Source organism: Pygocentrus nattereri, chromosome 13 (assembly GCF_015220715.1).
Source record: "Pygocentrus nattereri isolate fPygNat1 chromosome 13, fPygNat1.pri, whole genome shotgun sequence".
Taxonomy (NCBI): domain Eukaryota; kingdom Metazoa; phylum Chordata; class Actinopteri; order Characiformes; family Serrasalmidae; genus Pygocentrus; species Pygocentrus nattereri.
In genome coordinates, this window is record NC_051223.1 from 14190964 (window position 1) to 14335142 (window position 144179).

Consider the following 144179-nt stretch of genomic DNA (forward strand, 5'->3'; position numbering starts at 1 on the left):
CGATTCCCTGAGGGGTAGAATGCTGGCTTTCAGGGCAGTCATGGGCTGGAGGTTATGGAACCAGCCCTGTGACTGGAAAGTCACCAGTTTGATCCCCTCAGCTGACAGTCCATGACTGAAGTGCCCTTGAGCAAGGCACCTAACCCCCAATTGCTCCCTGGGTGCCATGAATAGGGCTGTGAATGTATGTGGGTATTTGACTGCATGGATGGGTTAAATGCAGAGGTCTAATTATACAGTGTGAAAACACAGTTGGCTGATGGTTCTGAATTCAATTTGTAGTAGCATATTAGCACATTTTTTGGTCATTGTAGATTAAACACAGGCAGCTGACGGTTGTACAAGACATGTTCCATGTTTTCTTTGAAGCTTGTAACAAATGTCAACAAAAAATGTACCTTGTATGTTGTAGTTTTGCAGTGAAGTCTTTTTAGTAAAGAGCCCAGCATAGAACTGCTGCTGCTGTTTTCCATTTCTAACATCTGACTGAAACACATTTGTCAGGCTACCACTCATACCTAGTGATGTATCTAGGACTTCCAGATGGACTAAAGTGACATTTTTTCTCCTTACATTGGTTACTTTAAATTCCACTGTCACTTTCTAATTATGCTGATAATTGATCTGATTTTAAGGCCTTCAGTCCAGCTTATGAAGGCCTATCCAATGGGAGAGTATATTTCACTTTCTACCCAAATATCAAAGAGAAAGTAATTCTGATTGGATCATGTGCCATTTGTTTCCAACCAGACCTTAACAATGAAATAAGGCTCTTAGTATATTATCTGCTGAGTTTAAATACAACAAACATGAAGATCCTACATCCAGATTGCCCCACATCCCCATATCTTCACTAACCAAGCATCTTTTAAAAGTTTTAGATAATTAGCTGTCAGTGCGGATGAGAGCCTACTGAAGTTCTCTGGTGCATAAACTCAAACATCGTTGACACAGTTTTCAATGTTCATAAAAGTGACACAATAGATTTTGATCATAGACGCAGAGGTCATATTTCAGTCATGGTTCCTTGTTCATAATCTGTTTTTGTGATTTACCATCAGAAAATCTGTTTGCTTATCGACAAGGAAAATACAAAGACTTTGGGGCAAGTCTGAACTGGCCCAGCTTCCCTGAATTACATTCGGTTTCACTGAACAAATAACTGTAACTGGATTTGCGTTTTCCCCCAGACCTCTCCTACTTGTGAACTTCACCCTTTATATGAGCGTCAAATGTGTTGCAGAAAGTGAGAAGAATTCAACTGGGCAAGCTTAGGCAATGATTACATTTCCAGTACTCACATTCATTAACAGTAGCTCAAACATCAAAGCAAAGAAATGCAGAAAATGTTTGTAAGCTTGCGAATTAGGCATTGCTTTTGACAATCAGTTATGTTGATGGTCTAGAAACAGGCAGAAAGAAAATGAATAGAAAGAATGTTTTATTTGTTTGTTATTTTGTGTTTGCCTTTCAATCTCTCCCCTACCTCCCACATCGGAAAAATCCTGAGACCCTGAATATGTGTGAAATTCCACTGCATTTGGGGAAGAAAAATAATACTTTTCACACTTAAAATCTCTTTTTAATGAAAAAGAAAAAAGCAAAGCTAAGGATTATTCAATCACATTGGCTCTGCCTCCTTCTGCTGGAGGTCACGTTGCAGGGACCCCTCTGAATCTCCGGGATAATTCGCATTCCTAGAACATCAGGGAGAATGTTAACATGGGATGCTGATTCCAAACTCTGTTGAGCTGAGCTAAACAATGCCATGGTCAACATGAGAAGCATTTGTTCCACATCCATATGGCATGTTCATCTCTTTTCGACGAGCCCTCTCTGTGGGCTTTGTGGGCAAAGCAGGGGTGTGAGCAAATCTATGTTGAAGTATGATGTGCAAGCCCTTGGCCTCTGTGGAGGTGACAGGGCCAAAATGAGTTAGAGCCCTGGTGATGGTGTGGGTGGGTAAGCAGGAGTAGTCTCCGGGGAGGCTTTTTTGTTGTTGTTTTTTTGTTGAAGGAGGGGTGGGATAACTCCTTGGCAGAGCAGATAACATTATCTCTGCAGCGGCAGCGACTCAGGGCTGTATTTACACAGGTCACAGTGGCCACTCAGGCACAGCATGCGGACCTGTCAGCAGGAACAAGGGCTGCTGTCACGGCAGGTCCACAAACACGTTGCTTTATGTCCCCTCGGGCACTGCTGGCAGTCACTGATTACAGGTGTTATGTGGGAATGCCAGCCAAATCTCACACAGAGAGACAGCTTTCTCTGCTGCAATACTTCGCAAAAACACTGCACTTGGCATCCACTTTACAATTAGTAAGGCGGAATTCAGCATAAAACCATCTTACCTCAGTCTTGGATCTATATCGTGGTTAAATCATACTGTAACCATATTGTATCATCCAATATTTTTGGGTCAAACACAACTTTAACCTCACCCACTAACAAGCAAATGCAATGGCACCAGGGGGCCAAGAGGGGCCACACCCACACTTATAGAATCATTGGCCCTGCCAGTGCCCACTGGCAAGTTGCATATACATAATATGCTTCTATCTGGTATATTACATTAAGTACTAGGACTGTCAACAAATATTTGAAATTTGATTATGTAACAAAACTGTAAAACAGACTTTTGATTGTAAAAATTAATATTTGGTTGTGAAATGCAGTATTACCTCGACTGTCTTCTTCGCAAGTTCCTGGGCCACTGCACTGACTACACTGCATGAAGAACAGGAGTCACACAATGTCACTTTTATGTTTTAAAATGAATTGTGGATCCAGTTAAAAAGATTGAATAATTCAATAACCTGTAACTATATGGTTATGGCAAAGAGAGTGATTTGCTCTCTGAGCATTCTAAAAAACCCCATTTGGAAATACTTTGGAGCAAGACTTAAAGGTCAGGAGACGGCAAAATTGTGGAACCTTGAGATAAAGTTGTATGCAAGCTATGTAAGCTACAGTTAGCCTACCATTCCAGCACTAGCAGCCTGAGGGCACATTTTAAAAATGTGCACCCAAATGCATCCAATTCAGTTCCACTTCAAATTCACATTCCCCCTGAAAAAATCATGGTTGCAGGTGTATGCATACATGCAGCACTGAAACAATGTGAAGCAAAATGCATGAAAGTCTTATACTTCTACTTTAAAATCAAATTGGCAGCAAATTTCTTCAACTTTTTTACTTTATGCAGTTTCGGTATTGTTTAATGCTGATTTCTTCTCAGTGAGTCTGGGCCCTCTTATGCACATAATGTGCAAAAATTGATATTTGATTAGGAACCAGGGGTGATACCAACTACAAAGCAAATATGGCCATTTTATTTACTGTCCAAAGCAACTGGTGATCTTCCATTTGATTAATGTTGATAAGGGTGAAATAGTTTCTCCTGTTCACCAGGGCAGTTCTTCCCAAGTGGAGGGTTTTTTAGCTGTGAAAGATAGATATTGAGAGAGTATGCCAAACCGTCTTGTAACATAGTCAAGCTTATGCATACTTGAGTCATGCTGCAGTCTTCCTCCTTCTCTTCTTACTTCTAGGACCAAGCAATTTGTTAACTTAGCAGTCCTCTTCAAACAGTGCTAGCTTTGTTAACTGAAAAGCTAATGGCGGTCTTAGTTATGTGGTACTTTTGAGTAGCCAAGCTTACCTGACTCGAAGACCACGTGGGGTAAACACATTGTATCTCTGGATGAAACGTTAGCTAAAGCGGCCACTTATGGAACAGAGTTAACAGACTACAGGATACTACTTCTCCATTAACTTATGCTAACTACACCTCAGACCAAGTTAATGTGCTGGTGATATTCCATTTCCATTCTTTCCAGGTGTGGCTGAAAAGCCTTGAACTGTACCCTCTGTGTCACAGGGTCCACTGTCTACTTATTTTTAGTTTATCATATGAGCTCCATCAGTGGCACCAGGCACACTCCTATACCTTTGAAACTCTCAATCAAACTGCTCTAAAGTGGGTTTCCTTAAAAGCAGCACTTTTGCTCACTGTTTTCCATGGCTAAATGTAGCTACAGCTGCTTCTTACCCAAAGTTCCCCATCCTGGGTTCAGTAATCAGTCCGTCAGCCTAGTGGCTTACATGGACCAGTCTGATCGCCGACTGGACCAACTGTGCTCAGTTCGGGCTCTGAGGACCTAAGGCACTGCTACAGCTGGGCCTAACAGAAGGAATCAGTTGTTTATATGCTAATCTGAGTCGAGACAGAATTTGCTTTCTAAGCAGTGGCTCTCCCACTGGCTATTGGACATGACCAAGCTGACGTATGAGGATGCTGGCTTTTCACTGCCAGCACTGGCTACTGGGCTTTCAGTTAGAGGCACAGCAGCCTCCTGGGCAGCCCTGAAAGGTGTTTCTCTGGTGAACATCAGTGCAGCAGCCACAGGGCACATTCTCCGGCTTTTACAACATCAGTATTGCTGCATTAACTGGCCTGGTTCTGTCCCTGTGTACAGATTGTAGTTGAAACATTCCTCTTGACCTTGTGAGTATAAGTCATTCACTTGGCACCAAGGTGATCATGAAATATGAAACGTATGTACTTAAGTAACTGTGGTTATGTGAGTAGTGAATGATTGGTAGGGTTCCTGTTTACTCAGAGTCTGTGAGAAGAAACCAGGTTCCAGAAGACTGTAGTATGATTATACTGGGCACAGCTAGAGCATCACCTATTTGGTTTGGACCGCCCTGGGGGTCATCCACTACACACAATCACAGTTATATGTGTAACTAGCATTTTCTCATGCCCTGAATGTACCTCTCTGCTATGATTATATTTTCAATATATTTTTAGCCAATAACCATATCTCAAAACTGTCATAAAACAATGTCTCAGCTATTGGACAAACATATTCATAACCATTTCATGTAATTGCTTTTTGTGAGGGAGCTTTTATAGGCATTAAATACTTCAGAGGACTGGTTCCTATCACCACTGTGAACAGCCCTAACTTGGCAAGATTCTCTGAAAGGAAGAAAGATCACTTTGTTTACATTTTAAAGATTGAATTATGGAGAAACTGAAATACTAACATAGCATTTTCATGAGCATTCATCCCTAATGTTTATAAGCATACATTTCTGATTATTTAAAGGACAAAATTTATGATGCAAAATAATATACCAATGGCTTTCAGGCTATATCACTTTGAAGACACCTAGTTGGAAATTCATTTCTTAATATTTTCAAGTATCAGTATAGATTATTTTAATTTAGAATATTTTAACTAACTAGACTACCTTAGCAATTGTTTACAAACAATTAAAGTAGTTTTCTGCATAATGTTAATTGCATTTACTATTTTACTATAATGTTATTTAATAACAGGAACACATTATTATTATTTTCTTTCTAGGTTTGACATATCACTAAGATGTCATTCTTGTGTATAACCAGTGTAGAAAATCTCACTAAAAGTGATATACAAAACAGAAAAACTGTCCCAAAGTTCTTTCTCGCAGTTTGTGGCTTTTCAGAAGTACACATTTCTGTGGAACATATCTGAATTTAGTGAAAAGTATGCAAGCACTTGTTAAGACATTTGTAAATATGTATCATGTTGTAAAGGGACAGTTGTTGACATTTAAGAATGTCACTAAAGGATTGCAAGTAAACAGGCTCAAAAGCACACGCTCTTTTTTTTCATTTAGATGGCTGAATAACTAAAAGTGCCCTATTGATATCCAAGGACACATTTTTCCTTCATCTAAACAAAGCAAAGCTAAATTTTTTTTTGTATATTTCATGCAATTCACTCTGTAGGCCTTAAAATGTTAAAGACAGAGAAACATTGATCCTGTGAAGTTGCTAGTCAGACTTCAGAGAGCCAGTGTTTAAAGGCTTTTGGTATTGAAGCTTCATCCTTATCTCATTTGGACCATGACTAAACCACCCAATCCCTTTCATTCCAGGCTAGATTGACCAAAGGACACCCACAAGTCTAGGTTAAAGAGCAAAGGTAATTTAGACGACTGTCTTTAAGAAATCTGTGCTGGGTTGATGGGATTTGCTGTATAAGATAAAATGTTTATCTTTTGCTCCATTCACTGCCCATAAATCAGAGCACCCTTTTGTGCATGGTCTCCTCAAAAGATTGTAAACTAAATTAGAAAAAGACAGTATAGAAATAAAGAAGGGTTAGTTTCAAACAACCTCATGGGCCACACATTAGCCAGCCATGCTTTATAGTATTATGGTTTCACAGGGAAATCTCTCATTTGATTCTCTGTATGTAATAACTATGAGAGAATTGGGAGATATAAATATTGTTCAGTAATTTACAATAACCAAACTTAAAAGAGACCAACAAAATCCAAAACACATTTGTCCTTATACTTCATATTGAATAAGCCAGTAATTTCATCCCAACTGGATTTCCTCAACTTTTTAAAGCAGCCAATGATGCTTATATGTTTATCAGAAATTATGACTACATATTAGAAACTAATGATGCCAATTAATTTTAATGAATTGTTGTGTTATTGGGAATATTATCATATTTAATTACTCAGCATTTAAGTCCCTTTAATTTACTTGAATGTTAAATCCAACATAGACACCTAAACTAAGATTAATTTTCAGTTTTTACACAGAACCTAATTCATGACTAATTTCACCCCCAGTAGAACCCTATTATTTTGGACCATACTGGTCTAATCAGCTCGCTTACACATTTCTCATTTGCCTTTCCCAAATCTACCTCTTTTTTGTTACTTACACCCCTATTAAAATTCAGAGCTTTTGCTTTATGTGGTGTTTTTTGATGTGCTAATTATATTGATTGTGCTGAAATTGTACAAGTAAGTATACAAACCCATTAATTGGGCGGCACGGTGTTGTTTACGCCTCTCTAGGACAAAGTCCTTTCAAAGGACTCTGAGAGAATGCACATGCAATTAGGGGGTGAAGAGCTCCATTGAAATGCTTCCTCACGAACAGACGCCAGATAGCAGCTTCACTCAGCTAGGCCTAAATGAGGACCTATAATGTGCTTGATTAGACTAGACAGCGCTTTTCTCTGAAAAAATGTGACGTAGTACATGGTCATAGACTACTCTTGCAAGTATCATAAACCTTTGATGTTTTTTATTTAATATTGAATGCAGATTTGGGTAACATGTTACAATACTGTTTCTTAGTTAATAAGTAACTAAGCAGGAACAAATGAGTAGTTCTGCACTAATGCTTGAGTAACTACTCTTAACTACCAAGAACTAATAGTTAACTACTCAGTAGGTAATAGTGAACTAATGATAGTTCATTATTAACTAAACAATAACTACTGAGTCTCACAGAGAATTTCTTGGTAACTATGGTATCTTAGAATGACTGCTCATACATTACTGATCAATTCTACATGAATTGCTCAATACCTGAGTCTGACAAGGTTCCTGCTAAACTATTAACTGATGTAGTGTATTCCAACACTTCTAAAAGTAGTGAAATACACTACACAGTGTGCAGTCTCTACAATAAAATGAATTATACTCTCCATTTCTACTCACAGAAACAGGTATGCTCAGAGAAGGCCCGGGCATCACACCACACTGTATAGACTGGTGCCCCCCATGTGTTTGTTTTTGATCAGAAATCTTAAAAGCTAATGTACATCTTCATATTTAGCAGTTTGAACCAATTTGCACATCAGCCTGCAAATGGGACAACTGTTAAATATTTCAGTATTCAGTAAACCAGTCTGCTTACCTTTCATGTTTTATCTCATGTTAGCTTTATTAAACCTAAAGCTACTGCTGATGTTCTGTTATGAGTGCATACTAGCTAGCTAGTTAATTTAGCTAATGTGAGCTAAGCTAATAGGCAGTAAAAATTTGTGCCTCAGACATGAAACAGAAAGTTGTGTAATTACGTACTAGCAGAACATTCTGTGATCAGTCTCAGCTCTGAGACTTTCTCTTTCAGTAGTAATGACAGATTTTGTATTTCATTTTGTTTGAGAGTATTATTTTGAGTGATATAGATAGCTAACCCAGAGATGTTTTCACATTTGGACTGTTCAGAAAAAAGGACAACTTATTTACTCTTACTTTTTTCAAATTCTCTCTATTTATACTTTTTGTACTGTAGTATATAATTTCTTTAGGGTTTTTTATTTCTAACATAGTTCAATTTATACTATTGTTTCTGATCATGATTAACTCCTGGTTCATTAATAGTGAATTAACGTGTTTCACTTTATAATAGTGTTCCTGATAATGATTAACTCCTAGTTAATAAATAGTGAGTTACCATGTGTTTCATTTTATAATACTGTTCCTGATCATCGATAACTCCTAGTTCATAAGTAATGAGTTACTATGTGTTGCACTTTATTCTTTATTTATGATTATATTTTATTATCACTTTATTATTAGCTCCTAATAAAGAACAGCAACACCTCAGTCATTATCTAACAATATGTAGAACAAAGTGAATATGAAGGTAGGACACATACACATTCAGATATTTCCGTGAGCCCTCTCTTCAACTGACCCTGGCCTCAAGAGGACATTAAATGAGAACTACTGTTCAGAAGAACCACTGGTACATGTGCTACTGTAGAAAATAATTATGTTTTCTTTTCTAAACATGAGAGGTAAGCAGACTGGTCTACTGAATATTGTAGTATTTTAGTAGTTGTCCCATTTGTGGGCTGATGTGCAAATTGGTTCACACTGAAGATTAGCCTTGTAAGATTTCTGATAAAAACAAACACATGAGGACCACCGGTCTATACAGTGTGGTGTGATGCCCGGGCCTTCTCTGAGCATACCTGTTTCTGTGAATAGAAATGGAGAGTATAATTAATTTTATTGTAGAGACTGCACACTTTGTAGTGTATTTCACTACTTTTAGAAGTGTTGGAATACACTACATCAGTTAATAGTTTAGCAGGAAACTTGTCAGACTCAGGTATTGAGCAATTCATGTAGAATTGATCAGTAATGTAAGAGCAGTCATTCTAAGATACCATAGTTACCAAGAAATTCTCTGTGAGACTCAGTAGTTATTGTTTAGTTAATAATGAACTACCATTAGTTCACTATTACCTATTGAGTAGTTAACTAGTAGTTTTTGGTAGTTAAGAGTAGTTACTTAAGGATTAGTGCAGAACTACTCATTCATTCCTGCTTAGTTACTTATTAACTAAGTAACAGTATTATGTTACCCAGATTGGCTATATAATATTTCATGCTGGGTAAACTATTTCCCTTTTTTCAGCCTGAATCAACTCACCCATGCTCTGCCTATAAATGGATTCTCTCATAGCAGCTGTTGTGAAGCTGCTCAAACTTTACAGATCATCGGCTAACATGACATTCAGTTAACCTTTAAATAGCCAGTGCTCCCTGACAGGTCTAGGCTTACATAATAAAAAGCCTTAGGATGTAAAAAGAATTTAAAGGGTTAATTGGAATTAAATAGAATTTTTAACTGCATTTTCGTTAAAACACCTAAATGTAGAGAGCAGTAATGTTTGTGTGAAATGTCATGCTGTTAGAAAAGATCAATAGTTCTATTGTGTAACTGAACTAGCAATAGCATAGAGTGAAGCACTGCGCTGAAGTCATGTGTCATACTGCAGTTGCTATCATGCCAATGCTAGAAGCTCTATAGCAAAAATTAAAGTCATTTTCAGAAGTTCATTGATATTGCACCCTATGCTTAACAAAATGGTTCCGAACATGATTTGTTTTTTCTTACTTCCGTATTCCACTGAGTGTCACTGGATACTCAGATAGAAACATGAATTTTGCCACACGCTAGCCAAAACTGCTGCACACTGAATTGACATCATAAGATAGGCAAATACACAAAAATACCCCAAACAAATGAGCAAGCTTTGTCAAGTGTAGTAGTGTAAATCACTACTTAAATCACATTAAGAGTAGTTGTAATATAACAGCTTTGAAGTGTAACAGCAGACTTACTATCATGTGTATTTTCAGTGTGCAGATGTAGTAGCTTGCTAGTAGAAACAATGTAGCAATTTTGACTCATTAATGACTCATTACTGACCTTGTAATTCAGAGGATCCAGTGGCATTAGTGAAAAAAATGTATAGGACAAAACATATTAGGTTTGAACATTTTTGTGATTGGTGATTTTGAAAATCTTGTTCATTTTTGCCATAGAGAAATTCAGCATAGGCCTGAAGTTGCTAAGTATGGGCAAGACTGCAACAACAAAATGACTCACGACTTCAGGGTCTATTAGCCATTATCATTTCCACTCTGCCTAGTTTCGATTAGCCACTCAGAAGCGTACTAAATGATACTTTGACAATATTTTTTACAAACTGTAAATCTTGTGTAACCTTGCAATAGTTGGAAAGGATAACAGTTGTCTGTGGGGCATGTACAAGTCAATTTTAGTGTGTGTGCAGACTAATGGCCACATATCAGGGCATTTCAGCAATGGAGAACATGGCACAGTCACACTCAGAGCAGCTGTGATGGGAATCGAGGATTAGTTCAGAGCTCGTCTAAATGTCACCCCTGCCTGGCTCTTTCATCTCTCTTTTTTTGTCTTTTTTTTTTTTTTTGCTATAAAGCAGAGGGCAGGCCTGGAGCTGGCTGGCAGGGTTGCTGGAGAGCAACATTCCTCCAGCCTCTCTCGAGTCTCTATGCCTGGGAGAGAGAGAGAGAGCAGCCAGAGGCCAGACCGTCGAGACGAGGGACAAGAGGCACAGTTCTGGAGCCTGGCCACACGCCGTCTACTATGCCAGGCAGAAGAGGGAAGAAAAAGAGAAGAAATGCTTCTTTCTGTCTCATTTACCACCCTAAGCACTTCCACAATCTCCTCTCTTTTGTATTAAAAGCTTTCATTTCACCTTTCAATAATCCAACACTAAACCAAGGCTCACAGTGCACTATTCAAGCTTTAATACATTGAAAAATATAATTCAAGCATTTAAAAATACCTGCGTACAGCAGTTCAGCTCCACTCATTAAAACTGAAGAGGAATATTTAAGCCCGGAATGCAATATGAATAAAGACAACCAGTCAGAACAGTTTTTTTTTACATATATCAGTCTCAAAGGCACAGTAACAAAATAACCTGTTTAAAGCAGAAACATGTAAAATGGCACAACCTGTACCTGTAGTGTCCACCCCTACCATAAGAAACATGGAAATGCACAGTCCCTCCTGTAAGCTGCTAAACATTTCAACACTTTTAGTAACTTTAAAAAATTTATTATTATTATAATTTATTAAATTAGCTATATTATCAGCTGTTGTTAAATAGCTGATGTTAACTCGTTTTGTTTCTAAAGCGGGAAGTGGTGGTGATAATAGTCGCTAGCGAAGAGCTTCAGCCATCATTGTGTTTACTCTTTTTACCCATCCTTAAATGGTACAAAGTGATATTATAAGACTTGACAGGCTGGGGCCAGCTGGCTAGAATGCTAACTTTGTTAGATATCTGTGCAACAGGATACATAGACTTTTTTGACCTAATGTCAAAACTATTATTTCCTTGCATTCTGTTGTTAATTTGAGTTAATTTTGATATATTTTAAGTTACAAATTTCACCTATAGGAGGTTGGAATATGATCACATAAAAAATAATTATGGCTGTTTTTTGGTAAGAAAACCCACATGAACATCATGAGTTGACCTCAGGAAAAAAATAAAATATATGAAAACAATGTAGATTACGGGCCTCTTTCTTTGTAATGTATTTTGTATAGATGAAAGCATCAATCTGATGTGTACGAAGCACATTAGCAAGCCTATGTCTGATACCAACCTGACATCATGTGAGGGGTAAAACAGCTACAAAATCAGCCATTTTTAATTTATTGTAATTTTAATGTCACAAAACCCAGCAAATGTACATAGTGTACTGTGTAAAAATGTTCTGAAAAAAGCCACCTGAGAAAAATCAGGTGTGCTGTTGAAGGAATTTACCCCTTAAAATCCCAGGCTTATTACATACTAATTCTTATTATTCAGAAATTACAGGGACTACAGTACAAACTGACTAGGCTATCCTTAGGTTATAGAAGTGTGTAATAAAACTTGGGACTGCCAGTGTATTTAAGGGGTTAAAAAATACATCCAAATGACAGGAGTGCCTGAAGACATCAGGAGCAAACTATTCTTCCAACCAACATATTACTTAAAAAAAATCTTCTTGTTCTATTTATGATAGGCAATTGAATAGTTCAGATAAAAAAGTTTTCATGCCTGTCTAAGACTTTGCACAATACTGTATATTTGCCTGCAGCAATTTAGTGCACCTGTTCATGTTGGAATTATAAGATGTGTTTGTGCCCTGGTTGCTTTTTAAACAAGCCACAATTACAGTGCAGCCAGTGAGGACAGAGGCCATTTGCAAGTTTTAAAGGCACAAAAACAGCCTGTTTAAATCTAAGGGGATTCTAAAGAGTAAATCAAGTTTAGAAGAAAATGATTATATGAAAATATTATGAAAGTATTTTAAACATCATAAATAATTAAAGTCATAAAGTAGTGGACCTAATGGAAAAAGTAAAATACATATAAATGTAGAATATGGGCCATTTTAAAGTGTTGTCAACTGTGCTGTCAGTCATCACATATTTATATATGAGAGCACTTCATCCTGTTGTGCATTTGTCTAGACAGCATAGCTCCTTTGGCCTAGCCAACGCCCCCCCCCAATTCTTTTTTTCCTTTCTTCCCTCTTATTTGATTAGCTGTGCTTTAGCTTTGTGTGGTCTCGCATTTAATGCTTTGTGAAGGGCAATTCAACACCTCTCTTGAAGCCAGGCTCCATCTTCCCTCATTGGCTCTCTGTTTAATCAGCCAGGGCAAGGTGCTCATCCCCCAGTCCAGCCTGCCTGTGCTCCAGTTGCCTTCGCCTACACCGTCTGGGTGAGAGAAACCTCATTAGCTTTGACGCTCACGCTAAATCAGCAGGAGAATTAGCAGCATTGCATAAGCATGACTCCACACAGGGGAAATGTGAGCCTAGCTCCTGCATTATTGATGACTGACCTGTGTACTTTGTGGATGGCTGCTACAGGAAGGATGAGGTGTTCCAATGTTTGGATAAGCATGAACGTGACACCTTACAAAAGTACTTTATTTTCTCAGAGTTTATCTTACGTGACGTGGATCGTTTTTGTCATGCTCATATTTAGGCTATCACACTGTTTCACTCAGTAGTCTGTGTGCTGTCTATGGTTACTAACGCCATCTGACTGCAATCCAGATGCTGCATATGTTACTGTAAATCTGGCACTCTTCATTAAATGTACAGATCTGAGGTATCTATTTCTGAGGGGCTTCTCCTTAGCTTGTTATCATAATCTCCTTGACTTAGCTAGCTAACTTAGCTAATTTAGCAACTGCTTGTTAGCAACCACCATAGCGATGTCAGCGGACACTTCAGTTTAAACCATGCCATAAAAATGCATACAAACAATAACATATTGTGGTGTCAGTGAAGAGGAAACATAGCACGTTAAGTGAATGCTCTTTTATTGAACAGTGGCAGCAGAAGACAATCACCACTCTACACTGCTGACAGCCAAGATAGCAGGCCGTACACTTAGCAGGCAGGTCACTTTTAGCCATACATGTTCACCTAAAGTTAGGCACCCACTACCCCATAACCACATAAGCACAGAATAGCAAAAACACAAGCGCACGTCATTCAGCTAAGAACAGCATCTTATTTACAATAAAAGAGCCTCCTCACATAGCCACTCTGAATGGCCATGCCTCCTATACTCCCATGGCAACATGAGCCAGTAGCGGTGTGCTAAAGTATTTTACTACACAGGAATGTATTCTCATTTGAAAAAAATAATATAATCACACTGGAACATTTATTTCAATTTTAATCTTGAGCTTTTTGTGCACTGTAAAACAGATATGTTGTACCCAGTCTACTTTAAAAACATTAAACCTCAAACAGTCAGTCAATTAATAAGTTAATAGAATGTAACACACAGATTACACAATCACTTTTCCTTACAGTACACTAAAAAATATTTAAATTTTTTAATTCCAAGAGGCCTTGGCCAATTCTTTGAAACTCAAGGCCGAATCTTGATGGTTGCCAATCTGTAGCTTTGAATGTCTCGTGTTTCTGCAGCAGGGCAACTTGTTTTGACAGTTGTCTTGCAGATGTACAGTACATGTTCTTTGAGCAGGTCTGTGAATTCCTCATTTCCATTCCTCTCCAGGGAGTGGGATTTGTTTTTTGCTTTGCTGAATGGAAAGATGTTGTTCCTTTCAGCAGCAGCAGCACATGAACTGCTCTCTGGAGGTCTCCCATTTTCGTGGGCATGGCAAAGCCCCAGGACTCTGAGAGAATTCTGTGGGGGCTCTGGGAAACTATGATTTGGGAGAAGAGTCATGCAATTTCAAGCTCACATTAGGAGGCCCGTTGACATTCACCAAAAGAATATATTCAGCTCATGAAATCTGAGGTATTAAACTAATAAGCCAGAAACTGTAGATTCTAAGTGCTACTGATAACTGAAGATATTAAGCACAATCATTTCAAATGTACAGCTTGCTTCTTAAGCCAAGCCAGATCTGCCCTGCAAAGTCAAAGAGCACTAACAACGCTAAAAGTAATTCAGCTGTTCTGTTTTTGTCCAACCAACTACGCTATAGGCATATAAGTAACATTGCGGACATATATCAGCTATTATCATTTATATACCCACAGCATATGTAGAGGGACAACAGCAGAACTTTGAAGGTGTCTTTATACCTGTCAGCCTTGTAACTCCTCTTTGCCTTTGTACGGCAGAATAGGAAGATGCTTACAGCATATTAGACTACAAAATTGGCAGTGGTTTGTGAAGGGCTGAATCATGGAGAGACTGTAGATTGGAGGTGGAGGTATACCTGCTGATACCTGAGAGAGGGGGGAGCAAACACCACCACCAGGGCTTCATTAAAACTGATTGGGCCCACAGGGACCACACCTGCTCTTGGCAGGTTGGGAATCAGTGGTGCGCACATGCGCAGTGGTTCCACTTTCCAGGGGAGCGAGGTTAATGTCTTACAAATACAGAATCAGGAGGACATAAGTGCTGTGGATTCTAAGAACAAGCAGGTCTCTCTGGAGTTTACACTAGTGTGGAACATGCTTTGATATCTCCCTAGCTGGGCATGCTTCCTGTCCGTAATCCACACATTTATGCACAGGGAGCAGGTTTTCCCCAATGCTTCCCTCAGCATCTGTGTATGTGTGTGGAACAAGTGAAGAACAAATCAAAGCGTGTCTCTGATTGTGCTGCAACTTTCCAAGGCAGATTTTTCTCTAAAGGGAAACGAGCAATGTGCTATATGTGATATTTCTATGGAGATTTCACAGGAGATTTTATATTTGAGAGATAATAGAAAATCAGGCTCCACTTATGCTGAAAAAAATTTCTGTCCTTCCTTCCACCGAGAGAAGACGATTCAGCACTAGGGTCTGAAACACTGTGAAGCTGTCAAGAAGCTTTTAGTGTGAAAAGGAAATAGTCAAAAAAGAAGAAAATTTGAAAATTAAACAAACAAGCTGCTGGTGTTCTCAAAACAATAAAATGACCACCGCAGTGTTCTGACCACTGAAGGTATTTGAGATTACTTGGATCATGCAAGGCAGTAAATGCAGCTAACTTTCAAGACTGAACTGGTGTGGAAAAATATCAAAACAGATTGGAAACTGTAATAAAGACAAATGGTAGAAGCACTGAACAGTATATATACAGTACTGAGCGAAGTTTTAGGCATCTAAGCACATTTTTAAACAGTTTACCTCAGCAGTGAGTTTATCACAATATACAGTAGAATAAAGTCACATTCATAATTCAAATAAACATACAAACAATAAAAAGTAACAAGAATTTCTTGGGTCCATATTTTTCTTTGACACCTCCACAGCCACCACAGAGACTTGTTAATATCATCAGTTACATCATGAGCACAACTTAATGAAGCACTGATTGGTCAAACCAGGTGTATCATTATTAATTAATATTCTATAATTTTTGTTTATTCAAATGTTAACACTTTTCTCAGCAAATAAACACATTCTACACAAATAAATAGATTTTGAAAATGTATATATATATATATATATATATATATAGAGAGAGAGAGAGAGAGAGAGAGAGAGAGAGAGAGAGAGAGAGAGACAGAGAGAGAGAACGAGAGAGAGAGAGAGAGAGAGAGAGAGAGAGTAAATGTATACTTTTTTTTCCAGATGAGTTTTCAGAAGAGTAATTTGTACTTGTTTGGCTGATTTGCACAGCATTGTACACACACACACACACACCATAACACACACAACACACACCACACACACACACACACACACACACACACACAAACACACACACATGTGTGTGTGTGTGTGTGTGGGTGTGTGTGTGTGTGTGTGTGTGTGTGTGCCCTGTGGGATTTGTAATGTTATTTTTACATTCAACTAAAATAATTTCATTTTAAAATAATCATAAATAATTTTGCCTGATTTAGGGTAAATACGGACATTTGAAGTGTGTAAACATTTTATATGATTTATTTGAAGATTGTAACAGACTTTAACATATATTTACCATGTATGTTGCAGGAAGTCCTTCAGCAAAATGCCCTGGAATAAAACTGCCACAGCTCTTTTCTCATTTTTTTTAAATGACAGCGACCCAGTGGTTGGACTTCCAATCCTATTTCCAGTCAGTGATGTATTTGGATCATCCAGAAGTCCTGGAGCAAAGGTGGGTAGAGTAGCTTAAACATGTAAAAGAACTGTAACTTCAGTGCAGTGAAAAGAAAATAATAAAAAGTACAAAATTACCAAGCCCAATAACTGCGTAAGTAATGACTAACTTACAGACCTGCAGTGGAACTTCTTGGTACGTCAGTGTAAGAATTTAAGGTGTCACTATTCTGCTATTTTTGGTCTTTTAGGATCTAACATAAAATGATAAAGATACAAAGTGAGTGGTGTGAGTAATCACTAAGTAGTAACATTATTTTATTCTTTTAATTATACAAAATGAAACGTGTGGCTTTAGTTAAAAGCACTTAAACAATTAGGCCTGTTTTGCTACTCTTAACAGTGTAGATTAGCACTGTTTTTCTTACATAGTTGGAACATTTACATCCTGAAAATGTACAAAAACAAACACGCATACATAGATGTGAGTGCACGGTACAGTCAGTACAGTTGTAAGGCAGGGCAGCAGTGCACACCTCTGACAATTTGAAGCCTGCTAATTGGGCACAGGAGGCCTGAGGTGGTAATAGCTCTCTACTGAGAACAACACAGCACACACAGAGTCGAAGGTGTTGTATGAAGAAAAGTCTTTGTGTGTAGCCATGTGTTAAACATTTTACTGTTTATAATTAAATAGATGGTGTTTGACAACATGCTGCACACCACATGTGTACTCGAGAATACATAATGAAAGAATGTGCTTTAATCTATGACTCCCTGTATTTACTCAAAGATTATGGGAAGTAAACACACCTAGCAAATCTACATTTACAGCCAGCAAACACGATGGACCATTCATTTGTTGTTATATTGTTTGCATAATAAAATGTAATAAATTATCTTTCCCATGCACCTCTAATCTCTAGTAGTAGAGGGTAATGTGATTACCCAAATTAATTAATGTCTTTTTTATTCATCTAAATCTCTTAATTAACACCATGGAAGGTTGTTGGACAACCGTATGAGCTGCTGTTTCTCCAGGGCTCAGAAAGAACAGAATTCAGTGGCCCACTTTTTGTTTGTCCATACATGCTTCAGTGTCCCTCCGGAGCTGGAGGTTCTTTGGACAGGTGCTTAATGACCGCAGGAGAGAGATGGGAGTGGAGGCAGGAGAGAAGCTGAGATACGGTGATGGGCTGTAATGATACTGGAGGTGTTGACAGGGAGGGAGGACAGGCCCTGCTACTTCCTCCTACAGCGCTCTTCCTTGCTGCACAACTGAGTGTAAACTTATTATGCTGCTTGTCTTGCTCATCTGAAGTTGACTACTCAGGCCAAAAAAAGAATAATTTAACTGCTACAGCATCTAGTCTTTTACAAAAGTATGAATGCTCTCATACAGAATTTCTTTTCCAATAACAATGACCGATAATTAACATCTTGTTGTGACCAAAAACAATAATCAGTAATTTTATATTTACATTTAAAAACTTCAAGTTTATACTCTTTAGATATTTTATATAGTTTATATATTTGTTTTTTGTTTGTTTACAATGCTTGAAAATGGTAGCTGCCCTTGTGAACAATAGAAATTGTCCTGAATTAGTTACAATAAAATATTGTTACATTAATAATAACATACAGTGTATTATATGCGATTAAAATTAGATTAAGTGATCCTTATTAGCCCCACAAGTGGGAAATTTCACCTCCGCATTTATCCCATCCACCGCATTAGCACCACATACACATTATTGAGCACACACACACTAGGGGACGGTAAGCACACTTGCCCAGAGTGGTGGGCAGCCCTATCTGCAGCACCTGGGAGTTTTGCTCAAGGGCAACTCAGTCATGTACTGTCGACTCTGGGGATCGAACCAACAACCCTCTGGTCACAGGGCTGGTTCCCTAACCTCCAGCCCACGGCAGTATACAAACTGTGAGTCAAAGCATGCAATATTTTTTTACATATTTAGCAGACTGTCATATGGTACCAGTTAAATGTAAACTTAACAGTCCAAGCACTCGCATAGTACAGTAGTAAACAGTGATTATGAGAATCAGCTAACACTGAATATTTTTTGCTGTTTTTGATTAGCCTGTTAAATGGCCAGTGCCCACCAGCAGGCCCAAAATTTTATTACACACTTCTATAACCTAAGAAAAGTTCAGCCGGTTTGCACTGAAAGTCCCTGTAGTTATTGAATAATAACCATTAGTATATAAGCCTGGGATTTGAAGTGGTTAAAGATGGACATTTGAACCTTGTAAAAAGGCATGTTCCATGTTTTATTAGGAGCCTGTAACAGATATATTAACAAATATTTTCAGTTTGCTTGTAGCAGCCTACTCCTCACAGTGAGCCCTAGCACGTTTTTCATTTCTAAAATCTGACTGAACCTACACTGTTCTGAACCTCTCTGAAAATGAAGATGGCCCCATCAAATGAACAGTGTCTTTCATAAAAAAATTGATTGCAAAGATAACATATTTGTAGACTGGTGGCTTTATAAAGGAGGACCTTTGTAAACAGCAGCACTGCTGTAATGTTTTCCTTGCCATGATGACTTCCACTGCGATGTGTGAACAGGTTCTAATGGACCCACTTATTGTGAGTATTTGATTCCACTGTCACTTATTATGTTTGTGGGTAATCTCACATGTTAGGCCTTTATTCCAGCTCCTGAAGACCAATGAGCAATGAAAGAGGTAGCTTGGCTGCATTTTCCTGAATACCGCAGTAAAATCCTGGCTGGATAATTTTCTGTGAAACATGCTATTAATGGTTTATAATTTTTATTATTATGTAAATATTAGGTTTTTTTTGCACTTTGATGTAATACAATATCAGAAGATGTTTTCGATGAGTGGAAAAGGAATGTTGATCAAAGATTACAGGAAAATGTGAATTTTGTTCTTTAATAGTATATAATGAATTGTACTTAATTTGAACAGGGACATGAACTAATTGAATAAAAAGAATGTAAAAAGATGAATTCTGATTTCAGGTTAACTTTAAATGGAGCGACAAGTTTGATATTGTTTATAGGTTTTTGTTTTGATTGTTTAACGTTACTAATTTTTAGATACTCTTTTTTAGACATACAGTGTCAAGAAACCACATAAGCAAGTCTATTTAAAATTATTTAACCAATCAACACTGTTTTAGGGATGTCATGACCTAGGCATTCATTCTGCAGGTGGTTATATCACATATTAGCGACAATAGCTTTCATTATATTATTTATATTATATATTATATATATTATATATATTTCATTTTATTAGCTTTCACTGAAAAAATACAGAAACTCCACATACCAAACATGCCTTGACTACTACATTAGGTGTAAAAAAATTATGTAAATCTGATTTTGGTTGAACCATTGTTAAAGTGTTTATACATAAACTATTCTCTGTATACTTAGCCAAAACTTAGGGAGGAACTATGTAGGGTCTACTATGCCTTCAGAGAATTTCTCAGTTCTAAAAAATACACTATACTGCCAAAAATATTTAATATTTAATAATCTTCTGCTTTCACATGCATATGAAATTGAGTGAGATACTGTTCTTAATCCATGGGGTTTAATATGATGTTGGGCTACCCTTTGCAGCTATAACAGCTTCAACTCTTCTGGGAAGGCTTTCCACAAGGTTTAGGTGTTTATGGAAAATTTTGACCATTCTTCCAGAAGCACATTTGTGAGGTCAGACACTGATGTTGGAAGAGAAGGCCTGGCTTGCAGTCTCTGCTCTAAGTCATCCCAAAGGTGTTCTATCAAGTTGAGGTCAGGACTCTTTGCAGGCCAGTCAGGTTCTTCCACATCAAACTCACTCATCCATGTCTTTATGGACCTTCCTTTGCGCACTGGTGCACAGTCCTGTTGGAACAGGAAGGGGCCATCCCCAAACTGTTCCCACATGAACAGGCTGAAGCATTAAGAGGTCCTTTCACTGGAACTAAGGGTCCGAGCTCAACTCCTGAAAAACAACCCCACACCATAATCCCCCCTCCACCAAACTTTACACTTGTCAAAATGCAGTCAGACAAGTATCGTTCTCCTGACATCCGCCAAACGCAGATTCATCCATCAGATTGCAGGTGGGGAAGCATCCAGTGGCGGTTCTTTACACCACATATTTAATGCTTTGCATTGCGCTTGGTGATGGAAGGCTTGGATGCAGGTGCTCGGCCATGGAAACCTATTCTCTGAAGCTCTCTACGCACTGTTCTTGAGCTAATCTGAAGGCCACATGAAGTTTAGAGGTCTGTAGTGATTGACTCTGCAGAAAGTTGGTGACCTCTGCACACTATGCACCTCAGCATCCGCTGACCCTGCTCTGTCATTTTACTTGGCCTACCACTTCATGGCTGAGTCGCTGTTGTTCCCAATCGCTTCCAGTTTGTTATAATACCACTGACAGTTGACAGTGGAATATTTAGTAGCGAGGAAATTTCACAACGGGACTTGTTGCACAGGTGGTATCATATCACGGTACCATGCTGGAATTCACTGAGCTTCTGATAGCGACCCATTCTTTCACAAATGTTTGTAGATGCAGTCTGCATGCCTAGGTACTGTACACATACATATGTTTTGTACACCTGAGGCTATGGAAGTGATTGGAACACCTGAATTCAATTATTTAGATGGGTGAGTGAATACTTTTGGAAATGTACTGTATTTGCCACTTTTTAAGTAGAATCAGCTTATCTCTTCAATTAAAATTGAAGTGCTATAGCAATATTCTTATTTCATTGTTACATTTGGGTTGGAAACAAAAGGGATAACATCTTAAAACAACTGACATTAAAATTTCCAAAAAGGATTTTTTAATGATATCTCTATGTGAACAATATATTGCGAACATATTGTGTACTCCTACACAAAAGGCACAAATCCATAAACCCTTTCCAAAATATGTCCAGTGAAAATTGAGTGCAGTAGAGAGCAGTACAATCCTTTTAAGAGTTTTTGATTAGAGGCTGTCCAAATAGCTGTCTTTAGAACAGCACCACAGCGGTTGTTCCCCACTTTGGTGCTGAAAAGGTACATTAAAATGTTTGTGACATTTGGAAGTATTTGAATGTCTGACTGGAAAAAAGCAAAAAACAGCCATTGGCTGAGGCACTCTTTTGTTGCTCTGTCATGAGGGTTTGTCCCTCTTGTTCCACTGAAGCAGCTGGTATAAAAAAAAAACCCTGGAAAAAAGCCCTCCCGTTTCACTCTCTGGTCATTCCAAGACTTTTGTAACTCCTATTTGAATTCACACACTTGCCAGTTTGGGCCTGACTGAGGAGAAAGTTCTGTTCTTCGTAATGAGCCATACTGACTCTGTGCCAGATTACAACTACTCTCTCTTCTTAGTGCCAATTATGCACAGCCTCAAAGGCACTAGGCCCTTGCAAAATAACAAATGATACAATGTATAGTTCATATGCCAAATGCATCACATACATAAGGCCTACTTTGGCTACAGGTTAACATGATCTGTGATGGTTGGCAAATACACAAACATTTTATCAAAGGAGCTTTGATAAAAAGAAAACCTCCTGAAGTGATCTGATGGTAAGCCTTTATGGAGTTCCGACCTGTATCTGAAGAATAATTACGCACTGCGTTTAGTGAAGTTGATGGATGAGTGGACTCCTGTGTGTCTGCAGTGAATACTCATGTCATTGTCTTTGTGCGTTTGGACTGAGGCAGACAGTGGAATAGATGTGGGGGGAATTTTAACTCTGTCTGTTGTTTGGGAAGGCCGCCCCATTGGGATTTGTGACAAGCCTGGCCAGGCTGCGCTTTTTATTCTAACCAAAAGGGAGCCCACAGCCGCAAACAAGCCAGGCAGTTCTTTGATATGTTGGTTAGGAAGTTTTTTTTTCTTGTTTTGGATATAACAGTTTTATCTTGCATTAGAATGGCTGTGACAAACCTTAAACAATTCAGCTAAAAATCAGATTTAAATGGTTTTCACCACTTCCAGTAAAGGTTTACCTAAAATTTGTTTCTTTAATTTTGCAAAATGTTATTTGCCTCTTGTCAGTTTTTATAAATAACTTTGTCATACAGTGTCAGAAACTGCATAAGCAAGTGTATTTGACAGTTCTCAGTGAAACAACATGGTCCAAGGTATGTATGGGATGATCTAGGCATGCAGTCTGCATGATGCTGCTAACCTGGTGGCTATGAGTATCCATTATTTGTACTTGCACTTACTTGGTACGTTAGCCTTAAAAGCAGAGAAACAAACTTTAGACACCAAACATTTCTTGATTGTTCAGCTTTATTAGATGTATAGGGAAAATAGTGTATCTCAAGAGCAATTCCTGGATACATGGATACACCATTGTACATTCTTTTGTACGTCCGTGTGTCCACCATGTTGATGTGACCAAAATCCACTTGTAAACAAATACACATGCTCTGAGATATGATGGGTTCTCATGTTTAAATTGGGTGTAACTTCTTTAATACTTGATCAATTTTCACCAATTTTGATTTGTTATAATCTTCAGACATAAATTAATCTAGGTTGCACATATTTCCCTTGATAACCTTTATTTCTATTTCATAGCTATGACTGTGCTGGTTAGCTGTCCAGAGTGGCAGGAAAAGTATTTGGTGTTCACCTGATGTTCAATACTGAGTTTAGCTCCAGTTGAAACACACAATTACACACATCAGCAAATCCATAAATGTGAGAATCACATCTTATCTTCATGCATATAAAAATGCAATTAAACCCCCCAGAAACACTGTAAGAAAGACACTAATGTGAATATTCCATATGGATTAAAGAATGCTGTACCTACAATTCTTACTCAGCATTAACAAATCTTTGTAAATACATTAATATATTTACATCAGGTTAAGTTCCCCTTGTACGTTGTAAAATTAATTAAGCTTATCATAAAACCAGAGGAATAACAATTATGCCAAGTTCTCTTTTCTTCTACACATCTACACATAAACATTATCCAAACATGAGTGTCTGCTGCTGTGTTCACTCCATTATATAATTCTATCCCCTTTCTAAGTGCAGTGTTCTTGAAATGCTATAATTTTGGAGAGTACCTTTCTTAAACAACTACTCTGTAATGGTACTGAATGAAGTCGGGCAGTATTGTTTGGTTTGGCGCTGTTGACATGCCTGGTTGAACCCAGCATGGCATCCATTGCTGCCTTCAGGTTCTATTGAAAATATCAGATTTACAAGATAATTGCACATGAACACCACTGCCATGTCAGGAGCCCCAAGTTTCTGAGTTATGATTGCGGCTGATCAAACTGACTGCATTTCATTTATTCATGAGCCACAACCTTAAAACTGCAGGCTAAAACCATCCACACATAGAAATACAGATATAAGCACGTTATGTGATCTAGCTGCATAAAACACTCTTCTCATTAAGCATCTGCTCTTTACTTTGTTACAGTAACGCAAATTACATAGACTTCATTGACAGAAAAATAAAAGTAAACCAAAAACATTATTTCCAGTGTATCTGTCTTATTTCTAAGCTAAACCACATGAGCACAAATCAAGTTGTATTCACAAGCTCCGAAGTCATAAGTAGGAACTTCCAAGGAGGGCTTGAAATCAACATATGTATGTACACCGATGCAGGGGATACAGTCGTTCAAAACCTAAAAATGAATTATTTTAGCATCTATAATTAACACAATTCCTTTCAATGCATACTGTTATATTAATAAAATTATAGTTATGTTTACAGTATTTTTACAATATTTATACATTGTGGAGACAACTCTCTGTTCTTCCCAGGAAGTGGTAGCTCATGGACTTCTAGGCCTTCAGAGAGCCTTCATTATTTCTTTGTGCTAAAAAATACATGTCTATCATTTTTAATGCCTTTTTATTTAACAGGGTCATCATGCTTGTTGTATGTAATAAATCTATTTTGAATAGGTTACTGTTTTCTGTAATACATTACTGAATACATAGTACAGTATATTCATTTTTCAGTCATCCATACCTTTACAGAGTATTCCATCCAGCCCTGTCTACTTTTGTTTTAGTAGACAGATCTTTTATAGCAAAAAACTGACATCACAAAGATTCCTCCTTCCATTCCTGTTACAGAAAACACAACAATGCAATGGCGCATGACTTTGTATCTATTTGTCTCTTGTCATGTAATGTTGGGCCGCCCAGCCTTTTTCCCTACCCCTAATTCCTTTTATGTGTATCCTGGCTCCTTGGACCTCCTTTAGCATCTCTTAACATGACAAAGACTGCCTGCTGAGTTACCTCCCAAGGCTGAGCGAGGTCCACCGGCAGCCTCTTTCACTGGCCCTGCTCCTGTTGCATTGTAAGGCTGTTGTTAAGAGTCTGGGCAGGCTGGAAAGGGCCTCGTCTTAAAGCATAGACAATGCATGCCTGATTTACCATACAGTGGTGCAGTGGATGGCATGCCTGTTAGTTTTACGTGACTGTTTATATGACTTGTTGTGGGCTTTCAAAGCAAGGCACAGGACACTTGTCTCTTATTGATGCATTACCTTTGAAATTCGGCACAAGAACCGTTGTCTAAGCATTAATGTGAAAAATATATATATATAGTCAGCAAAGCAAATCTTTCTAAACAATGATATAATGTCAGTTGTCATTGTAATGTCAGCAAGGTTAATGTCAGGTGGAATATTTGGAAAAATATGTGGATGGCTCAGTCAAGTAATAAGCTGCGTGAGGCTTTGTGTTACAAAGATTTTATCATGGTTATGGAGTGTTGGTAGACAACATACAAATTGAAAAATGATTAGATTCATAATTAATAATAATAATAATAATAGTGAGCAATGCATCTGCCATCCAATGTAGTTATTTGACAGTATGCTATTTTTAATACTAAATACACTGTACTGAATGAATTCAGAAACATATTTCATTAAATGAATAGAGCAGTTCAAGCTACATTTAGAATACATGTGGTATACATCCTGAACAGACCATGTGGAACAAATGTGCTGTATCCTCATTAATCAATATTAACTTATTCATACAGTTCCACAGTGTTATTGTGTATAAATTTAAAGCCTTCTGAACTGTGCTTTTTTGCTCGTTACTCTTTTAAAGGCCAGGGTCAAAATGAATGGACTAGAAATGTGTGAAAGTTTAATCAGGTTATTTAAACCAGCTCTCTTCTCACTATATGATTATAGTGTCCAGCTGATCTAGCCTAACTTAAAGCAGACCATAAAAGAGGAAACATCTCATCAAAAGAATGACAAATTTACACATACTTATTGAAAATTAAAGCTGTTCTTGACATTGTGTAAACATTTAATAATAAATGGGCCACAAGACAATGATCAAAAATATGTGATATGAAATCTCAATGTATTGATTTACATTAAAAGTCAAGAAAGCTCCTCTTTCTCCTGTAAAGTTACCATTTCAGAAATACAGGTTCATTATGACAGCAGCAGTGTGTTTCATAAACAACATTTCATTCTAAAAGAATTTTAAAGCAATTGTATTCTGAATGCTGCTTTTAAATAAATATTGTGGATTGAGTACAGATTATTTGTTGTCATATTCTGAATACACAATGCTGTTATTTGTACTCCATTACAACCCAACTGTAAAACTAGGTGGAATGGAGAAACCTCTGGAGGTCAAACACAGCCAGATTTCAAGCTCAGTTTCATGCTGATGGGGCAGTCTTTCCTGACAAATCCATGATTGCCCTGTTTAGAGAGGCACTCTTAATAGAAATCAGCAAAGCTGTAATTTCACTGGCAGGCCATTGAAAGTGCTCAGCCATGATTGGGTGAGAGCTGCTAAAGGAGAAACACTCTGTTGGCCCAGGCCCTGGGAGGGCGCAGCAGACATGTCTGAACTTGCTCTGATGAGATCACGCCAACGTCAAGCTTATGACCTGAAACTAGATTTCACTTGATGGTCAACAAAGACGATGGCGCTTGCCTTACAGCTTACAGTTCTCATAAAAATCCTATCACTGTCTACAAAGTGTTACACCAAGAAGACCACTTCTGCATGACTATCTCTATGTACAGATCCATCTGATTTAAAGTTATTAACACATTACTGTCAATATCATGTTGTTACAATATACATATTATTACATTATTAATATAATATGTCATAATGCTTCTGTGATGGCCAATTTATTGCTATGTTATGCTACTGTTACAGTTTAAACAGATTATTCTACTCAAATTCATACATACATTCATACATTATATATCTGTACATCTATCTCAGTACATACATGTGCATCTGTCTCATACTGTCTTGTCCTGCTTAATTATTGCATTGCATTTAGTGTTAGAATTATTGCATTGCATTTAGTTTTATAATTTTGTGTTATACCGCAGCATTTTCTTTAATTGCACATCTGTAGTTAGTGTCTTGGTCACTTGAACTGTGAGGTCCTGTAAAGACAGTGCTTGAATGTTGCACTGTGGCCCTGGAGGAACATCACTTTGTTCCACTTTATTCTTATACACGGGTAGGATGACAGTAAAGTTCTTCTTCTGACCTTGAGGCTGCAGTGACGTAGGTTGCACAATGAAAACCCAGTTTACTAATTCTTTACCTAACACAGAAAATTCAAAAAGGATCTACAGAAGAATTACATTTGCAATAGACGTGGCACAGGCTCAGCATATCTACAATCATGCTATGACCTTGCAATGAATGAAGAATAGTTCTGTTACTAAGCTGAGGTACAAAAAGATGCCATCATACCTTCACACCTTCTACTTCAGCAGTATACTTTTTCATTTGTAAAAGGTTTCTTTTATAACTGATTCTCTCAAGGTTGTGGGCAGATGACAATCCATTCAAAATATGTATTTAAAAGGGGAACTCCACCAATTTTTCTAAATTTCAGAATAATTAAGTAGTTAATGTAATACTTAATGTATGTACGAAGCCATGCAGAGTGGTTTGGTGTGAAATGTTCTGTCCTATTCTACTGAAACGTACGAGTCAGAATTGTACACGATGGTGTTGATAGGAACCAGACGTCCACCTTTAAAGGTTCCTTCACAGAAAATTATTGCATGAAATGGTTATGAATACTCATCTTGAAGTCAGAGGTATTGTTTTATGATAGTTTTGTGATAAAGTTTTGTATATTTTGATGAATGTAATGAATTTACTTGAATCTGTTTATGTTGAAGGGATATGTGGTGTAAGGCAAAACAGGTTGACCACTATTTTACCATCATCAACATTACATATAAAAACTCAAAAGACACATGCAGGTTTACTGGTGGTTTTGGGTACTAAATAAAATGGCTATGTTTGTGTTGTAGACATGGTGATCCGTGGTTTCTATCATCACTACTATAAAGTAGTCTGCAAGTTATTCTATAGTGATCCATTTCACATCACTCTCTGAATCACTGTTTATACCTCAAACATAGACTTATACAAAAAATGAAAAAAATTGTGAAATCCCACTTTAATGTGTAAACATCTAATAACTGCTGAGAAACCATTTTGTAGTGGGCTGTGGTGGATCTGTCTGAGGATAGATAACCACTATGATTGAGTCCATTATACTGTTGATGACACAGAAGTTGATTTGATGAAATCTATTGAAATATCTTACTGGATAACCAATCAAGACTGATACAATTCCAGAAGCAATGCCTTTATGGGACAATTTCAAATGAGAAATTTACTAGCACTCACATTACAAATAAACCACACTCAATAAAGATATTAAATGGTTGACTAAATTGCAATTGGCAGTGTTAAGAATGGTAATTCTCTGCAGCAGTGCCCTATTAATCCCCTTTTAGTATCATTGTTGATTATCTTTGATGAAACTTTTCAGCGTGTTATCTAATGAATATTCTTAATCTATATGCAAATCAGATTGATCATGATGATGTGGTTGTCACAAGTATGTTAGATGGTATATCTTTGATGGGCATTATGTCCCATGTAATAAAAGTACTTCATTTACTCATCTTTACCTAGAGCTCTGTCCAGATATTAGCCCATTAGACTGTCATGAACCACAGAATATGGGCGAGACAGCGTTTTTCACAAGCCTGTCAGTATAGAAAATCCATCTGCCCTGCATAAATAGTCTTGTAGCATTATATTATCCATTCTGCATGAAAATAGAAATGTTTAAAGTGACTTATAAGGCCTACTAGATCTACAATTATCCCAATGGCATAGAAATAAAATTTACCTCTGTACATTTTACAAAGTGCTGTAAAACAGTTGATTGTACTCAGTGGTATAATGTGTGTGGTGGTGTTGGCGGGGAAGGGAGCCTGATTCCTGCCACCACCATAAGTACTGCACAGTGCAACCCAATTTAGTGGTGTGCTTATGTAAGCAATACTCAAGAACATTGTCTTATAACTATTATCCAGCTTGACCCCCTGGAACATAACAATTGTGATAACTCTGTGTACCATTCTGATTTTTAATGACACTGAGACAGCACATGCTAACCTGAGACGAAGGCCACACCACAGGCCAGGGCAAGCCTACACTCGCCCTGTTTACTGATTAAGCATACTAGTCGTGTGAGCAAACAATGGTCCATTCCTCAACACAATACGCTGCACGTTGTGCATGAGGGACGTCTACAGTTTAATAGGTACCTGGCTTTTCCTGTTATTAAAATAGACATGTACCTGAAGTGGATCATTTTTCACAATGGTATGCTGTAGCAAAAGCTAAAGTGTGGTAGGTCTGACATTTGCCAGTGTAGATTCTAAAGTAATCAGCAGTTTAACTCACAATTACTCACAATTCTCCCCTTACCTCAAATGTAATTCATCTGCCAAGACATATTTGTGTCTGAAGTTTGCTTTTTTAGTTATGCACTGGAACATTTTCTGTCATTGTATGACACATGCTACTGCTATCTTTAAAATAAGACAGAACTTCAGGCAAAATCCAGGCTTCAAAATTACTGCTACTAGTGTTTATTTAGCTGCAGTATTATGCAGAATCAGAGACCATGCTTCATTTATTTAATTTTTTAGTCAAAGTATAAATGATCAATTTATTAAAGTTTTTTTTTTTTGGGGGGGGGGTGGTTAGTAAGGAGAACAGATAAAAGATCAATTATTTGTATAGTTGAAAGAACAACTGTGCAAAACATGAAAGGCAACCAAAACTGTCGCCATCAGATAAACAGTAAACTTTGCTTTTTGAGAATGAGGAGAAAATCGAGCTTCACACTTGCTTCAGATCTGTCCTCCTTCCACTGTGAGAAGACAACTCAACACTATGGGTCAGGATGTGTAGAGAATAGAAAAAGTCTGCCAATAAAACAAAGGAGCTGCTCGTGCTCTCAGAATAACGAACTGATCAGAAACCACATGAGCAAGTGGATTTGTTATTACTGAACCCTGATGTTTTTTGAGTGATGTGTGTGGTGATTTAGGATAGTTTGCTTAATGCTTAGTGCCTTTAAGCTTTCATTATTTGTTAGCTACATTAGCTGTGTAGCTCCAGCGTAAAACTAAAGCAAACTTTGGAGACAAAATGTCCTGGGCGCTCGACAATGTTTGAGATAAGGGGAAGATGATTAATTACTTATCCTTTACAATCTTCCCAATGAAATGCTAATGTGCTAACACAATGCTTAGTTGAAACTATTTGGATGAGGCTGTTAGGTGAATAAGTAGATACTGATAACTAAATACAGCACTGTAGTATATATGAGAGATGCTAACGTCCTCTGGTGTGTTGAGGTCACGCTGGTCTCTGAGACTGGGCATTGTGTGGGCTTTGAAGGAGCTCATTAGGCTCATGTCTCACAAGCAGACGTGTGTGGTGCTGTAATTAGCGGACGGACGGCCAGGGCTGAGGGGGCTCCGGGGGCTGAGGAACAGCACTGCTGGGGGAGACAGGGCTAAAGCAGCCTGAGGCCTGGAGCTGACAGCTGAGGAGTGCAGTGACAGAGCTGTGGGGCAGAAAGTGGCCGTTAAACCCTCCAAAAACCCGGAGCAGAGAAATGACAGGGCTTTTAAAAACAATAGGTTAAAATTGCAGGGTTGGAACTGGTTTGTGAAGTTTCCTATTTATCAAGACATTCAAGAGACCTTTTGATGTTGAAAGAGGAGAAAACATACCTGCACCAACCCAGGGCATTGGTTCCCATGTTAAATGGCTTTTTAGTGTTTTATAAAGACATTCTCAACAAGTAAAAAAGATTATTGCCAATTATTATTAGCAAGACTAATGCCAATAATAGCCTGCACAATGTATTAGTGTTAGTAATACTTCAGCTCTTTTCAACCTATTCTCTCTCTGATGCATCTGTAGTGTACAGTCAGTTACCATAAACTATAATTTCAATGTATTTTGAAAAGAACAGGAAACCCACTGACTCAAAAACATATTATGTGATACTTTTTTAAATCCCACAAACAGGGAAATTCCACCTCCGCATTTAACCCATCCGTGAAGTGAAACACAACATACACTAGGGGGCAGTGAGCACACTTGCCCAGAGCGGTGGGCAGCCCGATCCACAGCGCCCGGGGAGAAATTGGGGGTTAGGTGTCTTGCTCAAGAACACCTCAGTCATGGACTGCCAGCACTGCGGATCAAACCAGCAACCTTCTGGTCACAGGGCCAGTTCCCTAAGCCCATGACCGCCCCTAGACAGTCAGAAGGTCCAGGCATTTCATTGTTTTACAGATGCAGCAGATAAAGGATTGCTTTAAAACTACATGCAATTAACTTTTTATTGAAAACATGTGAGTCCCAAGTCACATCAAGTCAGGTTAATTCAAGTGGTTTTTATTGTCATTCCCCAACATAACTTGTAAGCATTGGAACAAAATGTTCAGGCCACAAGTAGTAGCAAGTACACATATCTGACAGTGTGGAACAAGCGCAGAATAGACAATAAATACACCATGCTCACTAGGCAGGACAACAAAACAGCAATATACATGAATAGGCATTGTATAAATGGATGGTCATCAAAGCAGCATGTAGTCATATGCTGCTTTGACACAACAATTTATATGGTGCCCATTCATGTACAGAGGAACTAGTGTAAACATTGTCAACTGTAAACTGTACAGATGATTAGTACAAAAGTAACATAAAATACAATTTATGTTACTTTTACACAACCACTGTGTCACAAACATTACACAGTTACACAGTCTATGTCAGAAATAGGCCTAGAAATAGTGTCCTAGTGGCCTAAGACTTAACCAGTGAGTTAGTGATAACACAAACAATGTGTCATTAATTGACACATGACTTTTTAAGTGTACCTGCACTGACTCATAACTTAAAATATTAAACAAGACCATTTGTCTGTTATTATATTTGTGCCAGCTGACCTGCATGAAGTAATATAGTCATTACCAACAACAGCCTTCAAAATATGTTCATATTAGAGTTAAATAAATACTACAGCACTTTTCAACCTAATCTTTGCATCTCATTTAATCTGATGTATGTACCACAAACAATAATTTCAGGAAAAAGAAAACTAGGTGCTTCAGGTTTTTCGTTCTTTTCTAAGTATCAGAAAATTATAGTCTCTGGTGATCTACTATATGCTACAGATACAGTAAACAGAGATTATCTTGGAAAAAAGGAAGTATTGCTTTAAAATTACATGTACAGAGTGTTTTTTTTGGGGGGGCGGGTGATATTGTATTGGACTGTCATGGGAGTGCAGGAAGTGTGGCTTTCCTTGTAAATAAAATGTTGTTGTTAGCTTAATGAGGTGCTGATGTGGTGCTTGTGCTTTACTGTTTTGGGCTGTAGGTTAGTAGTGTCAGTGTTGGGCCTACTATAAAGTAAAAATTTGTTTCTAGAAATAACCTGCCTGCTTCCCAGGTATGTCAGCTATCGCTAAGCGGTAGGTTTCCCTTGCTTTAAAGTGTAATATTTCCTGCATCTCATTCCATGCTGATAACACAATATCTATCCATTTGAAGGATGATACATTTTATGTTACTTTTACACAATTATGTTGTGTCATTAAAAAAAATGATGTTAAAATGACAAACAAGGCTATTTTTACACTTTATCATGCATGACACCTTCATCAAACAAAAAAGATTATTAGTCCTAGTTAACCTATGTGAAGTGATAGAGATTAATACCTCTAATAGCCTGCATAATGCACTTATACTGGGGTCAGTGCACCACATTCATTGCGCTTTGACTAATACCTATTGAAAAGTCGTCTATCTGATGCACTCTCCCCTTCAGTATGACAGGAAGGGAGTGCACAGGTGGCTGATAAGTCGCATGTTGGGACTGGGGCAGCTCTTTCTCCACTCAAGCATGACTGCTGTGGCTGGAGCAGGTGCGCTGTAACATACACACACACACACACACACACACACACACACACATACATACATATACCCCCGCTAATTTACCTGGAAGTCCCAGACATGGCGCAGCTCTGGGGGAGCCTGCTGCCCCCGTCTGAGGGACAATGAGGAGAGACGGCCTGCCACTGACCACCTGCTGCGCAGCTGCTAGGGTCCAGTTTCAGGGTCAGCTTTCAGTAGCCTCCCCCTTGGGCCCCTCAGCATCAGCCTCGATGCCATGGATGGGATGCTACCCAGCAGTTTATCTTCTTTATTAATTTTCTGGAGACCAGAAGTGGATGACTGGTGCCTAGACTGAGATGGTCATTTAACTGGTGGACATGATGTTTAACTGTATAGGCTCGATTGTATATATACAATCGAATGTAAAAATTTGGGTGCTCCTGGTCAAATTACATGTTTTATTGATTTTCTAAGCAAATATTAGTGCACATCTTCTATAGAGAACACACCTCTGCACATTTTAATGCATTATTACTGTTTATATATTGGATTTAACATAACAAAAATAAAGTTAGCATAAAATATGGTCTGTGCAAAAGTAATGGCACATTTTTTTAATTAGTTTTTTATACGATATGTTAAACTCAACAAATAATTAGAAGTTGTGCACTAAAATTTAAAGGAAAGTGACATATTTAAGTTTATACCCTGTAGATCTGTTATTTTTGCTTTGAAAACAAAGCATGTACTTTGATTGTGGATGTCCAAATTTTTATATATAATTGTATATACAAATACAATATTTATGCTGTAACTCTACACAAGACTCACAGCCCATTAAAAAAATGTTTTGTATGTTATTTTTTGTGTTTTATGTGTTGTCGTGTTCATATCAAAATCTCTTAACTCAGTTAGCCTTTTTTGCCTTTTTCCTATAACACATGATGACTTCTTGATAAATGGAATAGAATGAAGAAAAACTACCTGGAATAACATGTTATTGTATCAATTACATTAAATGTCAGAACTCTTTTTCTTCTATACTGTTACCATTCGGGAGATATGACAGCCCTGTGTGCATTCTAACGTTACAACACAACCTTACCATTTATTATGTAATGGTATGCAATACTCATTGCACATCTTTTATGTCATTTGTACATTATATTGTTTATTATTTATATGTTTTTCTGTATTTATACAGGAATTAATGAGAACACCTGCTTCTAGAGATAATAAAATGCTTCTCATTTTGATCCTTTGTTACTTTTTTTAAAAACTTTTTGAAAGGGCTCATATCTCAAAGCTCTGACGTAGCTTGTATTAGCTCTTGAGGGCACCTGAGAACAATTAAATAGATATATTAATGTAAAAGAATGCAGGCTAGTCTAATTTCTACTCTTCTAAGGCAAAGGTTTCAGTTCATTGCAGCAGGTCTGCAAAGTATGGATGTTTTAATTGAGTGCCTCTAACAGGAGAGCAGGTTAATCTTCATGCTTGGATGACAAAAATGTCCCCCCTGTGACCAAAGAGGTCAACTGTTAAACTCCTAGCCTGTTCATGATCATCCAATCCATTAGAACAGCCATTATATTTTAACTAAAACAATATAGTTTAAAAGGTTTGGTTGTAGCCTGTTGCCCTACACAGAATAACTCTATACCAAAAAAATCTTTGAGAGAAAACCATTACTGCAGCATGTAAGTGTTTGGTTGCTGTGGGAACTAAACTTTGCATGTCCCTTTTTTGATCATTTTTTAAAACTCTCCAAAAGTACTGTTCTATTGACTGTTCCATGAAAGTGAAGAATGTCTTTTCCCTCTCCTGGAAAGTTATTGTTTTGGAGACATGAAGTTTTGTTCCAGCACCAATGATATAACAGTATAACAATATGTTAAAGCCAGTTAAAAAATGAGTATGCCCAAAGTATGGGAGGGGAAAGAATAAGGTGAACTAGCAAACAAACAGACAAATAAAAATATAGTTCCAATTGCTTCAGTGCTTGGAATCCTTAAAAAGAATGCATTACTGCAACATCTGCAACATGTATATGTAAAATGACAGAATAACACCTCTGTATTTAAAGTGATTTAAAGCAGAAATGTCTGAAAAATTTAACTGGTGGGAGTGGAAAAAATGTGACACAGCAAAAAAAAAAAAAAGAGAAAAAAAAATAAAGAAAAGGAAAAATACAGGTAGGACACTGTGTCTTGAATGATGTAAACCTTGGCTAATCAGCAAATGGCTGTTGTAGCAGGCCTGAAGTGGTGGGATTAGAGGAGCTGATTTGATGCTGATCAATGATTTGCAATATGGCCCTCTTACCCTAAAATTACCATCTCTATAGGGCAGTGTGTGGAGAGGATGGGGGTTGGGGAAGAGACTAGGCTAATTTCCTCTGTAGTGCCAGGGTGGGTTTGATGTATAGAGGCACAATGAAAAAAAGATACTATGATTACACTGGCTGCCTCCCTCAGCTGTTCCATTGTTCTTAAGCAGGAGAGGGAGAAGGAGATGATGGTTCAGGAGAGGGACAGTGAAAGGGGGAAGAGGGGGAAGGAAAAACAGAGGATGGGATAAACAATAATGGAGAGATCTGAGACTACAGTAATACACACAGCATGTCACTTGTTCGTCACGATATTGGCCTCTGCAATATGCAGACTCTGACCAATACTGACCAATTACAGAATTTTTGTGTGCTGTTTGTGTGAATCACAGGATTCATATGAGCCAACAAAGAGTAATATTTTTGGTCAAAAAATGCCAGACCAAAAAAAAAGCCAATTTAAAACCACATCCTAACAAGAGCCAGTTCATCAATATGTTTGTAGTAGGGAAGCAAGAGTAGGATCAGACAGGATCAAAACTGGATTGCATTGATTTGTATATTAGCCAGAGGTGCAAACAATTCACTAAGTTGCAAGTAACAACTAAGTCTCAAGTTCTGATTATCGCGTCCTGAGTCAAGCGTCAAGTTGAGACAAGTTATGAGGCTCAATTCAAAGTCCAAGTCCTTGGTGTTCAAGTCAAATTCGAGTTGCAAATCTTTCTCGATTTTGTCGAGTTGAGTCTTATGTCATCAAATGGGTGAGTCAGATAACTCGAGTGACTCTTGTCCACACCTGATTTTAACTGATCTGTGCAATTTATTAAATAAAAATGTGAACCGGATAAGTACATGTACATTTATCACAAGACAAGAGGATCTTTAGATGTGTTGAAAAAAACAGAAAAATACGCAACAGAAAATAAGACAGAAGCCTCAACAGCTACATATAACTTACAAAAGTAAGTGTTTAAAAAAGTATACTTGTACTTAATAATAGTTTTGTCCAGAAATGAAACATATGAGGGTAGTCTTTGCACAGTACTGTATATAGCATCCCTCTTAAAAGTAAGGCTGACAAAAAGAATTCTTCGGGGCGATGAAACAGAAGAACATTTAGTTCCCCAAAGAACCATTCAGTGAAGTGTTGTTTAGGGAAACAAAAGTGATTCTTCTATAGCACCACTGTATTCATATAGCAAATAAAGGAAGCTACTGTCTTCATTGTCTGTTCTTTCAAAACAAAAAGTTGTAAATAAATTAGAGTAGCCAATTACTGATTGGTGCACTACTTTGTTTGTGGTATACTGCATGGCATGTTGCAGTATCGCATATGTAGCGATATAATATGGCATTCTGTCCCCAGCCTGCAGTATCACAGAAGCACTATTGTGACCAGTGTGTGATCAGCAGAAGAGCACTCGAGTGACTTCAGCAGCCTGGAGCCCAACATATACATTCATTTGCTTGCTCTTAATTACCATCTCAGCTAAACTAACACAGTCTCTGTTCTGTTGTGTTTGCTACATTAGGGACTAGGGGGTTATAATTAACATAGCCCACAATAGAGGAGAGCTTTTTTGTTTTAGTTTTTTTCCAGAGGAGGTAGGAGAAGCACATTGAGCCATGACGATGAAGCTCCATTAATGCACTCATGCATGGATACTCATCATCCTTCAGCCTGCAGCAGACAACATGGCACACCCAAAACACTAATCTCCCCCAATATGCACACACTGCATAAAGAGCAGTGCTCACACCAGAAAGCTGCAGCTGCACCTACTTCATACTTGTCACACTTCCACCTCAGGCAGCTGTGTGATCAGGCTAGCAGCTACCAGCACATTTTACATTACTGAATTAAATGTGGAGGTCAGACTGGATGAACAAGAAGGTTTGACGTTACTGTCTGCTGCAGTTTTGCACTAAGGCCTTTGCATTGTATGTGTAATTATGTGTTTATTTTTTAGGGGTGCAGAATGGCCAGTGTTTTTGCTACTGTAGCACCCAAATCACAAAAAAGGTGCCAAAAAGAGTTCTTTGGAACCACTTTGCCGAATAAATGAGACGAGGAGGACAACAAGCTAAAAGCAAGGTAGCTGGCTGTCTAGACACCTTAACATAGTTTGACTTCTTTTGTCAGGGTGACAGGGCAAATAACTTGTCTCTAGCATCTAAATAAATAAATAAATAAAGAGAGAATCATTGTTTTTTTTTGTTTTGTTTTTTTTATGATGGCTGAGATGACTTATACCAGTACTAACTTGGTTGTAAATTTCAGCATGCAGATCAGTAACTAGGTTAAGATTTGTTATCATAGGGATTCCCCTTTAAGGCTGTACCTGCATAGCTATTTTTCTGTCCATCCACCCATCCATCCATCCATATACCCACTGTTGGGTCAGGATTTTACCTGGTGCAAGAATGTCCTGAGATGAATGAAGACTACTGAGGCAGGGATTATCAATATCCTGAGCACCAGTTACATGAAAAAGAAGCAAGACACAGAAGGCATTAACTTCACTCTCATTGTATTCCGTATTACAAGTGAGCAGGCAGCTAAAACGCTACCAGAACATTCACCACTTCAGCAGCAGCGTACATATTAATTAGTACTGGTTAATAACAAAAGTGTTCAGAGTTAATGGAACACAAATATGGCAGCAGTTGGTATCGATCAACAAGGCACTGGAGGCACTTAAGTCACCTCTCCCCCCTGGGGAGGGCGTTTCTCTGAGCCTGCCCAATAAAGGTGATAAGAAACCTTGAGCTTCTTCAGCAAGTGCATAACAGCTATAGATTCTAGTGGAACCATACTAGTGGAACCATTGATCTAAGGTCAGTTAATTTGAGGAGAATGAGAGCCATTCCATTCCTCTCCTCTGGGGTTCTGCTCTTTCAGCCCAAAGCACACCGACCCAGCATTCTCCCGTAAATATCAGTTATCCTTCACTATGGATTGTTGGAGCCTATCTGTGTGTGACAGTTAGGATGTTCTAGAATGTGCTCTACCTTTCACACTGTTCTAAACTGTCATATCCCATTTACACTGTTCTGGAATTATCTCACCCTTTCAAACTCCTCTAGAATATACTGTGGACTACTATTCTTTAGACATTTTGCTTGAAGATATTTAATCATGAATAAATTAGTTAAACTGGAATATAAATATAATTTTAATAGTTTATTTTTTACATTTTGTTTATCAATGTCCTGATGATGGCTGTCATTGTTGCTGTCGTTGTCACCAAAGTAACTTATCACAGGTGTCCTTAATGAGAATCTGAGGCCGTATTCTGTGTCTGGTTTGTTGTTGGGTTTAGGTCAGATTTGGACATAATTTTGTCAGGTTATAGTCAGGTACTAAACTTGGTGCTACTGGTGGATCAGCCTTGGTTGGAATGTTCCCAGGCAATTTTCAAGACAGTATAAAGCTGTCAACAGTAGAATGCAAATTTTTGTTGAAGAATGGGTCAATGTGCTATGGCTTCTGTAAGGCCTCAGTAGAGGTGAGCATTTAGGTCATATTTCCCACAGAATTTGTCAGTCAGAGGGATACAGGTGAGTAACTCACACCACTCACACTTGAGGGGATACACATAGAAGAGCACCACAAAACCAGAGAAGATGCCCAGAAAGAGGGTGAGTGATAGCAGGATCTGACAGCGCTTGCGGTACATGTCCATGCGGCCGAAGCTAATGTAGGGCAAGAAGGCAAAGGAGAGGAAGAAGCCTGAGACAAAGCCACAGATGTGGGCGAAGTTGTCAATCCATGGCAGCAGGCCAAAAGCGAAGAGAAAGAGCACCACACACAGAAGCTTGAGGAAGGCCCGCCACGGACGAGCCAGAATCTGCCAACTCTGAAACAGCTCCACGAACAGACATGCCAGGATACCAAATTGAGATCCTGCCGGGCCCACCTGATAAAAACAAATGAAAAATGTATGGTTAACCTTAAACTGAAGACTACACAATGAACATGATTTTTTTCAATAATTTTTTTTTGTCCTTTGTTAAGTGGTGGAAACTTAGATGACTGGTTGGCTGTGGCCTGGCAACTAGAATTTTTTGACAAATTCTAGCTGTTTCTTCCAGCTTGAGGTGGTGGAGGTCTCCAGTCTGCTACTGCTTTTCCAAAATGAAGATTTTGTGTGGGCTCTTTTTGTCTGAATATTTCATATTTTTTTCATTGCTTTATGCTAATTAAAGAGTTTGCTGTACTATGTAAACGTTATTAAAGCTTCAAAACACATCATTCACTTAATTATTTGGTTCTGTTTGGCACTATTAAATGATTATATAATTTAATACATAATTAGAGATTTATTTAATTGCAAGCCCACAAGCATGCTCGTGCAGTTTAACATTCAAAAATCTTGAATCATCAGCTCAGATTCACACATATTTGAGAGTTTATGAGAATGGCACCTCAGCTCTGTAAGGTAAGAAGATGGCGCTGGCCAAGTTGCCAGTGATGCCACTAAGGATGTAGATGATAGATATTCGCAGCCAGCCAGCAAGCTTCTCCAAATCCCTCAGGATTGTCATCTGGAAGGACACAGACACCAAGCAATGCAGGATCCTGAGCAGAAAAAGGAGAAGGGAAAGCCTTGAATGCAGTCCTCCACAAAAAGTGGGCTTGTTTCTGCTCTTCAGCTAAAATTCAGACAATCTAAATATTATTTAGAAGGCTATCAGTGCTAGATTTGAATGAAACCTGCATACCCAGCATGCAGGAAGAGAGAAAGCCACAGCCGATAGAATTGGTCTGGCACTTCTGGGTTGAGAAAAGGCAGCAGGCCACACACATCATCCATGCAGTGCACCTGGTGGAAGACACAGTTCAGAAAGCCCCCTGTACCTATGAGTTTTAAGCTCCACCTAGTGGCAGACTTCCATCAATGATTCATTTCATCAGGAAATCAACATATCTGCAACTCCCTCTGTTGATTTTGTTTAGTAAGAGCTAGGTTATGTCTTTAAAAGATACACTGTGATACAAAGCTCTAATAATACCATTTAAAACTTTTTAGGTATGATTTGTGTCATTAGTCATAATGGAAGTATGCAGTTTACAGCTACAGATTCCCTGCAAAGCACATGCCAGTAATGATAAACAGTAGTAGTCCTAGTGATCATTTCATTTCTTTTTAAATTGTAGTTGATTTTTTGGTGTTATAAAGAAATATAAGAGGTTTAGTTAAAAGACTATAAACATAATACATGTATTGATAATTGTTTTGTATTTTGTGTGCCTAGATTTTAACATTATAACAGCAATGCTGAAAAACCTGGTAATTTTGGTAAATATCATCAATTTCAATATAAATCCATCATGAATAACAACAAAAGCAAGGGAACCACTTCCCTGCTCCTGAAGCAACAATGATGCAATTTTGTGTTGAAATAGAGGGAGAAATGTGAATTCACCTGGGAGCAAAGTGTAGCCTCTTCATGGAAATAGCCCTTCATAAAGTCACAGTACTCTCTGGATGTGATCTCACACCTGCACAATAAAAATAACCTTTGATAACCACTGAAACTTTATATCCTGAAAATTACATCAGCATGTAAATGAGTCATTACTCTGACGCCTGTGCAGCTCTAGAGGTTACGCTCACCTTCCTTTGGTTCCGATGCAGCATGGCCTGCCTGTAATGACACAGTCTATATGTGGCAGGTTTGTATGGTTTCCAGTGCTGTATCTGGTGCATATCTGAAAGAGGATGCACATCAGTGACCTTTACTGTGACTACTCAATTTATCACTGACTAACATGAATTCAGAGCAACAAGCATGGAGCATTCATGAGTGGTGCTGAACGATGTACTGAAAGTATAACATGCTGAACAATTATATAAAACCAAATAATAACTAAACAAACAAGTTTTATTCAATAAAATATGTATCCTGATACTCCTAAACACAATAAGGCATAATGCATTTTATATTTATTTTAAACACAGTGTTATGAGTATTAGACTATAATGTAATAATTTTAAACGCACTGTGATGACTGTTTTTTGTTTTCCTGAGTCAATGGCTGAAATACATTGATGAGTTTGAGGCTGTATTATATGTATTAAACAATGCGAATGTTAGGCTATATTGCATTTGTTTTAAGCGCAGTGAGAAGTATATCAGTAAGTATGTTAGGGCATATTGTATTTCTCTTACTGTTAGTTTTCCTTTCAGAACCTACTAAACGAGGCCTTGCTAATTTAATTCTTTTCTTTGATTTATTTAACATTTGAAGAAAATTTAATTAATATTTACTTGAATAAAAAAATTAGGAACTTTAAATGAGCGGTAACATATATTTCTGGGCTTTAGAGTGTTACTAATTTTTGCTTTAGTAACACTTCGGTCCTGAGCATTGTGAAACTACATTTAGTATCAAAGTCAAAATTCTATTAACATGATAATCCTACTCATGTGTGTGCTTCTATAAGACTAGTTAATAGTTTAAAGGAATTAATATTCAAATATAATATGCTAAATATGCCTCCAGGTCATAAGTACTACTCACTGGCCACTTGGTGATGTCATCAGGCCACTCATGAGGGGAGACAGAGGCTGGCTCCAAACATGTCCTGACATCACAATACACACAGGCATCAGTCATGTCTGCATCACCCTTCCATTCAGTTAAAGCTGGATTTAAAGGTTTAATGCCTTACCTGGGGTCTTGGTGACAAACTGAGCCATAAGTGCGCAATTTACCATCTAGATATGGAACACTCGGGTGTTGAAGCCACTTTACCCACAGAGCTAATGTACTCTGAGAGAGAAAGAAAGGGGGAGGGGGTAATAAATAGCACATGATGAGTATTTGAGAAAAGGATAGCTGCATTATTAGTTTGCACAGCTACAGTATTCTTCTTAGGCCAACCAAACAGTTTGAAACTATTTATCAGCAAAGTATGTTTAAAAACATTATATAAGGATAAATTGATGCATTTATTTATTTTTTTGTTTTGTTTTTTCTTGTTGTTGTTTTTTTGGAAATAAAATTTTTATTCGCATTTTCTAGGGTAAACATACATAGAATGACAATCAACAGACATATTGTACAATTCTTTTAACCACCCTACCTTCGCCCATTCCAGTCTTCACATTTTCATTCTTTCACCCTTATTGTAGCTGGACCTGCTCTTTTCATTCCAACCAAACATATTACTAAATATAAGGTATCTAAAAAGCATTGCAGCCAGTGTGTTATTGTAAGAGAGTGAGGTGAAAGCCAGTGCTGAACTTTTTTTTGCCAACTATCAGGCCTGCCAATGATAGTTTGCACACTCTTTTTACTATAAGAAAAGTGAAGTTGCAGAGGCTTATTGTCAGTTAACTCCTTACGCGGCCAAAATTTTATTACACATTTCTATAACCAAAGAATAGCTCAGCCAGTTTGCATTCAAGTTGCTGTTACTCAATAAAAAGCCTTGGTACATAAGGAGGCCTGAGATTTTAAGGGGTTAATAAGAATATATTTTCAATTAACTTATTGCAAAAATTAACACCTGTGGATTATCCCAGAATGTATGCATTTCTGCATAGTTATAGACACTTGCACTGTTAGAAGAATTAGCAACATTTTTCACTCATAACTTCCCAATTTAAATCTAGATGTCTGCAAAAAAGATCTGAATCCCAATCTTTCTTATTATGTATAGTAGTTTTTTAAATGAGTTAAATTAGTTAAATTCCATTAATTAATTAGCAATGTAATGATTAACCTGACTAGTGATGTTTCCAAAAGCTTAGAAATACTATTACAATAACATATTCTAATGTGTCAGTAACTCTTGCTGTCTTCTCAGTTTCTCAGGTATTGTTTTGTGGAGTGATGAAGTGATGGACGCTGACCGAACACTCTTCCTGAGAGGTCTGTACGCAGCCTGATTTGTCGTTGCGGACGCAGCAGGCTGAGTTACGCTCCTTCTCTTTCTTCTCCTGGATCAGATCATGCACCTGCTGGTCCTGACGCATACAGGGCGAGAACTTCGCCCCCAGATGTATCAGTGCTTCCTACAGTACAGGATGTGATATTGCATTAAATCATCTGAGCTCATAACATAATTGTTAACATACTAGTTCACAAACAAGCCATAGGTAGTTAATATAACTTACTGAGTTTGGTCCAACCCAGAAGTTCTCCTGCTGCACAAACTTAACATTCTCATAAACGCCTTTATTTCTTAAAACCTAGAGCATAAAAGAAGGTGTCATAAGCTACAACTGTAATTTATGCTTATTTGAACTATGATTTTGTCACAGACTTTAATGCAGGTGATGAGATTTTATTTCAAGTAATTCCGGAGCATTTCTCTTCATCCATCGCCATGAACAGTACAGACAATTTACAGATGGCTGGCATTTTCAAATGATGTAAAAAAAAAAAAATGTTACAAGGTTTTGATATGACAGTGATGACGTAATCTGCAGCTCGACTCACAGAATCTACAGTTTCATGTTGGGAAAAGCCAACAGGTGCAATGCCATAGATGGAAACGGAGAGGATGGTGATGAGCAAGTGGACGAATGTTATCCAGTACGTGAAGAAAGGCCTGTGTGAAACAAAATTAAACCACCTATCATTGTGGGTAAACTTTAATTCAAACATGTAAATGCATGTATGTAATGTGTAACATATTATTTTGTTTTAATTTGGATATCAAAGAGCATTGATGGGCGAGACCTGTGGTCATTCATATCCTCTATCTGTCTCTTCACGTAGCTGTCGATACGTTTGCGGTAGGTGCGATTGGTCAGTCTGCCCACCATACCCAGACCATAGGGACGTTTTTCTCTGGTGAAGAGCTTTTTCACAGGAACAGCGATGCGTTGACCACGCCGCTGGCCACTGACACTCACCACCTCCTGTCGTAAACGCACTTTTGGTTGAATCAGTGCATCATCTCTTGTTTTCCTCCAGCCCCTCTCCAGTGGCCTACAGAGGGGAGACAGACAGAGAGAGAGGTTCATAATTCAAAGAATTCAGCCCTAGCTCATGTTTTGCTGTTTTGGTGAATGTTGTGCTTGTTCTGTAAGTGTTTGGATTAACCATTTTGTTTGTATATGTTTAATAACTAACTTTGAAGTAGTAGCTATGAGTAAAATTCAGTGAACAAACATATACAAATAATGGGCTATGAGACATATGTACACACTCCCATTCAAAGGTTTGGAATCAACATTTTCAAAAATTTGGAAATAAATTTTGTTGCAGATACATATACAGTAGTATGCGAAAGTTAGAGACCACCTTTCATTTAATTTAATTTCTGGTCAAAATTAACATTAAGTTATTAATCAGGAAACATATTTAACACACATTCAACACCAGCAGCTTCCTTCTTTGATTTGCAAATTTTCTTCTTTTTTATCTATTTCCTTTTTTCAGTAACAGCTTCTTGACAGCTGCCCATCCTTTCAGACTCATGTTGTTAAGTTGTCTCCTCACAACTTTGAGTTGTGTCCTCACAGTAGAAGAATAGATCAACACCTGTGAATTTTTTTTCAGAGCTGAAGCAAGAGTGGAGCTTGATTTTCTCTCTCTCAATCATGAAAGCTTTAAGTATTGTCTATATGACTGTGACAATTTTAGAGGCCTACTAGGTCTTGCATGGTTGTTAGAAGTCCCAATATATCTGTATCATTAAATATATGTATATTTTGATCTCCAGTTTGGCAAATAGTTTATTCACATATTTCCCCATTCCTTATGGGAATTTGAATGGTACTGAATTTGTACTTGAACTTGAATGGTACTGAATGTGTGTGTTTGTTATTGAAGCTCACAACATTAAGTGGCTCCTCTCTAAGTCAGTTTTATCCAGGGCACTGCCAGTCAGGTCAGTCTCATCAGGGACTTTGTTTGTGTCATTCTCACGAATGGCAGCTTCAGAGGGAGACTCAAACACTTCGTCTGCATATGTGGACAGTTCCTCATGTACCAGCCCATCCTAAACAAATAAACAGCTCTATTAGATCCAGCACAAGTGAATCCACAACCTTACAATTAAACCTCTCCAGAGAACACACTAAACCTCTGTTATTAATAATTGTTAAGAACTATAGTGTTACAGTAATGGTAGTGTTACATATGATCACACATGTATCTAATTCTCAAGGTGTATGTCAGTGTGTTCAGTCCTTTTCCCATAGTTCCACTGCTCTGCACATTTTAATGTTTTCCTGGCTTTAAAACAGGTGATCCAACTAATCATCTAAGTAAATTGGCTTTTACTGTGAAGCAAGGAAAACGCTAAATATGAAGGGTAAGCACTCTCCAGGATCTGGACTAGCAAACACTGGTATAAGTCATCAAGCTCTTAGCTCTTAGAGGTCACTTTTACTACCAGTGATAACAAAAGCAATTACTTCTCACTTATAGCTCATTGAAATAAGCAGAGAAATTCTGTCAAAAATACAAGATTCTAAACTTTCAGTTTGCGTTTCTAAGGACAGTACTGCACAAAAGTCAGAGACCAGAGACCAAAAGTCAGAGAACAGCTTTCATAAAAGTAAAGAGTGGACAGATTAAATTTGGAAAGATTTCATATTATACTTAGTGCTGGAGAATAATTCCTAATTTCCTGTTAAATATATTTTTCCTGACACTGAATGCACTGAATGCTTTCTATAACACAGGATGGATAGGATGAATAACTTGTACTTAATGGTCACATTGATTGAGAAAATTAAATAATCTTTGACTTTTGTACAATAATGCAGAAGAGGAGATACTTGTTAATACAGAAAATAATATAAAAGTGATATAAATAACACTAGACTTGCTGGGGTTAAGGACAGGGCTAAAATCCTGTTACAGAGAATGGTCTGTGGGGGGCAGTGTTTAAATGAGTGAAAGGGACCAATGTAGCAGCAGTGCAGACTCACAGTATCCCAGAAGGTTAATCACTACTGGCGGCCTCACCCTTGTGAAGAAGGAGGTGTCTAGCTCATCTAAGAAATCCCCTGTGTCTTCTTCAATGAAGCTGGCAGCAGCAAAGCTGCGCCTGTGTGCTTGACGCATTGTACCTTCTTTCAGTGGACGACCCTGAAAGAATTCATCATCATCATCATCAAACAGCTGTTTGTTAAACACAAGCAAATGGTTAAAATGTCTTTGACGACGAGGCTGTGCTGTTGTTGTGGCGGTGGGATTATCTCTCTTCGAGAATATTCTAGCTGACTAACAGCTGAGCATTCCAGTGGAATTACTATGGCCATCTGTTATCATTACTCGAGGCCTGTGGCCTCCTCATCTGGGCAGATGCACTCAGATGAACTGCACCAAATCCAGGTCTGACAAGACAAGTCTACAGATCAACTTTTACATAACAGATTAGAAGAGAAACAAATAAAAGAACACAAAAGTGAACCACCCGCAGCAATCTGTGATAATCGACGTGGTAGAGGCTTTACTCAGTGCACAGAGGTCTCAGTGCAATCTGCGTCATTTTAAAAAGGACACACATTCTTCCTGTCTCTTCAACATCTGGACTCATTGACTTAAATAAGGCATTTTTTTTATCAAAAGTGGGACACAAACAGGCTTAATCCTCCCCATTCTGCTAGTGTCCAGCAAACTATCATTCTCTTTTCCCTTTCTACCTCCTTGTTGGTTCACATATTTTGATATTTCTTGGCTCATAAACGTGGAATTTCAAACAGCCACTTGATTTCTTTTACTTCCATTTACTGTGACCTTTGCTGATGTTCATTAAATGTCCACTTCCATCAACAATCATCACAAATCTTGCTATTTTGTCTATTTTGCCTTTGATGTGCTTCATGTTTGTTATAATATTTATTTGTTCAGCATGTAAACTTTTTTTGTTTATCTAAATTGTTTATGGCTAATAACATCGGGTTGAAAATTAGCCAGATGGCTAACACTAGCACATTTCTCCTTGGTTTAATTAATGTACAATGTCCCACGATTCTATCAGTTTCTAGCTATACCTTTTCTAGTTTCCAGTTTATTAGGTACATCTACACTCATTAGCCAATTTATCAGAAACACCTACCACATAGGTGCATTTTATAGGTTTACTTTTACTGACTGTATCTGTGGTTAAACAATTTATCAGCTCCCCTCTACTACATCCATCAATAAAAAGAGATACAGCATAGGACCACCACTCAGGACCATGCACATATTTTCTGGAGGGCCAGAGGCTCAAGGAGAAACAAGAGCAACAGAAACATAAATAAAATTTATGTAATTTACTGTATGGTGCAATTATTCATATAAAGAGAGACAGTTCAATTATGTTCTAAATAAAAACAGTTTTAGGTGTTTTCCAAAGGCAGCCAAAAGTACTGTTAATATCTATGCATGTGCCTGCCACCACTGCTCCATTCAAAAAATCCAGCCAACAGTGGACCTGAAGTCAGACACTGACCACCGATGAAGGGTTAGAGAAAGATTAATAGAAATTGTGCAGAAAAAAATTTGTTTTTATTAATATATATCTAACAAAGTGCCCATTAAGTGTATGGCATTGTAATACACAAAATTAACGTGCAGAAAAATAAATAAAACAGGTCTGTCTCTGATTCTGACCTTGACCAGAGCAGCAGCCGCTCTAAAGCTCATCTTGGCGACGGACTCTCTCTTGCGGCGGCGTGGATGCCTATTGAAGCCAGAGCGTGAGCTGGTGAAGGAACAGAGAGAGATAGCACCGGGAGTTATGGGAGTTTGTAACCCATTGAAAGTGTCCACCTCCTCCATGTTACGGAAGGCTCGACCTCGGGCCAGTGGGTCCACGATCTGCATAGGAAGAGGACAACAGTGTCAAGAAACAAAGCAGCCTGCATAATCTCTACTAACCAATAGTTCCTCTAGAGTTTTGTGTATGTAAATCAATGTTTTGAATATTAGCTTTCAATACTCAGCAGTATACTCACATGGTTATAAAGCTAGTTGATACAGAATAAATGTACGTGGTACTACTGTTTAAAAGTTTGGAACCGCTCATTATATTAATAGTTTTTTTGTTATTTTATTTCAGACACTATTCCAAAAAGGTTTGTTCCTTAGAAAACATGTAAGTAAAAACAGACAGTATTGGTTTGCAAATAATTTAAATTACAATTAAAATTGTAAAAGACAAGTCATTCAATATTTTCAATTGTGTTACCTCACCTTTCCTTTTAACTTTCAGTAATCATTTGGGAACTGATATCATTTGAGAACAATAATCATTGGGAGCTCAATTTTTGCTTGATATAACATTGCTCAAGCTGCTCAACAATCTGGGGTCTCTGTTGTCTCATATTGCACTCATATGGCATGTGCCACATATTTTCAATTGTCTGGACCGCAGACAGGCCAGTCCAGCACCTGCACACTTTTACTGCAAATAATGCTGTTGTAACACGTGCAGAATGTGACTTGCATTGTCATCTAGATGGCAGCATATGTTACTCCATAATGCATATTCACCTCTCAATAATGCCTTCGCAGATGTGCAAAATGTACACTCCATTGCCATCAACACTAACACACTCCTATATCAAGACAGACTCTGGCTTTTGAAATGTGTGTATTCCTCTCTGGCCTAGAGAACGCAAAGGCCATTATTTCCAAAAAAAATTTTGAAAGGTGGATTCACAGTACATGATTCCACTTGTGGTTATATTCAATATAGAAGCATGTTGGTTTTTTAATGCTGTGACATCAGAGGGATTGAAGGTCATGCATATAGATTTTTCCAGATTCTCTGAATCTTCTAATAATGTCATGGACTCTAGATGGTGAAATCCCTAAATTCCTTGCAATTGTGAGTTGTCAACAGTTGAGCTGTTTGCTCAATAGTTTTTTGCAAACAGGCAATTTAAATATAGATATGTATAGATATGAAATGTCTCTTCTTTGTGCTGTTTTCAACTAAATACCTGTCTTTGTGCTGTTAATCAAAGTTAGTTTACAAATGATTGCTTACTGGTTTCATTTGCATTTTAGCAACAGTCCCAAATGTATGTACTTGGGTTTGTTTTTCATCAATAGTAACTTTTAAAATGTAGATTAAATTATTATATAGCAGGCTCCAGAAGGTTTTTTTTCAGTTACTGTCATAGAATGTTGTAGAATGTATCATATTAGAATCTTATAATGCATAAATAATTTACACTGGTTTTATATGATTAAAAACAATGATTAGCATCATTGTTAGCATCAACAATGAAAAACAATGAAAAATGATTAGACAGTAGTGTAAATTGCAATAAGTTTTTGTGAATGATGTTGAACCTTTTGTATGCCATGCTGAGCTGGGGGGACGTATAAAGGCGGAGGGGTCTCTGTGCTGGTGACGGAGATGTTGTCCTGGCTGGGCAGATCCATCTCGCGGATCACCTGAGGCTTCAGCTTGCCGTAGCGCTGGTTGCAGTGGTGAAGGCTTTTCCTCTGCCATTTCTGAGTAGTGTCTGTATCCTTACTGACCCCAAACCAGTCCGCTGTGCCCCTGTGTGAAATCATCATTTTTAAATTAATGAAACACACAATTGTGTCTTTTAGTTTTCTTACATTTGTCAATCATTGAGCCCTTCCAACAAAAAGCAGTATATGTGAATTTTTTTGTTAAAATCATGTAAGGCACTGTTTGATGTCCTTTATTTAAAAAATGGGTCACTAAACCATAAATAAATCATAGTTTGACTGTATTGAATGTAAAATGTTGTACATAATAAAGAAATGTAATAGAACAAATAGAACATGAAATATCTGATCATCCAAAAGGAATGGTTAATATATGTTTGTTTTTCCAATTGTGTTGATGTATTACATTTTTACTGATGTAGAAATTATGTGAACATGTATATGAGTAAATTCAGTGCACCATTTTTATTTGCACCAAGGCAAGATTTAATGATTTTAGGGCCCTCCTCAGTGAACCCTCCCACATCCCCTAATTAATATCTTATTTAATATTATATCATACAAAATAATTTCATAGACTGCTAGGAGTTTCCTCTCTATGCTTTACTGCTTGTTTGCTCATGCCTGTCTGTCTTCACACACTTGAATGGCCACAAAACTACATGGAATTCTTATACAGTCATATTCCAAAGTTTGAACACCCCTGGTTCCTTGTTGGAATAAGAAATACCACAACTTTAGCACAGGCAACATTTTATGTTCTATTTTCTTTCCAATGTGTTAAAGTACCAAATAAACTGAAATTCTGTATTAAGTGTTCTTTGTAGAAGTGCACTTATTTTTACTTCTTTTATTTAGAAAATCAATAAAAATGTAATTTTACCATGATCACTTAAACGTTTGCACATGACCACAGACTTGACAGAACAGCAAATGACAGGCATTTAAGCCAGTTTCATATTTCAGCAATGGGGTATTTATTAGGAGTGTAGTGTTCAACAAGAAAATTGACTTTTTATCTATCAATTTTTAATACAGTGCCATCAGATGGATCGGAGGTATGTCCTGTATGCACCGAAATTTCTCCAGGTCACTACGTCTTTTCATAATGTTATAGGCTGAAATCCCTAAATTCCTTGCAATCATGTGTTGTACTTAAACTGTTGGACTATTAGGTCATGCATTTTTATATAAAGTGACAACTGAACTTTTTGTAAAGGTTCCAATTACAGCCAATCATGATAGCATCCTCTATTACCTATTAATCTGTTTAACTGCAGACAGTTTCAAAACAGGTAATTTGATAATTCAGCACACTTCCAAGTCTTACACTGCCACCGTCCTAACTTTTTGAAAAGTGTTTCAGGCATCAATTTTAGAATTAGCATCTATTCACAAAACTCAATAAAGTTGAAAAGGCTCTAGGCAATGATCTCTTAGTCTAGTGTACAGTTTGCTTTAACTATCATACTGTCTTCATGAGAATGCGATAAGTCTGAGTCATAAAGAAATCCCCAAATCCTCACTGTTACCAGCCCAAAGTTTTATTGCTCATTTCAATAACCTAACTATAGCTCAAACAGATTACACTGAATGCCTGTAATTACAAGTGTTTGTATGTAAGAAGCCTAGGATTTTAACCAAAAAAGACCAATCATCTGCTCTCAATCTTTCACAAGTTGTTCCAAGTTAAATAATACCTATCAAAAGTCAGAGTTATAAACCACAGCAATTTTCCAAAAACATTCTATTCCAATCTGGACATGACTGCACTGATAATTCTTTATTGTATTCTGACTGATGACTAACCTGTGACTCTCTCTCTCTTTTCTCTCTCTCTCTCTCTCTCTGTCTCTGTCCCTCTCTCTCTCTCTCTCTTCCTCTCTCTTTCTCTCTTGCTCTCTCGATCTCCATCTCTCTGTGCGTGGCTGTGTGTGTTTAATGTGTGTGTAAATAGGGGACAGCAAGTAGGTGTAGGGAGTGTTTAGAGTAAGGGACACTCTGTAATAACATGCCTCGGCTGTGTATCATTACAGAGGAGGCCAGCTGGGGCCTTTTAGGCCTGAACAGAAGAGTGGAGGTGTGCGGGTCTGGTTTACTGCTGTCCTCCCTTAAAGAAAATCTTATTTCACTTAAAACTGAAACATATGTGAAACATATACACACAGCAAGTCAAACATCACAAAGCAACATTGCTATACATGAAGCATGGCCTCATGTGGCCTAGTCCTCCGCTGAATATTTATCTGATTTTTGCCAATAATTTCAAATATGTCTTTGAAAAGTTAATGTGGCTTTCAGTTTCAGGTTTATAAGTTTCTCATTAGCCAAAGACGTAGCAGCCTGGTCTTGAATTACTGGAGATAACTGCCTGGGTCCACCAAAAAACTACCTAGGGCCATTGCCAAAACTGCCAAGATGGACAACAAGTGCCCGTAGGCATCTCTACTTCAGAAAATATTACATCAAAAATACCCAGAGTGGAATGCTTAACTGAATTTCATCCCAGGGCCTGAATATTGCAGTAATAATGTAGATTAAACATTTCACTGCTTTTCTCACAAACACTGGGATATCATTATTATGGCACTCTCCCGCCACCTAAAATATTTAATTCTTCTTATGTCAAAACCAATGAGTTTCTGTGTTCATCCTATAAAAGTGCTCACAAAGGTGTTACTGACAGTCTTTGGGCCTGCCGGTGGGTCCTGGCCATTTAAGGGATTAAAGCTTTCATCATCAATTAGACTCTGGATCCGAAAAAAACTGTGTCTGAAAAAATATGTAACTATTCAAAAAGATGTTATATATGTGAAGAACATTTTCTAAACACAAATAAACATCCATCCATCCATTTTCTAAGCCGCTTCTCTGTCAGGGTCGCTGGAGCCTATCCCAGCAGTCATCGGGCAGAAGGCAGGATACACCCTGGACAGGTTGCCAGTCCATTGCAGGGCAGACAGACAGACATTCACACCTAGGGGCAATTTAGCATGTCCAATTGACTTGACTGCCTGTTTTTGGACTGTGAGAGGAAACCCACGCAGACACGGGGAGAACATGCAAACCCCACACAGAGAGGACCCCGGTCACCTGGCTAGGGAATCGATCCCAGGCCCTCCTCGCTGTGAGGCGACAGCACTACCCACCACGCCACCATGCCGCCCTATCTATCTATCTATCTATCTATCTATCTATCTATCTATCTATCTATCTATCTATCTATCTATCTATCTATCTATCTATCTATCTATCTATCTATCTATCTATCTATCTATCTATCTATCTATCTATCTATCCTGCCTTCCGCCCGAAGACTGCTGGGATAGGCTCCAGCAACCCCCCCCCCCCCCGCGCGACCCTGACGGAGAAGCGGCTTAGAAAATGGATGGATGTATGGATTGGAAATTCACTGCAAAAGCATATATTCTGTTTCTTTTTTAAAACCCTCGTAATCATGACTAAATAAGTCCTAATGACAGACTAATAAAGGGTTAGGTGCTTAAAGGTGTTGAGTCATTCAGAAAATTCAGAGCAAAAGAAACAGCAAGGAATCCCATGCAATTTAGGTTTAATTAAGGTGGAGCTGCCTCAGGTTAGTGTTTACAGTATCCTGCCTTGATTGAAAAATGTCCTGTGTCAGTTAGGTGGAGTTAGGTGCCATTAAGCCTGCACACAGGAAAGATCAAACGAAAAGCAGACAAACAAGGGAATCAGAAATGAGAGCCTGCTTACTTCCACAAAACAGAGAGAAAAGCACACACAATAGCCAAAGCCTTGATGTTTTTCCATCCACCTACCTGTTGTCTTCCCACGAGGCTGCAAAGGTCATGGCTGAGGTTTATAAAGAGCATAAGGCTTTAGCTTTTGCCCCATTATGGCCCGTATTCAGCCACTGACACCACATACAATATCCTGTACTGAGTAGCTCTGACAGATCCTCTGTGTTATTCTTTATAGATGAATCCTCTCACTCTGATTGGCTGACTACCAGCTGCCTCTCTTCACAGCTCTGTCTCAAGAGTGTGTATGTAAACACACTTAGAAATACCAGTTCAGGAAAGAGGGAGAGAGAGAGGGAGAATGAGATAGAAATGAGAGAGAAAACACAGAGAAGACAAAGAAACAGGTAGACAGTATGTGAGAGTGAGATTTGTAGATGTAGAGAGAAAGAAAGTGAGAGAGACAGAGAGATAGGGAGAAGTCAGAGAGATGGTGAGAGAGAGATAGAGAAACAGAAAAGACAAAGAAGAAGACAGATATTTGAAAGGCAGAGAGGTAGAGAGATAGTGGTAAAAAGGGTGGAGAGTGAGAGTGAGAGAGAGAGAGACAGAGAGAGAGAGAGAGAGAGAGAGAGAGACATGCCTCTGCTTGAAGCCACAAACAAACAAAATAAAAGACTGCTCACTGTCCACACAACTCAAACAAAGCAGGTAACTGTAGAAACTGCTATGTAAAAATGATGAATTACAGATAAGGCCTCTATGTATTGAGTTATTTTATCCCCATTGTCAGTGTGTATTAACCACTGGAGATACAATAGGTCACTAGGTGTTCTCCTAGTCACACTGAGGCAGAATGCTTTGGTGAAAAGTTCATGTGATTACCCTGTTTTCCCAAATGTAGCTGATTAGCTGGCATGTTTAGTGTATTTAATTTACTACTTTAATTTTGCACTTGGTGTCACAAGTAATGGAGGTGTATATAGACCTATTAGAATTTTGCAAAGTACATGCCTAAACCGCCACCCACTTGTCTCAAATCATAGTGATTTATTAAGTATTATAAAACAAACTTACTTATGTGGTTTCTGACACTCTATGACATACTGTTATTTATATAAATGAACAAAAATAGGGGGATGTTTTTTTATCAAACTATCACTTTAAGACCTTTTACGCTATCAATACTACTGTTACTTTTGGAATATGAGCATGTCTCCAAAACAGATTTCAGACATGAAGCTTGTGACTTGCAATCATGTACCATAAAGGCTTTAACACAGTATCTACAGTACCTGGCAACATGACAGATTGAAGGTCCCATTACATCAACACATTTATTGCTAAAAGTAAGTAAAGCCAAAATTGTGTTGATGATATATATTTATCAGAATCGGTGTACACATTTGAATCAGGTAAACGCAATACATCAGGCAGTGCTACATGCTACAGCAGTGGATGATTGCAGCACTGGTACTGTGGACATGCCCAAGCCTGGGGCCTTTCTGTACTATCCAAACATCCTCCGCACGGTATCCCCTTTCATAAAGACAGCTGAGGAATTCAGCAACTGATACACCCAGCCAATACAGTTCAATGCAATGCAGATTTTCCTAAAATCACTTCAGCCATTTAACTCACAGTCAAAGCTCCTGTAGGTTATTCTCAACTATCACTGCTTAAGTCTGACTTTGTGGAGATCTTTTATTAACATTACTTCAGAGAGACATTTACTTAACATCAATATTATTTGGATGGTGCACTATAGATATTTTGTAGATGCGTTTAACTTACATTAAAATAAACATATATTAGCCCTTATAACTCAGAGTTATCACCAGATTTTATGAAAGCATGTGATACTGTTATATTCGTTATTTGTTACTGAAACAAGCAAAGAAATTCTGTGGGAAGTGCAGATACTAAACATATTGGTGATTGTAAAAAGATATTTTGACTTGTAACTTGATGAAAAGTCGTATGAAGTCTTGTTTTGCAGATTGTTTTTGCATCAGAAGTGCAGCCTTGAGTCTTTTCATCCTATAGTTTGTTCATTGTGTAACAAACTATAGGATTTAAATATGTAATTATGCAATAACAATTGAATAGTACAGAAAATTAAAACTAGTAACTCTCAGCTTCTGAGGGTTTATTTCAACTTTTTCAACTAAACTCTAAACACTTACTCTAGCGCTCACCTTAACCTCAACTAAAACCCAAGGCCTAATAATAACCCAACCATATCCTTAAACTTTACTCTGGTTGTAATCTTACTAGTGTTGTAGTGTTTGAGCCAGGAATTGAGACTGTAAATTAACCATCTTGACATCATTTGGACTTAGTCATGTCTCAGTCTCGGGGTAAGGTGCCCTGGGAAATTGCTCTCGAGTCCAGCCAAGAGCAATATCTCTGTCTGAGGTACTTAGAAATAAAACTTTTTCTATCATTACTGAAAACAAACAAAACCTTAAAACTGATTAAAACAGTACTTTTTAAATGAAACATTCCATAAAAGAGGTCCTGTTAAAATAAAATCAGTTTGCTTCCTGTTGAGGATCTAATTGATCTTTTGATGGTTTAACTGGGTATTATTTGTTTGTTGACATTCATTGATTTCGAAATTCTAACATTCCCTGAGAGCAGATTAGAATGTTATTATTACTATGTGTATGCTATATTTTATGTATGATACATAAAGCTTTGCTAAATTTGACATAATTCTAATTTTATTTTTAGATATCAGGTCTAATATTAATCTGGTCTCAGTCTTTTCTCGGTCTCACTTTTCTCGGTTTTCTCTCTTTGATCAGTGGCATTCACCAAGTAGTTTGTTAGCATTTGCAAATGAGCTACAGAGAACCATCAAAATAAAACCTGACTTCCATGTCATATTCAGTTCCCTAAGCCACTGTTGCAACAGAGCACATAGGGCTGGTTGGAGCACTCTAGAGCAGTCGACACTGATAAGGCACCACTACTGTCTTGCATCAGGTCTCAAACTGAATGACTTGACTAAACAAACTTTACAGGACATGTTTAGTCATGAGAAGATCCATGCTTCCATGCTTTCCTCCTTTATTTCCACTAAAGAGCACAGTTAGGCCTTTGAAGTGAGGCAGACTGCATGCTATGGGACCATTAAATGATTAGCCTTAAACACAGCCCCAAGTCCGCAGAAGCAGAGGCAGGCTTTGATGCGCTCCTTTGCTCTTGTGTGCTGTATGGAGGAGATTGTTTCATGTCTGTGTAGGAGTGTGTGTGTTCTGACACTGTTTATAAGTCAAAGAGCATTAGGAGAACGTTATTCTCCTCTGCTTGAAATTTAAGTGCCAAACACTGCCAAACAAACTCAAAGTGTAGGCTACTGCCCTGCCAAAGCAACTTAACCATTGGCGATATTTTGGTAAGGTTGCTAATGTTGTCAATTCAGTGCACAGCTGTGTTAGCTTGTATGTAGCAATAGTCACATTTTGGCTCCTTAACTGGAGGATCTGGTGTCATTTAGAGGAAAAATGTCAGTGTACCAAAATGCATCAGGTTTGGACCGCAATAAAAAAGAAAAATCTCCTGGCTTTATGTATCTTTATGTATCTTTATGTAACTGTGTAGGCTTAAAAAAAGAATGGAGTAAAAAGTATGCTTCTCTCTTGGAAATGTATTTGTTTCAGTATTCAATTTCAGTTATTTACATTTACATTTACAGCATTCAGCAGGCGCTCTTCTCCAGATTTAGAGAAAGTATCTTTGCTAGTTACCAATAGAGAAAGTCAGTCCTGAGCTCAAATACTGCTAGAAACAAAAAATCACTGTAGCTACCCAGAGAAAAAGGAACAATGTTGAACATAGCACAGTGTAATGCAATACAATATAATACAATACATAAGTGCAGTACAATACATTACAATCAGTACTTAATTCAGTAGTCATTTAAGTGCTGTAGAAGTGATGTGTCTTCAGTCTGCGTTTGGAGACAGTGAGGGACTCCGCTGTATGGACAGCCAGTGGGAGTGTTGTTACTGCTGTTTGAAACTAGCCAGGTTGAAACAACAAACAACAATGAGGCATTTGCCGCCATGCTAATGTTAGCGTAAATACACTGTAAAAAACCTACATCTAACAGCATGACCTTTCACATGCATGTAAATAATTTTCATCTCTCAGAAAGAAACTTGTCTGTGGTCTGGGGGGCATCTCCCTTTGTTCTACAGTACCTGAGGACGATTTGGGGCAGAGACTGGCGCCTAGGGGCATCCAGGCGGGATGAACACTGGCCTTTAACCAGCACTGTGCTCATCTGCTCAAAACGCACCCTCTTCCCTGTGGGGCTGTTAGAGGGCCCAGCAGGGAGAGGCAGGAGGAAGAGGAAATTGGAAAGAAAGGAAGAGAAAGAGAGAGAGAACTCAGTTAGAAAGAGGTGAACTTAGATCGAAAATATTTTAGAAAGACGTTAAAATATGTTAGTTTGAAAAGTACAGTTGAAAACACTAAAAGTTCAAAGATTACACTGGAAATAAGCAGCATTATACAGATTTTAAAGCTGCAGAAAAAAAGGTGGAATAAAGTCAGAGAGGGAATCATTACACTGACAGATGGTGACAGATGGGAACAAAGGTGTAATCTAGAGAAGAATGTAAAAATGGAAAAATCTGCACAAAGATTACATTTTATATTGAAGAAGTAAAATAATGTTTGACAAAACAACACCTCAGAGTTTAGAACTTTCAAAAAGGAAAACTAACAGTGGAGGCTATTATACAAATTACACTATTATACAAATTATACAAATACAAAACCATGCTACTCTGCTGACTATGTTGACCACTGTTTTGGCAGAATGCACCTTCAGATTTGTATTTACAAACACAAACACACACTTTTGGAGTTAGGGTTAGGTTTATATAGTGCTTTGCAAAAGTATTCAAACCCCTTTAAAAGTCACTAGATTCACTGACACTTATAAAGGTTGTTTCAGACAGGATTGTTATTGCACACCAACATGCTTGTCAGGCAAATTTTCAAAACCAAAATAGGTTACCTTTTAGCTAGTCTTTAAAAAAAAACTGAAAAATGCTGCTTGCATGAGTGCTCAATCCCTTCGGACTAGTACCTTTTTTTTTAAAAATCAAATACTAGAAAAACTACTTTCTACCAGTTTTGCACACTGTTTGGAAGATTTGCTCCAGGTTGTTCAGGTGAGATAGATGATACTTTTTCAAATTTTATTGAGATCTGGACTTTGACCTGGCCATTGTAGAGCAGACATTTTTTGTTGTTCAACCACTCCTGTGCTTTTTTGGCCTTGTGCTTGGGATCACTGTTCTGCTGAAAGGTGAAGTTTCTGCTAAGCTTAATTTTTTTTAGCAGACTGAAGCAGGTTATCTAGCATATCTCCCTGCACAACTGCACCTTACCTGCACTGTACTGCTGCTGTTAGAACAATACTGTTTACACCTATTACTGCACAGAGTAATATTGTTTACTGTTTACTGTTTACATCTGTCACTTGATGCACTTTATGAACAGCTTCTACACTTATTTGCACATACGCACATGTAACTTTAATTTTATTTCAACTTTGCACATACTGTACACTTTTTGCTTTTACCTTTACTATGGTTTTTTAGAGTTATTCTTATATTTTCTTTTTTTTCTTCTCTTAAGAGTATATATGGTGAATGGAGGAACAGCAAAGTAAGAATTTCATTGGACAGTGCAACTGCCTGTTCTGCTGTGCACATGACAATAAAACTCTTGAATCTTGAATCATACAAGCTCATTGTTTGGAGAGCTGACTGGTGTACCCTTACTTGAAGCTCAGCCACTGAACTCACAAGCCCCTTCCTTGCTCTGATGCTGAGTTTTGAGGGACAGCATTGTTTAGGCAGTGCCTGGGTGATATGATGCAGTTACAATTTCTATTTCCATTTCCAACAATGCTCACTGGGATCTCCAATTGGATATTATTTTGCTATATATAATTTGTCCATAATTTTTTCTCCCACAGTGCCTTACAGTTTTCCTTTAGATTCACCGTCTGATGGGTGGTACTTGAATTAAAGGGTCTTTTATCCAGAAAACATCTTCTTATGAACTTCTTTCATAATTCACAGGTAGAGGTCAATTGTAAGCCAATTTTAATAATTTAATTCAATTTTTATTAGGGAAATATATTTCTTTTATATAGACTAGGAGGAGCTTCTGTAGAACATGGGGTTGAATACTTATGCAAACAGAATTTTCAGTAGTTTTTGTCACAAAATATTTTTTTCATAAAACCTATATCCCTATAAAGTGATTGACTTTTGAAACTTTTGAAATAAAATATAACACAGCACAGTATGTCAAAGTGTCATTTGTAATCCATACAAATCTGATGTCTGGATTACATCAGATTAAGCACAGTATATACTGTAAATCTTGGTATATACTGATACATGAAGTGTTTGACTGCTCAAAAAAAAATAAGATTAATACAGTTCTACATATGTGATATGCTTTTGCTTAACCTTTTATAGGTCTCTTTTATAGGTTATCATCCAATTCCTAGTTTGGTCAATACTTCATAATGGTAAATTAAGTACTGGTGATAGAATTTAACAGATGCATGTGACGACCGGGGGTATTAAGAGACATCTGGAACCAAATAAATGTGTGTGTGTGTGTGTGTGTGTCTGCTTGTACCTTTTGATGGTCTGGGAGATGGAGGGTTTGCGCAGTACTGACGGTCTGCGGCAGCCATTGGGGTCCACCGGTGGGCATCTGAGCTGGATGTTCTCAGTGGGCACACTGGCACTGCGCAGGTACAAGCTGTTATGTGCCCATGGCTAGAGGAGAGAATAGAGCACATACTAAAGTGTCACACTAAATACATTAACAGCAGCAAATCTGTGTAACACAGATCATATCAAATTACAGCCTGAATAGTGTCTATGTTGTGAAGGCACAGGTGATATTAAAGTACAGCTCATTTTAAAGGATACTTTAAATTGCAGTAAGTCACAGCAGTGCCTAACTGCACTAAACCTTGACAATCATCTACCAAAGTAACTTTCAGCAACCGCAATAATATAAACAATAATTGACCTTATTGTACCTACATCAGTAGAGTGCAGAAGAGTTTGGTGTAATGTACTTCCTTAGTCCCTACAGTATGCAAAAGTTTGAACACTTCTGGTCAAATGACAGGTTTTGTTGAGAAAATAAGTTAACACATTCTCTAGGGGAAATAACTCGTTATGGCATTTTTAATGCAAATTTTTGTGCAAAATTTTGATGTCGGGGTCACCTTAAAAGTTTTCTTTTCTTTATTTTGAATGGTTGTTAGTCTTAAGTAAAAGCTGAAAGTTGTTCATTTGAGATTAGTAGCTGTAAGCTGATGTGTATTGTGTTAATGGTTGACTTTGTAACTTACCTTCTTCTTATTGGAAGATGGGTGTTTAAGTAATTTTATTTGTTTTTTTTTTATTGTATTTTCTGTTATTTGTGTATTTAAACAACAATGCAATCATTATTTGCTTCAACCCTGATGAAGCCCTGTGTGCCGAAACACATTAGTTACAAATAAAGTCTGAATAAAGTCATCAAATGTTTTTGCTTTTACCAGGCACCTTGTTGGACAGTGAAGTTGCGCCAGACCTGCTGGTCCAAAGCTAATTTTTTTTATTTATTAACTTATTTTCTCATTACATTTTGCACAAGATGCATTACCCACTCAGCTTACTGCAGTTTAGCCTGTGCAGTTCGTGGAGTAGAATGATTCAACACACTGCTGTTTCTGGTGAAAGAACATGTATCACTGGAGTTTTCCAAACTCAAATGACCAGATATCCTGAAGGACTGGCTGAACTTGAATTTTTATGATTTCCAGAGGCAGCCAATCAGTACAGGGCTCATGTACATACAGGCACAGGAATAAAACAGCCTGTTCAATTCCATGGGTTAAAGGAATGGATTCTAAGGGATTCTAAGGGATACCTGCAGGAAGCTGTTGTGCTCCTCCATCAGGCTGTGTGCGGTGGGGATGTCGAGTTGGAGCCAGGGAGGCTTCTTTCTCTGCTGACCATTGCTGCTCTCTCCATCAGCCTCAGCCATGCTGGGTACCCCTCCCCTTGGCAGCAGGCTGGATGGAAAGAGATAAAAACACTCAACAAGACACACACAATTGGGTGAATATTACACACAGTGCAGCGCTGCTTTATGTAAGACCCTAATCCTCACTTCCAGCTGGTGACTGTGGCATGAGTGGCAAACTGCTGTCAAGGTCCTGTCCTTACAGCACTCGTGCACACTCCACTGTATTTTTTTTCTGTCCACTTTTTTTTATCATGTGGTCGTCTTTTATTTAGAATGAGTGGTATTTGAGCTGTGCATACTGTAACATGCCAAAGGAAACAGGTCTACATGTAATAGTTAACAATAAAAAAACTCATAATAAACTGGATTCATCACCACCACCACAAGGCTCTGCTTTCCTTTTCTTGCTTATGAGTAATGCATCATTCCATGAATTATTGCTGTTTTCATTTCCACCTCAAGCTGGAACATTAAAATTTGTCCATCAACCTGTCTCTGTTTCAAAAATAGGCAAAGATTTGGTAGCCTGTTACAGACACACAGATGCAAATACAGATTAGGATACTGACAAAGCCTAATGTCCCAAGACTAACATTGATACAACTGACATTTTTGTAATACTGAAAATATATACACTTTTTAAACATTTTATGGATTTAGCAAAAACAGTTTTGAAAGTCTTTACAGATGTTTTAAAGTAAACAAACTGTCTATTTAGTTTCAGTTTTAGCTTTCAGTATTATGACAAACGCATGTGCCTATTGATCCATCTATTAATGCCATTTTGCGCTCCTCAAGATATAATTGGTGTAAAATAATAGGCATTAAATACAACCCCAATTCCAAAAAAGTTTGGGCGCTGTGTAAAATGTAAACAAATGTAAATAAAAACAAAATGCAATGATTTGCAAATCTCATAGACCCATATTTTATTCACAATAGAACATAGAACACATATCAGATGTTGAAAGTGAGACATTTTACCATTTCATTAAAAACATTAACTCGTTTAGAATTTGATGGCAGCAACACATCTCAAAAAATTGGGACAGGGGTAACAAAAGATTGGAAAAGTAAGTGGTACTAATAAAAAAACTGCTAGAGGAGAAATTTGCTACAAACTCACATGACTGGGTATAACGAGCATTTTAGAGTCTCTCAGAAGCAATGATGGGCAGAGATTCACCAATCTGTGAAAAACTGTAAAATTGCGAAGACTTTGGATATCCCACCATACATAATATCATAAAAAGATCAGAGATTCTGGAGAAATCCCTGTACGCAAGAGACAAGGCCAATGGTCAATACTGGATGCTTGTGATCTTTGGGCCGTCAGGCAGCACTGCATTGAAAACAGGCACGATTCTGTACTGGAAATCAGTGCAGGGGCTCAGGAACACTTTCAGAAATCATTGTCTGTGAACACAGTTCACCGTGCAATCCACAAATGCTAGTTAAAGCTGTATCATGCAAAGAAGAAACCATATATAAACAGGATCAAGAAATACTGCCATCTTCTCTGGGCCCAAGCTCATTTAAAACAGACGGAGGTGAAGTGAAAAAGTGTCCTGTGGTCCAATGAGTCAAAATTTTAAACTCTTTTTGGAAATATTGGACTCTGCATCCTCCAGATTAAAGACCTCCCAGCTTGTTATTAGCACACAGTTCAAAAGCCAGCATCCATGATGGTATGGGGTAGCATTAGTGCACATGGCAGGGGTGTCTAGCACATCTGTGAAAGCAACATTAATGCTGAATAAATTATAAAGGATTTGGCAACATATGCTGAGATCCAGGCAACATCTTTTTCAGGGAAGGTATGCGTATTTCACCAAGACAAGGCTAAACCACATACTGCATCCATCACAACAGCATGGCTTTGCAGAACAAGAGTCTGGGTGCTGAACTGGCCTGCCTGCAGTCCAGACCTTTCACCAAAAGAAAAGTGTCCCAACTGTTTTGGAATTGGGGTTGTAATTAAAAATACCTGTAACATGTTGAGCTGTAACAATCACTTTTTACGTATATGATAAAGATATAATTTAATTAAAAAAAATGTAATGTAACAAAAACATTTGGTGTCAATTTTACATACCACAATATTACAACTGACATTTAAGGCCTCACTGACAGAGCAGGGCTCATTTAAATTTTAGTTTTTCAGTGAACAGTGCAGATCTCAGTCTGATTCCACTGATATACCCTGATAAACAACCAATACAGGGTTTTCATGTGAAACATCTGTGAACCACTTCAAAATTAAATGCAGCGAGAAGGTAGAGCCATAAATCCTAATCAGAGCCCACACAGGGAGAAAGGGAAGTGCTTTGTCTGTCTAGAGAAAGTATCTTTGCTAGTTACCAATAGGTTAGAGAAAAAGACAGTCCTGAGCTCAGGTACTGCTAGAAACAAAAGTCACTGTAGATACCCAGAAAAAAGGAACAGAGTTGAACACAGAACTCTGTGCTGTACAATGCAATACAATACAATACAATACCAGTAAACTACAGTACAGAGTGCATTCAACAATAAAGTAAACTACAATATACAGTGCAATACAATAAAATATATAAATGCAGCACAATATATTGCAAACAGTACTTAATTCAATGCTCATTTAAGTGCTGTGTAAAGAAATGTGTCTTCAGTCTGCATTTGAAGACAGCAAGAGACTCTGCTGGTCGGACAGCCGGTGGGAGCTCATTTCACCACTTGCCAGTACAGAGAACATTCTCGACGCTTGTCTTCCACACGCCTTGAAGGATGGCGGGTCAAGCTGAGCTGTACTCGACCTTAAAGGGCTCGTGGTACAGTTTGAGATTTCACCATTGCCATCAAGTTGGTAGGGGCTGGTCCATTTTTGACTTTGTAGGCAAGCATTAGGGTTTTAAATCTGATGCGAGCAGATACAGGAAGCCAGTGAAGGGAGTGCAGCAGTGGGGTGATGTGGCTGAACTTGGGCAGATTGAAGACAAGCCGTGCTGCCGTGGTACAACTAAGTTCTTCAACTGAAAGTACTGAAGACCATAGTGACAGCATTTTTTCGTTCTCTCTGTTTTGTTCATTTAATGCAACTAATAAAGTCTAAGGCAGCTAAACTGATTTATAAGCTATTGTGCTTAGCAAGCTCTTTACTTTGTTACTAATATGAGAAGATGTAATGCACTTTACTCTAAGTAACAAGTGTCTACACTTACACAGAGTCAACCACAGCTTATATTTTTTTTCACAAAACGAAAAATATTTGTTCTGCAAGCATTCATGCTAAAATTAGCATGAAATGCACCAGGATTTTTATAGTTTTTAAATGTTCATTAGTTCTCATTTTTATTTGGTTTTTCATTTTGGTTATGTTTCAGTTAGTCTGAATGTGCATTAATAGTTTTCCCTCTGTTTTTATTTCTTTATTTTAGTGTTATTTAGTTTCAGTTTAAGTTTTTAGTATTATGATGAACACTGACCTCATCTCAGCTGTGCTTAAAGACAGCGAAACACAGCAGATATCCACTGATAACTCAACTTCACTGAAAAAAAACCCCAAAAACGAATTTTTTTTTCAGCTATTCCATTTAGTTTCAAACAGTTTTGCAGTGGACAGTATAGTTTTCGTGTGTTTAAATTTTTGTTTTGTGTGTTTATTTTTTTTGCTACATTTTTATTAGTTAACTTGGCCTGTCCCAATCATTAACTTTTTTTCTCTACATTTTTCTTTTGAGAGTAAACACAAAAAATACTTGTTCTGCAATTATGTATGCTAAAATTGGCATTAGCTGTACTAGCTATCAAATGAACAAACAAACATTCCCCCTAAACGTCTTACAGCACACATTTAGAAGTTAGAACTTAAAAGTTAGAAAAAGAAAAGACAGAAGAAAGAAATGCTTCTTTTTTTTTTAAATATGCATTTATTCAGCTCAGGTCAACTAATGAAAACACATCTGGCTTGTTGTGACCAGGCGGTTATGTAATAGTTGTGAGAAGCTTAACAACCATGTTTTTTTCACTGCCAGTTTTCCTTTAAGTAATAGTTTAATTTAACAAACAAACATCTCCCTAAATGTGTAATAGCACACATTTAAAAATTTAGAACTATAAAAATTAGACTTTTTTATTTACATTTATTTGACTCAAGCCAATAGTAAAAACACATCTGGCTGACATAATGCTTGTTGTGATATGATTGTAAACTCCATATACTTATGACTGGGTGTTTTTCATAAATTAAGGCATTCAGGTGATCCAACAAAAGTGAAACAGATTTAAATCTTAAATCACGTCAAGAGTTCACAAATGTGATTTTAATATAGCACTGTACATGCAATACAAGCACAAATATTTGGTATTTTGTCCACATCAAACAGTCCTACCCTTATGTCCTCATGGTCATGCTTTTCACAAGTTCTGTGTTAGTGCTCTTCCTAAGAGCAGTAAGATCACACACATTTATGCACTGGTGCATTCATGCGCAGGTACAGGGTCCTAGCAGTAATGATGGGAACTTTTAGCACCAAACAGAGAACCACAAAACTGTGTGGTTGACTGACAAAGTCAAGGAACAATTTGCTAATGACTCCATTTGAGTCCATGTATTTGCTCTACTTCAGATATTTCACCATTTCAAGAAACACCAGTCGAGCATATCAAAATATAATGCACAACAGACTGGAGACACATTCAGAACCCATCTGTCAGCATCATAATGAACAATTGAGCATGTTGTCTCTGAATGCCAGACACATTTAGTAATGGCCACTCCATTACTCTTGCTCTGCTCAATAGACCAGAAATCTCTCATTTACTGCGATGAAAGAGCATAGTCAAAAAAAAAAATGAAGCCAACTGAATGGACAAATGATGAGATGATGATTATTGACTGCAGTGCCACACACACAGAGCTCCAGAATGGTATGGAAATGTGCATGGGGATTCCACTCCAAGTGTGGGAGCTGTTTGTTTCTGAAGAAAATATAATGCAGTGCTGTATGAGGGATGTTTTTTCTAATCAGGCCGATGAACACTGTCCAAGTTAAAGGCTCATTTTGAAATTCAAATGAACAGTCTGCCTTGGAGAACACAGAGGAAAAATGGCGCAGTTTGTATCATTACTGGAGCCATTGCCTTGCTATGAAAGCACTTGGTCCAAGAACCAAAAGGTCCAAGTGCTCCAGCCAAGGCCAACAAGCTATGCGCCATTCAACACCAACTGCTTCACCAGCCAGGCTTCCTGACGACGCTGAGCTACTTCCAGCCTTTTGGAGAATGGAACGTGGCACCAGACACCAAACGGGTCAGGATAGCACAAATTGTTCTTCTACCAGCTCTGGCTTTGATGTAAAGGCGTGTTATTCAAGAAATAAGAAACCAATGTGTTTTTTGAGGAAGCAAAAACACAATCCTTGAAATAGTGTCTCATGGCAACAAGCCCACCACATCCTACCGCAAACCACATCTTCCCCACAAAGAAGCACATTAAAATCAGTGGTTAAGTACTCTCAGGTTTAGAGCACAGCAGCAGAATCTTTTCCTTATTATGCTTATCAAGAACTCACAAAAGCACACTGTTAACCTTCTTTTGTATAAACCCACACACCGGCACTTCACTGTCCATGCTCCACCAACAAATGCATTCTTTTGTAGCTCCTCCGTGAGGTAGGACAAACTTCACAGAACACTGGCATACAACCTAGTACGACATTAAAACTCTAACTCTGTCAAAATACTTCAATTTAGAATATGTTATTAATTTCATAATAATAATATTTATTTGTTTTTGTAATAGTGTTTATTCGTATGTGTATGGAATACCCCACTGTTAGGAGAGTATTAGCGGCAAAAATGCAATATTACAATGCTTCAAGAAGTTTTCACAACACACGAAATGTCATGATATTCATTTTTTCTGACATCTGAAAAGTTTGAATGGACCAAGTCATGTCACATTTAAAAAATTCTATCAAATACTATGAATCCAGTGATTTGTACTGATTTGTACTTAAATTTTCATATACTCTATGGCATAAAATCCAATTAAAGAGGACTAATTATGATCCCTTTTTAATCAAACAAGCAGTTGCTTATTCTTCTTCAAGTACTGCGGATATCCAGAATATGCTCAGAAAAGCATATTCTGACAAACTATGAATCTAGTTTGTGTTCATGTACAGAAAATCAAACTGTGACATACTGTGACATGATTTATCCCGATAATAATAAATATTGTCAAACTGCCCAGCCCTTTAGGATAGGTGCACTTTTTTTGATGTACAATTGCACAGGATTGTGGCAAAATATCCAGCATTTCCAACCTGCTTAGTTACAACAACATAGTCCAGATTCATTAGGTTGAGAGAGTTTTGCTAGTGTTATGTGAAGCTTGTACAACCTTGCAAAAGTATGTGTGGATGGAGCATAGGTAGATTAATTAAAGTTTTCTCACTAAGGCACATGATTAATCTGAACCATCCACAGTCTTCATGTCTGCACACACAAATATGTACTTTCACACAAAAATCAGCTGTATTCTCCCTGATTCTGACCAGAAATGGCAGGCTTTGCCTGAAAACACACACCACACTCCAGCTTCACAACCATAATTTCTGACTATGGGAACTGTTACTGAAATACCACCACTTTCAGAAGTACATAACATTTCCGAGAAGTGCACTTGCAGCTGCTATCTGAAACGAAAACAGACAATTAGGACTGCACCATGTAAAAGGTTTGAGGCAGTGACATACGGCAATAAACAAGATCTAAGTATATCTAAATGCCATCTACCTAAACCAGCTAACAGTAAATCAATATACAGTTGTACGCGAAAGTTAGAACAACCCTGAAAGGAAGTTAACCCATCCTCTGCAGAGAATATACTTAAACATTCAAAATGGCATTTTGAAGCACAATTTCTATTCTATTCTATTTACTTGTTAAATGTAATATATTGGATACATATTAAATATGCTTCAACCATCACACAGGCTAGATTTCTTCGCCAATATTTTAAAGCAGCACTGCGTATGATGTTTTTTATTAGGATAAAATAAGTAGCTAAATACTAAATAATACTAAATACTAAAATGTGGTGTGTGTGTTCTGCTACAAGTAGTAGTACAAAAGTAGTAGTACAAAAGTAGTAAATTGATGGGATGCAAAATAATGTGAAATGGAGACTCATTGAAGTATCAGGAGATTTTAAATAAAAATGTGGCTGCCTCAGCCAAAAAGATAAAACCACTGGATCTTCCACCAGGACAGTGAACCAAGACATATGGCCAAAACCACACAAACATGATTCAGTGGTTACAGAATCAAGCTTTTGACATGGCCATCCCAGTCCCCTGATCTACTGGAGTTTTTCTTTATTGAGGAGTCTCAGATTCCTTGTTCTGTATTCTCCAGTCTTACCCAGCATTCTAGGAAAAGGTATGCTGCCCAAAGTATTAAATGCAAGGATGTTAATAATCATGATCTGTATGGGGATTTTGTCTTCTTTTCTTCAATGAAACAAAATTTTAGATAACTCTCTTTCCAGTGTGAGATTGAACTGTAATTTACAACAAAGACATATTTTCATGTTCTTTTATACCCAGCTATACCAAGCGTGCCAATAATTATGGAGCTGATCAACTGGGATCAACATTACAGAGTAATGCAATATTTATTTGATGATGCTCAGAACACTGGTAAAATTAATTAGCATGGGGGGAGATGGTGTACAATAATTTTTTGTTCAATGTTGGTAATTTTATTTAGTACAGATTTTATTCAGATATTATTAAGCATCAAATGTTGAAGGCTTCATAATCCAATCATATTGAACTGAATAATACAGTAGCTGCTTCATACTGGCCAAGATGCTTATACAGCACTAAAAGGAGTAACTGGCCCATACAGTCATGTTCACAACAAAAGTAATACTTCCTCTCACATTTTGGACCTAAAGGTCTGCTCTTGGATTGTAGTTGTGTAGTTGAACATTGTGTTTTGTGCAACAAGCTGCCTGTGTTCTTTAAAGCATCAGTATGCACTGGTTAAGAACCTGCATACTCCATAATAATCCCTCATTAGTCATAATGCGGGCTTGACTTCTGTCACAACTTGTAACCCTCCTTCCTGATGGAATAAGTCTGTGCCGTGTTGAAATGCAAACATGGCCAATGTTTTCACTAAGACCAGATGTTGCGGTGAGACGTCGGGCCTGTCTGTTTGAACAGGGATTTAGAGGGGGCAGATGTCCGCATGTTTCTGGACAGTGATGGATGACCTCATTTAGCAAACACTTCCTTCCTCTGAATGTGAACCTCTCCCTGTGTTCTTCCTCAGAGTCAATTTGCTTTAGTCACACTTTAAATTCTAACTCTCACCTCTTGACCTCATGAGAATGTGTCTGAACCATGACCAGCACAGAGAAAGATGCTATTTTTACAACAGCCTTCCAAAGGCTGTGTACAGGTAAGTGAAAAATAACTCTCAACCCCCCAACAAAGGCTACGGCAGTCTTCTAAAAACATAAACAGAACTCTAGGAGGCTTTTCTAAATTTCTTTTCAATGAAAAATGCTATAAAAATGCTGCTCAAAAAACCACAATTAAAATACCTCAGCCTAAAATGCAGCTGACCTATACTTGCTCTGCCCAAAATGTGTGCTTTTAGGGGTTAGACAAGCTTTACAAAATGTTCATAAAAATTCCATTCAAATGTTGAGGTTCTAAGCAAAATTTCAGAGAGTGTAGTATGATATTGCACAGTTACTGAATAATCTTCCCAATTGTAGAACCAGAGAAACACAACAATGGCCTAACAACACATTAGCACCCACCTGAGATAATGGCCTAGCAACCACTTAGGAACCATCTGGGAATTTATAGTAATGTCCTAGCAATACTCTAGCAACTAATTGGGAACCAATACCAACAACTTGGCAACACCCTACCAACCACCTGGGATAACACAACAAATGCCTAGCAACCCCTCAACAAACACCTGAGATACCATAGGAATGGCCTAGCAACACCTTAGCAACCACCTGGGATACAAGAGAAATGGCCCAGCAATATCTTAGCAAATAGTATCTTTTTAATTATAAATTATATTCATTTCATACGTATATGAAAGACCACACTGTTAGGACAGATCTGGTTTATTCTCACTTAATCGAGCTAATGTTAGTATGTTTGTAATTTCTTTGTTTTGTCCAACCTGCCTAGATCTGATTAGCAATGACAACATAGTGTAGTCAAAATCCAAAGTGCAGAATTTTAAATTGTGAATTCAACATTATGAAGTGACTCTGAAAACAAAAAACTGGTGGTCCGAAATAAATAATTCGCATAAGTTGTTGAGACAAAACAACATATAATTTGTTCATTTTTTGAAGGAAGCACTGACTATGTCACAATATACTCTGAAAATCCCAGAATCATAATGCAATTCATTAGTATAACAGTACTACATTGTCATATTGCCCACCCTTAGCTGTGTGTAGTGTATGTGGCTGATACAAGTATGAATTCTAAATGAAATTCCGTAGGTTTGCCGCTAATTCTACAGAATTGATCTTTACAAGATTTGAGCCCTGTCTAATCATTCTTTCCAGTGACAATAACCCATGACATTCCCATGGTGTGCACACTGTCTGGCACTTCTTGCACACAATCAGCATACAAAGAAATACACAAACACACACAGAGGTGGAACTGATTCAAATTTATTACATAGAGACACAACTGCTCCATCTCAGGATAGAGGGAAGATATCACCCATCTGACCCATCTGAGAAGAAACCTTACAAAAATCTAAATCACAAGACTGGCTGTTCTGAGTTCAGGTGTGTATTGCTAAGTAAAGGTCTAAACTGACGCCACTCATGAATAATAATAATTATCATATAATAATTTATTACTATAACAATATTGTCCAGTTTATTATGCCATTCATAATTGATTTTTTCATGAACATTTTCAACCTCTTTCTAGCACTAAGGTTGTTTTTGTTAATGTGCCTTTAAGGCCAGTCTGTGTAAATGAGCTCTGTTTTAATTGGCTGTTCTGTATTTTTGCTCATTCCAAAAGCATTCCAGGCTAAAACACTCCTTATAACCTCAGCGCGTAGGGGTCGGCCTAAACTGCTGTACCCTGAACAGGCAGATATGTTTAAATTAGTTGGTTTTAGTGACGTCACAAAAAACACTACATTTGAAACAGGCTGTTTTTACAGCTTAGTTTCTACATATGGACTGCCATAGGATGGGACTAGGGAGTGAATAGTACATTTTGAAAATTCAGCAATGTTTATATACTACATCAAAATCTTATGTTTAAAAGGAAATTGGTCTAATACAGAGTTTTCCACATGGGCTCTTGAATCAATGTGAATTAGAAGGCTGGATTGAAATATGGTATTTGGGAGGGTTTCTGCACTAGCTTCTTCATTTAAAAATTTGGTGGTGTTGTGAGGAGGAGGAGGAGGAGGCAAAAAATGATATTATTTGTTAATACAGTTTTTCCCTGACTGCTGGTGCACAGTGATGTCATCAATAGTCAGAGACATTTTTGCTAGAGATTGCTAGATCTACCCTTGTCAGCTGTAAGTGCTATTATTATGAAAAGAAGTGACTCCATGCACTGTATTGCAACTTATTTTATTTTTTTATCATATCATTACATAATATCATTGGGCAGAATACTACTATTTAAAATTTGTGATGACTGAATACTAGACACACTGCTATAAATGTATTCAGTATTTCATCACAATACATATAAAGTAACATATTCAGAATACATTTAGAATGCATTTAGAATACTCTTCTTCATAAGGCACATTGAAAAAACTCTGTTGTCATTTTATTTCATTCTAACTGTTCTTTACTGTTACTGGTTGTTGGTTTTCTTCATATAAATCTTCCAATAATATGGTGCATGAAATAATTTTCCTTTTTCATACACATACTCCAGTGGCAAAATTTTACTATAGAATGGGTAGCTATGTTTTTTCCAGTATTTACATGTACATAACTTGCCACAAAATGCCTGCAGGAGTCCAGTATAACATTGATGCTAAGCTTATCTGTAACGTTGGGGAGTGAGGAGGCAGACGCATATGCTGAGATAAGCGACTTTTATTATGGGCAAATCCAGGGTCATGGACAAAACGGTCCAGGTTCAAACAGCTGATACGGAGAGCAGGAGGGACAGACATGACAAAATTAACACAAAACCTCAAACAAGAACCAAACACCATGAGAATACAATACAAACAGCCAACACATGAAACACGATCAAACAAAGACCAGCACTAGACTAAGGAAAACACAGGGCTTAAATACAAGAGGGCTAACGAGGTTCAGGTGGGAAACAGATGGTAACAATCAGGGGTGGAGTCAGACAACAAGGGGGTTGGACTGAGCCAAAACAAACACACATGGATGAAAAAGTAAAACAAAAAGCACATGGACAGGACTGGGAGGGGCCAATCGTGACATTATCACTCATTAACATGTTCACCACTGAAGAGACTGTTCAGATCAATCATCCTTCAAATGAGTTTAGTAACCCTGATCATCATATTGATTGACTTTCTCTGCTTTGTTTGACAATAATTGTGTTGTAATATATCTCATTGATTTGCAACCGCTTGGCATATTTGTATCTTGCGAAATCAAAGCAAACTAAATCATTTTTCCCTGTTTGGAAAGAGATTAATGTGTTTCACCTTGCTGACAGCATGTTGTGACACCTGCATGGCAAATAAAGTTGGTATGGAAATTGATTTTTGATGGCCTCCATACATCAATAAGCAGCATTCCAAGGAAGACATTAACTGTGAAAGACTGCAAGAACCTGGGAACATCCACCAGCTATAGACAAGTATAATGACACATTTGGCTGCAATACAAGCTACTTGGCTGCTAAAAAAAAACTTGCATGTTCCTCCAGGAACCACTTGAGTGACCACTGAAATTTTCATCAGACCTGCTTGCTAGTCTGGGCACACAGCCTGGCAGAGTGCTCTGCATGCATGCTGGGAAATGCCTCACATACTTTTGCACAGCCAGAGTCATTCTGCACCATTTCATTCATTGCAGCACACACTGATAGTGGCACTGGGCACTCTCCACTTACAGAGCCAGCCTGTGTGTGCAATGTCAAGCTGCTCTTACTGAGTGCATGCTGTGCTAATAGACCCCATTCATCTCACCAGTGGAGTTTAATTGATTTGGACAGTCAACACACATGCTGTTAAACTACTGTAAAGGACCAAGATGGTACAGTCTTTAATAGCTGTCCTTTCTGTGTGACTGTTAAACAAATTCTGTAAAACATGTAACAAGTCACGTTTGTGCATACATTACAGAGAAAAATCTTAATTTTCATTTTTTTTACACAGAAGTTTCTCTTCCCACATTAGTCATGGTCAGTTCCTACTAGTTTGGACTTCCCACCTCACACAATGCTGAAATTTAGAGAGGTTACTTTTGCAGAAAAATGACCTACATAATGTATATGTCAAGCATTATAGCAATTCCTATTTTAGTTGTATTTTTTTACCCATGCATAATTGTTTATTTTCATATAATCTTACATCTTTTCATTCTTCCAACTGATTTGACAGCAAATTACTGTCTAAGTTTATGTAGTTAATTATTTAAAGTGAAACTTCACCGATTTTCCACATAATTAAATGATTAAGATGTAATCAAAGTCATTCAGAGCGGTTTGGTGGAAAATGCTTACATGTGTGGTGATGGGAACGTCTCGTTTGTCTGAATTGTTTATTGCCTCTGAAGGCTTCCTCACACAGAATTATTACAAAAATGGTTAGAAAAACAGAGCCTGATGTCATTTGTTTATGACAGTGATTTGTGATAAGATTTTGGCTTAAAACAATATGTCAATCATTTTCTTTGAATCCATTAATGGCAGAGGGGTACATACAGAGTGTTGTCTCCAAAATAGTTTCTAAAGAAAACTTCTTTTTTCAGATTTTCTACTCTTTTCCCATCATCAGCATTACATGTAAAACTCAGAAGGCACATATAGGTTCACTGGTGGTTTTGGATAAAAAATAAAATGACTATAATTGTGTTGTCGACTTTGTGACCCCTGGTTCCTATCACCGCCCCTGTAAAGCAATCTGATTCTGTTATTTCTCTACAAAAAAAACATTTCACGACAAACTACTCCAAATGACTTTGTTTATATCTCAAACACTGAATCATGCAGGAATTTTGAAAAATCAATGTTCTCCTTTACTCAATTGCTTATTTATTTTCAGCTGAAAATACATGTTGAAATGTAACTAAATCAGCTGATAGTTTTGCTTTGATTTAATTTTGTTAACCACTCTCTGTCTCTCTCTCTCTTTCTGTTTCTCTTTCACTCTGTCTCTCTTTCTCTGTCTGTCTATCTTTATCCCTCTCTTTTTTCTTGTCTCATTTTCTCTCTTCCTTCTTGGTCCTCCCTAGGGATAGGAAGCTTGTAGCCTAAATTGGGAATTAGAAAAAAAAGAATTATGGGGTTTGCATTTTAGAAGCGTAATCTGTTATTTACCCTCAAAAATTTTTAGCACAACAGTGTCAAATGTTACCCTGTAAGCATGTTCTTTACAGAACTGTACATTTAAAGCAGTCAAAGTTACTCTGGGTCACATACTGTTTTATAATGTGATAAACATGGCAGACAGTTAAGTCTGTGACCAAACCACAGCTGTCCTGAGGTCAGCTGAGAACCTGCCACTGCTGACTGGGCCCTATTGCTGTTTCCCCCTTATTTCTCATAAAATCCGTAGATATGGCCATGCTGCTAACACATGCCCATATGGACACCTGGTCTCCTGGGTGGCATCACTATCACTGCATTCAAAATCACCTCCTCATCTCAAATCCTCAGACACTTGCAATACTTGGGAGTATGAATACTGTTATTGGCAGGTGTTATTTTAATAATACTAACTTTTATTTTACCAGATATTTCTGCAAAGTAAGAGTATAATAAACATGAATTACTGTGGGTTATCAATCATCTTCTGTTTTATGAATGAACAGCAGTGTACATTGATCCCTGAGGGAGAAATGGCTTAGAAAATGTGTGTGTGTGTATATATATGTGTGCACTTTGATCAATAATAACTGTACACCAATGATCCAAAATCAAAATGACCACCTGTCTAATATGCTATTGTATACCAGCACATCCCACAGATTGAGATCTACGGAATTTGGAGTCCAGCATGACATCTTAAAGTCATCAGCATGTTCATCAAACCTTTCTCAGAGAATGGGTGCAGTGACTGGGCACATTATCCTGCTGAACAAGGCCACTACCATCTGTAAGTACTATTGCCATGAAGGGGTATTCCTGGTTTGCAATGATGTTTAGGGAGGTGGCAGTTGTCAAACATCTTTTGACAAACTGATGTCAAACATCTAGTAACATCTACATAAATGCCTGGACTCAGGGGTTCCCAGCAGAACACTCCCTCCACTAGCTTGAGTTCTTTCCACAGTACATCCTAGTGCCATCACTTCCCCAGGTAAACATCACATAAGTGTGTTGTTTACCTAGGGAACGAAAATGGGACTCATTAGACCCGGCAACTCTTAACCAGTTTATGGTTATGTAGCCCCATATGCAGCAGGAAGCAATGTGCTGTGTGTTGTGACATATTCCTACTGTAACAAATTCCATGACTTGCACCACATTGGCCCTTCTCTCAGTTCAGACTAGATGGGATAGCTTTCATTGGAGCAGACTAATAAAAGGATAAAGGTAGAGACCAAGGCATACACATCACAAAAGGAAAAGCCTCATCAAATAGTGCCCCAAGTAAATGAAATAGAAATAAATGAGCGGTATTGTTCCTGTGCTGCAGGCAAATGCACAAATAAAAGTAACTGGGATTTGGATATTCAGGAGTAGCCACACATGCACTCATCATAATGCAGAAACATAGTCACTTACCTTGCTATGTGTTTTAAAACACCATGAACATAGCGTTACATACATTTTAAAACCTTCTCAGAAGTGGGCCTGACTGCTAAGCCATGACTTGGTATGAATTGGTAGTTACTGGCAGGGCTTATGGAAAGATGTGCTATGATTGTTTTGCTTCAACTAGAAAGTGCATCATATTTATGATTTTCTCTCATTCCAGAATAATGAGTAACAACACATTCACGCATACTGTAAAATATTTTACTTTGAAATTTAGTGGGATAAAGGGATTTAGTGGGCTTTAGTGAGATACAACTACAAACATAGAATAACTTTCTTTTTTAGTTTTTGATTTTCATATTTTTTTTAAAGATTAAAGTTTTGGTTTCTGTGATTAGGCTCAAAGTGATGGACTGTAACTGTTGAACCTAGATGTCAGAAGTCCACAGAGCAGACAGCGATGAGTTAGTCTAAAAAAGTGCCTCTGAAGAGGGGCAAGAAATTCCAGCCATAGTGCAAGTTGCACAGTGAATAGGATGCTTCAAACCTCCAGATCCATCTCCTGGCTTTCTGACAAGTGTCTTATTGTCTCAAGCATGGCAGCCACATCCCTGCTAGACGAAGCTGAGAGAAGCTGCTGAGTCGCATGCCTGAAAAACATGTGATCTCTATTTAAATACTTTCCAATGTGATGGCTGCCTGGAGTGCTCTGCATTAAATAGGACTCAATGTGTGGCCTATCTGTATTGATTGCAGGCTGTTAAAGGCTTGGCAGCACTTAATGTTGGAAATGTCAGTAAACTGCACTGGTTAAGTTACCCAGTCAGCCTAAAGAGAAACACTAGCTCCACAAATCCACAGTTTAATAATACATTCAAAGCAAATAGATATTTTTTTAAAAACAATGTGATTACTGCTGGAAAACTCTTAATTTAATGCACAGACTTTCCAATGACAGACATAGCCTTTACTGCCAGAAAGCCAAATGAGGAGAATATATTTCTCTGCCAGTTAACATCAAAGAGCAGACAAACCATCAGGAGACAGACAGACAAATGGTGGCTGACGTTATGCCATTTAAACCTCTGAGTTGGTGACAGCATGCTAAGGTTACTGATTCTGAGTAATATTGGGCAGATTTCCTAGTTGAGACAGTAGAAATGAGCATTTTTTCCCTCTTCTAACAAATTGAACTCACAAAGCTTTTTCATGCGAAAAAGCAGATAAACGCATGTTGTTTGCTTTTTTACCAGTGATGAGTTGGCAAGCCTGGCATGGACACTTTCACTGCCTAGATTGCAAGAAGGCTCCTGGTCTATGAGTAAATTGAGTCTTGCATATTCTCCATTTTCGTTTGTTTTTTTTTTTTCATTGCAAATAATCATTTACATAAGTGGTTCCCACACTTGTCAGCACTCAACAGACATATTTTTGTTTTCATATTCAATTTATACTTGTGTTAAATGCGGTTTAATCTCTGACTACCTCTGGATGTGGTTTGAGTTATCTCATCGTAATCCATTCACAGTGCATCCTGGGGGTATTTACACCTGGCTTTTAATGTCAAGCGAAATCACTTGATTCAATAACCAAAAACACATTAACACAAGTTGAAAACAAATCCTTACACCTGTAATAGGACAGAAATATCCTCTGTTGTTTGAATTATTTTGCTAGTTGTAAACTCAGTAGCTGTCATGATTGGCCCCTCTCATTCATCCATGTGCTTTTGTTTACTTGTCTGTGTGTTTTCTTTGTTTTGATTCTTCCCTGTCCTGCCCCCTTGTTTCTAAACTCTGCCCTTGATTGTTACCACCTGTGTTTGCCACCTGTGTCTTGTTGTCCCTCGTCATCCCTGTTGTATTTAAACCCTGTGTTTTCCTATGTTAGGTTGCTGGTCTTTGTTTGTGCTTCTTGAAGTGTTCAAAGTGTATTGTTTGGAATGTTTGGTGTTTTCCGGCTTCTGTTGTGTTTATCCTGTGTTCTTTTGTTGTTATGTCTGTTCCTCCTGCTCTCCATGTTGGCTCTAGGACCCTGGACTGTCTTGACCCTGAATATGGATTTGCCCATAATAAATCTCACTTATCTCCGCATGTGCGTCCGCCTCCTCATCGCTCCCCAATGTTACACTAGCTAACTAGTGATGTCATAATTGGTGATCTGCCATTGTGACAGGGTTCACCAGGCAAGACTTCTTCTTCTTCTTCTTCTTCTTTCCGCTGCTCCCTTTAGGGGTCGCCACAGCAGATCATCTGCCTCCATCTTGCCCTATCCACTGCCTCCTCGACTTTTACACCAACCATCTCCATGTCCACCTTCACTACATCCATAAACCTTCTCTGAGGTCTACCTCTTCTCCTTCTACCCGGCAGCTCCATCTCCAACATTCTTTGGCCAATATATCCACTATTCCTCCTCAACACATGTCCAAACAATCTCAACCTGGCCTCTCTGGCTTTATCTCCAAACTGCTCCACCTTCACTGTCCCTCTGATCTGCTCATTTCTAATCTTGTCTATTCTTGTCACTCCAGCTCAGCCTCCTGTCTTTTAGACAGAGCCACAGTCTCCAAACCATACATCATAGCAGGACGCACTACTGTCTTGTAAACCTTCCCTTTCACTCTTGCTGCTATCCTTCTGTCACACATCAGCCCTGACACCCGTCTCTACCCACTCCATCCTGCCTGCACCCTCTTCTTCACCTCTTTTCTACACTGTCCATTGCTCTGGATGGTTGACCCAAGATATTTGAAGTCATCCACCTTTATGACCTCTACTCCTTGCATCTTCACCTTTCCACCTGCCTCCCTCTCATTCACACACATGTATTCCGTCTTGTCTCTACTGACCTTCATTCCTCTCCTCTTCAGTGCAAACCTCCACCTCTCCAGATTCTCTTCCACCTGCTCTCTACTCTCACCACAGATTACAATGTCATCTGCAAACATCATGGTCCATGGAGCCTCCTGCCTGACCTCATCTGTCAACCTTTCCATCACCATTGCAAACAAGAAGGGGCTCAAAGCTGATCCCTGATGTAACCCTACCTTCACCTTGAAAACATTTGTCACTCCAACTGCACACCTCACCACTGTCTCACTATCTTCATACATGTCCTGCACCACCCTAACATACTTTTCAGCTACGCCTGACTTCCTCATACAGTACCACAGTTCCTCTCTTGGCACCCTATCATATGCCTTCTCTAGATCCACAAAGACACAATGTAGCTCCTTCTGACCTTCTCTGTACTTCTCTACCAACACTCTTAATGCAAAAATTGCATCTGTGGTACTCTTTCTGGGCATGAAACCAAACTGCTGCTCACTGATCTGAACCTCTCGCCTTAGCCTTGCTTCAACAACTCTTTCCCATACCTTCATGGTGTGGCTCATCAACTTTATACCTCTGTAGTTACTGCAGCTCCGCACATCACCCTTGTTCTTAAAAATGGGGACTAGTACACTGCTTCTCCACTCATCAGGGATCCTCTCACTTTCCAGGATTTTGTTAAACAACCTGGTTAAAACGTCCACTGCCTTCTCTCCTAAACATCTCCATACCTCCACAGGTATGTCATCTGGACCAAATGCCTTTCCATTCTTCATCCTTTTAAAAGCTGCCCTCACTTCCACTTTACTAATTCTCTGCACTTCCCGATCCACTATCTCTCCCCCTGTTGTCCTCCTCTCTCTCGTTTTCCTCATTCACCAGGCAAGACTGGTTTAGAATAATTAAAAACACTAAGTTTTCTACCTGCTTTCCTTGATTTAGGCTGATCTAAAGTGTTATCTTTAAATAAGTTTGCAGAGATGAATAGCATGTGGATCTACATGACTAACAGCTGACAGATCATAGCAAAATAACAAACAGATTGGAAAGGAAGGTTTAATTAGCTATTCAGAGTGCAGCTCTGATTAGTGATCTGATCACAGTGAGAGTACCAATAAATATAAAGCTTATTTTATAGATCTAATTGTATAGATTTAATGGAGTAATACTGTTAACATCATTCAATAGATTTATCATATTTGTAACTAGCTAACTAACTCTTTACAAATGTCTTATTGGGCACTAGAAATGTAATGGCTGAACCATTTATGATCGAACAGAAAATTGGAATAAGAAGCAAATCTCACATCTCATGTGTTAAATCTCAAATCTCATGTGTTAAGGTATGTAGTACCACAATCACTAACTTTACAAACAAATCTAAAGTTTGCCTTTCAAAACATGCTAGCTAGCTCTCCATTCTTTTTGCTTGCTAGAAAATAATATGTTTTTTGTACCCAACCAAGGCTCTGTAAGGGTTTTAATGGTGGAGAGACCTCCAAGAGTTGACAAGGCTGAAGTAGTGAAGCTTCTTAATCCTATTTTTCTGTTCCACTTTAAATTGTGCAGCAGATTCACTCTAGTGCCTGAGGTGCCTGAAAGTAACTACTGAAGCATTTAGAGTTCCAACAGGAAGCTCAGGTACCTGAATATAGCTTAACTGCTGTACCATTTAAGGTGGAATGGGAAAATTTGAACAAGAAGGTGGCAAAAAGACTTCAGCTTCATCAAGAGTTAAAAGACATGAAAACAGATGAGGAAGTTGCCCTGTTTCTGCTTGACAGGTCAGTAAAATTAATTTATTTTTGCTCTTTTACAGAACCAAAAGGTCAGTATCATTTTGCCTCATTTTCTAATGCATGTCACAGCAACTGATTAGCTTCACAGTGGCAATTGTAGCAACAGTTTACCAACCAGACTGATGAAATTTTAAATGATGAAAGAACTAAAGAAAATCAAAATATACTAAACATAGAGAAAAATATTTTGAAAAAGGTTTTTGATGTGTGTCTAGAAGCTTGAACTTACAGTTGAACTGCTGTTTTACCAACAATATTATTCTGGTTGTACAAACCTATTTCCAAGAAAGTTGTGGCACTATGCAAATTTAAGTGAAAAGAAACGAATAATTTAAAACCTATATTTCATTGAAAATAGTACAAAGACAACATATCAAATGTTGAAACTGGGAACTGAACAGATCAATTGCTGTAGTTTTGAAAGTGAAAATTTTCCTGTTCTTGCTTGAACTGTTTGAGGATTCATATTTTTCACTTCATAATACACCAAATGGTTTCAATGGGAGACAAGAACTGCAGGCAGGCCAGTTCAGCACCTGAACTCTTTTGCTATGGTACATGCAGAATGTGGTTTGGCATCGTCTTGGTGGAATTAGCAAGGCCTTCTCTGAAATCCAACAATGTTTTTCGGAAGTTTTCCCAAGCCCATGCAGTGATTTCCACTACAGAATTGTGTCTGTTTTTGATGCCAACCGAGGGCCCAAGATCATGGCCAGCCATTTGGTTTTTGGCCTTCTCCCTTGCATACAGATTTCTCTTGATTCTCTGAATCCTTTAATGATATTATGTACTGTAGATTATGAAATTCTCATGTTCTTTGCTATTTTACATTGAGAAATATTTGAAAGTTTAAGTTAACTTTAAGTTAAAAATAGTTAAAATAAAATAAACATACAAAAAATATTGCAGTATGTTGGCTAAAGAATGTGTCTATGAAATCCAATATCCTCGACAACAGCGAACAGTTGGTCATCCATGACAATCAGCTATTTATGTGTAATACTTTGCAATGCTGCTCGTGAAGTGTTTCAGTGGCTGAAGTTTCTGTCTGTTTTAGTGTGAAGACAATGTGCAAGTCAAGAAGTTCCAAGAATTTCTGTACTGTAGACAGAGATCTCTGGCAAAACTTAAATAACATTACTTCACAGAAGTCCGTAAATCTCATCTGAAAAGTACTTTAGGCAGTGGAAGGTACTGGATTTGAAGTCTTTTCAAATGTCAAGCTGAATCGAGGCCTGGATTATCAGGACATCTTAACATCTAGGGACCTCCCAAGAATTAACCATTGTTGGAGGAACATATAAGAATGTGGCAGCTTTAAACCAATCTCTAATCTCTACATAAACCACATGGATCCAAGATTACCCCAATCTTTAAAAGCATACAGCCATGTTAGAATGAATTTCCAATCAGAAATCCATGGGGCCCAGCCAATGCAAGAATGATCTTTTGCAATTATCTGTTATGCAGCAACTAATTTTATAAACAAGCCACTCTAGCTCTTAACAGTGACCCCTTTGACATCTATTACATTTTACTGCTTTGAGTTTGCTTCAGTGACTCTGCCAAATGCTTGACATTGTGATACAACTGAGTGAATGCTGTCTGTGTCAACAGATTTTGCTTGTCAGCTAATCCTCTCCAGTAAGTCCATCACATCCAATTACCAGACCACTGCAATAGCACTCTTTTTTACTGCAAAATCCCTGCTTCCGTCAACATGTAGCTGCTGGCAACAAACCAACTCTGCTTTGCTGGGATTTGGATGGCCGCAGATGATTTACACTGATAGAAATACTGTCTGTCACAGTGAGTTTTTAGCACAGGAAACAGGTGCGCATCAGAAAAGAGCTGACAGAACTTTAAATTCTGAATCTCAAGAGCACAGGTGGGCCAGGCATGTGTCTCTGTGTAGCTATTCGAGTTCTGAAGGGTGGTTCACACTTTTGTCTGAGAAGGAGCTGCTTCCACAATGGGGCTCATTATGAGGCATCTTCAGGCTGTGAAGTTAACATGAGTGCTTCCTCTGTTGGCTTATACTGTATGAAAATAAAATGTTAATTATGCACAGATGCAGCTCAGATGAAAGTGGAAAATGGGCACTCAAAAAAGACTAATTCACAAGAGTGTGCAAATTAAGGTCTTTGTGAGGAGATAAATCACAACACTTCAAAAATAAAGGGAATTCCCTTTTTTTGGGAAAAACTGATAACCTAAGGCGGGGTGGCCAACCCGCAGCTCTTTGCCTGCACATATGCGGCTCTTCTATTTACAATTATATATATATAGCCAAACGGAAATATGAAGATGAACACAAAACCTTCTTACCAGAGTGGGAGGATTTGTATTTTTTATTGAGCAGAAAGGGAAACCATTCTGTTTGATATGCCAAATGTTGTTATCCAATTTTAAAGCTTCCAATCTTCAGCGCCACTTGGCAGACATGCTGCACCACTTGGACAGCCTGAACCTTGATCTCCAGGGGAAATTAAAGATGCTACCTGATCTAGTGCAGTCAGTATTTGCATTTGTTGCAATATTTGCAACAGACTCATGCTGTTTAAAACTCATCTTAAAAAGGGAGAACTAAGACATTTCCAGTCTGTGTCAAGTGCAATTCCCCAAGCAGCTAAGGTCCTAAAAGGGAGAACTGCACACTATGCAACACTTCTTGAAAGTCTGCAACAGAACTTTGAGGACAGCGTCCATGATTTACAGCTGAAAAGGCCACAAATTACATTCCTTGTTAACCCTTTTGCTGCTGATTCAGACTGTTTGAAAGCCCCATTGGTGACAGATGAAGCTACATCTCAAATGGAGATGATTGAACTCAATTGATTGTGCTCAATCGGATTCAGGTCTGGGGAACGGGCGGGCCGGTCCATAGCTTCAATGCCTTCATCTTGCAGGAACTGGTGACACACTCCAGCCACACGAGGTGTAGCATTGTCCTGCATTAGGAGGAACCCAGGGCCAACCGCACCAGCATACGGTCTCACAAGGGGTCTGAGGATCTCATCTCGGTACCTAATGGTAGTCAGGCTACCTCTGGTGAGCGCATGGAGGGCTGTGCGGCCCTCCAAAGAAATGCCACCCCACACCATTATTGACACCCCACTGAAGGATGTTGCAGGCAGCAGATCGCTCTCCACGGCGTCTCCAGACTCTGTCACGTCTGTCAAGTGTGCTCAGTGTGAACCTGCTTTCATCTGTGAAGAGCACAGGGTGCCAGTGGCGAATTTGCCAGTCCTGGTGTTCTCTGGCAAATGCCAAGCGTCCTGCATGGTGGTGGGCTGTGAGCACAACCCCCATCTGTGGACGTCGGGCCCTCATACCATCCTCATTTTCTAACCATTTGTGCAGACACAAGCACATTTGTGGCCTGCTGGAGGTCATTTTGCAGGGCTCTGGCAGTGCTCCTCCTGTTCCTCCTTGCACAAAGGCGGAGGTAGTGGTCCTGCCGCTGGGTTGTTGCCCTCCTACGGCCTCCTCCACGTCTCCTGGTGTACTGGCCTGTCTCCTGGTAGCGCCTCCAGCCTCTGGACACTACGCTGACAGACACAGCAAACCTTCTTGCCACAGCTCGCATTGATGTGCCATCCTGGATGAGCTGCACTACCTGAGCCACTTGTGTGGGTTGTAGAGTCTGTCTCATGCTACCACGAGTGTGAAAGCACCACCAACATTCAAAAGTGACCAAAACATCAGCCAGAAAGCATAGGTACTGAGAAGTGGTCTGTGGTCCCCACCTGCAGAACCACTCCTTTATTGAGTGTGTCTTGCTAATTGCCAATAATTTCCACCTGTTGTCTATGTCCATTTGCACTATTTCCATTCCTAAGTGGACAGTTTGATTTCACAGACATTTGATTTACTTGGAGTTATATTGTGTTGTTTAAGTGTTCCCTTTACATATATATATATATATATATATATATATATATATATATATATATATATATATATGCATGTATACTACTCTTTCCCTTCTGATATCAAGCACTGATGGACTAACAACTAAAATACATGCAAAAAACACTGTGCAAAATGGTTAAGAATGTACTAAACAATAAACACACACAGCAGCTTCTCTGGCTCAGCAAAAACAGCTCTGAATGTTGTTTCACATCTAAATCAAGTGATTTGTCTCAAATTCAATTGTTCAGCATCCCCCAGCCTCATCAATGTGTTACATGTTTTACACATCTGCACTCACAAGACAAATTTGTTGTATGTGTAACACACTTCACAAAATAAAGTGATTCTGATTCTGATTCAAATATTTCAGTCATTCATGCTATAGGTATCAGCAGTTTTCAGCATTTTTTTCCAGCTTGATTCAAGCTTCAGGCCACAAGACCCCAGTGCTGTTTGACATAGCTGACCGTTGAAGGTTTGTTCCCTCAGTAACTGTAATGGGGGAGCGAGGAGGTGCACACGTGCTGAGTTAAGCGACTTTTATTGTAGGCAAATCCAGGGTCATAGTCTAGACAATCCAGGTTCAAACATCCAACATGGAGAACAGGAAAGGACAGACATGATGAAATGAACACTGAATAAAACACTAAACACCACGAGAATACAATACAACAACAGTTCAGAAAAAGACCAGTCAAGACAAAGGGCAAACACAGGGCTTAAATACAATAGGGCCAACAAGGGATCACAAGACACAGGTGGAAACACAGGTGGGAATAATCAGGGGTGGAGTCACTAAACAAGGGGGCTGGACTACAAAACCAAAACAAAGAACACACGGGCTAAACCAAAAGACAAACACATGGACAGGACTGGGAGGGGCCAATCGTGACAGTAACAACCTGGACTAAATTAACTCACACTGTAACTGACTACATAGCAGATAGTGGGATATCTGCTCCGATACAGATGCGGTATCAGTGAAACACTATTATATACACAGTACCTATATGTATGCATATGTGTGTGTGTGTGTGTGTGTGTGTGTGTGTGTGTGTGTGTGTGTGTGTAAATCTGTTAACAGTGGATTGAGACAGAAGAGGAACAGAAAGAACCTCCCAGTCCCAAATAGTATAAAAAGGTTATTTGGTTGATTTACAGCAGTGGTAAAAGCACGTTGAGGCTTGATTCACCTTATTCACCCACAGCTGTAGCAGAGAGAGAGAAAAACCCAGCACACAAAACTGCACTCTCACTCAGCAAGTGAGAGGGTAAAAGAGAGGGAAAGTGTGTCTGAAGGAGAGAGTGTAAATGACAGAGAAAGACAGAAAGAGAGAGATACCAATAGGTCAAAGCAAAAATTAAGATAATGAAGAGAGAATCAATATGCTGTTCTCTGTAAAATGAGGAAAAGTAGACACGCTCTCAAGCTGGAGCCACATCATGGCCTTAAATTTTGGCCTTAAACACTACAAGTGCTTTTATTTTCAGGCCATTCTGATGCTCTTTTGTCATCACCTATTTAACCAGTAGTGTAACTTTTCTCCTTTTTCATATTCACTCCTTATTCCATTGTTCAATGTACTTCTAATGTCACATCAGTCAAAAGATTTTGCTTTGATTGTTTGTGAACAGGTGAAACACTTTTATTGAGACATTTAAGTTATCAATTATTTCATTAAAGCTTCAGAAAGAGCATAATGTGCTGAATTGTAGGACACTGAAAAAACAAGAGCTAGAAAATGAATGCAACAATGTCCTGAAAATACAGTTGCAGAGTAGCTACTGTATGAATACATGGCCTGGCAAGCAAATCCAAGCTAAACCGATGTAAAGGAGTGAGTAATCACTCAACAATCATCCCACTCAAAGTACTTCAGAAGCTCTTGGGAACTTTCCTTTTGATCACAGAACCCTTATATTACATGGCCTGTTGATCTGTACAGTGTGGAAGTGTGGGATGGGTCTGAACTAGCCTGCATAGTCCAACATGCTGTGAGAAAACTTCAATACACTGTCACTGCTGCTCATTTTGTTTTGTTGAAATTCTGAAGCCAGGAGGTTTGATCATGACCACCGCTATCCTCAGCTGCTTTCAAGTGAATATCAGGCAGACGTTTTCTCTGCAGAGGAACTCATTGACCCGACTTGGGGTTGATATTGTTTATGTGGAAAGTAAACAAAACGTGGAGGTTGAGTTGCTGTTGTTTACTAGCTAGTGGTCAGCTGGAGGTGTTGGCCATGTTTTTGAACATAAATGTGCAAGAAATAAAATGTGGGTTAACTGTACTTGTTTAAAATTTGCTTAAGCATTAGCATTTATTTTAGCTGTATGGTGTAATTTGATTACTTGTAGCATTTGTTTCATTCCTCAGGTATGATAATGCTTCCAATGTCATAACTTGGACAATTGGTGTTGTATTGAAAATAGCATAGCATCTTGATGGGAAACTACTAAGATTAAACAGTCCCAATAAGCCTGACATTCTGTGCCAGATGTGCATGTGAGTGCAGGCGCAGCTCAATATGTGCCTTGATGCGACCAAAATGTGCCACCAGACTGATTTACCAAGGCACAGGTTTTTTAAGGAGCTGTGAAATTATGGAGCAGTCAATAATCTCAAGACAAAGTAGAATATGAAAATGCAGTAATGATAAAGCTTTCCCAGCAAAACATTTTAGAGAGAGGGTATTTTACTCTGGCTAAGAAAACAGCGCTTGTAAAAGAATAATGTGGACTCTGAGTGCCTGTTGCTGCTGCATCATGGCATATTTTTTGTGCAGCTTCTCACACATGTAAATCTGATCCTGAGAGTTTAAATGCATAAACGTGGAAGAAGAAATGCATTTTGCATTTTTTCATGCACACATCCCATAAACTGTGTTCAGGCGGGTCCAAAGTTTTCCTACACACTTCAATAAATTCTAAGAATAAGCCAGTTAGTTTTGTAGTCCATGTAATAACTGAGTAATAAGCCTTGGTAAGTAATAAGCCTGGTACTTTAAGGGTGTAAAACCATGATCAAATTGAAATGCGGCAAAAAATCTGATTTCATAAACCATTAAACCATTTTGTAAAGATCATACTGGAACTGAATCATTGCAATCAAAGAGAGAGAGAGAGACAGAGAGAGAGAGATACCTAAATCCCCAATTTCATAGGAATATTTATTCCAGGAAACTCCAGTTTATACAGGACACACAGTTTTATCAAAATGAAAGACATAAGCCCATGTCAAAATATATGGGTAAAAATAATGTGCAAGCTTACGAATAATCCACAAAATGGATCACTGAATCATTCACACTCCGGCCTAAACTCCAGCACAAAGAGCTGAATGACGTAAAGGTCCCTGGAAGTATTGATTAAATGTCATGCTGGATGCGAGGGACATCAACACATGCAAAGAAAGGTAAGCAGGATTTTCTGGCATGGCAGGAAAATACAATAATCTCATGAGGCACATCTTTCAAAACCAAAACAAATGTTATAAATGTTGCTGTGTGTATCCATCTTCCATCTTAGACATAGGTTATATATGATATATATAGATATATAATTATATAATAGATATACAATGTTAATACATGTGACATTGCCAACTCATCAGCTGAAAAGGCTCCACAAATAGTTCTTTGAGGAATGCTTAAGAAGAACCACTATTGGCTCCCTAAAGAATCATATTTGACAAAGAGATTTGTGAGTGTGAATAACCTTATAAAGATTTGAAGAACTTTCAATAAATGCAATCTGTGATCTTAAACTAGGTCATGGTGTGCCACCTACAATTATCTTTTTCCAAATTGTCAGAGGTGGGCGATATGGCAAAAATATAATATCACAGTACTTCAAGAAATTTTCACAATACATGATGCCATGATATTTTTTTCTGACATCTATTAAAATGGAATGGACTAAGCAATATCACATTTTAAAAAGTACTATTCAAAACTGAATCCAGTTATTTGTATTCAACATTTTGCATACTCTACTGCTCTAATTCTGATCAAACAAGATTAACTATGCTCTGTTTTTAATCAAACAAGCAGTTATTCATTTTTCGTTAATCCACAATATGCTCAGAAAAGCATATTGTGAGATACAGTAATGTAATTTATCACAATAATGATAAACATAGGTATATTGCCCAGCTCTATGTCAGGGCTTTAGGCCAGTTTCTATTTACTACATATGAATCATACGGTCATCAAAGGTTCTACGACATGCTTGGAAAGGGAGGGGTGAAGGAGGGCCATTCAGTTGGTTGCATTCTGCAACCTCATGACTAGATGCCACTAAATATTACACACTTCACCTTTAAGTCCTTTAAGTTGCAAGGTGAATGGCCAGACCCAGTGTTTCCCAGTAGAACACTGCCCAGAGGATCACACTCCAGCCCTCAGCTTGTCTTCTTCCCACAATGCCTCTAAATTAATTAATTAAGAGACCCTTATTAGACCCACAACGGGAAAATTGCACCTCCACATTTAACCCATCCATGAAGTGAAACACCACAAACACTTTAGTGAGCACACACAAACACACACACACACACACACACACACAAGGGGGCAGTGAGCACACTTGCCCAGAGCGGTGGGCAGCACAATCTGCAGCGCCCAGGGAGCAGTTGGGGATTAGGTGTCTTGCTCAAAGACACCTCAGTCACATGCTGTCAGCTCTGGGGATCGAACCGGCGACCTTCCAGTCATGAGGCTGGTTCCCTAACCTCCGGCCCATGACTGCCTGTCAAATGCAATCACTTACCCAGGTAAATGGCACATATTTACCTGGCCATCCATGTGATACAAAGGACAACAAGGTCCAAGGTCCAAGGTCCATTATCAAAGCTTATGTGCCCATTTAGGCGCTTGTAATGTTGGGCAGGGGTTCGATGGGCACTTTGACCAGTCTGGGGCTACGCAGCCCCATAAGCAGTAGGGTGTGATGCACTTTATGTTGTGACACATTCCTCCCATAACAATTATTAAAAATATCCTTGACTTGTGCCACAGTCGCTCTTCTGTAAACTTGTACTACTTGAAGCATAAAACTCCACAATCCAGCGCGTCCCAGGAGGAGAAGAATTCCCTTTCTGTAAAATTCTAATAACTGGAGGTTTTTCCATGCAAGTGATGCATCAAGTTAGCTTGATTCAAACATGTATACAGCTTTGTCTTTTTTAACTTTTGTATTATACATTTTACTATTGTGGGCATTATGTTCACTTCTGAATAAAGAAATTGTAATACATTGTTTTTATGTCTTGCTGTATATTTAGGTATTTCTCCCATAAAAGAGCACATTAACAAATGCAGGCTCACAGCATAAACCAGTGACAGAGGATGAGATGTGTTCAGCTGTATGCAGTCCCACTGTTGGCAATCTTAGCTCCAGAAACGTAGGCTTGCAAGCTGAGAAATGCAGAGAGGGAGAAAAGCCCGGACATGGCATGGGAATCCCTCCACTAAAATCACTACAATGACGTTACTTGCTCTAATCTATTATTCGGCAGATTAACTGCGCGACCAGATTAGAGATGAAACAGCAGCGACCCTGACACAGCAACACACACGCTTACAACTCCAGATGTTGAACAATGCCTCCCTGCATGGTCCCATAACCGCACCAAAAGGCAAGGACAAGGGGCTGATCAGAAAACCCCTCACTGGCATATAAAGCAGTCAGCTGGCTCACATTCGTGTAGACGCCTCTAGAATCACTGCTCTGAATGCATTGAAACAAGACCATACCTTACAGGGGGTTGAGCCTCAGAGTCTAACTCCGTCCATTAAATGCTGTTCAGTGAGATGCTGTCGCGGATGGTCACTTCATCACTAAAGCCACACGGGATCCCTCTAAAATAAACGCCTGAGTGAGTTCAAGCTTTGAAAAGCGCCGTGCTGGCTATTAAACACGTGCGCGCGAAATAAAAGTAGAGTAACTCGTCCGATAGTTACAGTCCAAGTGAGAGCTGTGGGGCGAGATTCTGTACACACAGCAGAGGCAGTGGAGAGTGTGTGTGTGTGTGTGTGTGTGTTCGTGTTGGAGTGTAGAGTGTGTGCTCTAAATACTCCCACACTACAGTCTGGCTCATAGTGGGCGGGGCCTGATCAAACGAGCAGACGCCACGAGCCAACCGCAGCATTCGTGGGCGTAAAGAAAAGCGCAAAAAATCAAGCGATTCTTCCGTCGTTTGTACAGAAGCTGGAGATTGTAAAAGGAGCTCGTTGGCAGCTAAAGTTGGGCAGGTTGACCTTAAGCTCTAAAGTGATGCCCCCTTAAAGTAGCTGAATTCTCTACTAGAAGAGATGTCTGGATACTTTTATACACAAAGTGTAACTCCAATGATTTTTTTCATATTGCTTAATGAAACCAAGCCAAAAGAGTGAACAATCAGTGAAATGTGCGATTACTGTTCAACCTCGTAATCAATGAGCTAATTAGTCAGCCATATATCTTAAGAGTCATTGTTCAGTAACTTCTAAAAAATATTTTGGACCTGCTCTGACATTAACATGTAAGTTCCAGTGAGGAATTGAAGTGTAGTCCCATATACAAGGCTTTAAGGAGTTAAGCACCATTTGCAACTACAGTCAACCTGAAACTGCGGGATTACATCATTAGAAATCAAAAAGCCCTTGGAGGCATCCAAATTAGCCATAATTTGGATCCAAAGACCTCACCCGCTTCAACAATATTCTCATGAATGGTATGCTGTAATTAATGTTGTATAAGTCTAATGGGAGACATTTAAAGATCCAGAGAGAGTGCTCAGATTTAAGCAGCAGTAGGTCATTATAGCACATCCCTGCACCTCAGCCCAGCGTTGAGTGTTTGTTCTGGATTAAGAACCACCTCTGATGAGAAGAATGTGATCCAGGTGGCTCCAGTATTCAGACAGAACCAAGTAGCTACAGGATCAGTTTGCTTTTGTGAGTTCATCTTTCAGCCATGCATTGAAACCTGACTCAGCCTTTAATCTGAATATCTGACCACTGGAGCTCCGCACCGCTTTGGTCCTGACTCAGTGTAATATATCACTAGAGAAGAATTCACAATTGCACACTCATCTTGGTTTGGACTGTTGTATGATGTTCTAAGGTCTTTCAAAAAAGTCATTTACAGAATTCCTATTGATCAGCCAAGACGTATGGTGTCTTAAGTTTGATTCTTTAGTTTTCCCCTGGAGCAAGGTGGTGAACATAGTTAGCATGTAATGGTAACCATTCAGATAGCATGACATAGTAGCAAGTTACTGTTTTCAGTAAAATGGAAAAAATCTGAACAAAATTCAGACTTCAGTATGGGTCCAACTACTGTGTCAGAAAACACAAAAATCTAGTGATATTACTCGTTGCAAGTGTGTTATGATGTGGGTATGCAGTTTGCACATTGCTAGTTGGCCTCCATTGTTAACTATGTACATCGTGCATTATTCTGTAATCGCCAACCTTGCCCGAATCAGAAACTCTTAGGATTTTCTTTATAAGAACAGTGAATGGTGTTTTGAAAATCATACACAATACATCACAAGATCCCCTGAATAACAAGGTTATTAAGAACTTAAATTACAAATAATGCTACATCCATGCTACAAATAAGCTAACACTCCTGTGCACTAAAAACGCATCACATGCAAGTACGTCCACACAGTTACATACCAACACCAGCTGGTCAAACTGTAGCTGACTACTGCCAAAGCAATTCAACTACCACATTTTACAAGCCTGTTGGTTTGTGAGAGAAATTTTGATGAGGTTGTCAGTTTTATGATGTTACTTCAATATGCAGCAGTGTTAGTAGAGGAGGCAATGGATAGGGCAAGATGGAGGCAGATGATCCGCTGTGGCAACCCCTAAAGGGAGCAGCCGAAAGAAGAAGAGTTAGATTTGGATCCTTAATGACCTCATAATTCATAACATCTGGTTACATTCAAAGGAAAAATCTGGCAAAATTGATGAGGTTTGGAACATTTCAGTGTTCCACAGGTAGCAGCCATTTTTGAAAACACTATTCATTTTTCTCATGGAGAATGTGCTCAGATTCAGAATTCCGATGGCAGGATGCCTTCTACAAAGACGATGAATTCAGAGGTCTATTAGCCTTCTGGCTTTAGTGCAGAAGAGGTAGACTTTAGACAGTGTATTGGCTGATTAACTACATTAAAGGTACATAGTGAAAAAGTTTATGTACATTTGATTTTTCACTGAATATTCACTTTAATGGCACCATGCTTCAGTTATCTTTTCACACACAAAGAAATGGTTGCCATTATGTGGCAGCTCTATAGTCAGGGTCACACTCTTTGGCTCACATTTCAGTCTCTCAGACGTTTTTATGTGGTAAGATAATGAAATACATGAAAGCGTTCTGATGACAGATGATAACGTGGCTCAGACAGAAAGGCCTCAGTGGTAGGTTTATTAGGGTCTTTGCTGGGGACAGAGGATAATGGGGGAAGAATATTCAGTCTCCTTTCAGTGCATTCAGTCCAGAGTTACATCACCCTCTTTCCACAATATTCAACTTCAAGGAAATGGAGGTCTGAGTGGCGTGCTTTCACAGCAAAATCAATTCAGCCACACTGGCACAGAGTAACCGTGGCAACCAAGACAAGATTTGTGCCATAGACAATGAACTGCAGGAGAGAATAATGTCGTAAATCTACAGGAAGAAAGGGACATTTGTCCAGCATGAAGACACACACAGTACTGATTCAGGAAACAGTAATGGTGAATCAAAAAAAGCAGAACTGAGGCTACAAGGCCCTTTTTTCAAGAGTTGCATGCTTTCCAGGGCTGTAGTGCATGTCTTTCTTTAAAAGACTGCATGAGTCTTTTGACTCAAAGAGACAAAAATCAATAGAAAGTGGGAGTTTGTACTGTACTGCTTGTGGACACATCCACTCTCCTCTCTGAGAGGCACGCCAACATTCCTCCTGCAGGATGGACAAACTTCCGGCAGGGAATTTCCACTGCTGTGTTCAGGACATCCCTGTACTCTCATCTTTCTCGCTTGAACTTGTGTTTAGGTCTAATGTCCTTTAAACAGGAGTTTGTTAGCATGGCCCAGTGCAGAGTAAAGAGTCAACCAATCTGGAAAAAAGAAAAAATATGAAGGAATTATTTGAACTTATTTGATCCATTAGGTCTTTTTCCAAGTCAACTATAGTAATTCCAAATTGTATTAAAATTATGTAACCCTTCAAACTTCTCAGGGTGTTGTGCTTACTCTCAGACATGGGTTAATCTAATGCCATATTCCAGCTGAATTATTTTTACCTGGGGAGGTGCTGTAATTTAAGTGATTGCTAATGAGATCTGGGATTTTAGTCTAGTAATGTCTGTAGTTTTTTTTTGTTTTAAGTAACAATTCTGCAGCAAATCACTTTATATTCTTGTAATGGTATTCCTGTTCAAATTGACCTCACCTCCATTTTTTTGCTACCTGAAGACAAGGCTAATATCTAAAATGGAGCTTTATTAAACCCAATTCCTTAATCTTCAAGGAGAAGGAAATTGAAATATGTTGTTAGTACATCCTGTTGGGCATCCTTTGGTAAGTTGAATGAACCCATTTTACTTGCCTAATGCTAATCCATATGCCATTTAGCCGCAAAATGCTTTGTCATTGTTCAGAAGTGACATAACGCTGATGCAGATGTCTCAGCAATGATGTGTAGATGGCTACTGGCTACTTGGGATGATTTGCAGAAATTACACAGATCCTGTATGAACTAGATAATCAAATCATGCACAAATTGCCAGTGTGACTAACTTTAAGAGTTTGTAACTAAAGAGGAACTAAAACTATAGACAACTGGCTCTTACAAAGCAATGCTATGAAAAATATCCTATACATAGAAACACTTCTTGTTTGTGATTTTCACTGTGTGATATGTCATTAAAAAAAGTACACAAAACAACATCTAGAATAGCCATAGTTATTTTGAAATCACCTGCTGTTAAACTAAAAACTCTTGGAATTCTTTGGCCACAATCACCAAAAGTATGTTGGGAGAAATAAGGAGCAGGATTTCAAGAAATGAACACCTTGCCAAGCATTACAGTGAGTCTATTATGTTCATGGTTTGTGTGACAGCTAGTGGCACAGGAAGTGTTGTGGGTATAGGCAAAATTTAATGTCCTACAGTCAGTGAAGAAACTGAAGAAAAAGAGCTTAGGTAATCAACCTTGATCTTCTTCAAGAAATGAAAGATTAAAGGCTTTGATGTTTGCATTGACCCTCTTCAGAATAGAATATTATTCAAAAAATCTGAAGGCATACCTGTGCAAGATGACTTGTGAATATTTCAGAAATAGAAGCATTATAAAAGAAAAAATGAGGGGAAAATCCTAATCAAAAATAAAAAGATTGTTAGCAGTCTACAAGAAACATAGCTGTTTATTTTTTACTGTTTTACTTATATCTCTAAAGGTTAATTTCCTAGCAATAACACAAGGCTTTAAGATCAGTAAACTGTTTGCTTCTTTTCAGTAAGGCTGCAGTTGCCTCTCAATCACTATGCCTGAGTAGCAAAGTGAGGAGAGCTGTGATTTAACACACTGATAACTCAGTTCAGACAGCAAAATCAAACAAATCAGAACTGTCACTGAGGTTGATAGTTAAATATGGGCTCGCTTGCTGCAAAGGGGAAAGAGAGGGAACAGATCTCCGGGAGACACTCATGATGAATCAATCCATGTGGAGGGAGGTGGGGCAGGAGAGATTTAGTGCAATGAGCTGATGGTGGGGGTGGACCGAAAAAGAGAAGAGTACACAGATGACTGTGGCTCTCAGCATATGGAAAGCATTATGGTCCTGACCTGAGATTTAACCCCATGCTGTAGATTAATAACCTATGGGTGCTTCAATACATCATTCAGCAGTCTACTCAAAGATATTGAAGAATATGCTTGTGAATAGTGCTGTATAATGTAGAGAAAGTTCAGCGCTTAAACAATGCTATAAGGTGACAAGAACTACACATTTTAATATTTTATATTTGTACTTCATTGTTTAAATAAACATTACACTGATATTGCATTTTGTTTACAGGTGAATCAAAATACAATTATTATCATTTGACTCAGAATAGAAGAGACCTGTATAGCATTTGCATATCTGTGTTTGGTTTATATCAAGAGTGATGGATGTTAAATTATATTGCATTGGTTTTAAATACAGTGTGATGAATGGTAGGCTATACTGTATTGTTTTTAAATGCAGTGTGTTGAATGGTAGGCTATACTATATTAGTTGTAATTTCAGTGTTATGAATGTTAGGCTATACTGTATTGGTTTTAAATGCAGTGTTATGAATGTTAGGCTATACTGTATTGTTTTTAAATGCAGTGTGATGAATGGTAGACTATACTGTATTGGTTTTAAATGCAGTGTTATGAATGTTAGGCTATACTATATTGTTTTTAAATGCAGTGTGATGAATGGTAGGCTATACTGTATTGTTTATAAATGCAGTGTTACGAATGTTAGGCTATACTATATTGTTTTTAAATGCAGTGTGATGAATGGTAGGCTATACTGTATTGTTTATAAATGCAGTGTGATGAATGTTAGGCTATACTGTATTGTTTATAAATGCAGTGTAATGAATGTTAGGGTATATTGTATTCATTGTAAATGCAGTGTGATGAACATTAGTCTATATTGTATTTGTTGTAAATGCACTATGATGCATGGTAGGGTATATTGTATTTGTTTTAAATGCAGTGAGATGAATGTTAGGCTATACTGTATTGGTTTTAAATGCACTGCGATGAATTGTAGGCTATACTGTATTTATTTTAACTGCAGTGCAATGAATATTAGACTGTATTGTATTTCCTCATCTAACTGCTCAATCCACCCTTTAGGACATGTAGAATGAAACCATACAAAAAGCAATTTAGTTGCTTTTTTGACTGATGTACCATTTTGTAAAAAATATTTGTAAGTTTAAGCTGTAACATCTTATAATTCTTTACTTAGCTTTATAATTTCCCCACTCACTATGTTTACACATTACAACTGATTCATGATCCAGACTTGTTTGAAATGTGCTTGCAACAGGAAGCAATTTTTCTCCTCTAAACAATACATTTGGATGTGAAGGGGAAATGTGGAACAATATGTGAAACACAGGAAGAGTGAGTGGATATAATGATAAAACAACTCACTTCTGCTGATAATGTACAGTCTTCTTCAATCACCTCTGAAGATCTTGACATATTAAATAATTATAATAACACAAGTGTAATGTTCATTTATTTAAATTGAAAAACAATACAGTAAACTACTACTACTACCACATACACACACACACACACACACACACACATACACACACACACATACATATATATATATATATATATATATATATATATATATATATATATATATCATCCTCTCCATGGTTCACCACCTTATCGTGGTGGAGGGGTTTGCATACTTGAATGATCCCAGGAGCTATGTTGTCTGGAGCAAAAGCTCCTGGTAGGGTCTCCCATGGCAAACTGGTCCTAGGTGACAGGTCAGACAAAGTGTGATCCATAATAACCCCTATGAAAAGACAAAAACAGGACTTGTGTACCCTGCCCGGAACAGGGTTACCGGGGCCCCACCCTGGGCCAGGCCTGGGGGAGGGGCTTGCCAGCAAGCGTCTGGTGGCCGGGCATTTACTTATGGTGCCCGGCCGGGCCCAGCCCGAAGGAGTTACATGAGTCCCCCCTCCCATCGACCCACCACCAATGGGAGGGGCAGTAGTAGGGTGGAACGTTACCTCACTGGCGGGGAAGGAGCCTGAGTTGGTGCGCGAGGTTGAGAGATACCGGCTAGATACAGCCGGGCTCACCTCAACACACAGCTTGGGCTCTGGATCCAATCTCCTTGAGAGGGGCTGGACTTTATTCTTTTCTGGAGTTGCCCATGGTGAGAGGCAGCGGGCAGGTGTGGGCTTTCTCATAGCCCTTCGACTCTGTGCCTGTATGTTGGGGTTTTCTCCGGTGGACGAGAGGGTAGCTTCCCTACGCCTTCAGGTTGAGCAACAAGTCCTGACTGTTGTCTGTGCTTATGCACCGAAAAGCAGTTCAGAGTACCCAGCCTTCTTAGAGTCCTTGGGAAGGGTGCTTGAAAGTGCTCCTCCTGGAGACTCTATTGTCCTACTGGGGGATTTTAACGCTCACGTGGGCAATGATAGTGAGATCTGGAGGGGTGTGATTGGGAGGAATGGCCTCTCTGATCTGAACCCGAGTGGTGTACATGTTTTTGGACTACTGGTCAAACCACAGTTTGTCCATCACGAACACCATGTTTGAACACAAGGATGTCCATAAGTGCACATGGCACCAGGACACCCTAGGCCGCAGTTCAATGATTGAATTTGTAGTCGTGTCATCGGACTTGCGGCCATGTGTTTTGGACACTCGGGTAAAGAGAGGAGCTGAGCTGTCAACTGATCACCACCTAGTGATGAGTTGGATCAGGTGTTGGGGGAAGATGCCGGTCAGACCAGGCAAGCCCAAACGTATAGTGAGGGTTTGCTGGGAACGTCTGGCAGAAGAACCTGTCAGATTGATCTTCAACTCACACCTCTGTCAGAACTTTGACCAGATATCGGGGGAGGTGAGGGACATTGACTCAGAATGGGCCACGTTCCGTTCCTCCATTGTTGAAGTGGCTGACTGTAGCTGTGGCCGTAAGGTAGTTGGTGCCTGTCGGGGCGGTAATCCTCAAACCTGGTGGTGGACTCCCCAGGTGAGAGATGCCGTCAACCTGAAGGAGTCCTACCAGGCATGGCTTCCTGTGGGACACCAGAGGCAGCTGGCAGGTATCGACAGGCCAAGCGATCTGCGGCTTCATTTGTCGCCAAGGTAAAAACCTGTGTATGGGAGGAGTTTGGTGAGGCCTTGGAAAGTGACTTTAAGTCGGCTCTGAAAAGATTCTGGCAAACCGTCAGGCGACTCAAAAGGGGAAAGCAGTGTGCCACTAGCACTGTATATAATGGAGATGGTGTGCTGCTGACTTCGACTGAAGACGTCATTGGGCGGTGGAAGGCATACTTTGAGGACCTTCTCAATCCCACGAACATGTTCTCCAGTGAGGAGGCAGAGTCTGGGGACATGGGAATAGGCTTGTCCATTACTGGGGCCGAAGACGCTAAGGTAGTTAAGCTCCTTGGTGGCAATGCTCCAGGGGTGGATGACATCCGCCCTGAGTTCCTCAAGGCTCTGGATGTTGTGGGGCTGACACGCCTTTTCAACATTGCGTGGACATCGGGGGCGGTGCCACTGGAATGGCAGACTGGGGTGGTGGTGACTTTTTAAAAAAGGGGACCGGAGGGTGTGTTCCAACTACAGGGGAATCACACTCCTCAGCCTCCCTGGTAAGATCTATGCACGGGTACTGGAGAAGAGAGTCCGGCTTATAGTCGAACCTCGGATCCAGGAGGAGCAGTGCGGCATCCGCCCTGGTCATGGAACACTGGACCAACTCTTCACCCTGTCCAGGATTCTGAAGGGTTCATGGGAGTTTGCCCAACCAGTCCATATGTGCTTTGTGGATCTGGAGAAGTCATTCGACTGTGTTCCCCGAGGTATTCTGTGGGAGGTGCTTCGGGAGTACGGGGTACATGGCTCTTTGCTTCGAGCCATTCAGGTCCTGTACAAACAAAGCAGGCGTTTGGTTCGCATAGCCGGCAGTAAGTCAGACTCGTTCCCAATGAGAGTTGGACTTTGTCAGGGCTGCCCTTTGTCACCGATTCTATTCATAATTTTTATGGTTAGAATTTCTAGGCGCAGTCAGGGGATGGAGGGTGTCCGGTTTGGTGACCTCAGGGTCACATCACTGCTGTTTGCAGATGATGTGGTCCTATTAGGGAATTCAGGCCGCGAACTTCAGCTTTCGCTGGATCGGTTTGCAGCCGAGTGTGAAGCGGCCGGGATGAGAATCAGTACCTCTAAATACGAGACCATGGTTCTCAGGCGGAAAAGGGTGGAGAGCCCTCTCTGGGTCGGGGATAGGTTCTTGCCTCAAGTGGAGGAGTTCCAGTATCTCGGGGCCTTGTTCACAAGTGATGGTACAAGGGAGCTTGACAGGCGGATTGGTGCTGGGTCAGCAGTGATGCAGGGTCTTTACCGGTCTGTTGTGGTAAAGAAAGAGCTGAGCCATAAGGCAAGGCTCTTGATTTACCGGTCGATCTACGTTCCCACCCTCACCTATGGTCATGTGCTTTGGGTAATGACCGAAAGAATAAGATCGCGAATACAAGCGGCCGAAATGAGTTTCCTCCGCAGGGTGTCTGGCCTCTCCCTTAGAGATAGGGTGAGAAGTTCGGTCATCCAGGAGGGACTTGGAGTAGAGCCACTGCTTCTTCACGTCGAGAGGAGCCAACTGAGGTGGTTCGGGTATCTGGTTAGGATGCCACCTGGACGCCTCCCTCGGGAGGTGTCACAGGCAAGTCCACCTGGCAGGAGACCGGGGAAGACCCAGGACACGCTGATGTGACTATATCACCCAGCTGGCCTGGGAGCGCCTCGGAATCCCCCTAGAGCTAGTGGAAGTGGCTGGGGAAAGGGAGGTCTGGGCCTCATTGCTTAGGATGCTACCCCCGCGACCTGAACCCCGGAGAAGCGGAAGATAATGGATGGATGGATGGATGGATGGATGGATGAATGGATGGATGGATGGATGGATATATATATACCATGTCAGAAAAACTAGGAAAATGTATTGTCAATCAAATCAAGCTTTTGGGAACTACTATAGTTTTGAAAGTGAAATGTTTTCCCATTTTAGCATAACATAGGATTTCAGCTGCTCAACAGTTCAAGGTCTCATTTGTTGTATTTTTCATTTCATAATGTGCCAAATGATTTCAACTAGACTGCAGGCAGGTCAGTTTAGTGCCCGGACTCTTTTACTGCAGAGCAATGCTGTTGTAATACTGAATGCAGTTTGGTATTGTACTGCTGAAATAAACAAGCCCTTCCCTGCAAAGGATTTCATCTGGATGGCAGCATATGTTGCCAAAACTTGTATATTTTGTTCAGCATTGATGGCGCCTTCACAGATGTGCACATTGCCCATGCCATGTACATCAATGCACCCCTATACCATCATGAATGGCTTTTGAACTATGCACTGATAAAAAGCTGAGTGGTCTTTAACCCAGAGGACACAGCATCTATGATTTCCAAAAAGAATTTAAAGTTTTGATTTGTCAGGCCACAGGACACTTTTCCACTTCCCCTCAGTCCATTTTATATGAGCTAGGGCCCAGAGAAGGTTTAAATATGGTTTCTTCTTTCTGTTTTAGAGTTTTAACTTGCATCTGTGCATGCAGAACTGTGGTCACAGACAGAGGTTTTCCAAAGTGTTCCATCCATCCATTTTCTAAGCCGTTTCTCCGTCAGGGTCGTGGGGGGGGGGGGGGGGGTGCTGGAGCCTATCCCAGCAGTCTTCAGGCGGAAGGCAGGATACACCCTGGATAGGTCACCAGTCCATCGCAGGGCAGACAGACACAGACAGTCACTCACACCTAGGGGCAATTTAGCATGTCCAATTGGCCTGACTGCATGTCTTTGGACTGTGGGAGGAAACCGGAGAACCCGGAGGAAACCCACGAAGAAGGTTGCCCGGCTGGGGAATCGAACCCAGGCCCTCCTCGCTGTGAGGTGACTGTGCCGCCCCAAAGTGTTCCTGAGCCCATGCAATCTTTTCCAGTACAAAATCATGTCTGTTTTTAATTTATTGGAGGGTCAAAAGATCAGGACCAGCACATACTGGCCTTTGGCTTTGTCCCTGGCATACAGAGATTTCTCCAGATTCTCTGAATCTTTTAATGATGTTATTCTTGAATTGTTGCACTATTTGCTTGTGCAGTCTTTCACAGAGTGGTGAATCCCTCCTCATCTGAAAGGCTCATCTTCTATTGGATGCTATTTTTATGCCCCGTAATTTTACTGACCTGTTGCCAACTAACCTTCAGTTGTTTTTTTTTTATTTATTGCATTACACTTACTTTTTTTTTGCCCCAATCCCAACTTTTTTGGAATGTTTTGTTAGCGTCAAATTCAAAATGGGCATATACATTTCAAAAGAATACATTTTTCAGTTCCAAATATTGATATGTTGTCTTTGTACATTTTCAGTGAAATATAGGGTTTAAATTATTTTCACATCATTGTGTTACTTTTTTGGAAATTAGTTTGTACACACTGTGTTATGTATATATAAAACACAGTCACAATTCAACAAGAAGTTAGCTGAGTGCTGTGCTCTAGAGGATCCTGTGAAATTTCTTCAGAGAGCAATAGTGGCATGTTGGACTGTTCCCTTGGGACAGATTAGGCTAAAGACGGAAAGGAAACGATTAAATGTCAGTGAACTGAGTGCATCTAAATCTCCTCCAACCTCTGTTAATCAGTAACAGTGAAAGAGCTTAAGGCACCCAGGATGGAGTCTCATAAACTCCACTTTCTCCTTAATTAACATAGAACCTATTTAAGCAATGCTGTTGGTTCCAAGATGTTCTGGAAACTACTTCATGAAAAATAGCAGGATGATAAGTTAATTATTACTTATATGCCGAGCGTAAGGAGAGAGCAGAATAAAGTGTGATGATGATGAGTTTCTCTGAGCCTCTCAGATGCTTCAGATCTAACAGAACAGTGAGTCTGACTTGCCACCACATGACAGATACTAACGCCAGTCTAACCACAAAGCTGCAGACAGTCCACTGAAAAAAATAACTGTTCCAAAGGCCCACAGCCCAGACTGTCACACATTGTTAGGGAAAAAGCTTGTGTTTGTTAATGTTTCGATCTGCCCTGCTGATGGTTGTACTTCTTCTCAGAAAAGTAAAATATAATGATGCAAATACATATCTAAGCATACTTGTGGTACAACCATGTAGTGCAAACACTATGGAGTTTATTAGATCTTTTATCATAAAAACCTGGCACACCCTCAAACTCAGTACAACACCCACTAATATCACTGTCATGTTCTCAGAAAAAAAATTTATTGCTCTTTGATGGCTCAGACAAAAAGGAAACCTGAGATACAGGAGAGATAAAAGAGAGATAACTATCTTGGCACATCTGAGCACAATGTGTGAATGAGATCTCTAACAAAATGCAAGAGGAGACAAATGTGAGACTACTGGGCTCTTTTGTTCAAGATAAATATCTGAGCAGTAGAGGCTTAAGCAAAAGTATTTTTTGGCTTTTCATCTGATTTCATTGTTGTGTAGCACAAACTTCAGAGATATTAATGAGATGTTTTTTACATTTCTTTCCTTTGGATTGGTGTCATTGCTGTGGTAACACATACAAATTGCTGATATACTGAGAAAAGCAAATGTACAAAGAAGAAAAAAAAGTGATAATCTCCTGGGCTATTCAGAACAACAGGCTGGCCATCCCAGAGCCCAGATGTCAATATCACTGAATGTGTTTGGGATTATTTAGATTGTGAGAAGCAATCACCACAAAAAGAGTCAGTATTTAGTCGTTGAAATTTCTATGTAGTTTTCTGTTAAACAGATTTTTTCTGCTTTTTTGCAAATACTGACAAATGAAACATTTGTATTTAATGGCCATTTTGGCTGGAAATTAAATACATTATGGGTGACCGCTGACTTTTGCAGAGCACAGTGCACATGCAAGATCCAGTGGTTTAATTGGCACTTTAGGTAAAAGTGACTAATGACTATTTGACCAGTAACAAGCAAACAGATTCATGAGTGCATTTGCATGAGCATTTAAACAATAAATCTTCAGATGAAGTAACAAACATTAGCCTAAATAGTACGCTTCTGCTCAAGTACTCACTGCACCATTTGCTCTTGTCTGTCACAAAAGATGTTCAAGTTTACTGACAGAGAACATTCAAGAGAGCAGGAGTGTGCAATCAAGATGATGGAGGGATGGCACAGGAGGACCCTTACTCTCCCCACGGACCTTGAAGGCAGTACAGAGATAAAGAGCCATTATCCTGCCCTGAGCAGAGGAAGTATTTATCAGAGTTCAGCAGAGTCCATAAACCCAGCAGCCTCAGGACAGCTGAGTGAGGGGCCTCTCAGAGCTTCATGGCTACTGAAGATATGCTACTTTCAAACAACAGCGCAGCACTAAAGGCCTGAGTTCATTAGCCACTGAACCAAAACTCACAGATAAATTCCAGTATTAAAGCACCAGCAGCAGAGTCAATGGTAAATGCTTTTTGCAGACAATGATGTTTTTAGAAGAGCAGAGGTCAAAAAGTTAACCAAGCCAATACACATCTATCTATCTATCTATCTATGTCATAGAACTTTGTTAAAGATAATAGTCTAGTAGATAGATAGATGTATTTTTTTTTTGCTGAAAAATATTGGAATATATATATATATATATATATATATATATATATATATATACATGTATGTTTTAAGGCAAAAATGAAACGCAGTGTAAAACCAAAGAAACCCCCATTCATGGTACAGAACTGACAACATCAGAGCACTCAAAGAAATGACTGGGCCCCTTGCATGCTTATAACACCAATAACTCTGGATTCTACAAGATGCTGATGGTTAGTGCGGCATGCTTATATAAAGAAGACATAATCTCTGACCCTGTAAGTTGAACTCTTCTCTCTGTCTTCTTGACCTCTGGACAGAATGACTAATGGCACCGTGGTGTATGGTGGTCATGGCTCATTGGCGGAACATGGATGCTGCATGAGATCAGTTGGCAAAGTTGAAACATTCAGAGGTCCAACCACAACACAAATGAGACTATTTAGAGAAAAATAATCAAACTTGATGAATATGAAAACAAAAGTATTTCTGAAGATGTTTTCTGAGGCCAATGTATACAGTAAGGGTTTTTTTTTGACTGATCTCATTATGCAAACAGTGTAACATGTCTTTATAAGTTGAGGCTCATGGGACATAACTGAAGTGGGGCAAAAACTGTAACAGTGGAATGTTTAAATAAAATGTGCCTTTATTTACATTACATTTCACAACAATGGGATAAATATTTCTTGAGATTTACCCTGAAAACTCTATTTATTTCAGTGAAAGTAAAATTTTGTCTTCAAATGTTTTTCTTGATTACTGCGTTGTCAGTATAAGTTAGTGAACTCATATCTATATTACTTAATCATCCATTTTGAGGCCTCTTGGGTTAATTTTAAAATGGTATTACAACTAAACATCTCAAAGTAACCGACTAAAGAGACTATGTCCCCCATAGAAGTCATGTAAATAAAAATGTATTCCAGTTTTATCTGGCTGATCTTTTTACTTTGTAGTCAAAAATCATAGATTTATAAAATATTTTTAATTTTAACTTTTTAAATATTTTTTATGTGAGATTTGAGGATTTGGAGACCTCTCTCTGGTGTTGCATTTGAGACCTAAACACTATGCCCACCCTTCTTTTTTAGCCTGTGTGTAATGTTAATACGTAAAGACTTATTACATGGTATGAAAAATTACCATAAAATCTAACCCAACATCTCTATTAAATTATTATTTCAAGCTTTACACTGTGATTCACAACAGCTCATGAAGACACCATGTAATAACATGTTATAACAAAAAAACATATACTTATGTATAAAGGTTAGAAAATGTGTCTGCTTCAAACAATACTGGTATTAAATTGTTTGTGTTTTCATCAGTTTTATGTACCTTTTTAGTGGCTGTTGCAACCAGCCCTTTAGCTGGAAGACAGTTCTGGGCTGCAGGCAGGCAAGTCTAGCTCCCACAATCTGTAATTACACAGTCATGATGTTCTAACATGCAGAATGTAGCTTAGTGTTGTCATGTTGAAATAATAAATCAGTGTTTCTGAAAAAGACGGCATCTGAAAGGTAACATGTTCCATTTTCTTTGGTTTAAAGAACACCATGTCCATTATTTATATTTATTTGTGACCTAAAATACAGGAGAGACATCTGATATTTATTGGCATTAATTTGTGGTTTTCTTTCTTTCTCTGGATTCCCTAGCTGTTCCCTAGGTCTGAGGAGCATTATGTTTAAACTGATGCATTTTTATTTCTTGTGTCCCAATTTTTTCGGAATGTGTTGCAAGCATCAATTTCAAAATTAATGTACATTTACCAAACAACTCTAAAGTTGATGAGATAAAACAAATAGAGAAGAAAAACAAATTCAAACATTTTGATGAAAGACAGGTCAAAGTATATTTGTAAATTATTGTTTTGGTTTTACTGGCATTTTACCTTCTGTCCCAGCATTTTGGAATTGAATTTATAGCTGTTTTCAATTTCAACTTATTCCACTTAAATAAAATAATCAATCAACAGACATTTAAACTGATCTCCTAACTTCTGACAATGTCTAAAGTGGATAATGTCTGTTTGTGTCTATGACATAAACATATCTCTATGACACATGGAGTGAGTAGAGTGCAATATTCTTAATAAAGGATTGGAATTGGATCGGGCTTAGTGTAGCCAAAATAGATCCATTAAGGTAAGCCTGGGTCAGCTCTGAACATCAAATTGATCACTAGGAAAAAGTTTCAAGGCCCTGTGACTTGAATGGTATTTATAAGTGAGAGAATCTAAAGCTGTAGCACCACATGTGCTGTGGCATCTGCACTAAGGGAAATGCATTTCAGCGTAGACACCAGCTTTGGTTTTCGATTCCCAGACCTTTTAACTTCATCATCATTTCAACCATGCCTGTAAGTCTGTAAGCGATCTCCCACCGACTCCAGGTTTCATTTCAAGCTTCAAAGGGCCTGCGTAACTTTGGATACCCCAAAGAGGCCCAATCTTTCCTTACACCTAAGCAATCACATGTACAGCAGTAAGTTCTCCATCATTCACACTGTCACTGCTCTTCATCATTCACACTGTTCTAGAATATTCTTTCACATTCACACTATTCTAGAATATTCTCCTTGTTCACAATGTTTTAGAATGTTGTCTTCCATTTAGGCTGTTCTAGAACATTCTCCCCATTTTAAATGTTTTTGAATGTTCTACACCATTCAGACCATTCTAGAATGTTCTCTGTAATTCACCCTGTTCTAGAATGTTCTCCCCACTCACAATGTTTTAGAATAATATGTCCATTCACACTGTTCTACACTGTACAAAAATATTATCTAAAATACCACTAACAAACTGCATCTCATCCACATCATATTCACCAGATCACCAGATTAACCCCTTAGAGACTGCACTTATTTTGATAAAGTATTTCTGCTTTTACTAGAATCATTTCTGAGCCATACAGATATCTCAAATTCTAAAGAACCAATATAATGAAATCTTCAAAAGAAGAAACTTAAGACAGCAGTGATAATAACATCTCATCGTATAGGCTGAACCATGTGTGTCATCAGTTTGTGTCTGTTTTACTGAGATGTAGTTTTTTTTTTATCTCTCAAGCTTGTGCTGCATGTTCTCCATTATCTCAGCTCTGAAGCAGGCAGCTGTGGCAATGCATGTTGGAGGGGTTGGCACTGTCCAGTGTTACTGGTGCCAGGAGTTCGATACTTTTGCTAAATTGTGTGCAGTGGTATGGGCATCAGACCAAGTAGTAAGTCTTTGTCAGCATGCTTTTGTGAGAGGGATGCTTCAGTGCTTGCCAGAAGAGTAGCAGACCTATCAATCAATGTGCTAATTAGAAGAGCTTTTACAGGAAATAGATTTAATCTCATGAAACTTAATTTCAAAGTAAATTCCAGCCAATGCCTGAGCAAACAGAAACTGATGCTCAAGATTGGACTGGGATGGTAAAATATTAGAACTATACTTCAACATAAGTGCGTTGCAGCAAAAATAAATAAATCAATTTTAAATAAAAACTCTTCTTATTCCCTTTAAATATTTTCTTAACAACAGTGAATTGGCACTTTAGGTAGAAAACAGGTGTATTACCTGCCAAGTAAAATCTTGTTAATAAAATACAATATAATAAAATACACAAAAATTTGACAATAATTTAACAGCAATGGCACACTTTTTTTTGCATAGCCCTTCACAGCATTTCACAGTTCTTTACAACACTAAAACAATGTAAAAGGAAATGAAGCAAATATAATGAGAAAACTGTTCGAAACATTTAGTTGAAACCCAGTGTAAAACAGAATAAACACAGAATAAGATTAAAGAAAGACATAGAGCAAAAGAAAAATAAAATTAAGAAATAAATGCTGAAAAAAGCTGAAATGAAATAAATAATGGAAATGTAGGTCCTTGGCATTGGTTGATGTAGTGTAGTGGGAAACACCACTGCCTTCTATGCTGTAGAGTTTAATCCATGCATGGGTAAGCTCTCTATGCTATACCAATAAGAGTTCTTGGGCAAGACTCATAACACTACCGTCGCCTACCTGTGTTTTAAAAAAAAAAAAAGATCAAATTGTAAATGGCTCAGCCAAATGCCACAAATGTAAACATTAGGATACTAATATCAAATAACACAGTCATCAAGAAGTATTCCTTCATCAGATGGTTTTTAACTTGACATATCAAAATAGAATTCAAGTGATCTTTGCTGCTTGTATTTCTTGGCATCTTTGAGCATGACTTAAATGAAATTTTATTAAATTAGTTCTGTTAGCCTTACTATCATTTCTTTAAATTATATGTTGTTTCATGCACAACGATATATTGCAATACCGAATGACACATTGATTTATGATTAATAGTCACCGTGAGTTGTTTGTCCATATTTGGTAAGGATAAAATAACTCACGTAGACAGGTCTATTTGAGATTACTAAATAGGTCAATGCAGTTTGAAGGCAAGTATGTGACAAATATGCACAATGCTAACTGAAAACTATAAGCTTCCACTACTCGTTAGCTACATTATATATGTAGCTCAGGCACAAAACTAAAGGCCAGTACTTTATTTGAATAACCCATTGGGTATGCTTTGTACATGCTTACCTTGCCTTACATCTATAATATTCACTTTACTTAAACACTTAACCCTGGTCCTAAGTCTAGCCTTGGTGCTAATGTAGACCTTGTTGGTACCTGTTGTCCATTAAAACATTGCTCTCATTAAAATTAATTGCAAAATGTGCATTCTCAGTACATACATATGACACAGCAGCATTTTATTGCTATTTATTTAGTTAATCCTAGTCTGATCATGGCAAGACTTATGGCCTGTCTAGGGTGTTTCCTGCCTTCTGCCCAATGAGCACTTGGATAGCACCCCCATGACCCAGGAGGATAAGTAGATGATGATAATGTTTCTACCCTGCCTGTGTCTTTTAGCTGTAGTGTTGAGGAAAAATGATAAACTCAGTGTTGTTACTACTCAAGAACTTAATTTGTCTTCCTCTTCTTTCTGCATTTTCAGAGCGTTAAAAAACAAAACCATCGGATTTGTTGCATTGCACTATATTAAAAATCACATTTATGTTTCTCACCTCAAAAAACTGTGCTTTGTGTTTTTTTAGAGCTTTTAGAGTTCAAGTGATTTTTTTATCTTTCTTATTTAATTGTTAATTTGGGGAATATTTTGCCTTAGAATGCCCTGCATGTATCTCTCTGCTGTGAATGGATTAAAATCATCAAAAGCACCAACATCTCAGGCATATCAAGCAGCATTTTTATAATTATTTCAGGTGATAAAGCTCTGTTAGGTAGCTTTAGTACTATAAAACTCTTCAGACATGTGGTTCCTACCACCACCCCTGTAAAAAAATTTGACTCTGGAAGTTTCTCTAGAAGAGAGCTTTTAAAAACAAACCATTCCGAATGAGTTTGTTTATACCATAATGATTAATTATGCAGACATTTTGAAAAACTGGTGGAATTCCCTTAACACTGATGAGAAACAACTTTCACCAGATATTTTGTTTATAATTTGATCATCTGCAGAGCATCTTTAAGGAGTAAGTAGGAAATGAAGTACATGTGTTTTTTGACTGAACAAAAGCATTACCCTTTCTGCATCCAATACATCTGACATGACAAATTGGGTTTCTCCCTGGCCACAGGTCCGTGGAGAGTAATGCTTTCTCTCATCTAATGCTCTGCATTCGATCAAGAGGCCATTGCTAATTAACTGAGGGGTTGAATTAGGTGTGTTTAATGAGGCAGAACGCTTAAGTCGGCAGTGGTTTACCTAAGATCTTAAACCTCCTTAGAAAGAAAAGAAAAGGCAGATACAGCACATGTCCTTGTATGAAACTGAAGATATCTAAATCCGCTCTGCAGATTAATATGACAGGTCTTAATACGAAAGCAGTACAGTTCACCAGCTGCTTTTGGATCACTCTCCCCAGAGGTCAGCCCATGGCAATCTCTCTCTTTTTCTCCCTCTCTTTCTCTCGCTGCCTGTTGCTGTCGAACACTCTGCGACCTCTTCAAAGGTCCTTGGCCGCCAGCAGAGGCACAGTGCAGGAAGCGGTGCTGGCAAGGCTTCAGAGGAGCAGAGCAACGGAGTGCTCTCCCCTGATTCCTCCTGCTCCCCTTTGGCGGATCTGCTTCGTGGAGGCAGGCACCACATGGCCTGCTCCTCATGATGACCCCACCAGCGGTGCGATCTAGCCTCAAGCTGTGGAAGTAGTCATATACTGTGACTTGTTAACCCAGTCATCGCTAGCAAGACTAGCCCTGCTAGCAATTATCAACACTAGCTAGATATTAGCTTCGACTCTGGCTACGTATTTATGCTATAAAGTAGTGTGTTCTGATCTAATGTAGTAAGCATACTGTAATTAGCTGTTAGCAAGAGCAGACCAGTTAGCACATAACAATGTAGCTAAAATACACAGCTATCTACGCAAATCAGCAAAAAATACTTTTGCACTTAAGAATCTTTTTAAAATCCTTAAGGGGCAAGACTATGGTCTACAAGTTAAAATAGCTATTAGCTTCTGCAAATGTTAAGTACAGCAAGAAAGAATAGGTCTTCAAAATTCAAGGGCAATGTTCTTTTTTTTTCCTTTTTAAGTCACATTTGCAGAATACTTTAATAATTTGTTTTCACATTATGAGCAATCTTGATAAGGACAGAGGGAGATTTTTTTCTCCACAGCTGTAAAAATTTCACCATAGAAAAAAATGTTTTAATTAGTAGTAGTTATATGCTAAGTGGCTTCTAGTGGGATGTCGTATGTCGTATACCTCAATAAAAAACACCTCTGTATGCACAGCACATTAAACAACTATGGCTTCAGAAAGTGAATAAAAATGGCTTCAAGCAATAACTTACAGGATGCTGAACTGAATGTGAAGTTCAAAGACAGAGTACAAGGGACATGTAAGCTCATTTGCTAGTGGGGTGCAATAAAGGTAGAGGAACAGGAGCTAACCATATTCCCCTGGGCCAGAGATGCACAGTAGGAGAGGAATGTTGCCAATGTTATTATCTAAACAGCAGAGCTACGGCAAATCTGCGGCATGTTTCAGACTGCACTCCACAGTGACATAGGACAGGGGAGCTCCTTCAGAGTCTGCTGACATGCAGAATTTACTGCTTAGCTCATCCATTTTTGTCTTGAATACTTAGTCTTGTGCACTGTGTCTTGTCTTGCTTTGTACATCATATGTTGTGCCTTAGTCCTACAGTTATGCCTTATAAGACTAGTCAATAAGAATTCTAGTCATATTTTTATATCTGAAAACACCACTATATTTTTTTCTCACTATATTTGCATCATTCTGCTCAGCACTGCCTATTTTATTTGGTGGAACAAATTAATGACATTTAAACATGTTAGCTAATTCATGACCAAATCAGTCCCTGAGATAAGTGTGCCTGTTTCTCATGTTCTTTTTCTGAAATAAACTTTTTTGCTATGTTGATAATTCTCTGTCAGTTTGGTTTTATTTATGCTGAGCTGCATAGCACAACAAGACATTGGTCCACTAATACAAAAAACACCGTTGTGCTCCAAAAAGCTGCCATTTAAGTTCTTTATGTGTAGACTACAGCTCTCGTTCCTGCCTTTCAGGCTCTTAACTGTTCTTAACTACGTGAAGGAAATCCAAAAACCCCTTTGCCTTTGTGTGGCCTGATTACAATGCACAGCCAAAACACAGGCTTTTACTGCATTACTGTGTTCTGAGTGTGTAAAGCCCCAGCGCAGCAAAAAACAGGAAGCTGAATTGTAGCTGAAATGTCTCCTCTTTACTTTCTGCCATTGTTTCTGATGCGACAGTACTTATCTTGCATACCAAGATTACCAAGCACATCTGTAGTTTACTTATAACACCCTGAGGAAAGTTAGGTACACAGAAAAAAGTAGTGCTTTGAGCATGATTAAAATGTGATGGGGTGAATGTATTGACATAGGCTAAACATTTATTTTACTGTTGTCACGTTCACATTAGCAGGAGGAGGCTTTGAATTGGACATAGCTTCTGTTCACATAATAGTGTAGTGAAGTTAGTGTAACTGTTGCTTTGTAGTTCAAGGAAGCCCAGCAGCAGTGACATACTTGCAAGACAGCAGTGGGCCACATGAGGAGTTTTGAAAATTATATTTGTTTCTACCATTTATCCCCTTTAACCCTGTAACAGTAGCCTAGTGGTAGTAGAGGTGAATTGGTTGCAGCAGGATAGAGGACGCTAAGGCTTTACTAAGCGGGTCTGAGGGTATGCTATCTCAAGAGGACTTTTTTTTTAAATGATCTTACATTTTTTATTTTTTATTTAGTCTCAGAAATTAGAAGTAATAAATAATTAAAACATCTGCAAATTCAGTGTAAATTTTATCTGAAAGTTTAAAAAACACACCTGCTTTTCTCTTAATCACTAAACTTTACCAGTGTAACCATTCAGCAGAATCCAGACACGTGCGGATAAAAAGGATAAGACTGGTTTTATTATCACAAGGCTGAAGTGTAGTCAAGTAACAAGCATGGGTCAAAACCAAAAGGTGGATGATGATCACAATAGTGATCATAACCCCAAGCTGACGAAACAAAAGGGCAAGCCAGAAGATGTGGTCAAAAGACAGGCAAAAAGGTTCCAGAAACACAGAGCAAAAGTCCAAGGCAACAGTACAAAATGGGCAAACAAAAATGGAGAGTGAAAAAACAAGCCAAGGTCAAAAATTCAGCAATAACAATCAGATCAAATGTTCAGTAAGCTCACTAGGAAGCAATACCTCACACTGACTACTACTAAAGCCCGGGCTTATATACTAACTGGTCTAAACATGTGATACCTAAACACAGGTGACCCTTCTTAATAATCAGGGGATTGAGAATACTGATAGGTCAGCACCCAAGTGTCAGAAGTCACGTGATCCCCAGTAGTATTGTGGGTCATGTAGTCAGTTCCAGAGTCTGAGTCAGGAGAAAGCTGAGAAGTCACATGATCTCCCAAAGGAGTCTGGGTAATGTAGTCTGTTTCAGTTTGAGAGTCCATCTAAGGCATGACAATCAGACCTGTCTCTTCAGCTCTGTCAGTCTCCTTCAGCTTCTTTCTGTTCCTTATGTTGCCTGTGTTTAGTATCATGTAATTTTTCATTAAACTCCGATTTACAAGAATTCACGGATCATGAGTTTTTTTTTTTCTTTGAATGGGCAAAAATCTACTCACAAAACTGGCCTTCCCTGCCCGTGGTTTGAATTATGGTTTGAATTAATGGTTTAAATTAATAATGTACATTAAATTGAGGGGGGTTAAATGATATTTGGAGCTGTAAAGCCCCCCTGAACTGGCCTAGCAATGCCCCTGGGTTGTGGGTTTAAATCCAACGACTGGTTATACCTGGTTGTACCCTTGCACAAAGGACTTAATCCCCTAATCCTCTACTGGCAATGCAGTGTTTTTCCTGGACTGGTCATAGCTAGGCAGCAAAATAATGTTTCTAACTGATTCTGTGGATCTAGAGGAAACTTTTTTTTGGTATAGAACTTTTACATTATGTGGAGGTTCTATAACCTCTTAAATGGCCAGGTTCAAACTTTTATTTCACACTGTTATAACATTAGAATGACTACTGAATAATAAACACTAGGGGGATGTAGTGGAATTTGTAAGAATTTAAACTTTAAAACACTTGCACATCTCATTTACCGAACCATCCATTGAAAAGGTTCTTTAGGGAATGAAAAGTGGTTCTCTTATGACATTGCTCCAAATAAGCCTTTATGACTTCTTATTATTCAGTTATTAATCTTTATGACAGCTAATTATTCAGTTATTAATCTTGATACTTATGTTTCAATGACAGCTAATAATTATTCAATAACTACTATGAATTTTTCAATGAATGCTATGAAACTAATAAGTTATGTAGTTATGAGAGTGAGGAAGAAGACACCCCTGAACAGGGCTAAGATGCAAGACAATGTTTGAAGCGTTAACATACACTGTCCATCTGGGTACATCAATGCATGTTTTCCTTTTTAGTTTGTAATAATTTATATAACATATTACCTAAAATATTAAAAAGGAACAAAAGCATTGCCTTGGGAATAAAGCTATACACCACCATTAAAACACAATACATTTCCAGTCTCCAAGATCCATATTCAAGAACATACCTCACCAATTAGCTTCCATGAACACTACACAGATGGTGCTGATGTCTATTTATCTCCTTCCTTTCAATGAGATTTAGTCACTAATAAAATTCTAAAATCGTAAACAGATAAGCTTAAATAAACCATTTAGGTCAATATTAGATGCTTGCGAGTGGAATGGCATGCTTTGATAGCATCTGCTTGATATAACAATAGTACATTGTGTTTTTTTTACTTATTAAAAGTGATATGAGAGGTTCATATTCTTTTTTTTTACACTGAGGAGGCTTTTTTTGGACTAAAAGACCTAATGCACAAGATGAGTCCCCCTCAGCATCTTCTCAGTTGCTCCATCAAGTTTCAGTATGTACTGAAGGGGTAGCTTCTGTTGCTGAAACTTCCTCCTTATTAGACATTAAAACCTCTTGCTTTGATGCCTAATTGCTGAAAGACTACCCTGGTCTGATTAATGTCTATGGGTAGCATGAGCTGAAAGTCTAACAGGCACAGCAGCAATAACTAAAGGAGGGGGTCTTGTCAGACTGTCAGACTTTTGCTAATGTAAATGAATAAAATAAAAGAGAACATGGGAATGTTACTCAAATCACTCAAAGTGTGAAGGGGTCCTCAAATATATCGCTGTTGTCGGGACAAAACCTTGTATCTCCATTTTTGTCATTATTCAGTTTTTGACGTAATTTGAAAATGCCTGTTGCCCTTTACATTGTGTGTAAATTCCATGATGAATGGACTAAAAGAAATGACACAAAATGACTTGGAAAACCACTTGGTTCCATTGACTTACCTTAAAAGTAAAGGAAGGTTTTGTGCTCCGACAGCAGCGATATATACACTGCTCAAAAAATATAAAGGCAACACTTAAACAACACATTATAACTCCAAGTAAATCAAACTTCTGTGAAATCAAATTGTTCACTTAGGAAGCAACACTGATTGACAATCAATTTCACACGCTGTTGTGCAAATGGAATAGACAACAGGTGGAAATTATTGGCAATTAGCAAGACACACTCAATAAAGTAGTGATTCTGCAGGTGGGGACCACAGACCACTTCTCAGTACCTGCTTTCTGGCTGATGTTTCGGTCACTTTTGAATGTTGGTGGTGCTTTCACACTCGTGGTAGCATGAGACAGACTCTACAACCCACACAAGTGGCTCAGGTAGTGCAGCTCATCCAGGATGGCACATCAATGCGAGCTGTGGCAAGAAGGTTTGCTGTGTCTGTCAGCGTAGTGTCCAGAGGCTGGAGGCACTACCAGGAGACAGGCCAGTACACCAGGAGACATGAAGGAGGCCGTAGGAGGGCAACAACCCAGCAGCAGGACCACTACCTCCGCCTTTGTGCAAGGAGGAACAGGAGGAGCACTGCCAGAGCCCTGCAAAATGACCTCCAGCAGGCCACAAATGTGCTTGTGTCTGCACAAACGGTTAGAAACCGACTCCATGAGGATGGTATGAGGGCCCGACGTCCACAGATGGGGGTGTGCTCACAGCCCAACACCATGCAGGACGCTTGGCATTTGCCAGAGAACACCAGGATTGGCAAATTCGCCACTGGCGCCCTGTGCTCTACACAGATGAAAGCAGGTTCACACTGAGCACATGTGACAGACATGACAGAGACTGGAGACGCCATGGAGAGCAATCTGCTGCTTGCAACATCCTTCAGCATGATCGGTTTGGCAGTGGGTCAGTAATGGTGTGGGGTGGCATTTCTTTGGAGGGCCTCACAGCCCTCCATGTGCTTGCCAGAGGTAGCCTGACTGCCATTAGGTACCGAGATGAGATCCTCAGACCCCTTGTGAGACCATATGCTGGTGCAGTTGGCCCTGGGTTCCGCCTAATGCAGGACAATGCTAGACCTCATGTGGCTGGAGTGTGTCAGCAGTTCCTGCAAGATGAAGGCATTGAAGCTATGGACTGGCCCGCCCGTTCCCCAGACCTGAATCCGATTGAGCACATCTGGGACATCATGTCTCGCTCCATCCACCAATGCCACGTTGCACCACAGACTGTCCAGGAGTTGGCGGATGCTTTAGTCCAGGTCTGGGAGGAGATCCCTCAGAAGACCATCCACCACCTCATCTGGAGCATGCAAGGTGTTGTAGGGAGGTCATAGACGCACGTGGAGGCCACACACAATACTGAGCCTCATTTTGACTTGTTTTAAGGACATTACATCAAAGTTGGATCAACCTGTAGTGTGTTTTTCCACTTTAATTTTATGTGTGACTCCAAATCCAGGCCTCCATTGGTTAATAAATTTGATTTCCATCGATGATTTTTGCGTGATTTTGTTGGCAGCACATTCAACTTTGTACAGAACAAAGTGTTCAATGACAATATTTCATTCATTCAGATCTAGGATGTGTTATTTGAGTGTTCCCTTTATTTGAGCAGTATATATATATATATATATATATATATATATATATATAGACATATTTATATATGTGTACTAAGAGATACCTGTTACATGTTGAAGATTCTGGACACCTATGTAGTTTCTTGCTACATTAAGTTCTTTGCTTAATATTTTAGTGAGGTTTTTGGTCTCATGCATTGTCTTATGTTATTATCAATTTATGGGGATAGGGTACCATAAGCTCTGCCCAGGGGAACCAGATGATCTTAATCTGGCTCTGATTAGATGCCTCAGTAATTAAACAAATACTGCATGTATAGGCTTTTGGAAAACATGTTTTAATAAGTGATAGAATAAGGTAAGCAGCAAGGAACTATACTATAAGAATTTTTTATGAGAGCATGACTTAAAAGAAGGTTACATCAGTCCCCACTGGTAGTGTGTTGGGTTGCATAACTGTTAGGTGGAAGTAGCTGCCTGCGTGCATGCACACTGCTATACATCTCACCTCTGCAGTAAAATGACTAGTGTGAAAATGCGGTTCTCTGAAGATGACTAATGTGTCAACAGTTCACTTGAATGGAGGGTTATTGTGTTTTTCCTGCGTGTTGACATCAAGCCCATGTGAATACCTTACAGAGAAAAACTGTGTTATTCTGGTTCTGAGAAATTTGCTGCTCTCTTCTGCATGTGTGTGTTTGTGCTTCACAGAATGTAAAAGAAATCTGTGAAAAAAAGTGTGAATGTACTAATATATGGTTAACACTTCTCATGAGTGTGTGTGAGATGATGGTAAGATGCATGACTCATCACTCCCCTAGTAAGATTTGAAACCAGATCTTATCACATTTATAAGAACAAATATTATGATCACAGCACATTTAACTCTGCTGTTATGAATAAAGTCTTCTAAAATTCATCATTTCTGTTTTGACAGCAAGGAAAGCTGACAATGTGTACTAGTCTGAAGCAATAATTCAGCCAGGGTTGCCACCTTTCCAGGGTTACCATGGATTGTCCAGGCTTTTAGTTGTCTGTCCATGAGAAATAATCATTTGTGGGCAAAAAAATGTCTAGGAAACCAAATATTTGTGTCCCGCCAAACCACAAATAATGCATTTGATTAGTTTAGATGACCCTCAATGTACAGACAGTTCTTTGGGAAATGTTGCTGACATATTTAGGCACCAGGAAGAACTTCAATGTGATCACTGAGAAGACTAGGCACCGTAGCTGACCTGTCATTTATCTAAGCATACTGCATCATCAATCAGGCTACTGATTGAGTGTCCAGGGATTTTACAGGCCTGACATGTCAACTCTAAGATAGGCTAATTTTGCACAATTTTCTCCTTACTCCAAATGTAATTAATAAGCCAGGACACCAACCATGTCTGGGCTGATTGATTGTGTTGGAGTTTGTTTTTTTTTCAGTTTTGGAGCTACAAGGCAAATGTAGCTAACAAGGAATGACAGATTATAGTTAGCATTTAGCATTGCATAACTGACATGCCTAAATCATCACACCTCAAGTCCCGTCACATAACTAAATCATCACCAACACATTTGCTCATGTGGTTTCTGACACTGCATGACACACTGTAATCTACAAAAAAGTGTAATGTGATGTTAAAACTATATCCTCGATCTTGTAGCCTGATTTTTGTCCACACTTTTGCTCATTTTTATAGACACTGTGTCTTACAGATTTCACAACCACATAAGCATGTCCTGTTTGAAAGGACATAACAATGTTGACTGAAGTGTATGATGATTTTGGCATTCAGCTAGCTTGATACTAACATGGCATCTATTTTTTAGTATACTTGTTAGGTACATTATATGTCCAAAGGTTTGTAGACACAACATTTCTTATAAAATCAAAGTTGTTAATAGGCAGCTTATTCCCCTTTGCTGTAGTAACTCTCTTCTGGGAAGGCTTTACACTAGATGTCGGAACATTTGCAGTGAAGATTTGACTGTTCAACCACAAGACCTTTACTGATGTCAGGTACTGATGTTGGAGTAGAGCATGTGATTAAGAACTAATCATCCAAATCTTCTCAAAGATACAAGTGCTCTTTCACTCCCAAACTTTTATATTTTAGATTTAAATCACCAACTCATGCAATTTCCTGTTTTTTTTTCAGCAGGCATTAATCATTTGGCATTAGCTTTATATCTTCCTTCTGTTCTACTGATTATAACAGAGAAAAAGCTGCTGCATATGTCCTCTCGCTAACCAGCCTACAAGTTTCAGTAAGGGCACAGCTCCATGGCGGAAGTATGTTTGCAGCAGTAGTGCTCTCTGGATGCAGCAGAGCTCTCTAACCACCACCCTTTCTCACACACACCGCTCACTGTAAATGAGAAGCCAGATGTCAGCCCTGGCCTCCACAACACAGTGAAGGCTGTCCACAAGCCTCCAGCAGCTCTGTTTTGTACTCTGCTCATCAGCAAATAAAATATGAAAAAAACAGACGTAACAGGACATAGCTTTCAGGGCACAGAACTAAAAGCTGAGAGGCAGCTGTACTTAAAGATACAAATTCAATACCACAGAAGTGAAATTCCTAGTTTGTGACAGATGGTGTAAAAATGCACTGATGTGTCATGATGAATAGACCTTAAGATGGAGATTCAGGTGATAAATTATTATAATTGATTATAACATTATTCAATAAAGTCTGACCTCATTTATTGGCCAAAGTAAAATTCTAGGCATTATTCAAGGTATTATATTCCTGCACTCCTACACAATACCACATATGTATAATGTATGTGTAAGCATTTTATGGCCGAAGTAGTTTAGCTTTTATGCATTTTGCTGTCATCCCTGCTTGACTGGCAAGAATGAAAAGACAGAGCTTTAAGACATGATTATCTGTGTGTTTCATCCTTAGCCTGTATGGGCATTACAATAGCTTCACAATCAATTTGAGCATAATATAGGCTTAATCTCAAATGGCTTTATTCTTTCTCTGTAGTGCGTAATATGTAGGTCATTGAAAACAGTTTCTACATGCAATACATGTCTAAACAAAAGCTACTTATATTCAGCCAAAGCTGCATAAAATCCTAATATTTAGTGAACTATTTGGCTGAAGAAGCTGTAGTTTTGTGACCTATACAGCCGTAGACATGCATTCATGCTAAACCGATATGATAACAGCAGGTTTTTGTTTGGTGTTTCCATGTTTTCACCCATGGAAAGACAGAAACTAAAACTAAGAAAGAAAATACAACTACTTTTATAGTTGTTTCAGCATGAAACACTGCTTGATACACTCTCAGAAAAAATGATACGACACTGTCACTGGGGCAGTACCCCTCTTGTCACTGTGGTGGTACCCTCAGGGGTACATCCCAGTATCTTAGTGGAACATAACTGTACCAGAATCTATTGAGATTATATTTTCTAAACTATTCTGACACTACACACCCAGTTTTCTCGAGGCTGTTTATTTTACTGTTCTGATTTAAAATGTTTGGTTATGAAAAGGTACAAATAACTACTTTTCCACTAGGAAAAACTCATGTACAGTACACCATTAAAGCCACTGTTGTACCTTTGAGGGTACACTTGCATTGTTTGTACCTTGATGAATGAATCATGTACCTGCATAGTACATTTATTTCTAACAGTGTAGTCATATATGTGGCTGGTGCATGATTGTTATTTGCTGCTATTAGAGCAGACCAGGTGAAATGTTTCCCCAAGCCAATCTGCTAAAGATAGGCATGTTGGGTACAGATCATGCCATATCATAAATGTAAACCACTGTACAAATGAGTGATGGGGACACAAATGAATTAGCCCCATATTTGCCATTTTTCCGAACGAGAGACAACAAATGCATAACACCAGTATACATGTTTGAACATCAAAGCAATGATGTTTCGATCCAGGCTATTTGTGCTGATTTGGGGAAATTACACACATCCTTTATCCCCTACAAATCGTCCATTCCATGGGTGTACAATCTTATCCACAGAGGGCCATTGTGGCTGCAGGGTTTTACTCCAACAAAGCAGGAAATCACCTAATGAAAACCTGCAGCCACACCGTCACTTTGCGGATGAGATTGGACACCCCTATTCCATTCAAATGACTCCCAGATTATTCTGGGAAAACTGGTCCAGCTCAAAAAGAGCTTAACATCTTTAGCACAGAAATGAAAATTCATAATCTAAGTAAATGAGAAGTTAAGTTTAAGTTCACTTTATTGATCTGCAGAAATAACAAATTTGCCTTTTTGCTGAGTAACTATGCCCAACTTTGCAGAAGCATGGATTTACCGGTGGGGTGTTTTAGTACTGTGCTTAGGATCACAACCAGGAACACCCAGTTTGCCCTTGAATTTCTTACTACTAGACTGTTGACTATCACCACCAAGTAAACCAGATTAGTCTGTAAAAAGGTAATTTTGCTCACTGCCCTTGTTCTTCAGTTTCTGGATTTTTACATGTACAAAATACAAGCACTTTCATGGCATTTTGGACCCTGACTCCCCATCTCTTGTCTTTGTATTAGTTCTTGTGATCAGGGCCAATGTGCTAAACAATTTATTTAATTCCAGTGTAACATATAAAATAAGGTCAGAGACAATATGCCATAGCAAACTGGTCCAAAGTGTGATCCATAATAACCCCTATGAAAAGACAAAAACAGGACTTGTGTACTCTGCCCGGAACAGGGTTACCGGGGCCCCACCCTGGAGCCAGGCCTGGGGGAGGGGCTCGCCAGCGAGTGTCTGGTGGCCCGGCATTTACTCATGGCATTACAAATGCCCGGCTGGGCCCAGCCCGAAGGAGTTACATGAGTCCTCCCTCCCATCGACCCACCACCAATGGGAGGGGCAGTAGTAGGGGTTCGATGCTTTGTGGATCGGGCAGTGTCCGAAAATGTGGGCCTTGGCGCTCTGATCCTCGGTTGCTGAAACTGGCTTTTGGAACTTGGAACGTTACCTCACTGGCAGGGAAGGAGCCTGAGTTGGTGCGCGAGGTTGAGAGATAACGGCTAGTTATAGTCGGGCTCATCTCAACACACAGCTTGGGCTCTGGGTCCAATCTCCTTGAGAGGGGCTGGACTTTATACTTTTCTGGAGTTGCCCGTGGTGAGAGGCGGCGGGCAGGTGTGGGCTTTCTCATAGCCCCTCGACTCTGTGCCTGTATGTTGGGGTTTTCTCCGGTGGACGAGAGGGTAGCTTCCCTACGCCTTCGGGTTGGGGAACGGGTCCTGACTGCTGTCTGTGCTTATGCACCGAACAGCAGTTCAGAGTACGCAGCCTTCTTAGAGTCCTTGGGAAGGGTGCTTGAAAGTACTCCTCCTGGAGACTCTATTGTCCTACTGGGGGACTTTAACGCTCACGTGGGCAATGACAGTGAGACCTGCAGGGGTGTGATTGGGAGGAATGGCCTCTCTGATCTGAACCCGAGTGATGTTCAGTTTTTGGACTTCTGTGCAAACCACAGTTTGTACATCACGAACACCATGTTTGAGCACAAGGATGTCCATAAGTGCACATGGCACCAGGACACCCTAGGCTGCAGTTCAATGATTGACTTTGTAGTCGTGTCATCGGACTTGCGGCCATGTGTTTTGGACACTTGGGTAAAGAGAGGAGCTGAGCTATCGACTGATCACCACCTGGTGGTGAGTTGGATCAGGTGGTGGGGGAAGATGCCGGTCAGACCAGGCAAGCCCAAACGTATAGTGAGGGTTTGCTGAGAATGTCTGGCAGAAGAACCTGTCAGATTGATCTTCAACTCACACCTCCATCAGAAATTTGACCAGATATCGTGGGAGGTGGGGGACAATGACTCAGAATGGGCCATGTTCCGTTCCTCCATTGTTGAAACGGCTGACTGTAGCTGTGGCCGTAAGCATGGTTGGCCTGTGGGACCAGAGGCAGCTGGCAGGTATCGACAGGCCAAGCAATCTGCGGCTTCAGTCGTTGCCAAGGCAAAAACCCGTGTGTGGGAGGAGTTTGGTGAGGCCTTGGAAAGTGACTAAGTCGGCTCCGAAAAGATTCTGGCAAACCGTCAGGCGACTCAGAAGGGCAAAGCAGTGTGCCACTAGCACTGTATATAGTGGAAATGGTGTGCTGCTGACTTCGACTGAAGACGTCATTGGGCGGTAGAAGGCATACTTTGAGGACCTTCTCAATCCGACCGACACGTTCTCCAGTGAGGAGGCAGAGTCTGGGCACATGGGAATAGGCTTGTCCATTACTGAGGCCAAAGTCGCTAAGGTAGTTAAGAAGCTCCTTGGTGGCAAGGCTCCAGGGGTGGATGAGATCCGCCCTGAGTTCCTCAAGGCTCTGGGTGTTGTGGGGCTGTCTTGGCTGACATGCCTTTTCAACATTGCGTGGACATCGGGGGCGGTGCCACTGGATTGGCAGACTGGGGTGGTGATGCCTCTTTTTAAAAAAGGGGACCGGAGGGTGTGTTCCAACTACAGGGGAATCACACTCCTCAGCCTCCCTGGTAAGGTCTATGCAGGGGTACTGGAGAAGAGTCCGGCTTATAGTCGAACCTCAGATCCAGGAGGAGCAGTGTGGGTTCCGCCCTGGTCATGGAACACTGGACCAACTCTTCACCCTGTCCAGGATTCTGGAGGGTTCATGGGAGTTTGCCCAACCAGTCCACATGTGCTTTGTGGATTTGGAGAAGGCATTCGACTGTGTTCCCCGGGGTATTCTGTGGGAGGTGCTTCGGGAGTATGGGGTACATGGCTCTTTGCTACGAGCCATTCAGGCCCTGTACAAACCAAGCTGGAGTTTGGTTCGCATAGCTGGCAGTAAGTCAGACTTGTTCCCAGTGAAAGTTGGACTCCGTCAGGGCTGCCCTTTGTCACCGATTCTGTTCATAATTTCCATGGATCGAATTTCTAGGTGCAGTGAGGGGATGGAGGGTGTCTGGTTTGGTGACCTCAGGGTCACATTGCTGCTGTTTGCAGATGATGTGGTCCTATTGGCGACATCAGGCAGCGAACTTCAGCTTTCGCTGGATCGGTTTGCAAGCGAGTGTGAAGCGGCCGGGATGAGAATCCGTACCTCTAAATCCGAGACCATGGTTCTCAGGCGGAAAAGGGCGGAGAGCCCTCTCTGGGTCAGGGATACGCTCTTGCCTCAAGTGGAGGAGTTCAAGATTCTCGGGGTCTTGTTCATGAGTGATGGTACAAGGGAGCGGGAGATTGACAGGCGGATTGGTGCTGGGTCAGCAGTGATGCGAGCTCTTTACCGGTCTGTTGTGGTAAAGAAAGAGCTAAGCCATAAGGCAAGGCTCTCGATTTACTGGTTGATCTATGTTCCCACCCTCACCTATGGTCATGAGCTTTGGGTAATGACCAAAAGAATAAGATCGCGAATACAAGTGGCCAAAATGAGTTTCCTCCGCAGGGTGTCTGGACTCTCCCTTAAAGATAGGGTGAGAAGTTCGGTCATCCGGGAGGGACTCAGAGTACAGCCGCTGCATCTTCATGTCGAGAGGAGCCATGTGGAGAGATGTGGTCCGGGTATCTGGTTAGGATGCCTCCTGGACGCCTCCCTCAGGAGGTGTCACAGGCAAGTCCACCAGGGAGGAGACCCCGGGGAAGAACCTGGAACACACTGGCGTGACTATATCGCCCAACTGGCCGGGGAGCGCCTCGGAATCCCCCTTGGAGAACTAGTGGAAGTGGCTGGGGAAAGGGTGGTCTGGGCCTCATTGCTTAGGATGCTGCCCCCGCGACCCGAACCCCAGAGAAGCGGAAGATAATGGATGGATGGATGGATGGATGGATGGATGGATGGATGGATGGATGGATGGATGGATGGATGGATGGATGGATGGATGGACAATATGTCAGCATTCTAGTCAAGAGCTGGACTGTGTGGGTGATGTAGGATCTGATGGTGAATCAACAAGACTATACCAGAGACAAATAGTATGGACTGCATTCCCCTGCCCTGAGTCTTAGAAATAAAACGGTTCTGTTGTGGCTAAGCTTCAACAGCCAATGTTGTATTGAAGGAAACTGGTAGAGCATGTAGTGGTCAGTACATAAATCCCCCCTAAATGAAAGAACAAGCTCATTTAGAGAAGCAGATGTGACATAATTATTGTGTGTATGTATGTCATCTTGCCCTGCGATGGGCCTGTCCAGGGTGTATCCTGCCTTCTGCCCGATGACCGCTGGGATAGGCTCCAGCAGCCCTCCCTGAGAAGCGGCATAGAAAATGTGTGTGTGTGTGTGTGTGTAATCTGATGCATGAAGAAGGCCAAACACAATGGAACACAGGCAAACATAATTTATTCTGTGTTTATTATGTGCAATAACATTTAACATGGACTCTCATTAGTCTCGCATGAGTGTGTTCTTATGTGGTTTGTACTGTGCCTACTATTCCTATAACCACACAGACCTCTACTGCCACCAAGTGATCAAACTCATTTACTTCACTTGTGAAGCTTTGTAGCTTCATTTCTTCCAAACCTCATCACATTTATGCTTTTAATAAAGAGCTCATTAAAAATGCTTTTTATTTTGATTGATAATTTCATAATAAATTAACACTCAGCAGAACTGGTCACTTGGATTGTGAGAAGAAAATACAATGAAAAATATCCCTGCAGATATGAAAAACTAAAAATAAGTATTAAGAAAAGAACAAAAGCTACAAAAAAAGGCAAAGGGTGCCACTTTAACACTGAAGAAAATTATATTATATTTAGTCCTTGAATCTTCTACTTAATTTTATTAAATTTGTTAAATATATGTTTCCTTTTTATTGATGCTAAAAAATTAATACCTTGTACTTAATGGCAGTTTCAACTGTAAATTAAATAAATGAATGGTGGTCTCTGACTTTTGGACAACACTGTATCTGAAGTGATAAATATAAAATTATATTACTCTAAAAATATTATGGAAACTTTCATTGATGTCGTATCTTCTTATTAATCAGAGAAGTGTAATTTTATTGAAAGAAATTATTTTCATTTTTAAGTTTTAAACCAGATTTCAGTTTTATTTTTGTTCACTTTAAGCAGGTTTTTTGTTGTTTTTGTTTTAAAGCAGATTTCAGCTGTTTATTGGATAGTCAAGATCATCCTCAGGTTGCACCGCAGCTACTAAGCAGCTTACAAGACCTAGATGTTTCTGCCTGTCAACCTCATCAAGTATGTTTTCCAGTAAACACTTGGTGAAGTTGTTCTTCTGATTTAAGGCTTTCTCCAGATGGACTCTCCTATGATAGTCTTTTCAGCATGCTTTCTGCTTCTGGGGAAATTATCTTTGCATAATAATGGGCAGAACTAATTACAAGACAACTTAAGTTATTTTTCATCTACAGTACTGTGTGTAAGAAATCACACTTTCATTTACTTAATTTTTAATTGAATCAGCCTTTACAAGTTATTGATTTTTCAGCTTTAAGATAAAAGCAGAAATATATTCAACAGAAAAGGACACATAAATATCAACAACTCAATACAATATAATTTTTTCAGCATTTACTGTCTTAAACACTGGTTGCATTTCCTGCTTCTTACAGTCCACATATTACTAATTACAAATTTGGACTCATTAGTCCATCAGTTCTCTGACTTCTATACTGTACTGTATATTTTGTACAGTACTATATATTTTCTTTGTATATCTAGTCTTCTCTGTAAACAAGCAATTAAAATTTAAGTTTAATTTATTGTTACATAAGCTGACAGTAACAATTGACTGTTTTATTTTCTCCTTTAGTCCAGAAGATGGCACACTTTTTCACACAGTAAGTGAACTACCAGATGAACACGCAACAAAAGAGATAAGTTATGAACAAATAATCGAATATGCTCAACATGTAAAGATTGATTTTTCAGTCCAATCATGTTTCCACTTTTAGCATGCAGACTCGTTTTCATGTATTTTTAGCATATGTGAAAATGTTAGCTTTTTTGTGCATATAAACCCTTTGCCAAAGTAGATTTTCATGTATTTGGCAGTTGTGAACACAAACCTGGTTTATGCTTTTTGTCTGTTTCTTTATGTTGGCCAGAAATCCAAACCTCTTCAGCAAAGCAGGAAAAAACTTCTAGCAGGTAACACTGTTCAGCGAACACACTCTTCAGGGCCCTGTAATCCAGCCAGCTCATTCATGCTAATGTGTCTTGTAACAATCTGACCACTTGGCTGTTACTATTAAAAGTCTGAGGACTAATTAGGTGAGTATAAACCATGCAGTGCCAGTATACAACAAAGATGACCAATATATATTTTATTCAGTATTCCGCCCCCCAGGCTCTACTTCCTTTCCCCCCCCATTCTCAAACCAGGGTTCACTTTCATAATAAAAGTCTTCCCCTCCAGAAATTAACAGGAAAAGGTCACAAGAAATAATGTATATAAAATATACACACACCCACACTGATGGAAAACTGAGGCCACACCTTCTCCCAACACATCTCAATGAACAGCCTAAGGTTCCTAAGGACTTTAATCCGTGGGGTCACCTAAATAACACTATCAGGAACGTAAGTGTTAATACTTCTAGATAGGCATCCCACAGGTCCCCTTTATGTGGCGGTGTCACATAGTCCCCCCCCCCCCCAGTCGGGAGTTACCCGGGAACTGCACCAAAGTACCTTTTTAAATTTGCCACATGTACAACTTCCTGTTGGTCACCAGGGCGCAATCCCTTGACTGCATAATTCACTGGTCCCAGCTTCTTCTCCACTTTGACAGGACCCATCCACTTAGCGGAGAATTGTTCAGAAGCTTTGGAAATATGATGAGCACGCATCCAGACCAGGTCTCCTGCTTGAAAGTGCACATCTTTCCTCCGGGTATTATAATACCTGGCTTGTCTGAGTTGTGCTGCATGAGAGAAGCGTCTTACCTCCTCATGGAGCTGGTGTTGCCGCTCAACAAGGGAATATGATGGTTGATTTGGCGTCACAGCATGATGGTGGATGAGTCTCTCCAAGGGACCCTTCAGAGTTCTGCCCAATGCCAGCTCAGCTGGGGTGTTCCTGGTGGTTTCATGCCTAGCATTGTTAATGGCGAACCTGAATTCAACCAGCCACTTATCCCAGTCCCTGTGATTCTCCTTCACATATGAGGCCATCATGGTTTTCAAAACTTTATTGACCCGTTCGGTAAGGTTGGTCTGTGGGTGGTAACTAGTCGTAAGCTTCTGGATGACCCCCCAGGTTTTACAAAGGTCTGCCATCAACTGGCTGAGGAATTGAGGCCCCCGGTCGGACAAAACATATTTTGGGACACCCCACCTGGTGAAGATTTCTTCTCTCAGGATTTTACAGAGGCGATGACCTTTGCTGTCCCGTAAGGGGTAAAGTTCAATCCATTTGGTAAAGTAATCCACAATGACAAACAAGTAGACATTACCCCTTTTACTCTTTGGAAAAGGTCCCATAAGATCCATTCCGAGCATATAACCAGGCTCTTTGATTTCAGTGCCCTGAAGGTAGCCGGACGGCTTAGTATTGGAAGGTTTGTACTTCTGACAGACAGGACATTCTTTGACAGGTTGCCACACATCCTTACGTATGTCAGGCCACCAGGCAACCTCCAGGATTCTGAGGAGCGTCTTCATCCTCCCCAGATGTGCTCCTAGAGGACTGTCATGGAAGTACTTGAGAAAAGGGACAGAGAGAGACTTGGGCACCACTCGCTGATATTTAACCCCTCCTTCACCATATGGTAGGGCTCTGTATAACAGGTCTTGCTGTATTTCCCATCTTATACGATCTTTTGGGGCACAACTAGTATTACATTGATCCTTCAACCCTTTGATGTAGTCATCCTCACCCTGAGCCAGTGTTATTTCAGCCAGACTCACTGGTAACATAGGATTCCAAATGAGGGGATTCTTTGTTCCACAGGTAGCCACTAGCACAGGGTCCAACAAATGTGTAGATCGGGATAGAGCATCTGGTACCATGTTCATGCACCCCTTTCGGTATTTGACTTGAAAGTCAAAATGCTGAATCCTTATAGTCCACCTGGTCAGTCTGGAGGTGGATTTGGGAGAATTGAAAGCCCAAGTAAGAGCAGCATGATCAGTATAAACAACAAATGGATTTCCCTCCAGGTAATAATACCATTTCTCCACAGCCCAGACAACAGCGAGGCATTCCTTTTCAGAGGTCGAATAATTCAACGCAGCACCTCTTAGGCTCCGGGGGGGGCATATGCGATGACCTTTTCCTCTCCATCCACCATCTGGATAAGCACGGCTCCCAGACCTACATCACTCGCATCTGTATGCACCTGAAAGGGATGAAAAGGACAGGGCTGTGCAAGCACTGGGGCTTGTTGGAGTGCTGCCTTTAGTCTATCCACACTTCTTTGACAGTCTTCAGTCCACACCCATACCACACCTTTTCATCTGAGGTGGTTCAGGGGAGCTGCCACCTCTGCAAAGTGTGGAATAAACTTATGGTACCAGCCTACCAACCCAAGGAAATGCTGTAAAGAGGTCAGGTCATGGGGGGTGGGATAAGTAGCTACAGCCATGGTTTTTTCTGGGTCTACCTTGACCCCTCCTTCAGACACAAGATGACCCAAAAACTTTAGTTCATTCCTGAGAAAATGACATTTCCTCAAGTTCAGGGTAAGATGTGCTTCCCTGAGCCTCTCAAAAACAATCTCTAAATCCCTCAGGTGTTGGCTTTTTGTCTGGGAATAGACGATGACATCATCAATATAAACAAAGCAGATAGACCCCCTTAGCTCACCAAGTACTTGCTCCATCAGCCTTTGAAATGTGGCCCCTGAATTTTTGAGACCAAATGGCATTGTCAAAAAATGGTACAAACCGAATGGACTGATAAAGCAGTCTTTTCCTTGCTGCATTCATCCATTTCAACCTGCCAATAGCCTGACTTCAGGTCAAGGGTGCTAAAGTATTTGGCTCCATACAAAGACTCCAAGATATCATGCACGAGGGGCATGGGGTAAGCGTCCTGGGGAGTCTTAGCATTTAGCCGCCGATAGTCCACACAGAAACGGTTACTTCCATCAGGCTTGGGTACAATTACCACAGGAGAGGCCCATGATGAATCAGATGGTTCTATTATGCCAGCCTTGAGCATGCTTTCAATTTCCAGCCTTATAACCTCTTTCTTCGCTGGAGAGACTCTATAAGCTCTGGAACGGACAGGCATCTCATCAGTGGTCACAATATGATGCTTGATCCTACTTGTCCTCCCCAGACTTTCTGAGCAGACCGATGACCATTTCTGAAAGAGGGGATGCAACTCAGGGGGATGGATATGTAGCAGTTCTTTAAAATCCTGTGTTTGGAAAGAACTAGTGGCTTCCAACATATGTTCCTCTTCAAGGGGTAAAGCCACATAAAGATTGACTTTCGGCTCTTTGGGTTTTACCCATGAGTGGCTTACCACCCCTGACGTCAGAAAAGGAAAAACACTCCACCTCCCTCTGATCTTCAGGCTGTAATGGCGCTCCCCAACATTCAGTTGAACCCCAGACCTACTCAAGAAATCAAGTCCCAAGACCAGAGGAAACACCAACTGTGCATTAGTCATGATGTAAGTATCTACCATCACCAAAAGCCCATGCCACTCATAAGATAGCTGGACTCTCCCCTCAGGGGTATAAACCTTCCCGTCTGCCAGGATGAATGACCTTGTTACATCTTTGGTCAGGGATTCTCCCGGTCTTTCCATGGCCTCCCAGAGTTGCTTCTGCATCAAGGTGTAAGTACAGCCAGTATCCAACACTGCCTCCAACTGAAACCCTCGTACTGCAATGGCAATTTTTAACAGTTGAAGTGTGGCTGATTGAACCAGAGCCATACTTGGTCACTGATTATTGGCCACTATAGGGCGGGAAGATTTTTTCCTGCCTTTATCCTGTGCTTTAAGTTCGTTTACCCTGGCCCAGTAGTCTTTTTTGGCATTTAAATCCCTTTCCACCATGGACCCGACTTTGACCAACTGCTCCACAGTATGCACCGTCCCTCGTAGGCTCCCTGCCAGGGCAGGATTACAGTTGTTTAGAATCCTTCTAACCAGTTCTACTTCTGGCAAGTCACTCTTCCATTTCGGGCAAAGGGCTCTGTAATCATAGGCGAAATCCCGTATACATTGATCAGGCTCTTGGACCAGGGCTTTAAGTTGTTCTTCAACCTCGGTCATATAGTCTGTGGGACGAAAAGCTGCCAAAAACGCTTTCTTGAAACCAGCCCAGTTTTGAATTTTAATCTTCTCAGCCATCCACCAGCTTCTAGCAGGTCCAGTTAAAACAGCATTGAGGGTAGCCATAAGCTCATTATCAGTTAAGAGTCTTAAAGATAAGAAGTTCTCACATTTTTCCATAAAGTCCAAAACCCCCGCTGCATCTCTCGTTTCTCCAAAAGTGAGAGCTTGAACCAATGTCCAGGAAAAAATGTCTAGGAAAAAAATCAAAAACAGGGCTCAGGCATAAAAAAACGAAAATACCAAAAAATGGAAAAAAAATGGAATGAGCTCACCCAGTTCCTTGCGATACCTCACTTAAAAAAAAAAAGGTAATCCACACGTCAAAGACAAGGATGAGAGAAAAGAAAAAGTAGATGCTGTTTGGGCCTCAACAGCCAACTTCCCCAGGCCTATCTTCCCCAGGCCTATCTTCCCCAAACCTTCACCTTCCTTAAGATGGCTGCTCTACTTCCTTTTTCCCCATTCTCAAACCAGGGTTCACTTTCACAATAAAAGTCTTCCCCTCCAGAAATTAACAGGAAAAGGTCACAAAAAATAATGTATATAAAATATACACACACCCACACTGATGGAAAACTGAGGCCACACCTTCTCCCAACACATCTCAATGAACAGCCTAAGGTTCCTAAGGACTTTAATCCGTGGGGTCACCTAAATAACACTATCAGGAACGTAAGTGTTAATACTTCTAGATAGGGATCCCACAGGTCCCCTTTATGTGGCGGTGTCACAGTCTCTCATTCTCTATGGCTGATGGCCAGACTGAAGGGGAGGCAGTGACATAGTTTTCTGGCTGCTGCTGACCCAACCCATTGAGCTCTGCTTAGAAGTAAACATTCGTAAATGATGTTCTCTTGGATGTATAATTCTACACTTTAAAAAAAAGAGTTTTATGGAGCAGTACTGTAGAAAAAACAGTTTAAGTTCCCTAAGGGTTCTAACCAAATTAAGGTTTTTGTTTTTTTTTCCCCCAGAGCTGTACACCCAAACCAAGGCATTTATTTGTCAGAGTGTAGGAATAACAAATTGCCATAGAACCTTGAAATGATGTGGGCGGGGGGGGGACAAACCAAAATGTAGAATTTCTGCAAGTTTTCATGTGCTATTTAACTTTTTTGAAAAACATATACACAAAAATAAAGTTTACCATAACTTGATATGAACATATGGATTCTTGACATCTTGCAAAACTAAATTATCACTATAGCAATGAAAAAGATGTTTAGTGGGACAAGTAGGCACTAGTTACTTTACTTCCTTGGAGTTGTGACCTTTATAAATATAGAGGGAAATTCACTTCTTCGATATTGCCTTTTTAGGACATGTACATACAAATTTGTAATAACATGCATTTGGAAACTGTTTAAAAAGGATGTAGCAAGTGTAACGTATGCACAGCCAAATGCATTGTGAGTTATGGCAATGGTTTAGAGGGCTCTACAACAGATTCTCTATGGTTATTTTATAGAATTGCCATGATGTGACATTGCTCAGGGTCCTCTGAATGTGCTGAGTCATGAATGGCACTGCTGGTCATGCTGATCATGCTCAGCAGAAGGGCTGAGTTAGAAATGATTACTGAGATCCCCACCCACTCTCAGTCACCCCCACCCCAGCTTGAACCACTGATAGGGGTGGCCCACAGGCCTTATCAGCCTGATGTGTGCGGGAGTCTAGTGATCCCACCCATTCCCAGAAACACTTGGCCATGACCTTACTAAGGGGACTCTTGACTTGTTTTATTACTACAGAATTAGAAACTAAAAGCAGTGCATGCAGTGTTTAATGTACAGGCATTCACTTTCTAATTACCCTTTAATTACTGATAAGGTTAATGATCATTTCTACTATGGTGCCTCTATGTCATTTGCAATATTACAGTATTAGCATCAAGCAGCAAAAATGGTGTATATTCACTTTCTAGCACTGGGGTCAATAATATTTGAGGAAATGTCCCTCTCTGGATGATTGCTGGCAGCTAGTAACTGATATCGTAGAACAAATTCTAAAAATAAAACTAGTCAAAGAATCATTATTAGCTATTCTGGGAGTGAAACCAGACATCATACTAAGTAATAAACATTGAAGCTTGTAACTCCTGACCACTGAAGAACAGGGTAAAAGTGCGCTAACAAAGTATGCAGAGAAAAAGATGGACCACAGTTTGTAACTGTAGAACTATAGATTGCATCTAAATAGTAAGATAAAATGGACAATGAGCATAGAAACAATGAGGTGTTCATAATGTTATGCCGGATCAGTGTATTTATTGATAGCTCTGTTCTTCTGGCAAGCCTACAAAATGTTTTTAGTAGTGGATTCTAATTGTAGTTTTGGAGACTTGGTGATCCTAAAATGCTAGCATTTCCAACATCTCTAAATATGATCTTGGAAAAATATTTCTAATCCTCCTCACTATGTGTGGGGTTAAAATACTCTTGAATCCCCTACCAGGCAGTTTCACTATATTTCTGGTTATTTTAGACTTCTTAATAATTTCCCTTGCAGTAGATATGAGCATGTATGTTTATATGGCTTTTTGATGGTTTTATGACTCAAGTATATTAGTGAGTAATCTACATTTAGTAGATTAGTGAGTAATCTGCATCTAAATTTGCATTTAATCTGAACATGTAAATATTATTTGTTTGAAAACAGTTCTATTAGTTACTTGGTACTTAAAGGTGCAGTGTGTAAGACTAAGGAGGATCTAATAACAGAAATGGATATTCTCACACACACACACACACACACACACACATACACACACACACACACACACACATACACACACACACACACATTTTCTACGCCGCTTCTCCATCAGGTTGGTGGGGGTGTGTGCTGGAGCCTATCCCAGCGGTCATCGGGCGGAAGGCAGGATACAAATGGATATTCAGTTGGTTGCAATCTTTTACCATGCACATTTAAATAGTTTTGATCTTCCCATGTCTGTGACACCTCATATTTGTGTCCCAGTGAAACTAGAAGTCATGGATGAAATATATCTTTCATTGTTTGTTCATTTCAATTAAAGCATGCTCCCATTTATATGTCTCTCATATTTTCAGTGAGAGATTGAGCTAATTAACCACAAAGACACTTTTCATGGTGTTCTTTAACCCATCTTTACCAAGAGTGCCAATATGAAGCTGAATCTATTGACGCAAATCTTTATCTTGATCTATTTTTATCTTGCCCTTCTGTTTCTCCTTGCATTCTATTTTTCTTACTTCTCTCTTCTCTTGCCCTGCGTGACGTGAATTATTTTCGCGTGTTTTTGTAAAAACAAAAAAGCATTGATCGCAGTCAAATAAGTTCAAAGTTCAAACTTTCATATTATTTTTAGCAGTTGCAGTTGGACTGTCCTGAAATCTGGGGATGTAACTCCTTACATAGAGTGACAGATTGATTGTGGGTGAATCCACTGATGCTGGTAGTGACGCAGTGCCGCAGATCGAGCACGTGACGAAGCTCATTGAGCCACATTGGAAGCGCGCGCCTTCCACTGACCACAGCCGCGCCTCAACACTTTCATCCAGCTAGTGCACTTTTGCCTGGGCTGCTGTCAAAATGGCTAAAGAACACCACTGGGCAGCTCAGTCCATTTTCGCGTAGTCTTTGTCCAGTGTATTTTATTTTCATCTTTTAATAGTTTTTTTCCAAAGTTTTTAATCGTCGCAGAATGTCACAATGTTGTCAGCACGAGAGAGAGAGTTACTGATAGAGCTGTGGGACAGACTGACTCCAGCGGCGGAACACATCGGCTCTGAGGCTCTTTTAAGGTATGAGTACAGGCACAGCAGCTTTTTACTCACAGGGATTTTGCGTAATTTATAAGCAGGCTGTGCTGCCTAAATCTCCTGCTAATATATTTCTATCTGAGCTGAATTAATTACTCACATTATATGTATGTGAGTATCTATGTCGCGACTTTAATTCTAATTTAATTCCTATTTCTTTTCCTAATCTTACCTCTATTCTAATACCCTCTCTAAACTTCTCCAGACCTCCGCTCTTTCTGATCTTACTAAGCTGTCCTCTCCTGAAGAGTTTGTCACATGTAGTACTGTCTCTGAAATATTCAGTACTCTTGCCCCTCTCAAGAACTTAGAATCATGAAAGTTAAAGTTAGGCAAGAAAACTAGTTTTTCAGTTTATTTCACACTTTTCACTGAGCAGTTTTCCATATATAAAGCTGCATTAAACACTGCCCACTCCTCTTTCTATTCTGATCTTATAAACAGGCCTAAAACTCTCTTTCATCCTATAAACAAACTTCTTCAAACTCTTCTGCCCAGTGTCAAGCATTTTTGAGTTATTTTTTGGATACAATTAATAAGATCTGCAAAAAAAAAAAGATCTGCATTTCCCCGTTGTAACCAGCAATTCTCTTTCTCAGGCCTCTATTTCACTCTCACCTGATAATTGCCTCTCTGTTTTCTCCCCTGTGAACTCTTCCACTGTATCTGAGATTATTTCCAAATCCTCTACTTGTACATTTCAATTAGATCCTGCTCCTACAGCTACTCTTAAGTCTGCTTCCTCTATTGCTCCTCTAGCTCATAGGATTAATGTATGCTTTTCATTAGACACTCTTCCTCCGTCTCTAAAAATAGTTGCTGTCACTCCTAACCTAAAAAAACCTGGGTTGGACCCATCCTCACTGGCCAACTACAGACCAATATCCAATCTCCCTTTCTTAGCTAAAGTTATGGAAAGAGTTGTATCTTCTCAGCTGCATGACTTTCTGTCCTTCAATAACCTATATGAGACTTTTCAATCTGGTTTCACCCTACACAGTACTGAGTCTGCCCTTGTAAAAGTTGTAATGATTTGCTGCTGTCTACAGATGCTGGTTTTCCTAACATCCTTATTCTTTTAGATTTAGAACAGCAGCTTTTGATATTGTTCATCATTATCTTCTTACATCTAGACTGTCATCTGTTGGCATTACTGGCCTTGCCCTTCAGTGGTTACAGTCATACCTTGCTGATAGGCATCAATAAAATTTCTTTGGGCTCCCGCAAATCTAGTATTGCTCCTGTAAAGTGAAGTGTTCCCCAAGGATCTGTCCTTGGGCCTCTCCTCTTTATCATTTACGTCTCCCCACAAAGATCATCCGCCACCATGGTTTTAACTTTCAGTGTTATGCTGATGACATTCAAATTTATATTCACACTACTTCCCTCTCTGCCTCCGCTGAAGCTTTCAATTCTTGTGTCAGAGATTTGAAAATTTGGTTGCAAAAGAATTACCTGAAATTAAACGCTGGTAAAATTGAGGTTCTGTTAGTTGGAGCTAAAACCTAATTTTCCCGGGTATTTTCAGTCAACGTTGATGGTGTCAATATTAAGCTAGCCCAATTTGTTAAGAACCGTGGCTGTGTTCTTGATTTATCTCTTACCTTTGAGTCTCACATTAGTCACTAAAACTAAATTTTATCATCTGCATAACATTGCAAGCTATGCTGAGTGACACTGACACTAAAATGTTGATCGATGCCTTCATCTTCTCTCGCATCGTTTACTGTAGCTCACTTTTCTATGGCCTTCCAGTTGAACTAATCAACTGTCTTTGGTACATCCAAAACTCAGCAGGTTCTTAGCTCCACTAAGTGCACAGCTCATATTACTCCTGTTCTTCTACAGTTGCATTGTGCTTCCTGTTAGTTCTAGGATTAAGTACAAAAAAAAGTACATAGGTCCGACATACTTTTCTGATCTCATTTCTTTATATTGTCTCTTTCCTAATTGCTCTTCTCTGTCTTCCTTCAAATCTCTGCTAAATAACCTTCCTTTTTTCTTTTCTGTTGTCTTTAGAATTTTTTGATACAATGTAAAGCGTCCTTGGGTTTGTGAAAGGCGGCATAGAAATTGAACTTATTATTATTATTATTATTATTATTATTACAATCAACATTATTATTATTATTATCGTTATTATTATTATTATTATTATGGCGCGTAAAGTGCTCACGGTGCTTTACTGAATATTCGGTAGTGTGTTTATGGTATTACTTAGTTTTGACTTATACGGTTTATAACGGCACCTTAAAAAACTAACGTGGATCTCTCTCTTTCTCTCTTTCTTTCTTTCCCTGCTTGTATATTATCTTCTCTCTCTTTCTCTCTCTCTCTCTCTCTCTCTCAAACTGTTTTCACATAGAACAACAAAACCTAATCTCACCGTGCAGCCTTTCCATTTTGAATGCGACTGTATGTTACTTATGACGTTCAAGTTCATGTTTATTGTCACATGTGTTAAATATAGTGCGAAGTGTTTAAAGTCATCTACACGCAATGTAACATACATCTATCACACCATAATAGACAACTACCTCGGTTCCATCTCCGCGTGACGGACAGTTATTCAGCAGTCAGCTCTGGCGTGGGTGGCATGAAATGCGCTAGCCTTTTCAGAGCATGGCTGCAGTCTTTAACAATACTCTGTTTTTCTCTGTGGAACGAGTGGATTAAATATCCCCAACTTCCAACAGCACTGTGAAGTTATTTTTGAAGTTATGTTTTTCATAACGAAATGTTTAAAGTGTAGAGGGGATTGATATAAAATGCTCAGTTTTGGAGAAACGTGCAGAACCATAGAGAACTGTTCACAGCGGTGATGTGACATCTAACGTATTTAAAGCTACTTGACTGAAAAGCATTACAGGAAATGGTTAAAGTAGCTTTTAGTGGAAAACGTATTTTTAAAAATCAATTCATAGCAGGGGTAGGTGCAGAGGGTGCAGGGCGTTATAAGACAAAGTTGTAACCAAAACCGTTGTTTTTTCTTTCAGATTGATCACTATTTTAGCACTTGTGTATGTTCAGCGGTCGAAAATAAAATGGGTGTGTTTGTGTGGTCGACATCACAACCACACCACAGTAAAGACATCAGAGTCTGTACGTTTTTATATAGAGCTACATTTCAGCCACAGTGACTAGAGTTTGATTTCCAGACAAATAGCTTTCATGCTTTTGAAAGAATTACATCTGATGGCGTTTTTTTGTACTGTTGACGGCTGTAGTCTTCACTACTACAACTGAGCAGTTTAAATATGAAGTGTAAAGTGTGGACAGGTTTATTGTCCGAAAATCGTCCATTATAGCAGACAGGAAGGCCTCTAGCTTTTTAATGCCTGCCTTTTAATGGAAGTCAAAGAGTAGAGCAAAAATGCCTTTTAAAGTCAAAGTCTGTCTCTCTCTCTCTCTCTCTCTCTCTCTGTCTCTCTCTCTTTTACTCTCCTTTGTTGCTTCTCAGGATGTTTACGACGTTTCCTAAGACTAAGACATATTTCGCTCATCTGGACCTCACTGCACGCTCTGAGCATTTGCGCTCCATTGGGAAGAGGATAGTAGAGGCCATAGCTGAGGGCACCAGACACATTGGCACCGCCCAGTTCACCGCCAACCTCAGCTATCTCAGCAGGTTCCACGCCTACCAACTTCGAATACACCCCACCAACTTCAAGGTTCATTTAACCATCATGATAATGTTACCTGGTTTGTACATCATAGTAAGGGAAACCAACCCTGCTGAAAAAAATCAACACAGTTCAGCGAGCATTCAATGCTAGTCATGCTGGGCTGGAGCTAGGTTAGCTAGTCATGTAGCGTGGGCCTGCTGGTTGACCAGAATATCAGCATCCAAAACTCAACATAAGCTTTTTTGCCATTGATAATTGTAATTCACCTTACGTGAGTGGGTCAGCAAAGACATGTGAGGGGTCATATTGTACTTTGGTCAGTCTTTTTACAGTACATTCTCAGCTGCATCTGGTTAGTCATGACATGGCTAGATTGTTTCAGTGTGTACAGTGGGGTCCAAAGATAATAAGATAACATGCACTTCACAATCCGACTATACTGTAAAAGATTGGACATTGAGGTCAGTGCATCAGTTTGCAGTAACATACCAGACAACACAATTTACATTAATTAACTAGCAGGAGTCGCCAGTAATGTACTGTAAATTTACAGTGAATAGCTGTAAAATCTTCTTCACCTAAAAAAGCCACTTATGTAACCTCCATGAATATAAGTGCTGACCACACACTATAAGCCAGATGGCATTTTACTTTCTTACCTTAATATTTTTTAACTTTTTGTTACATAATGATGTCACTGTTTGACAGTCTTCAGTATTCTCCTATAAGCTCAGAAAGGTGGTGGCTGTGTGCAGTAGTGATATAACCCCATGTTACAACCCTCCCTAAGTCTCCCTTAGTTTGATTATGAAATACTTTCATGTTAGAATTGGCATGTCAAGTCACACTGAAACTGAATTGCTTCCATGTATAAACTCTCTTTTTCCACAGCTTTTCAATCACTGTATGCTGGTGACATTAGCCTGTTATCTGGGGGAAGATTTCTCTCCGCGTGCTCATGCAGCCACAGACAAGTATCTGTCAGCTTACGCAGCAGTGCTGGCCGAGAAATTCAGATGAACAGCCTTAACCAAACACCAGCATTTCCTACGAGCCAATTTACCAGAAAGATGGAAGAGAATATTTTCTTTAGTCATTCATTATTAATGTGATGTAAATACTTGCATATTTTTGTAATAAAACATTAACATGACGTGTGTCTCTTTTATTATGATGCAGTAATGGATAGGTACTATGAGGTACTACTTTGTGACCAGCTATTTGTTCAGTCTTTGCCCTGATAACACAGGATCATCTGCAGGATGGATCATTGGAGTCTGTTCATATTACACACACATAGTTCAGTCCAAGGCTGAGGATTTTCCATGCTTGTGTTCGCTGTAGAGTGGTATGCCACAGCTTATATGGAAATATATGGAAAAATTCAGTGGTTGTTTAATTTGAACATAAGTCAACATGTCTACAGGCAACAAATCTGCAAAAAAAACAAAAAAACATTATACATAAACTGTAGAGGACATTTGCAAAACATAATTTGTCCAGAGCACCCAAGCTTTTGCATCTGACCGCATATAGACTCTATCTACCTCAAGTGGTAAACTAAGATAATGGATTGTACAATTCATTGACAACCTTCATAACATCTATAAAAATTTAGCCTCTTAAATGGCGTGGACCCACCAGCGGGCCCAAAGTTTTATTACACTTCTCTAGAAGAATAAACCAGATATGATCATATTGCTACTGAATAATAAGTCGAAGAATGTAATAAGTCAGGGGTTTTAAGGGGTTAATAATAATTATAAATTTATTGAACATATTTTATCTTGGCTATTTACACAGTTTTACTAGAAACATGATGAACATAATATTATCTACAACAAACGTGCTCTCGTCATACATTTTTGTCAACTAGCAGTTCTGTTTTTCTTTTTGTGAATTATATTTGGCATGCAAGCTATCTTTAGAGAGTGGGCTAAACTTCTCATGAAGTTCATAATCTCACACTCAACTTCTTTAGGACTAGAGTTCAGTGTAGAATCACTGCTGACAAAAAGTTTATAGAGCATGTTAAAGAACTTCATGCAACAGAAAAACAGAGGGACCCAGAACAAAATAACAACAAAGCAAGTGAACATGGCTTTAAAATGTCTGAATGGATCAAGGTGCATTAAGTTGGAAGTTGACTGCAACATATAAAGACTGAAAAAAGATTTGGACTATTTGTTATGATACCTCTTCCTCTGTTGTCCAGTCAGTTTAGGTTCCCTATTGTCTTCATGTAACATTATAATCCATGTTATTAACATTCAAACAACATATCAATTCTTTACAGTGTAACAGAGTCATTGTGTGTGAGTGTAAGAGAGATTTAGTGGTATTGTCTGCTCAGAGCTGAGACCACCACTGAGAGGAATTTGTACCAGGCGGCCTGCATGGCGGGGGTGAAGGAGGCACGCATCTGAGTAGCGATCACCACTGTAATGCAGTCAGCCATCAGCTGCAACAAGACAACCCAGTTAGTCTCACCACAACTCTATCAGACAGATCTGTACATGCACTGAAAAAGGAATTCATTCAACTTACTAATTATTTCCACATAAATACATATATTACTTTTGGCAATAACGGTGTTGATGGTAATATATTTCTCATTGTTAAATGATGTACATATTTGAATCAAATTTATAAGAATTTATATGACTTTTATAAGATGATATATGACTTTTAATTTCCAAAGACCTATAAATATGTTTACATCATTTTGTAATAAAAACTAAACTAAACAAAAAAAATCAACATTTTTTGTGAACTGAATTTCTCATAGGCATTTTAAACGCAAACATATATTTCACAGTCTGCTTATGTTTTGCATAAACATGAGAAAAGACTTTTTAAACAACAAATGTTTATGCCTTGTCCCTCTCAGTGATATCCCATCAGGCTGTGCGGTACAGCACTCAATGTTTGCTGTGTTATTACAGAAAAATAACAAAATGTTATTTTTAAATAATTTTATTGAATAATAAAATTAGTGCCAGATATTGTGAAATCCTGGCCAGAGTTAACGGCACATTTTATGGTTACTGACTGTAAGTATTACTGCAATAAATGGCAGATTTCTGTTTATAGTGTATCTCTATTTCAAGCTGTTGCTCTTCCCACCTTGAAGTTATCGGGATCCACATGTAGCTTCTCGGAGTGCAGCTCGCCCAGCTCGGCGTAGTTGCTCTTAATGTTGTCCATGTTCTTCACTGCCGCGTCCAGTCCGTGCAGCACCACTGCCCCGTGCCTGGCCACCTCCGGGTTTCCCATAATGGCATCCTCGTTATACAGGTTCCCGAAATGCGCGAAGTAGCGCTGAGTCCAGGGGTACACGATCAGAGCCCTGCAAAGAAGCACAGGACAACACTGTCTCCGGCTCTGTCTCGAGCATCAGGGGGTGTATCAGAACCAAGAGCTCATTCCCAACGTACCTACACAGAGACTTAGGGCCTACATCTTCATACTTAATCTTACTGAAAATCTCCTGGATGAAGGATCGCTCTTCCTCAGTCCACTCCACCATGGTTTTGTTGGGTGACGTATGTCTTTTTTGTATATTTATTTAGCTGGAGAACTGGTGTCGCGCTCAGTGTGGTGTACTGTAGTAATCATGGAGCTCATTACTGCCGTCTGTTAGCTGTGTTTTTGTCCCGGGCGGGGCCCAGAGAAGGGCGTGGTCACTCACTGGAGCAGCTGTCTGATTGGTGTTTCGAGACTTTTGGGTCCGGATGAAATTGTGGCCTTTTTAGGTTAATAGTGCAACTCTGAAGAATCTTATGATTCATGAATTTTAGAGTTACTGATTAATTCTTTGAAGTTGCTGAATAATAATCTTAAAAAAGACTGAAAACTGAATAATAAGCCCACAATTTAAAGGGTTAATAACTTACGTTGCCTGTTTATTGTTTGAGTTATTTTGCGTTTCATTTGATAAATTTAAGTTTATGCCCATGATTCCCAGCTTTAAACTTCAATCACTTCCACGCCACACGTCCTCCTTCAGTCGGACAGAGCAGAGTTACTGTATAATTTTCTTTTATCTCAACAGAAAATGAACGTTAATTTGTTTATGAAACAAAATAGAAGCATTTCAGTGCGAAGTATCTGGGTATAATTGAAACGAAATTCTCTTTGGATTGAAATAAACAGTTTTCAGTCATTTCAGTCATTTAGTCCATTTTAGGAAAACCAGTAAGTTAAAGACAACAAAATTCATTTATTTAAAGGCGAGATATTTTAGTCTGTAAGTCCAGCAGTCCTATTGGTGCATTTTGAGTGTCTGGCTCAGAGTATAACGGCTCACCGACCTGTTGTTTCATAATTAACTGTGAGAACTACGGAAGGTTCCTTCTGTTTTACAGCTAAACAGGTCACAGTTATTTTATTACACCGTATTATATATAAAATCCCCTGTCATTTCTGCCTGGACTAAAGTCAGACTTATTGCAGCCTCTCTGTGTTTATCTCTCTCACACAGACACACACGCACGTACTGTCAGAGTATGGCCTCTATCTGCTCTTACACACTCCCCGTCACGTGAGCTTGCAAATAAAAAATGACTCTGTTCTGTGGAGCTCATCAGAAATAAGTAAGGAGTAATTGGGCGTGGCTTTTATCTCCTTTGATAGTTTCGCATTTATTAGAGCCAATAAATGAAATGTGTGATTTATAAATCTGGTACAAATCAAATCAGCCAAAAGAACTGCTTTAACACGAGTAATTGCGTCTTGCTATATTTAATTATCAGTTGGTGTGATTGAGGAATATATTCTCAAATACAATGAAGTCGTTGTTTTATGACTTTTTATTCTACATTTAGAATTTCTCTATTCTATCTATCTATTCGATCACAAGTAATAGGTGATTAAAAACTAGTGTAAACCTATCATGGCTAACTTACACACGCTGGCCTAATTCTGTGGAATGTTTTATCTCACATCACACATTTTTACCATAGCGTGTAATGAAGTATAATAAATGTATTTAAAGTGGAGACTAGGTTCATTTTGTATGTTGCTGTTTTAACAAGTCTTGTGAAGATGTTACATGTGTATAATTGAATTTTCCATGAAATGCGCTGAATTTCAGTTGTGAAAAAGGATGGAAAAGGGGGGGAAAACAATCAGTAGCATAACGTCAAAGCTCGACGGTTCTCTGGCAGAGGTTCAATCTGGTACGTAATTGGGGCTCCTATCTTGGGTGTGCGGCACGAATGCCAACGCATAAAAAGAGAGCTGGTGGCTAATACAGCAGGACAAACCCATCCAAAATGAGCCTCTCCGACAAGGACAAACGTCTCGTCAAGGCCTTCTGGGCGAAGGTCGCCCCAAAGGCTGAAGTGATTGGCCATGATGCCCTGTACAGGTGAGTGGGGCTTTGTTCAGATGACCATTCTGCTCGTTGTTGGCTTTTCGTCACGGTAATTCGTGCCAACTAGAGCTGATTACTTGTTTTGGTTACTGAAGACATTTCGTCACGAAAATTCCTGCCAGGTTGACTTCATGACGACTTATTTCTTCGTCACCACAATTCGTCCCAAGTAAGCTGGATAGATAGTTTAGCTTACTGACTCAACTGCCTTCCTGATTTCTTTGCCAGAATGCTTTCGGTCTACCCTCAGACCAAAACTTACTTCTCCCACTGGCCGGACATCAGTTCTGGTTCTGCCCCCGTGAAGA

The 144179-nt window shown here is 39.2% G+C and overlaps 4 protein-coding genes across 7 annotated transcripts in view; 2 read left to right on the forward strand and 2 right to left on the reverse strand.

Moving 5' to 3' along the window:
- Positions 1 to 37815: 37815 nt before the first annotated feature.
- Positions 37816 to 91017, reverse strand: rhbdf1b (rhomboid 5 homolog 1b (Drosophila)). 3 transcript variants are annotated; one of them, XM_017705519.2, is made up of 19 exons: positions 90727 to 91017; positions 61390 to 61534; positions 60097 to 60239; positions 57627 to 57740; positions 49565 to 49778; positions 47876 to 48082; positions 46241 to 46363; positions 45103 to 45266; positions 44000 to 44251; positions 43757 to 43868; positions 43432 to 43506; positions 43168 to 43329; positions 41982 to 42082; positions 41831 to 41894; positions 40923 to 41017; positions 40732 to 40807; positions 40027 to 40127; positions 39730 to 39883; positions 37816 to 39221 (listed from the first exon to the last, which is right to left on the reverse strand). In XM_017705519.2, the coding sequence occupies exons 2-19, from the start codon at positions 61504 to 61506 to the stop codon at positions 38802 to 38804; spliced, it is 2694 nt and encodes an 897-aa protein (XP_017561008.1). In that variant the 5' UTR covers positions 61507 to 61534; positions 90727 to 91017; the 3' UTR covers positions 37816 to 38801. The 3 variants fall into 3 exon arrangements, with proteins under 3 accessions (XP_017561008.1, XP_017561009.1, XP_037400350.1); XM_017705520.2 differs by lacking the exon at positions 57627 to 57740; XM_037544453.1 differs by lacking the exons at positions 57627 to 57740; positions 60097 to 60239; positions 61390 to 61534; positions 90727 to 91017 and adding an exon at positions 53494 to 53595.
- A 43540-nt stretch (positions 91018 to 134557) lies between these two features.
- On the forward strand, positions 134558 to 139647 carry zgc:163057 (uncharacterized protein LOC563335 homolog). 2 transcript variants are annotated; one of them, XM_017705523.2, is made up of 4 exons: positions 134558 to 134850; positions 137234 to 137283; positions 138329 to 138539; positions 139386 to 139647. In XM_017705523.2, the coding sequence occupies exons 2-4, from the start codon at positions 137276 to 137278 to the stop codon at positions 139512 to 139514; spliced, it is 348 nt and encodes a 115-aa protein (XP_017561012.1). In that variant the 5' UTR covers positions 134558 to 134850; positions 137234 to 137275; the 3' UTR covers positions 139515 to 139647. The 2 variants fall into 2 exon arrangements, with proteins under 2 accessions (XP_017561012.1, XP_017561011.1); XM_017705522.2 differs by lacking the exon at positions 137234 to 137283 and having other exon boundaries at positions 134559 to 134850.
- On the reverse strand, positions 139645 to 142123 carry LOC108431997 (hemoglobin subunit beta-like). Its single transcript, XM_017705521.2, has 3 exons — positions 141932 to 142123; positions 141621 to 141843; positions 139645 to 140955 (listed from the first exon to the last, which is right to left on the reverse strand). The coding sequence occupies exons 1-3, from the start codon at positions 142021 to 142023 to the stop codon at positions 140827 to 140829; spliced, it is 444 nt and encodes a 147-aa protein (XP_017561010.1). The 5' UTR covers positions 142024 to 142123; the 3' UTR covers positions 139645 to 140826.
- A 1416-nt stretch (positions 142124 to 143539) lies between these two features.
- hbae5 (hemoglobin, alpha embryonic 5) overlaps positions 143540 to 144179 on the forward strand; it is a 1611-nt gene continuing 971 nt past the window's right edge. Inside the window, exons 1-2 of the mRNA XM_017705452.2 lie at positions 143540 to 143865; positions 144100 to 144179. The exon at positions 144100 to 144179 is cut by the window's right edge and continues 128 nt beyond it. Of these exons, the coding sequence (XP_017560941.1) occupies positions 143771 to 143865; positions 144100 to 144179 (175 nt within the window). The 5' untranslated portion in view covers positions 143540 to 143770. The remainder of the gene's footprint in view (positions 143866 to 144099) is intronic.

Coding starts and splice junctions, on each gene's coding strand:
- rhbdf1b (XM_017705519.2), bottom strand. CDS start 61,506: ATGGCTGAGGCTGATGGAGAGAGCAGCAATGGTCAGCAGAGAAAGAAG. Junction 57,741..60,096: donor ATCTCCCAGACCATCAAAAG/GTACAAGCAGAC, acceptor GCCCTCTAACAG/CCCCACAGGGAAGAGGGTGC. Junction 40,808..40,922: donor TGCATCGGAACCAAAGGAAG/GTGAGCGTAACC, acceptor TTTATTGTGCAG/GTGTGAGATCACATCCAGAG.
- zgc:163057 (XM_017705522.2), top strand. CDS start 134,759: ATGTTGTCAGCACGAGAGAGAGAGTTACTGATAGAGCTGTGGGACAGA. Junction 134,851..138,328: donor GGCTCTGAGGCTCTTTTAAG/GTATGAGTACAG, acceptor GTTGCTTCTCAG/GATGTTTACGACGTTTCCTA. Junction 138,540..139,385: donor TACACCCCACCAACTTCAAG/GTTCATTTAACC, acceptor CTTTTTCCACAG/CTTTTCAATCACTGTATGCT.
- LOC108431997 (XM_017705521.2), bottom strand. CDS start 142,023: ATGGTGGAGTGGACTGAGGAAGAGCGATCCTTCATCCAGGAGATTTTC. Junction 141,844..141,931: donor GGCCCTAAGTCTCTGTGTAG/GTACGTTGGGAA, acceptor GCTTCTTTGCAG/GGCTCTGATCGTGTACCCCT. Junction 140,956..141,620: donor TGGATCCCGATAACTTCAAG/GTGGGAAGAGCA, acceptor GTCTTGTTGCAG/CTGATGGCTGACTGCATTAC.